General features: G+C 45.9%; 2 protein-coding genes across 3 annotated transcripts; one reads left to right on the top strand and one right to left on the bottom strand.

The window, feature by feature from the left end:
- Positions 1-6971: 6971 nt before the first annotated feature.
- SIAH3 (siah E3 ubiquitin protein ligase family member 3) lies at positions 6972-65196 on the top strand. The gene is made up of 2 exons (XM_007521230.3): positions 6972-7593; positions 61522-65196. The coding sequence occupies exons 1-2, from the start codon at positions 7456-7458 to the stop codon at positions 62173-62175; spliced, it is 792 nt and encodes a 263-aa protein (XP_007521292.1). The 5' UTR covers positions 6972-7455; the 3' UTR covers positions 62176-65196.
- Positions 65197-96894: 31698 nt separating this feature from the next.
- Positions 96895-114573, bottom strand: CBY2 (chibby family member 2). Of its 2 annotated transcripts, XM_007521202.2 has the most exons (3): positions 114449-114573; positions 113961-114041; positions 96895-98198 (listed from the first exon to the last, which is right to left on the bottom strand). In XM_007521202.2, exons 1-3 carry the CDS (start codon positions 114521-114523, stop codon positions 96981-96983), a joined length of 1374 nt encoding a protein of 457 aa, XP_007521264.1. In that variant the 5' UTR covers positions 114524-114573; the 3' UTR covers positions 96895-96980. The 2 variants fall into 2 exon arrangements, with proteins under 2 accessions (XP_007521264.1, XP_060050794.1); XM_060194811.1 differs by lacking the exons at positions 113961-114041; positions 114449-114573 and adding an exon at positions 109113-109230.
- Positions 114574-121896: the final 7323 nt, after the last annotated feature.

The following is a 121896-nucleotide window of genomic DNA, read 5'->3' as shown; positions in this document are numbered from 1 at the left end:
GGAAGGGAAGAAGGAAGAAAGGAAAATTTAGTTGACCATGGCTGTACTTATCTGAACACTGAGCTTCCAAGGGGTTCCATTTACATAGCTGGCAAGTTGATGTTGTCTATTAATTTCTTTCCATCGGGGGCCTCTTCAGTGCTTTAATGGGATGTTCTAATGGAATGAAGGCCAATCAATCCCAGAGCAAACAATCCAAGAGAATCACAGGGTAACTTTCATTTCTTAGATGACCTTAGCTTCAGGCTTCTAGGCATCAACTTTTCCACACTCTGGATGGAAACAGTCACAAAACCTGACTCACCTTAAAGGGCAGGGAGAGTAAGAGCCACTTTCTAAAGTGGGTGAGGCTCTCTTGAAACACCACAGATTAGCTAGTACCTATCTAGTTACTGAAATTAGTCAGATTTCCTCCTTCCTCCTTTCTTTCTTACTGCCAGAACATAGTGTCTGTATGATTCACTCCATCATTTACAGAGGCATCCTTTCTTTCTTTCTTTCTTTCTTTCTTTCTTTCTTTCTTTCTTTCTTTCTTTCTTTCTTTCTTTCGAGAAAGAAGGAAAGACACCACAGCAATGCTCCACCACTCATGAAGCTTTCATCCTGTGGGCACTCTCATGAGGTGGCTGCGAGCTCAAATCCAGATTCTCATGCATGGGAGAGTATGTGCTTTACCAGATGTGTCACCTGCTGGCCCCTAAAAGTAGTTATAAAATTTCTGTATATCAAGGGGCCTAAACCTTTAATAAATCCCTCTATTCACCATCACTGGTCACTTTCATCAGGAATGTCATCATAAGCCCTCTTGTGGGCCACTCCAGGACCTTGCCCTCTCTGTAGAGCAGCAATGGCAGAGACTTCCCCATTCTCTGAAGGGAGAATGGGTCAGCCTACTCTGACACTTGAGGAAGACTGGTCCTGAAATGAGTGCAGCCTAGAATGCTCCTAGCCATGACCATGGACCATGAGCCTAGACTGATAGGAACTCAGAGGTTACACAGGCTCCTGTGCTAAATATGAATATACATGGGCCCTAGGTCAGATCAATGGAGTTTACAGTTAATGGTATTTATATACTTTCATCTTATTTGGGAGGTACTCTCTACTCTAATCCAGCTTTCTAGTCCTACTCTCAGGTTTAACACAATCTTTCCAGGCCATACTCTTAGTCCACCTGCATGCTAGCTATGAGGTTCAGGTAAAAATGACTAAAGTCATAGGCCACATGGAACATACCTAAAAAAAGACTTCCCAGCTTTTTCCCACAAGAAGACCCCTAATTTCATTTGCTCTATTCTCACCTTTGAGTGCCTGCCTATTGAACAATTTGTTTTATATTATACTGCCTTTCAGCCACCAACCAGCAGATGCAACCATGACGCCATCCTAATCTCCCTTGACAGATGACCTCACCAATGTGTTCCAAAACATCAACTTTCCAGAGCCCTATCCCACTAGGAAAAGATAGACACAGACTTGGGGGTATGAATTAACCTACTAGCATCCATGTTCAGTGGAGAAGCAATTACAGGAGCCTGACCTTCCACCTTCTGCATCCCATAAGGAATTTTGGTCCATACTCCCAGAAATGGATAAATAATAGGGAAGCTTCCAATAGATGGGATGGGACAGGGAACTCTAATGTTGGGAACTGTGTGGAATTGTATCCCTGTTATCTTGAAAACTTGTTAATCATTATTAAATCACTAATATATTTTTTAAATTCTGTATATCCTCAAGATGTTGATATACTTCACTAAGGACTTACAGTCAAACTACTATGTTCCAAAGTAACTTGAAATTATCCTTTCTATTGGGTTGTTGGAAAAGTCATGATGCATTTTTACACAGAAAGATATAAAAAATACATCATGAATTTTTTCAACAACCCAGTATGGAGGAAAAGTTAATTTGCTTTATTTTGGTTTTGACTCTTGGGTGGGAATCTCTTTAAAAATTATTTTATTAGTAACTTGGTAGTGGTTTACAAGATTATGAGATAACAGTGTATAGTTCCATATAATACCTACTACCACTTTTTTGTGTTGAGCTATGACTTTATAAAATAGTTTTTCAAGGTTTCAAAGTAAAATCTACATCACGGTATATACAGAAAAGTCAAGCTTCCTTTCTCTCCCCTACAAGTAACTCTATGGGTTCTACTTTTTATTTATTTGATAAATATAAATAACATTTATCCTGTTATAAGATAAATATTTATGCACAGTACATGTGCACTCATTCCTTCCTCTCCTTTCCTTTCCTTTCCTTTCCCTTTCCCGTTTCCTTTTCCTTTCTAAGATATAGACAGAGGAGGAGAGAGAGAATGAATGAGACCACAGCACCAAAGCTTCTTTCAGCCTGGTGGGGGCCAGGCTGGGGCCTGGGCTGACTCATCATACAGGCATCAAGCCCCAATGATAATCCGAGGACAATTAAGAAGACAAGGACAAAGATGAAGAAAATGACAAAGAAGAAAGGAAAGTAGTAGGAGGCAGAAGGAAGAAGACTTTTCATTTATGTGGTTATGGAAACCAGACACTGAGTTGCTTATTTTACCAGTGGCATTATATCTCCTTTAATCTTTTTAAAATACCCTCCAAGGGAGTCACTAGCTTTATTTTACAAAGATGTCAACTGAGCACCAGTGAGATTAAGACAGTTGACTAATAGCAAGCAGTAGCAGCAGTGTAGAGTTTGAATCCAAATCTGACTGACCACCAATCCTAGAGACTGCCTAATCCAGATGGCAGGTAGACCTGACTGCTGTGGAGAAGGGTACACCCACCCCCGACCATGAAGGTGGAGAGTGAGGAGATCAGCAGGGCTCTGCAGAGGGACCCACACAGTGGTTAAGAGATAGACAGAACTTAGATCCCTATCTGAAGGCTAGTTTTTGCCACCCTGTTTAGGAACACTAAGTATAAATATCTTTTATTAAGGTCAGTTCCAAGCACTCCCCAGTGAATAATTACTTTGAGAACTGCTAACAGATTAACAGCCTAAAATAGTAACCCAAACCCATCTTTGTGTAGTGAATTAGTGCTGGGGATCAAGTTTAGGACCAAGGAAAGGGATTTGTAACAACACTATTCTCACCACTGATCTTTATGGATGTTCTTTAGTCCTTTGGTCCTTACTCCCAGGCACCACCTCTGGGCAATATCAAGATACCAAGCAGTTGGGTTATGGAAAAGACATTCATGTCTGGGAGCTGGGTAGTAGCGCAGAGGGTTAAGCAAAGCTCAAGGACCAGCATAAAGATCCCAGTTCAAGCCCCCAGCTCCCTACCTGCAGGGGGTCGCTTCACAAGCGGTGAAGCAGGTCTGCAGGTGTCTATCTTTCTCTCCCTGTCTCTGTTTTCCCATCCTCTCTCGATTCCTCTCTGTCCTATCCAACAACAACAACAACAGCTACGACAACAATAACAACTACAACAAGTGCAACAAGGGCAAGAAAATGGGAAAAATGGTCTCCAGGAGCAGTGGATTTGTAGTGCAGGCACCCCACGATAACCCTGGAGGCAAAAAAAAAAAAAAAAAAGACATTCATGTCTGAGGCTCTGAGGTCCCAGGTTCAGTCCTCAGTAAGACCAAAGCTAGAGCTGAGCAGTGCTACAAACAAACAATTCTAAGGACAAAGCAGAAGTAATTCCTAATTCCTCTCCTAGGCATCTATCCAAAAAGCACTAAAATACTTATCCAAAGAGATCTGTCCACACTTATATTCATGACAGTTCTATTTGTAATAGATGAAATTTGGAAACAACCCAAGTGCCTCACAACAGATGAGTGGTTATGGAAACATGTATGCACAATGGAGTAGTATGCAGCTGGATGAAATGACGGATGGAAGTGGAAGGAATCATGTTAAGTGAAATAAGCCAGAAGGAGATAAATCCAGAATGACCCCACTCATAGGTGAGTGACCTAAGAAACACTGCTAGGAATGACACACACAGTTTACTGTGGTCTGTCACAGCACATCTGGGGTCTTAGGGTGGGGGTGAAGACACAGAGCTCTCTGACAGAGGGCGATGGCAGTTTGATGAGATACAGTGACAGCTCCCTTGGGAAGATAAGAAACTATACCTATATGACAACAACAACCCTGCTGACCCACACCTCATCAATAAAGTGATAATACCATTTTTTTAAAAGAGAAGGAACCGAGCTCCCTTTTCACACCCTGTGCTATGTGGTCATGGAGAGTAGAGTGAATATCAATAGGGAAAAATATTTCATGAAGCTGGAAGAAAAAATATTCTGCCAAATTATTACCCTTCCAACAAAGACACTCAGTCAAGTACTAGGAGATGGCATTAACCACTCATCATGCTGGGTGCACCAAATACAGCATGTGAGTCTTCACAATGACCTTGAAAGAGAAATGCATTCCTATTCTCTCATATGACAGGTGTGAGAGACTGTGCCACAGTGAGGTTAAAAATAACCTGTCTGGGGTGGGGGAGACAGCATAATGGTTATGCAAACAGATTCTCATGCCTGAGGCTCCTAAGTCCCAGGTTCAATCCCCTGTACCACCATAAGCCAGAGCTGAGCAGTGCTCTGGTGTTTCTCTCTCTCTCTCTCTCTCTCTCTCTCTCTGTCTGTGTGTGTGTCTGCATTTCTCTCAAAAATAAAATTAATAAAAAAAAATAACCTGTGTGTCCAAGGTTATGTTAAGGAAGGGACAAACCACAATAATTCCATTATAACAAGGGATGAGGAAAGGGGAAATTTAGACCTTCCTGGATTATGCATTATGTCTTTAAGGAACCTATGGAACTATATGCTTACTTTCATTACTATTACTATCACCGTTACTATTACTACTACTCTTACTTCTACTATTATATAGATAGAGACCACAACACAGAAACTTCCTTCAACGTAGCGGGAGCTGGGCTCAAACCTGGCTCACACACATGGCAAAGCAGCACACTATCCAACTGACTTATTTCTCCAATACACTTTTTTTTTTAAAGGCAAGAAACATCCTTCTCTTTTTCATTTATCTCATTTAATATTATTCCTTTATGTTCTATCCAAGCTATAACAAAGGAGATATATTATTTTTAACAGCTGAGTAGTAGTCCATTGTACATATACTCCACAGTTTTCTTAGCCATTTACCTGTCATTAGGTATCTGGGTTGCTTCTAAATTTGGGCTTGAATAGTGGATAATTGCACTCATAGGTAAGACCTAAGAAACAAAGACAGAAAGGGAAAGCACAGGGTGGAATTGTGGACTGGGGGTTCTCTATTGTGCTAAAGCAAACAACACTTGGGAAGGAGGTAAAAGGAGGGGCTGGGGGTGCTAGTATCCCGGTTCATGATGGCAGAAAAGGAGCTAAGTTGAGAATGAAAATGTTCTGCAGACTCCTGTCATGAGGGAAATGAGAGACTGTACCCGTTTGTCCACAACTATACTGTATACCATTAACCCCTTAATAACTCTGGAGGAAAAAAAATTTAAAAATTTTAAAAGGTGGAAAAAATAGTTCTATACAGTACTTTTTTTTTTTTCTGTTATTCCTGGGTTTTAACAACATCCTTTCCAGATCTTATGTGAAAAGAAAGTGAAGCAACTGAATTTTGAATGTGTTCTCATTAGTGGAAACTTCTTGTGTAAACTGTATCATATTATTTTTAAAAAATTGTGACCTCTCTCTAAAAAATAAAAAAATTAAGGCAATAAAAGAACACATTATTTGCTTGCTGAAATGCTGCAGGTTGTTCTGGGATATGAAAACCTCAGAAGGCAGATAGATCATGGTGTCAGGGGGCTACTCATCCTTATTCATAAATCAGATAATGAGTGGAGCCGGCGTCTCATATCCTGTGAAAGCACACCGATGAGATTCTGATCAGTTCAAATACTGCCGTCTTCTAGTTTTGCACTAACGCAGATCTCTTAGGAGGTTCAAGGCTCCCGTGTCCACTGGTGCTCGGTTCACGTGTCTCTGAAAACACTGGTGCAGTCTCCAGATGGAAGTGGAACTGATCCCAGGAGGCTTGGTACTCAGTCAACCTGTATCTTGTCCTTCGATATTGTCATCTGTCCTGCCTGTGTGTGTGTGTGTGTGTGTGTGTGTGTGTGTGTGTGTGTGTGTGTGTGTGTTCGTTGCCCTGGAGGGAGAGCCATCTGAAGGAGCAGTGGGCTCACACTGAGGGCAAGTCACAGTCACTCAGGAGGCTGGTAGCCTCTCGATGGAGATGCCACCACAGAAGGAGATTCTGCTACAGTTCAAGGATGACTAAGTCATCCCAGTGTGTCCCCAGCAGCCTCAAGTTTCTTCAGGCATTGAGCACCTTTCTTTCAGAAACAGCAGGTGGGTTTAGTGCCCCCCAGCAACCCCCCCTCTGAAGAGAGGAAGTGTGTAGTCCGAGCCTGACCTGCCCTCTGCTGGTTGGAGAATTTGAGACAGGGCTCAATACTCTGCTCCTCTCTCCAACAATCTAGCTGCTAATTAGTAATTTGCCGGCCATCCACATACAAATGAGCAACCAGCGAAAGAGCCTCCGCATCTGTAATTATTTTGATGATTTACAAGCCCCTTTCCTCTCTGTCAGTTTTCTTCTGTGTGGGCATTCATATATCTAAGGTTTGCTTCTCCCCCCCCCCAAGCATATCCTGATATGTTTTTATGCTTTAATATTGTCAGGTTTTAGTAATTACTGGTAGTGTGGAACAGTCTCTTCTTGTTCGACTCCCCACCCCCACCCCAGCGCATCTGTTTGTCTGGAATTCTTTGCTTTGATAGAGAATGGAGAGGCAGATTTATCAAGGGGCTGGAATCCAAATTGCAAAGCCAATCAAAGCACAGGACTGAAAGATGCACATTCCTCCTGCTGCCAAGTCCCTATCTAGGATCGGAGGAGTCTTGTATTATTTGATTTTCTCCCAAGCAGCCTGAGGAAGCTGAGCCACGGTTTGCCTTATCCATCTGCCTACTTTGAAGCAGGGTGCTCGACTATTTGGCGGTTTAAATGTTTCCCGTTTTTTTTTTCCCCCTCCTTCTTCGTTTTTCTGCCAGCACATTAAGAAAGGCTCTCATGTTAAATTAAGTCAATTAATAAATGGAGACACATTAAGCAATCAATTTTGTCAGCCTATCTCCCCAGCCTTATGTATGGCTGGCTGTAATCACAAGATAAATGCAATGTGCTGATCTATGGTAATGTTCAATAATCCATTCTCCGCCAGGCTCAATTCATCAGGGAGTTTCGGCCGGGGAGGCATTTGTTATTGGCTGTCTCTGCACCTCAAGGATAACATTTCTGTCCTTTTGATTGGCCACGTCACTGCTGCAAGATTCTAACCATCTGATTTTGATGATGAATATGAAGGCATGCTAAGCCTGGCTGGAGTGGAGGGTCTGCCAAGGACCCACAGCTGCTTCCTCCTCTGCTGCCTTCCTGCCACATCGCTTTCCTCCCCCCAAAGTTGTGATGCTTTTCTTCACCCAGTGCTTTGGGGCTGTGTTAGATCTCATCCACCTCCGTTTTCAACATTATAAGGCAAAACGGGTCTTCTCTGCCGCTGCCGGGCAACTTGTCTGCGTTGTAAATCCCACATGCAACCCAAAGGTGAGTTGCTCTCTCATTTCATATTCTCTCAGCTTAAGTTTGGGTTCTTGCTCCCCGGCATGCCTCAGAAGTGCTCATCTGCTCCTGGAAGAGGCTCCTTAGCAGATGACTCTGAACCCACAGCCTTGGGTACCCAGAGATGCCGCCTGGGCTCTTTCTCGCTCTCAGCCTGTGTGCTGTTTCCCTGACGACTGGCAGGCACCAGGAGTTATCTTCTCATTTCTTTTCCCCAAGCTGTGGGGTCTCAGAGGGAGTCCAGGATGGAGGGAGAGTGCTGAAGAGAACAGGAGGGGGGCAACCTCCCTGTTGTGCTCACAGGTCCTGCAAAGTTACCCAGACTGCAGCCACCTGAGTGTGAGTGGGGGTGGGGGGAGAAAAGCAGGCCAGTTCCAGGCTTCGGGAAGTCCCTCTGGCTGTCACTGAAGTTGCTGCCCCAGGTTTAGATATGGAGGTAGGTGAGAGGGCGCTTGTTGCCAAGTGTTTTTCCTTGTGCAGGGGTGTGAGCAGGTGTGAACGAATGTGTGATACCAAGAGTGAGACAGAGAGAAATGGGAAAGGGAGGAAAAGAAGAGAGAGGGAGGGAAGTGCTAGAGGAGTCTCTCTTCTTTCCTTCCAGAGAGCTAAATGCACACTGGCTTTGAAGAAGGAAGGAGGCAGAGTGCTTCCAACAGTGTAATTATGGAACCAGCGAGGAGCAGTCACTGCAGGCAGAGGGGTGTGTGTGTGTGTGTGTGTGTGTGTGTGTGTGTGTGTGTTGCTGTTGGTGTGTGTGTGTGTGTGTGTTGCTGTTGGGGTGTGTGTGTATGTGTGTGTGTTGCTTGGCTGGCAGCGCCTCTGTGTTTGTGCCTTCAGGTCGATACTCTTTAAAAAGAACAACCAAAACCTAGGATCTGGGAGGGAGGACTGACCGTGCTTATGAGGCAGTGGGAAACTCCAGGCCACTGTGGTGGGACACTCCAACTCCCCACCTGTTCTGGCCCCCTCGACACAGTCAGGGCTGAGTGGCAAGGGCATGTCTGCAGCAAGGCTGCCGGAACAATCTCTGTGAAGACAGACCTGCAAATCTGACTGCTCCAGGGCAGGGAGCTCTGCTAACCACTTTATAAACTCTCATAACAGACTCCTTGGCTGCTCCGAGGGACAAAGCACAGTGTCCCTCCTGCTCCCATTCCTGGAAGTCCCTAGGAGGGACAAGCTGCCTGAAGGGGCCATAGTCAATGCCAACCAGTCCTGTTGGAGGGGACTAGCTCTAGGGCCCTTGTGGAGACCCTAATCTCAGCACTCCACTGTGACAAACACTTTCCTCAGGAAACCACTCTCTTCTCTCTCTGCCTTCCGGAATTTCTTTTTCCCTTGTGGCTTAATTTTATAAGTCAGAATCAGTCACCAGTCCTCCTTAGCAATGTGAGTGTATAGTGCACATATCAAAAGATAATATGACATCCCATCTCATGGCTACATTTAAGGCTGAACTCAAACTCCCATTATCATGTCACTTGCCATTAGTTAGTTCCTTGAGGCAAGAAATGTTGTTTACTCCTGTTTTGCATTTTAATAAACCCTTTAAAAACTGGGTGTACCATACAAGAACCCAAGCCTAAATTCCCAGCCCCCACCTGCATGGGGGAAGCTCCATGAGTAGTGAATGCTGCAAGTGTCTTTCCTCTATCTCCCTTCACTCAATTTCTCTCTTTTAATATTATACATTAATATTTAATAAAATATTAAAAATATAAAATTTTTAAAAATGTTGATTTAGCCCTTAATGAGACTTAGCTCTTCCAAAGTTGGCAATATATGGGCCACTGATTGTAACTGCTGATGGAGAAAGAAAGGGGTGCAAAGATCTTGAGGTTCAGGGTGTGAAACCATCTGTGCGATTCACAAGGATGGCGCTGCTGCCTGGCTCCAGGTGCCCAGACTGTGGCAAAGGCTCTGGGTCAGATCTGGCCAGACTCCCTCTGAGTCTCCCCTTCTTCACTTTGAGAGTGGACACTGGGATATATGTCCTACCTTCCCCACTGTAGTTATGTGAGGTTACAGAGAGATTCCAGAGGTACACTCTTCTGCCCCCAAAGGTACTGGGAACACTGGTAGGGCTCCATCAGGAACTTCAAAAGCTGTCACAGCAACCTTTAGCCAATTCAGAAAGCAAATGAACCAGAGAGATGGCTCACTCAGGAGGCACCTGCTTGGCTATGTGTGTGGGTCCTGGCACCACACGGAAGCACTACTGGCACTGAGACAAGCTCTGGCGCTGTGGTGTCTCTCCCCCACCTCTCTCCATCACTAGCTGAGTAATAATGTGGTCCAGGAACGGGGAAACTCTGCATGTGCGAGGTGCTTGTGCCCCCAAAGCAGACACAGGAGTAACATCAAAACAGATGGCTTGAGAGAAAGAAAGAGACTCTTCTCCAAAGCTCACTTTTCCACATATATCCTCATCTGGTTTTTTTCTCCTCCTTTTAAATTAAAGATTTAATAGTGCTTTTATAAAATCACAAGGTATTAGGGGGTATATACTTATGTCAGTACATGGTGTGTGTAAGTCACCACACCCTCCACAGAAGTTCTGCACTCCCTGCCTCTTTACTTACTGCCCTTAGTTAGCATGACCACTTCCAGTTCCATTCATGTGGCTCCAAATAATACAATCTCAACTTTTTTTCACTTAAGAGTAGTATCCCACGGAATACACACACACAGCTTCTTTATCCAGTCATCTGTACTTGGTCATATGAACACAGGGGCATATATGCTTCCATATCCTTTGGCTGTATGCCTAGGGGTGTTATTGCTGGATCACAAGGTACTTGCATGTTGATCAGTTTAAGGACTCTCCATACTGTTTCCTTAGGAGCTGTACCAGTTTGCATTACCATCAACAGTGTACTAGAATTCCTTTTTTATATTTTAAAGATTTATATTTAAATTTTTAATATTTATTTATTTCCCCTTTTGTTGCCCTTGTTGTTTTTTATTATTGCTGTAGTTATTATTGTTGTTGTTATTTATGTTGTTGTTGTTGGATAGGACAGAGAGAAATAGAGAGAGGAGGGGAAGACAGAGGGGGAAGAGAAAGATAGACACCTGCAGACCTGCTTCACCACCTGTGAAGCGACTCCCCTGCAGGTGGGGAGCTGGGGGCTCAAACCAGGATCCTTACTGGTCCTTGCGCTTTGTGCCACGTGCATTTAACCCAATACGCTACCACCTGACTCCCAAGATTTATTTATTTTTACAGAGACAGAGAGAAGTTAATAGGGAAGAGCGATACAGAGAGGGAGAGAGACATCTCAACTCTGCTTCACTGCTTATCAAGTTTTCCCCTGAAGGTGGAGACTGGGGGCTTGAACCTTGCACATGGCAATGTGTCTGCTCTACATTTCTCATAAAACTCATTTAGACAGTTTGCTCAGAAGAGCATGGTTGCAGGTAGGCGAAGGCAGTAGGAACTGGTGATGCTACCAGGAGGTGCTGCAGAGCACAGAGGGTTCCCAGGCTGGGTCAGACACAGACCCAGCCATGCAGTCCCCTCTGTTCATTATATGAACAGAGTTCATATATGTTCATTATATATTATATGATCTAAACCCCCACCCCATTTTAAGGACTAGAAACCCACCCACCCCAACCCCTACTAAGTGTCTGAAAATATAGTTGTATAGGGGAGTGCTGTCCCTCCCACTTGTATGAAAATGTGCATGGGGGGGGGTCAGGCAGTGGCACAGTGGGTTAAGTGCATGTGGCACAAGGCACAGGGACCAGCGTAAGGATCCCGGTTCGAGCCCCCGGCTCTCCACCTGCAGGGAAGTCGCTTCACAGGTGGTCAAGTGGGTCTGCAGGTGTCTGTCTTTCTCTCCCCCTCTCTGTCTTCCCCTCCTCTCTCCATTTCTCTCTGTCCTATCCAACAATGAACAACATCAACAATGGCAATGATAATAACCACAACGAGGCTACAACAAGGGCAACTAAAAGGGGGGGGAATGGGCTCCAGGAGCGGTGGATTCATGGTGCAGGCACTGAGCCCAGCAATAACCCTGGAGGAAAAAAAAAAAAAGAAAAAAGAAAATGTGCATGGACTCTCTCTAGGCACTGCTGTCCATAGTCAGGTGATAGAAATAAGGCCCAGATGGGGTCAGCTGTATTCCACGTGGGCAGGATCTTTATTTAAGTGTGTGTGTGGGGGGGAGGAACAAAGCTACAATAATGCTTGAGCCCTGAATTGATCTGTGGTGCCTCCTTGCACCTTGTTTGACAGGCTGGCCTGTGAAATAGTGACCGAAGACAGATTTTGCAACCCTGCCTTCCATTTCCTGGAATGTCTGTCGCTCAGAGAAGGCTGTGCCAGGGGAGCCTGTGTCAGCTTTGGCAGAGGCATTCTTACACTTCGTCCTTTCTTTCCTAGACTTTCTGAAGAATGCCAGTGGGGTTTCAGGTCCCGAAGCAAATGCTGAGGAACAATAAAAATCCACTTACTGAGCTGAGAGGCATGTATTTGCCTGCCATGCTTCTGCAGGTCACCTTCCTCCTCCTTTATTAAGGCAATTACTCAGTGACCTGGGGCTCCTCCAAGTGGAGCTGGTGCCTGGCTTTCTAAATGGTAGCAGTGCCTTCCTGGAAATGCAGATGCCCTGGCCCACACCATCACCACCCCCTGAGCTCACCTTATTCAAAGCAGCATTTAGAACAGCTGGGTCGGAACCCAAGGGACGTGGCTTGAAGCCAGACCCAGGCTCAGGGAGAAGCCATAGCAGTGCCCTCTCCACAGACTGACAGGAAGGACTCCTAGCACAGACTAGTGCTCTGGGTGATGCACCCCCAGTTCCCACCATGGAAAGTGAGAGCTGAGAAGCCAAGGAGCTGGGTTTTGGCTGGTTGCTGCCAGGCCTTGGTTTACAGAGAATGCTGTGGTGTCGCTAGTGACTCAGGCTGCCACCAGAGAGGCCCTGCTCACACCCCCTTCTCCTCTGTACCCTGTGCCTATAACCTTCCTCTCCAGCCCCTCTCCCTGCCACTGGCAAGGCTGCTTCTGCAGTGCGCTACCCTGGGCAGTCCTCCCTCTGCCCTCTCCCCAGAGAGGCCAGTGCTGGGGGACTGCAGTCCTGCTCTCAGATCTCTCCAGGCCAATCCAGCCCAGTTGAGGCAGAGCTGAAGCTGATTGGGCCACATCCTCTCTCAACCACAGCTTCAAAGGGGCAGTTTCTGAGGGACTAACCACCTGATTTCTACAGACTCTCCCAAGCCCTTTCCAGTGCTAGTGTCATTGCTGAGACCCCCCCACCAGTGCCCTCACTGACACCCAGAATTGAGGGTGTAATGCACCCCCACCCCAGGCTAGTCACTTCCATCCAGAGTGCTCCTCCACTATGATGTGCTAGCCTTGGCTTATGGACACACATACCCCACATGTCACACACATAACACACACAGCACCTACCACACCACACAATCACACATCTCAAGGGCTGGGCAGTGGTGCACCGGTAGAGCACACACATTACCATGTGCAAATGCCTACAGGGAGATGCTTCATGAGTGCTGGAGCATTGCTACCAGGCTCGCTCTCCCTCTCCATCTCTCTCTCTCTCTCTTAATTTTTTTTTCACACCAGGGTTATTGTTGGGAGCTCGGTGCTAGCACTATGAATCCACCATTTCCAGTGACCATTTTTTCTTTTTTTTTTTTTTTCCTTCACATTTTATTTGCTAGGACAGAGAGAAATTGAGAGGGATGGGGAAGATAGAGTGGGAGAGAGAAACATTTGTAGGCCTGCTTCACCCTTGTGAAGCATGGGGAGTAGGGGTTTGAACCAGGGTCTTTGTGCATGGTAAGATGTGTGCTTAACTGGATGTGCCATTGTCTGCCCCCCCATCTCCCCTTCCCTCTCATTTCTGTTTCTCCCCGCTCCCTGCTGGTTTATCATGCAGGTGCCAAGCCCCAGGGATAACCCAGGTGGCAATTAAAAATAATAACAGAGACTGAGTGGTAGTGCAGCGGGTTAAGTGTGCATGGTGCGAAGCACAAAGACTGGTGTAAGGATCCCAGTTTGAGCCCCCGACTGCCAACCTGCAGGTGAAGTAGACCTGCAGGTGTCTATCTTTCTCTCTCCCTCTCTGTCTTCCCCTCCTCTCTCAATTTTTCTCTGTCTTATCCAACAACAATGACAGCAACAACAACAACAATAATAACAACAACAACGATAAACAAGGGGAAAAATAGCCTCTAGGAGCAGTGGATTCATAGTGCAGGCACCGAGCCCCAGCGATAACCTTGGCAGCAAAATAAATAAGTAAATAAATAAATAAATAAAATAATAATCACAACACACATCACTTATCACACACCACACATATATACCCAGTGATCACACCATATACCTACTACACACATTATCTTTTACCAAGTATCATACACAGCACATATCATGCTACACACACATACACAAACACACACACCACACAGATAGGACAAGAGATGCTCTGAGACCATGAGAGCTTTGATTTCTGTCTGTGACATACACTAATAACTCTATACTCTACTCCATTTTAGTCCCATTCCATGAAGTATGCACATGCCTGACATTCTAAGACCCACTGTGTGGGTGGACATGCGTGATGGTGGGCTAGTCAGTGGGCTCTCGTTGAAAAACAGAAATAAAAATATATTTTTTAAAAATTATAATGCCAGTGCACAGCTGTGACTGCAGAATGCCTGCCATTAAGCAAAAGCAGGCTGTGTCCCTGGCCTATGCTGGCTGCTGTGCATTCAGTGCTCCCAGGAAGCTGTGTGTTCTAGTCCTTCAGCAGTCAGGCCAGTGAAGCTGGAGGCAGAGGCAGAAGCACCTGCTACATGCTACACAGCTCTCTGGGGCAAGTCTTCCCTTTCCTCTTCCTCTTCCTTCCACCAACGTTATTGCTGGGGCTCAGTGCCAAAACTACGAATCTACTGCTTCCGGTGGCCATATTCCTTCCTGCCTGCCTTCCTGCCTTCCTGCCTTCCTGCCTGCCTTCCTTCCTTCCTTCCTCCCTTCCTCCCTCTCTTCCTTCCTTCCTTTCATAGTACAGATAGAAACTCAGAAGGGAGGGGGATATAGAGAAGGAGAGAGAAAGAGAGACACCTGCAGCACTGCTTCACCACTAGTGAAAGACCAGGGGCTCAAACCTGGGTCCTTACACATGGTAGCGTGTACGCTCAACTGGTTGTGCCACTGCCCAGCCCCCCCGGAGTCCTTCCATTATAGATTAGCACCCTGGCGTTGAAGGGCTTCTGGTCATGTCATCCATCATATTCTTTCTTCCTCACCAATAACTGAAACAAAGAGCTGGGTTACAGAACTAACACTGAAGATGCTAAGTTCACTTTAGAACGCTGAGTGGGCATCCCTGTGGCTACAGCTGGTTTCAGTCTGCTTCCCAGACTAAGCTCTGCCCCCACCCCAATACAGTCTGCCTCTGAACCTCAACCCCTGGGTCTCTACCCTGGGTAATCCAAGGTGACACTACACATCTATGTATCTTTTTTTTTTTTTTTTTTGCCACCACTGTTATTACAGGCTTAGTGCCTGCATGGTGAGTCCACTGTTCCTAGTGGCTATTTTCTTTCTTTTTAATTTTTTTGATAGACAGAGAGAAATTGAGCAGAAAGAGGAAACTAAAGAAGGAGAGAGAAACAGAGACACCTATAGCACTGCTTCACCACTCCTAAAGCTTCCCCCCTGCAGGTAGGAACTGGGGGCTTGAACCAGGGTTCTCCTACATGGTAATGTGTGTGTCCTACTGGGAGTGCCACCACCTGAACCCTTTTTCTTCTCCTCTCCCTTCTTCTTCTTATTCCTCCTCCCCCTCCATTTCCTCCTCTTCCTCTTCCTATTATTTTATTACTATTATTATTATTATTATTAATTATTTAGCACTGGCTAAATGCCAAGCATTTTGCTAAGTCACTGGCCTGGACTGCCTTTTAAAAACTCCTCAGGAACCCTTCTACACTGCTGGTGAGAATGTAAATGGATTCAACCTTTGTGGGAAAACAGTCCGGAGGCTCTTCAGAACACTGCAAACACATCTAGCCTATGAGCCAGTAGTCCTTCTCCTAAGGATCTACCCAAAAACACAGAAATCCTATCCACGTATGTTTAAGGCAGCACACAGCCTAAACTTTAAAGCAAACCAGCTGTCCAGTTACAAGTGAGTGATTAAAAAAGTTGTACATATAACAATGAAATACTATTCAGCTGTGACAAATGATGAAATCTCCTTTTCCATGTCTAGGCTGGAACTTAAAGGAGTCATGTTAAGTGAGATAAACCAGAGGGAGAATTATGACTACTGCATAATCTTACTTATAGGGGGACCAGGTGATAGTGCACTGGGTTAAGCACACACTTGTGAAGCACAAGGACCGGTGTGGAGGATCTTGGTTCAAGCCCCTGGCTCCCCACCTTCAGAAGGGTCTTCTCACAAACGGTGAAGCAGGTCTGCAAGTGTCTATCTTTCTCTCTTGCCTCTGCCTTCCCCTCCTCTCTAAAATTCGCTCTGTCCTTTCCAACAACAATAGCAGCAGCAACAACAACAATGCAAAAAAGATGGCTGCCAGGAGCAGTGGATTCATAGTGCAGGCGCTGAACACCAGCGATATCCCTGGAGGCAAAAAAAAAAAAAAAATTACTTATAGGTGGTACATAAGAAGCAAAGGGAAACACAAGGTGAAGCTGAGATGGGGTGAAGTGTATTGCAGCACAGCAAAAGACTCTAGACTGGGGAATATGGCAAGATGGCAGGGGTGTTGGGTATCCAGTGCACCAAGGTAAAGGGGTGCTTGGGTTTCTGGTGGGAGTGGTGTGCAGACACTTATCACAGGGAGTTACATATGTGTCAGCAGCTGCCCTATAAGTCACTATTTCCCTAATGGAATGGTAACACATAAATAAAAGATAAAGAGCTGTCACAAAAACGAAACCAACACTAAAAAGCCTCCTTGGGACAGTGCCATGAGTCTACCCTGGTTCACATGGGAGAAGACTGAGGTTGAGAGAGAGGTGGAAACTCATCCATGGATGCTTGCACTCTTAACCTCCGTGTTAACCAGCCCCTTCCCCTCCCCCTCTCTTGTGATTATAGAATTTATGTTCTGGAAGATTCCACAAACTGCCCAGCCCTCTTAACTTCTGGCTCCATAAATATTATGACTTACATAAAATAACTCAGAGCAGCAACTTGACCTCAACACCCACCTCAAAATTATCATGTAGCAAAGAAATTTATGTTCCTTTGTTATTTTCATAAAAGAGAGGGAGAAAGAGAGAGAGAGAGATGTGTGTGGTGTGTGTGTGGAGGGTTTTCCAGGAATTGACACCTGATCTGAAACTAGAACTGACTCCCCCCCCCCAAAAAAAAAAAATCTGAGGTGATTTTCTTGTTGCCACCTGGCTTGTTGATGGGAGTCACTTGACCCTATCAGAAATGCAAGCAGGGGACCAAGAGGTGGCATCAGGCAGAAGTCACACTTCAGCTTGGCCCAAGGGCCTAACTGGAGCCCTTGGCCACCACATGGGAGCACCTGCATGGGGAAAGCTTCACAAGTTGTTGAGCCATGCTGTGTGTGGTCTTTCCTCTCCCTCTCTCCTTCATCTCTCCATTTCTGTCTCTAACCCTCTACCTTTAAAACAAACAGTTACACAAGGGAATTAGAATCATGCAGGAGCAGAGCCCAATGATAACACTGATGGGAAAAAAATGCAAATGCTGTAAACATTGGGAAACAATATTAAATGGGCTACTTTATCTATGAGAAAAGTAGAAATCTCTTGCTGCAGAGGCAAAAGTGGCCCTCCCTCCTTCCTTTACTGCTGAGAGAGGGGGGAGAGGGAGAGGGAGAGGGAGAGGGAGAGGGAGAGGGAGAGGGAGAGGGAGAGGGAGAGGGAGAGGGAGAGGGAGAGGGAGAGGGAGAGAGAGGAGAAGAAGAGACCGACCCCACAGCACCGAAGCTTCCTTCAATGTGATGAGGGCCAGGCTCTGACCTGGTTCACACACATAGCAAAGCAAAACACTATCCAAGTGCGCTACTTCACTGGCCTGGCAAAAATGTCCTTTAAGAGAGTGTGGCTCCCACCATGTCACACTTGTTTTCTCAGGGACCCACAGGCCTTTGAAATAGTCATATTTCATATGCCATAATTTAGTATTAAATTCATTTTTTGTCTAAAGTCAAAGAGGAACACAATTCTTACGACCATTTCCTCCCTAACATAAGTAAGCCTGTACTGTGATTTCTGGCAGATCCTGTCCCTGCTGCCCTTCAAACAGTGTTTCTTCCCAGACCTGTTGCAGAAGGCCTGAGGGGGAAAGGGGGCAAGGTCAGAGGTTAGATGGGAGGGGGATGGACGCTGCCAGCAGGTTTGCAGTGTGGACGCTGAAGAAACCTGGGCAGTGTGAACACTCTCCCATTACAAATGGAAGGAGCTTAAAGAAGCAAATGCCCATCAGCAGATGCCTGGATAAAGAAGCTATGGGACATATACTCCGTGGGATACCACCCTGCAATCAGAAAAAATGACAGCATGTCCTCTGGGGCAACATGGATGGAACTGGAAGTGATTATCTTTACTGAAGTAAGAGGTGAAAGACGACTACTGAATGGTTTCACTCATGTGTTAAATCTAGAGAAGCGAAGCACATGAACTTGCAAAACAAACAAACAAACAAGCAAATATCTGAGAAATTAAACAAACTGTCCCCAAGACTCTGTGAGAACTATGGTAGTTGTGGTCAGCAGAGTGAGGGCGCAGAACTTTGGTGGTGGGTGTGATGTGGAATTATACCCTGTCATCTTACAATCTTGCAACCCATTATCCATTACTATGCAGCAAGATATTTTAATTTGATTTTGTTTACTTATATTTATTTACCCTTTTGTTGCCCTTGTTGTTTTTATTGTTGCTGTAGTTATTATCCTTGTTGTTGCTGATGTCTTCGTCGTTGTTGGATAGGACAGAGAGAAATAGAGAGAGGAGGGGAAGACAGAGAGAGGGAGAGAAAAACATCTGCAGACCTGCTTCACCACTTGTGAAGCAACTCCCCTGCAGGTGGGGAGCCAGGGGCTCAAACCAGGATCCTTACCCAGTCCTTGTGTTTTGTGCCACCTGAGCTTAACCCTCTGCGCTACCGCCCGACCCCTATTTTTAATTTTTTATTATCTTTATTTATTGGATAGACAGCCAGAAATTGAGAGGGAAGGGGGAGATAGAGAGGGAGAAAGACAGACACCTGCAGCCCTGCTTCACCACTTGTGAAGCTTTTCCCCTGCAGGTGGGGACTGGGAGCTTGAACCCAAGTCCTTGCACGCTGTAATCCATGTGCTTAACCAGGTGCGCCACCACTCAGCCCCATTTTTATTTTTATTATTCTATTTTGTTATTTTTTAAAATAACAAAGGAAGTGTGTGAGCAAATAGTCATCTCCCCTCCCCCGCACGGTGCCTCAGAGTGACAGCCTGGAGGGCTCAGAGGTGGCACAGGGCCCGGCTCCTCCACCTCAGCAGAAAGGCTGGGAAGCACATTAAGACTTTGCCTCAGTGAGCCAGCTCACTTGGACAGCATGATACTTAATCATGTGTGTGACCCAGGTTCGACTCTGGTCCCACTGCAGTGGAGGAAGCTTTGGCTCTATGGTGTCTTTCACTCTCTCTGCCTTTCTGTCTGTGTCTGGAAAAAAAAAAAAAAAGAAGAAGAAGACTACGTCATGAAGCCAAAGCGATGCATATGTTTATGGTTACTGAAGGAGTGCCAGTTGGCCCCACCTCAGTAGTCCGTGGCAGCACAAGACCCATGTGACTCTCCAGGAACCGTTGGGTTTCCCAGCCTGGGCTGGACCTGGGCTCCCGTGGGGGTGAGTGGGACACTCCGGTGGTGACTCACAGGCCACTTTCCCACCCATGGTCAACCCTGGTCCCCTCAGCAGTCAGCACTGGGAGACTAGACAAGCTGTGCTGCAGCAAGGACTCAGCGTGTTCCCAGAGGAAAAGGCTTGGCACAGGGGACAGAAACTTCCTTTAATGTGGTGGAGGCTGGGCTCGAACCTGGGTCATGCATATGGCAGCACAGTACACCATCCAAGTGAGCTATTTTGCCTGCCATCCTATGGCAAATATTAACTCACTTAACTTTCACAATAACCCTGTGAGAGAGAAGTATTTCTGTCACTACTTAAGGGTCTAGAAGATAGCCCACCAGGTAGGGACCTTGCTTTGAAATGCATGCAGCCCAGACTCAAGTCCTGGTACCACATGTGAGTGTCATGGTACCAGAGAAAGCTCCAGTGCTGCAATTTCTTCCTCTCTCTCTCTCTCTCTCTCTGTGTATGTGTGTGTGTGTGTCTCTCTCTCTCTCTGTGTGTGTGTATGTGTGTCTTTCTCTGAAATGAAAAAGAAAGAGAAAAAGCAAAATACAAGAACTGGTGTAAGGATCCCAGTTTGAGTCCCCGGCTCCCCCACCTGCAGGGGAGTCTCTTCACAGGTGGTGAAGCAGGTCTGCAGGTGTCTGTCTTTCTCTCCCCCTCTGTCTTCCCCTCCTCTCTCCATTTCTCTCTGTCCTATCTAACAACGACAACATCAACAACAATAATAACTACAACAATAAAAAACAAGAAGGGCAACAAAAGGGAATAAATAAATAAAAACAGAAAAACGTTAAAAAAAAAGAAAGAAAGAAGAGTGGTGAAATTGTGCCAGCACAAAGAGCAGGCGGTGCAAAAAAATTAAAAAATCAATCGTTAGAGATGAATGGGGCACAGAGAAGGAAAGGAATGTGTCTGCAGCCACACAGCAATGAGGGCTAGAGCCAGAATAATGAGTGAGCCCAGGACCAGGCCCCAGAGTGGCTCCTGTCATGCATACTCTCCTGGAGGCCTGGGTACCAAAGTGGCAGCAGGAGGGAAGAGAGCCCTAGTCCCAGAGCAGGCAGGCCCTGGACAGGGGTGCCCCTTCCCTTCATCCAGGTAGGGAGGCCCAGCTGCCAATGAATGGGCTGTGTGATCCATGGGCCGTCACAATTGGACGGGCTCACCTTGTCTTCCCCAGACAGAGATAAATGCTGATAACTCAATGATGATGGAAACACTGTAAAGTGCCAAGCACAGCAGGTTTAGCTACAAAAGCCAGGAGGAACTGCCACAGCCCCGCCACTAAGAAAACTGGCTGTGGAGGCAGGAGAGAGCCAGGCAGAAATTGGCATCTGGGGATTAATTGTTTCCAGTGTAATGATGCCACAGCCCACAGCAATGAGAACAGACGTGCTTTCCAGTTTCAATCCCAGGCAGGAAATAGGCTTTTCCAGGCTGGCTGATGCGGAAAAAGAGAAACGAAGCACCTTTAAATTTTTTTTTTAAACATCAGTACTAGTTGGGTGAAAATGAAAGAAGCATTTTAAAAGAACAGCTTTGGAAAAATCCAGCTAAAAGTCTGTGCAGGTGCCTCAGGAAAACGCTTCATTGATTCTATTCTCTCCCTCCCTTCCTCCTTCCTCTCCTTATCTTCTTGTTAGATACAGAGAGACATTAAGAGGGGAAGGGGAAATGGAGAGGGACAGACACAGAGAAACACCTGCAGACCTGCTTCACAGCTTGTGAAGCCCACCCCCCACCCCCCACCCCCTTCCTGCAGGTAGGTACTGAGGGCTTGGACCTGGAATCTTACGCATGTATACTCTACTGGGTGCACCACTGCTCACTGCCCCTCTGCTTGATTCTTTTTTTTTATTTATTTAATGATTATTTTTAATCAAAGCACTGCTCAGCTCTTGCTAGTGATATGGGGGATTGAACCTGGGACCTCAGAGCTTCACACATGAGAGTCTTTTTGCATAACCATTATGCTGTTTCTCCTACTCTGTCGAGATTGATTCTTGAAAGCCAAGTTGAGCCTCCCTGGAGGCCAGAGTGGCTCAGAGGTAGCAGGGGCAGCAGGGCACCTAGAAGGCATCCATACCTGTTCACAGTCCCTTGTCCCCTCCTGCAGAATGGGGCTGCCCACCTCAGCCACTTCCTGTGATCATCCAAAGGGGACATAGCTGGCGAGGTGCAAACTTTCCATCACAAGAGAGGGTGGGAAGCATCATTCGGATGAACTGTTCCCTTACTGGTGCTTTTATCTGTTTGCTCCTGCCTTGTTTTAGAAAGGATACATGGCTACTCACCCGTTTTCCTCCTTTGGTCCTATTCTCTTGCAGAGCTATGAGCATCATGCAGAATAACCAACAAAGGCCAGGGGAGATAGTGTAATGGTTATGCAAAAAGACTCCATACCTGAGACTCTGAGGTACCAGGTTCAATTCCCAACATCACCAGTAGCCAGAGCTGAGCAGTGCTCTGGAAGAAAAAGGTGGGGGGGGGGCAGAAAAAGAAATGTTTGGGGACCAGTAAAGAGATCTGTTGGGTTCAGATCTTCAGACCTTGCTAAGATTAGGGTGACAGTGTTGGGCTGAGCTTCACTGACGGGAGACAGATGACCAGGGACTCATGGCTGGGTTGTACGCAGTATCTCTATTCATGCAGGACGCAGCACAATCTAAGCCAAGCTAAGCTAAACTAAAACTAACTAAACTAAAACAAACAATGCTGTCCTTATATATACTTTCCAAGTAGGGTGTGAACAGGATGTGATGTAGAGAGGGTGGAGAGAAAAGTGACTGGTGAAAATCAGGGTGTGACAAGGAGAGGGGGCGGAGCAGGCAAGAATTCTATCACTGAACCACCAATGCCCTGGAGGGAGGGTGGTGTTTGTTAACAGTGTTTATGTAAATAGAATACAGTGGTTATGTAAATAGAATGCAGTGTTAAGCAGGGGGGATTAAACCAAATGAAACAGAAGGGGTTTTTAGAAGCAGAATTAGAAGCATACCAACATGACAGGACAGGGGAGTAAGGTAGCTGGCTCCTCCATGTGCCTAGTTATGAGAACATACTCACTTATAAAGGGTCTGCTACACAGAGTGGTGAATAACAGAGAAATTGATGAAGTAGGAGCCATTTTAGACTCCTGTGAAACTAGAAAAAAATAATGAAAAATCACCTGAAAACTCAACAAAATACAACAAGGGTTTCTTCAAAAACTCACTAAACCACAGCTACCAAGTTGCAGATGCTACTATGATTCTGTCCTGACCTCTCTGGGCAGAAGACCTCACCAATGTGTCCCAGAACCTCACCTCTCCAGAGTCCTACCCTACCCCGCTACAGAAAGGTAGAAACAGGCTGGGGTTATGGATCAACATGCCAACCTCCATGTCCAGTGGAGAAGCAACTATAGAAGCCAGAACTCCTACCTTCTGCAGCCCAAAAATAATTTTGGCCCATACTTTCAGAGGGGGAGAAATGTTAGGGGACGATGACTAGAGGGCTCTGAATTCCAATTCCAAAAGCACCCAGAGAGAGAAGAAGAAGACAAAAGGAAGGATATTTGGAAGTAGTACCAGGTATTAGGTGTGACTTGGAAAGGAAGAGAAGGCAGGGCCATAGAAGAAATGGGCAAATGTATATAAATATAGATAGTTACAGAAATAATAGTCCACCAAGGTCAATAATAGTGATCCTGGGAGAACTCTGCAGTCTCCAATAGAGGAAATGGGAACAAAGAACACTGGTGGTATGAACTGTGTGAAATTACACTCCTGGTAGCTCATAATTTCGTAAATCAACATTAAATCACTAATAAAAAATAAGAGTTTGAAAAGTTCCTCAAGAGACCTTACATAATGGACACCTGGTGGGAGAGGTCCTTAAACTCTTCACCAGGTTCTCCTGACTTTTTTTTTTTTTTTTTTGCCTCCAGGGTTATTGCTGGGGCTCGGTGCCTACACTGCTCCTGGAGGCTATTTTTTTCCCTTTTGTTGCCCTTGTTGTTTATCATTGTTATTGTTACTGTTGTTGGGTAGGACAGAGAGAAATCAACAGAGGACAGGAAGACAGAGAAAGATAGACACCTACAGACCTGCTTCACCACTTGTGAAGCGACCCCCCCACCCCCCAGGCAGGGAGCTGGGAGCTTGAACCAGGATCCTTATGCCGGTGTTTGTGCTTTGCGCCATGTGTGCTTAACCCACTGCGCTGCTACCCAGTCGCTACTCTCCTGACTTTTATCCAGCTTCCCTATGTTTCAGCCCAGGATTTCCAGAGATGTGGGTCAGGATCCCCTGGAATTTGTTCAGTCAACTGGAAGACTTCTCCCCAAAACTCCTCCAGGAAATCAGGACTCCAACTTGGTGAAACAGCTCACTTGGATAGTATGTCGCTTGGCCATGTGCATAACACAGATTCCAGCCCACTTCCCACCACACTAAAGAAAACATTGGTGCTGTGGTCTCTTTCACATTTTCTCTTTCTCCTTCTCTGTCTCTGAAAGAAATGAAGAGAAAGGAAGAAGGGAAAGAAAGAAGTAAGAGAGAAAGAGAGAGAGAGAGAGAGGGAGGAAAAGAGAAAAAGAAAGAAAGGAAGGGAGGAAGAAAGAAAGAAAAAAAGAAAGAAAGAACAGAAGGAAGCAAGGGAAGGGACAGAGGAAAAGAAGAGAGAAAAGAAATCAGGACTGCAGACTATCACCTGTACTTGAGCAGTCAGTGGGGGCCTGGGACAGAGCTTCAACTTAGGGCTCTTAGGGTAAAGGCAGAGGCAATGGGAGTACACACATGCAGGCTGAGGATGTGGAGGAGATGGGAATTTGGGACTCTGCGCTGTAGTTGGAGCAGAAAACATCACTCCTCTTGTGAAGAACAGTCTGGAGGCTCCTCAGAGCAGTCAAGCTGATCAGAACATGGAGGTATACAGATGTGACCCCACACCAGCAGGTCATTCTCAGACACCACCAGGTGCCCAAGAATTGAGTGTAACCCGGTTCAGTCCTGATGCTACCTGGAAGTAGCCTCAGCTGTTGTTGTGCGCAGGCCGCGGAGAAGAGAAGAGAGGTCCGGAGCGAAGAGGAAACACAAATCTTTATTTGTGCTGGCACCTCAGAGCTGGGTGCTAGAGAGGCAGGTTGGGCCACGTGGAGGTAGCGAAAATGGCCGCCTCACGCAGTAACCTTTCCTGCGTCTGAACACCAGAGTGAAGCGCTGGCAAGAGAGTGAGGTGCGGAAGAAGAAAGGCTTTTATAGGAGCAGCTTTCGCCAGAATGGGAAGGGGGAGGAGTAACCATAGCACTCCAAGATAGGATAATAACTCTTGTGAGAATGGGAGGGGGGAGGAGTAACCAAAGCACTCCAAATATCGTGGGGATATAGACAATGCCCTGAGGGCACAACATGGCTGAACAGGCACTCCAAGAATGTCCCAACTCTCGTGGGAACTAGCAGTAGCCTGAGGGGACAGCATGGCAGATGTGACTGCATCGGCACAATTTCCCAGCACTCAGCCCCATGGGGAAAGGACTGCACCCCCCCATTGTCCACCTCAGGTAGCCAGCATAGGCCCTGGGTTGCCACCTGGGCTCATGACCCCTGACTACAATTAGAGGGACCCTTGCATCTTGCCCCAGACCCAACTCATTTGCAGAGAGCTATAGACCATCCAACAAACTGCTCACTAGACCAGCAATTTATTGCAGAGGAATGGTCGGGAGAAGAGACTTGTGGGTCAGAGTGTAGGAAGAGCCTGGGGCTTCCTCTCCAGGGCCAGCACCTCCAGTACTGAGAGTTCCCTGAACCCCACCCTCTGGGAAGTTGGGGAGGGACTTTGAACACAGGGCTCATGAACACACTGGGTACCTGAGCTGAATGCCACCTCCAGTTCCTCTCTCCTCTCCTCTGGGCGTGTGTGTAAGGGGGGGGGGTGTGGGGGTAGGACTGGAAGTCCCAGCCCTTGAGTCCCCTGCTAGTTCTCCAGGCATCCAGTCCCCACTCTCATGTGTTAAAGTCACCAAACTAACAGGACAAAGGGACACCTTTGTCATTTTCAGAATTTAAAAAATTCCACAGCTTTGGGAATCAGGAACAAGATGAAGACCAAATGTTTGAGAAATGTCAGACTGACCAAATGCTTCCTATAAGAAATCATTGAAATCATAGTCCTTCAATAAGTCACAATGTAATGCCATATGATCCACCAATTCCACTTCTAGGTATACACCACAAATGATCAGAAACAGGGCCAAGTAGATATTTATACACATCCATGTTCACAGAAGCAGTGGTCACAATAACAAGAAGATGGAAACACCCAACCCTCCATTAACAGATGTATATTAATTACAGAGATGTACAGTAAAGTGTGGTGCTATAAACATCCACTGGAATATTACACAGCCATAAAAGGAATGTAACTGCACCATGGTATATAATTGCACTAAGTGAAATGAGCCAGACACAAGAAAACATAAATAATTCCACTTACATGGAATTTTTCAGATAGGCAAGTTCATAGAGACAAAAAAGTAAAATAAAAGTTGCCAGAAAGTAAAGAGCACCTGAAGTAACGGACATCTGGGAGAGTGAAGGCAGACTTTGCAGAGAACACTGGCAATCCTCTCTCACACCCCTCTATCATCCACCCATCCATCCATCCATTCATTCATTCCAATGCCTAGAATCTACTGTGAGCCACACTCTGTTCTGGGTTCTGGGGCTGCATTAGTGAGTGAGATAACTAGGTTCTGATCTCATGGGCTTTATTGTCGAGGCAGGATGAAACAAGTCAAGTAAATATACTGGGTAACGTTAAGTGTTTTTTAAATTTTTTCTCTTCAATTAAGTTCTTTTTTAAAAAAAGATTTTTTTATACTTTATTTATTTACTTATTTATTTGATAGAGACAGAGAGAAATCAACAGCAAAAGGGAAGATAGAGAGGGAGAGGGAAAGCGTCCCCCCTGCAGGTGGGAGAAGAGAGGAAGGAAGCTTCCACCCTGCAGGTAGGGGCTGGGGGCTTGAACCTGGTTCCTTGTGCATGGTAATGTGTGCACAAGTCTACCTGGCTGGACTTCTGACTGGGAACCCATTCTTCTGCTGGATTTTATGCTGACAAGTATAGCGGAAGCCCCTCATCTGGCTCTCCCCACCCCCACCCCCATCATCTCCATCCCCATTCATCAATGCAACACTCCCAGTGCTCAGATAATGATTTAAAAGCTCTAACTGTGTTCCATTCTGAAGCTACCTGCCATCTGGGCTGACTGTAATGAGATTTGGGGAGAAGCCGGGCTCTCAGCTGGGTTCGCTTCATCTCTGGGCAAAAGTGCTAACATCCACAGTCCTGTGACCTTAGCACTTAGAGGATGCTGGAGAGGCCTGTTAATGCCAAGTGCCTGGGACGCCCTGGAGTGGGAGGCACAATTACATATCTTATTCACTTCTGTGGCTCCAAGCCCCATAGTCCTCACCTCCCACTGCGTTTCCACATTCAGGGTATAAACTTCCTAGCTCTCTCCTCCCCCCCTCAGCTCAGCCCTGGAGACTGGAGACTGTTATTTGTTTTAAAGACTGATTTTATTTTTCTTTCTTTTTACTTGATAGAACAGAGAGAAATTAAGAGGGGAGGGGAGATAGAGAGGGAGAGAGACAGAGTGACACCTGCAGCCCTGCTTCACTATGTCTGAAGCTTTCTCCTACAGGTGGGGTCCTTGGGCTTGAACCTAGATCCTTGTGCATGGCAAAATGTGCACTCTAGGGGGCCGGGCAGTAGTGCAGCAGGTTGAGCACACGTGGCGTGAAGTACAAGGACTGGCATAAGAACCCCAGTTCGAGCCCCAGGCTCCCCACGTGCAGGGGAGTCATTTCATAGGCGATGAGGCAGGTCTGCAGGTGTCTGTCTTTCTCTCCCCCTCTCTGTATTCCCCTCTTCTCTCAATTTCTCTCTGTCCTAACCAACAACAATGACAACAATAATATTAAAAACAACAACGATAAACAACAAGGGCAACAAAAGGGAAAAGGTGGCCTCTAGGAGCAGTGGATTCGTGGTGCAGGCACCGAGCCCCAGCAGTATCCCTGGAGGCAAAAAGAAAAAAAAAGTGCACTCTACTGGGTGTGCCACTGCTTGGCCCAGCCAGCTTTTTTTTTTTTTTCTTCTTCTTCAGAAAGAAAGAGAAACCAAATGCTTTGTTGTAAATGATGTCCAATTAAAATTATTTATCAAGGCAAAAAATAAGGAGTTGAAGCAAGGCATTTATTCTTTTGCAAAAGGGTGTGCCTCAAATAGTGGCTGTCAGGCAGCAGCACGCCCTTCTCAGCCTTTTCCCACCTTTTATACCTGACAGAACTGTCTCCTCCACCCCTGGGCTGGGCTGCAGAGCTCACAATCTCCCTGTTGCCTAAATAAGGAAAGGAGGAAGAGAGTCTGAGGGTCTCTGCTGGAGGAGTAGCAAGCACTGCAAGGAGCTGACCTAAGGAATACAAAACTACTGGCCACAGGTGGTCACAGATAACAACTTATAAAAAGAATTTTTGTACTAAACAGTTGTTCTCTTCATGTTCCTTTCTTTCTTTTGTTTTTTTAATTTTTTAAATTTATTTGTTTTCCCTTTTGTTACTCTTGTTGTTTTTTTATTGTTGTTATTGTTCTCATTGTTGTTGGATAGGACAGAGAGAAATGGAGAGAGGAGGGGAAGACAGAGAGGGAGAGAAAGATAGACACCTGCAGACCTGCTTCACCACCTGTGAAGTGACTCCCGTGCAGGTGGGGAGCCAGGGGCTCGAACCAGGGTCCCTAGGCCGGTCCTTGTGCTTTGCACCATGTGCGTTCAACCTGCTGCGCTACCACTGGACTCCCTCTCTTCATGTTCTTTTGAAGAGAAGACCTAACAGTCTCTCACATGCTTCCTTCAGTGCAGTGAGGATGGGCTGGAACCTGGGTCACATGCATAGCGAAGCAGCACGCTATCCAAGTGAGCTATTTCACCATCTCTGCCTTTGTTTCTTCAATGACTGTGGAACACAAGGCTGAGATTCCCTGATTAAGTGCAGAGCTAGATTTCAATCTGGATTTTCAGTTCCAATGCACAGCTTTTACCAGTCCATCAATGCCACTTTCCTCACATGCCAGGCTCGATGATACTTGCTGGGGATCTGGGGAACTTTGGTAACATGATTCCTCTTTCTCTCTCTTGGGAATCTAGGCCTCATGCATGTGCAATTTCACCACTCCTGGTCACTTTTTTCATTCAGTTAGAGACACACTTGGAGAGAGAGAGAGAAAGGGGGAGACATCACAGCACCAAAGCTCCCTCCACTGCCATAGCAACTACCATGCTGTATCAGGGCTCAATCCTGGGTCACACACATGGTGGTACAGATACTCTACCCAATGAGCTATCTCTCTGATCCCTACATAGTCTAGTCCTGAATGCTGCACACCAGGCTCATCTAGAAAGCTTTAAAATGGACTGTGGGGTCCTGGGGAGACAGTATGATGGGTATGCAAAGAGACTTTCATGCCAGAGGTACCAAAGGCACCAGGTTCAATCCCCAGCACTACTATAAGCCAAAGCTGAGTAGTGATCTGGTAGAAAAAATAGTAATAGCAGTAATAATAACATAGATAAATAAATAAATAAATAGGGTATTGAAGAAGCTGGGTGAGTAATACGGGGATATGGAAAGCATTGCTTTTGAACTCTGTAGGGACTGCTGTGTAAGTTCAAATAGCACAACCCAGTGGTGCTTCAGCAGGCAGTAAACAGGCTCTAAGATGCAAAGTAGTTAGCCTAAGGCTTCTTAGTTGAAAGCCAACCTTTGGGGGCACAGACACACTTCTACAAGTCAGCACAACTCCACACCCTGAGGCCTTAGGACTGATCCAGGTGAACACTATTCTCAGGACCCATTTCCTGAGGCATTTACAATAAGATTCGAATTTTTTAAATTTTATTTTTTATTATTTTAATTATTTATTTGATAGAGATAGAAATGGGACTTGAGAGGAGAGAGGGAGACAGAGAGGGAGGGAAACACCTCCACCACTGTTCAATTGCTCAAGAAGCTTTCTCCCTGCAGGTGGAGACTGGGGGCTTGATCCTGAGTCTTGCTCATGGTAATGTGTGCAATCAGTCGGGTATGCCACCATCAGCCCCTAAGAAGGGTTTGTTTATTAATGAGAACGAGCAGAGAGAGAGAGAACGAACACCAGAGCATTCCTCTGGAACATGAGGCGCTGGGGATCAAACCCAACACCTCAAGTTTGAGAGGCCAGTACTTTATCCACTGTGCCATTGCCTAGGCCATGCCCCCAAGGAATTTTCATGCCTAGCCTCTGCCTTAAAGGGAGGGCAGGCTAGTGGTGTGTGTGTGTGTGTGTGTGTAAGGAAGCAGGTGAGACTTCTGATGCCCTTAGACAGCAAAAAAAAAAAAAAAAAAAAGTGAGACCCAAGTCTCTCCAGTACTTGGCAAATTATAGAATCCACTCTCTAAGGCCAAGACTACCTTCACAGAATAGGAATGTTTTAAAGCTAGAAGGCATTATCAATTGCAGGTTTCAAAAAAGAAAAGAAAACCAGAAAATCTCCGGAGGTGGAATGAGACTTAAGTTACTAAAGTGGTGGCTATAAAAAGACTCTCCTGGAAAACTAGGGCAGACTCTCTTTGCCTGGAGTGCTTTGGGGGATCGGCCAAAATAGTGGACAAGTGCTTTCACATGGAGGCAGCGTGCCCTGCTCAGTGCTGGCTGCAAGTTACAGTTGTTGCCTGGGGAGCTACCACAAAATTCAGGAAGAGGTGAGGGGAGCACCTAGACCGATTAAGTCAGTGTCCCTGGGGGATGGGGAGGGCTGGCAGCAAAAGCTCCCCAGGCAATTCAACTGTGCAATAAGAGCTGAGTCTCCATCACTCCCTGCTATATACATGGGAATTAAAATTAGATTTTCATGCAAATGGATCGAGGACTATTAAGGAATAGGAAGCCCACTTTCAGGATTTAACAGCTTGCATCTTTAGCAGAAGGGACCAGATTACACTAAAAGGAGTTCTGTGTTGGGGTGAGGAGGGGTACAGGGTGGCGGGGGGGAGGGAGTAAGTGTCCCTAGTGGCCATATTTTTCTTGGGCAACCGAAGAACAGATTCCATGGAGGACCACCTGACCTTTGGCCTTCATTTATTTTTATTAATGGAAATAAATAAGACTCACTCAGAGATGAAATACTGAAGACCGCAGCTGGAAATCATGGAGACAATGAGGGTGTACAAGAACAAGACTGATTTACCACCAGCTCCTCCTAGTTTCTATTTCCCAGACTTGCTGTGCACGCTATTCATATACACTCAGGATCGGGTATCTGTACTAAAACAATGACTCCTTTAAAAGTAACATGTTTTTTTCCCCTAGTGGAGGTAGCATACACTGACTTCAAACTCTAACACAACATGACAGTAATCAAAACAGTATGGCAGAAGCTAGGTGGTGACCCACCAGTTGAGTTCCCATGCTCCTATGAGACAGAATAGTGGTTACCAGAAGGGAAGGGGAGATGGGGTTAATCTGAGAGCCATGTATGGTGCTAGCGCTCTGGTGGGCGTGCTGAGCGGTAGATGTATATGTATCAAGGTGTGGAGCTGTGCTCCTGAAACATAGTGTTTTATGCAAATCAATTAAAAGTAATACTTTTTCCAATTGTATAAAAAATACATGTGCATATTCAGAATTTGAATATTAAAAATTAAACAATTAAATCACCCATAAGCAGTCATTAATAGTACTCATATTATTTTTGTCTTTTACCTAGTCTGTAACTATATACACACTTAATGTGCTCACCACGACATTAAAAAGCTTACACATCATGACCAGGTGGGATTGATCCCAGGGATGCAAGGGTAGCTCAACATACATAAGCTGATAAATATCAATGTTGATCATAGGAAAATAAAAATCATGATTATTTCAATACGTGCTGAGAAAGCCTTCAACAAGATTCAACATGTCTTTATGATTAAGACTTTTTAAATGACAGGAATTGCGGGAACATACTTCAATCTAGTAAAAGCCATATACAAAAAGACCCACAGCCAGCATCATGTTCAATGATGAGATGCTAAAATCTTTTGCTCTTAGATCAGGAACAGGGCAAGGCTGTCCACTACCCCCACTACTATAATATTCAATAGTTTTGGAAGTTTGAGACATAGCGACTAGGCAAGAAAAAGAAATAAAGAAATCTAACTAGAGAGAAAGTCAAATATGGAACAGACACATGCCTATGAAATCTTTTGAAATGGTTGGGGACAAAGCATAATGGTTAGGCAGCAAGTCTTTCATGCCCAAGGCTCTACGGTCTCAGTTTCAAACCCCAACACCACCGTAAGCCAGAGATGGTCAGTGCTCTGGTAGAAATCAATCAATGTTAAATTAATCAATTTAAAATCTCATTTGTGAGTTTAAATGGCATAAAGTAAAGAAGTGATTAACATTTATTTATGTGGCACACTTTTTTTTTTAACATTTCCAGATTAAAAAAAAGAAAAACCTACCACAGCACATCAAACAACACACAACATTGGAAACAATATTAACATCTTATAAAAGCAGGAATTGTATGGTAACTAAGGTGTACACGATGTAGACTGACTTACCAGAACTGAGAAGGTAGTAAGGACACTAGAGCACTGAGAGGTGGTGATGGCGTGTGTCTGACTGAGTCCTGGAAGGTCAGCTTGGTGGGAATTACAAGAGGCCAGGGTGCAGGAGACAGGGAAAGGACCATCTGTTTGCATGGCTTGGTCACTGAATCCTTCAGGCAGGCAGGCCACCAGCCTGCCTTTATTTCCGTCTGCCAGGCTCCATGTTGAAACCACCGCCACTGTTTGCTTGCCTGCTTAGCTTTCTGCCTCTGCCTGGCAACAGTTTTTTTGTAGATACTAAGATCATCCTATAACCTGTCCCAAATTCAAGTGCCCTTTTGCAATTACAATTGGACCCTGGAGGTAGCTCAGGGAGACCAAAGCTTCAGGCTCAAAATTAGAGTCACATTTTTCCTTCAGTCACTGCAGCTCTGCCCATCACAACAAAAACCCCACAGGGGTTTCTTGGTTAGTCCCTGCTTAACTCCTTAGCTGTTTGCTGCTGCGTTGGGTGTTGAGGGTGTCCAGCTATAAATTAGGTGTAACATTAGCAGGCACTTCTTGCTAAGAGATGTGCACAGGACGCTGAGCTAAAGTGCAGGTGTTCCCAGTGCAGGTTGAAGACAGGGCTGATCCCTGCTGAGATCTGGGTGCATTTCCATAGGAAGACGCATGATGGTGCCTCTCTGGCTGCTGCCCTGGGTGCATCTGTTTGTAGACCGGCTGCTTCAAAGCCAGTGCTGAACACCACTTCCCACTTGCTATGCAAGTGAAAGTCCTCTTCATGTTTCTTTCAGTCCAAGAAAAGTGGTACCGACGGAGATCTCCCTTAAAAGCAAAACAGCATGATGTGAACTTTCAAAAAGCATGAATAGTACATAATAGAATACACAATACAGTATATAATTATATATGACCATAATGCTATATATATATTATACACACATATGTACTTGGTCACAAAAACATTAGTTAACTGTCAAGGCATGAACTGCTCTTGAGGAATAATTCAGAGCTGACACTTCAATCAATGAGACAAGATTTAAATTCAAATGCAAATTTATTTAATTACACATTTCGCTGAATATGCTTTCACAATATGCTGCCTACTACAATTTGAAGAGACAGTGAATGATCACTGGAGTTGGGGGTGTAGATTCACCTTTAAGAAACTTTCATCGGACCCCACCTTCAGGGGGGAAGCTTTAGGAGTGGTGGATCAGTGCTATAGGTGTCTCTCTTCTTCCTCTCCATCTCTCCTTCCCTCTTAATGTCTCTGTCTCTATTCAATACATAAAGTAATAATTAAAAAAAATAAAGAAATTGACATGGAGGCCCCGGGAGGTGGCACTGGACAAAGTGCTGGGCTCTCAAACATGAGATCCAGAGTCGAATTCCTGGTAACATACATGCCAGAGTGCTGCTGTGGTTCTCACCTCATTGCCCTTTAGTAGGTAATTCTTATGTAAAGAAATCTACATTGCACATGTGAAGTCTCTGGACACAGTCTGAAGTGAAGCATGTTGAGGTGGCAATCGTTGCGTTGGTTAGGTTGTGATCGGTGGATGCAATATTATTTGATATGGATTGGGAGAGGCATACGGGAAAGTGGGCCCTATCCAAGGGTTCCAGGACTGGGGGAAGTAGGGGCTCTATAGTGGAGATGTGAGGTTCCTGCTGTCTTAGGGTTCAAAAAGACAATCGATAGTTAATGTTATCATCACATTATTTGGTAATTGGGTTAACTTTGAAAAGTCCTTTTGTTATGGTTTGCTGTACAGTATCCAGTATCTTGTATATAGCTGTGCTATTGGATGCTTCTGATCTACTTGGTCTAGGCTTTTGAGAGAGTCCGCATATCAAATACACATCCTATATATTAAAAAGATTCAGTTTGTGTTTTGAAAGACTTTGAGACATACAATTGATTTTCCCCCTCTCATATTAATTAACTAGTGATTTATATGTCTACATTTTGCTAGGAATGTACATAAACACCATTCCCACCACCAAAAGACTGTGACCCATCCCTCGCACCCACTCCCACCCCCCACTGGCCCAGGAAGCTGCATGTCTACCCCTCACCACAGGGTTTTTACTTTGGTGCCCTACTTACAGTTTGGTCAGGTCCTGCTTTTAGTTTCCCTTTCAGATCTCCTTAGTCAACTTCTGTTGATGAGTGACAACCCTTCAATTTCATTACTCAGTCACCAGGTTCCAGATGCCATCAGGATGCTGGCCAGGCTTCCCTGGATTGAAGACCCCACCAATGTGTCCTGGAGCTCCGCTTCCCCAGAGACACACCCTACTAGGGAAAGAGAGAGGCAGACTGGGAGTATGGACCGACCAGTCAATGCCCATGTTCAGCGGGGAAGCAATTACAGAAGCCAGACCTTCCACCTTCTGCATCCCTCAATGACCCTGGGTCCATGCTCCCAGAGGGCTAGAGAGTGGGAAAGCTATCAGGGGAGGGGGTGGGATATGGAGATTGGGTGGTGGGAATTGTGTGGAGTTGTACTCCTCCTACCCTATGGTTTTGTTAATTAATCCTTTCTTAAAATAAAAAAAAGAAAGAAAAAAGAAAAAAAAAGAAATCTACATTGAAGTGAAGAACACATCCCTGAATCGCATCCCAGAAAGACTGATCTTTCTGCTCATTTCCCCACATTGCAGGAAGGGGGACCATTATTGGTCTAAATTGAGGTGCTACTGTCATTGGAAAGCAATTCTGACAGGGCTGGCACAGGGGAGCCAGGACTGGTAATTCCGGGGCTTTGCTGGTTCTCCTGTGTCCCTTGCAGTGGGGACGTGTGGTCCAAACTGGGAACACACAGGTCTGATGCATTCCCCATGCCCTGATTTTGCTGGTTCTCAGAAATCACTCATGGCTCCTTCCAGAACCTCAGCCCCACTGTATAGAAGTGAAGTGGCACTGGAGGGTAAGAGTCAGAAATCAATTCAGTGTATGACAAAGAATGTTGCTTTTCTTTTCTTTTTCTTCTCCTTCTTCTTTCTTATTTGAGAGAGACATCAAGACCACAGCACTAAAGCTTCCTTTAATGCACCCAGTAGGGACTGGGCTTGAACCAGCAAATATTGCAAAGCAGCACACTATCCAACTGAGCAATCTCACTGACCCCTAGTGTTCATTTGTGCTAGCAGTGAGCCCTCTCTTCACTGTGGCTCTGCCTCCCACTCACTCACTGAGAGCAATTATTTCCTAAGGGCCAGATGGGGATGGATGACGATGTGACTAAGAAGGCTGCAGAGTCACTGAAAGGACTCTGTTTCACTTGCATCTTTATTCTAGTTAATTACCAAGACAATTCAAAGCCTCTCTGGCTACTTTCCTTGCTGAAGTATAAGTGTTATGACCCTGCAGTTTTGGATGGCCTACTATGTGTCAGAACTAACACTCAAGGAGCTGTTAGTTCTGCTGGGCAGCACAAAGTCAAATAAAAGTAAGCCACTGCCACTAGGCCACTAGCTCTTGCAGCTGGGGCTCAGGGCAGCTTAGGCAGCTTTAGTGACAGAAAGGCACTGACTCAACTCTTCAGGCTGGGAGTGCCCAGTCAGTGTCAGTAAAGTCAGGCCTTCTGAAGCTACGAGGAGGAAGCTGTCCTGTGCCTCACTCCCTTCCACAAGACCCGGGAGCCGCTTAGACTTCATTGTATACATGTCTTCACATTACCTCTTCTCTTTCCTTTTTTATATTTATTTTTGAAAGAAAATAAATCTTTGTATAGTTTTTTTTTTTTTTTAAACCAGAGCACTGTTCAGCTCTGGCTTGTGGTGGTGTGGGGGACTGAATCTGGGACTTTGGAGCCTCAGGCATGACAGTTTCATTGCATAATTATTATTATTTTGCCTCCAGGGTTGTTGTTGGGGTTCAGTGCCTACATGACCCCACCACTCCCAGAAGCTATTTCTTCTTTTATTTCCTCTGGATAGGTGGTGAAAGACAGAAAGGGAAATCAGGACTGAGGAGGAGAGACATTATAGGACCACTTGTGAAGCTTCCCGCCTGCAGATACCCCTATGTGGGGACACAGGGCTCACACCCGGATCCCCCCAAATGGCTATGTGTGCACACTAACGAGTGAGCCACCTGCTGGTCCCCACTTCAAGGTGTCTTTCCTTTGGATCTGTGGCCCCCAGACTCCCCTTTTAATAAGGACACCAGTCATATTGGAGTTGGGTCCACCTTACTGATCTCATTTTAACTTGAACATCAGTGAAGATCCTGCTTCTAAAAAAGGTCACAGTCATAGCAACTAGAGGCTAAGATTTTACCATCTTCATGGACACAATTAAAGCCCTCCCCAGGGGTCTGCTGTCCAGATGGAGCCTTCCCTCAGGCCTCTACTCACAGCCCTTCTCACTGCAGGAGCAGCCCACAGTTCTCCACCTCTCAGGGTGGAGAACCGCCCTCCTCTAGCAAGGCTTCGGTGCAACAGACTGAAGAGGAAACCATGAAAGCCATGAATTCTAGGGAGGGTCATCTAAAACCTTGAGAGCTTGTTTGGAGGTTCTAGCAGGGGAGCACAGCTACTCCTATAACCTAGACCGAAGGCCGGTCTGTCTCTATTCGGGGAAGGCCGTCCTCTTCAACCAAGCACGCAGCTTTGGGAGGGACGCACATGGAGCGGTGAGGGAGGAAGGGGACACCCTCTTAGTCAGCCAGATCAGCCAAATCAACCCTGGCGATCAGTGGGGTGACAGATGTCGCAGCCAGATCATCCTCACATCTGGGTCATCTAAAACCTGGCTCAAGAGATTGCAATGGATGACAAGGACAGCAGTGGCGGCCTATCTGGCCACTGCTTCACAGCCCTGAGGTCATCAAGTGGCTTCCTGAGATGCCAAGTGTCACCAGGAGCCAGCAAAATAGCTCACCTGGGAGGCTCTGCTGAGTTTGTGATGGAAGTTCAAGCCTGGGTCCCGCAGCACTAGGGGAATCTGCAGTGCTCCTTCTGTCCCTGTCCCTATCTTGTCTATCTCTATCTTTCTATCTAAAAAATAAAAGTTAGCACATAGCAGTAATGCCCTACCACCCTTTATCTTTTCCACCTGATCCTGACTCAGTAAGTCCAGTGACTCCTCCTCCTCATCACCACCATCATCATCATCATCATCATCACCGTTACTGCCAACACTGATTAGCAGCTACTCTCAGTTCAGACAATGTCTGAAGGTGAATGAATCTTTCAGTGACAGTAGTTTTTCTCTGGCCCTGATTTTACAGATGAAGTTCAGAGAGGTTACATAACTTTCCCCAGACATGCACAGCAAATAAGCAGTCACACTGGCGCCCAAATACATGTCCTCAAAGCCCATGCTCTTAACATCTCCCCTGCTTGGGCTTACAGTAAATACAGTTGTTGATACATTTGTAAAGTTTCTCAGTTTTCTGCAAAACACCCTCACCCCCAGCCTAGGTCCTCCACCACCATCATGCAACAGGACCTGAAAGTCCCTGGAGTCCTTATTTTGGTGCCATACACCAAACCCAGTCCAAGTTCTGCTTTGTGTTTTCCCTTCTGTTCTTCTCAACTTCTGTCTGAGTAGGGTCATCCCATATTCACTCTTTTCTTTCTGGCTTATCTCACTTAACATGATTCTCTCAAGCTCCATCCAAGTTAAGGTGAAGAAGGTGAATACACCACTTTTAATAGCTGAGACTACTCCATAATGTATATATACCAAAACTTACTCAACCACTCATCTGTTGTTGGACACACACCTGGGTTGCTTCCAGGTTTGGGCTATTACAAATTGTACTGCTATGAACAAATTACACAGATCTTTTTTGGATGGGTATGTTTGGTTCCTTAGGATATATTGCCACCCTCCACAGGGGTTGGACCAATTGACATTCCACCAGCAGTTCCCCATAACCTCTCCAGTATTTATCGCTATTATTTCTGATGTATGACATTCTCACAAGAGTGAAATGGTAACTAATTGTTGCCTTTATTTGATTTCCTCTGGCAATCAATGGCTTGGAACATTTTTTTATATGTCTGTTGACCTTTTGGATCTCTTCTTTGGTAAAGTTCCTGTTTCTCCCCACTTTTGGTGTTGCTATTGAGTTTGGTGAGCTCTTTATATATATTTTGGTTATTAGCCTCTTGTCTGATGTATGGCATGTAAAGATCTTCCATTCTATAAGGAGTATCTTTGGGTGGTGGTTTCTTTTGCTGTTCAGAGGCTTTTCAATTTGACATAGTGCCATTGGTTTATTTTTGTTTTTATCTTCCTTACAGTTGGACTTGTATCACTAAAGACGCCTATAAAACGTAGATGCAAGAGTTCTGCCAATATTTCCTTCTAAGTATTTGATAGTTTCTGGTCTAACATTCAAGTCCTTGATCCATTTGGAGTTGACTTTTGTTGGGTAGTATGCCAGCTCCCCCTGGCTTCTGCTTAACCAAGCACCGGTATGCCTGAATAGGGATTGGTTTGATCCCACTCAAAGCTTTGGTCTATTTACAGAAATCACTTTTATATTTACATAAAGCACCACCCTCCCTCCAGGGCATTGATGGTTCAGTGGTACAATTCTCGCCTGCTCCGCCCCCTCTCCTTGTCACACCCTGATTTTCATCAGTCGCTTTTCTCTCCACCCTCTCTATTTCACATCCTGTTTACACCCTACTTGGAAAGCATATAATGACAGCATTGTTCATTTTAGGGTAGTAGTTTTTAGTTTAGCTTAGCTCAGCTTAGATTGTGCTGTGTTCTGCATGAATAAAGAGATACTGCCTACAGCTCAACCATGAGTCCCAGGTCATCTGTCTCCCGTCAATGAAACTCAGCCCGACAGACTTTGTGTGTAGTGAAATGTAGTAGTTCAGTTTCATTCTTCTGCGTGTCTCAACCCAATTTTCCCAACACCATTTCTTGAAGAGACTTTCCTTTCTCCATTAATAGATTGGGCCCCCTTGTTAAAAATTAGATGTCCATAGGTGTGGAGGCAATGATTGTGTTTTTCTCTAAAGATTTTATTTATATATTAATGAGAAAGATAGGAGGAAAGAGAAAAAGGATCAGAGTTCACTCTGGTACATGTGTTGCAGGGGACTGAACTTGGGACCTCAAGCTTGAGAATCCAGTGCTTTATCCACAGTACCATCTCCCAGACCATGGAAACAACTTTTTGAAAAAACATTTATTTGTTAACTTAAGAAAGCAGAAGAGAGAAGCAGAGCATCACTCTGGCACATATGATGCCAGAGGCCAAACTCAGGATCTCAAATTCCTAAGTCTAATGCTCTAGCCACTGTGCCACCTCTCTGGCTGCAAATTACTCCTATTTAAATTACTTAATTAGGGGCTGGGTGGTGGTGCACCCAGGTTACAATGACCAAGGACCCAGGTTCAAAGCCCCAGACCCCACTTGCAGGGGGAAAGCTTCATGAGTGGTGAAGCAGAGCTGCAGGTGTCTCTCTCTCTCTGTGTCTCTCTCCCTATCATCTCCTTTCCTCTCCATTTCTGGCTGTATCTGTCCAATAATGTCGTGCTGCGATGCAGAGGAGAGACAGAGGAGATCCGGAGCGAAGAGGGAACACAAATCTTTATTCACAAGGATACCTCAGAGTTGGGTGAGAGCGCAGTGGTTCAGGCCACATGGAGGTAGCAAAATGGCCACCTCCCGCAACACCCTCCCTTGCATCTAATCACCAGTGTGAAAAGCGGGCAAGAGAGAGAGGGGCAGAAGAAGAAGGGATTTATAGGGCAAAAACTGGGAATGACGAGCAGGGACAGGATTGGTTGGGAAAAGCACTTCGAGAATATCGTATTAACTCTCGCGGGAACTGGCACTAGCCTGAGGAGACAACGTGGTGGAACAGGCGCTCTGAGAATGTCCCAACTCTTGTGGGAACTGGCACTAGCCTGAGAGGACATCTGCACAGCACAATAAATAAAGATAATTTAAAAATTTAAAAATAAGGAATCAGGCGGTAGTGCAGCTGGTTAAACGCACGTGGTGTAAGGATCCCGGTTCAAGCCTTTGGCTCTCCACCTGCAGAGAAGTAGCTTCACAGGTGGTGAAGCAGGTTTGCAGGTGTCTATCTTTCTCTCTCCCTCTCTGTCTTCCCCTCCTCTCTCCATTTCTCTCTGTCCTAACAATGCCGACATCAATAACAACAATAATAATAACTAGAACAACAATTAAAAAACAACAACAAGGGCAACAAAAGGGAAAATAAATAAATATAAAAAATTTTTAAAAAGAGATTTTTAAAAATTAAAAAATAAATAAATAAATTACTCAATTAATTTTACTGCCACAAGGTTTATAACTGGGGCTCAGAAACATCTGCTCTAAAGTGTGTGCCACTACTAGAAAAAAAAAATGTTTGGTGGGATACCAACTTCAGATTCCCAGCCACCAGTCACGTGAGTATAGCAGCCTATTGCTCCTTGCTCCCCTGAGGACCTGCCCCTGTTCTGAACTCAGAGGTGGGTGGCTCATCCAGCTCCTGGCAAAGGTTGGGCTACACACAGCCCTCTACCTGCCCCTGACCAAGCAACCCTCAACTCCAGGGGGAGCTTAGGCATGAAAGTCTCTTTGCATAACCATTATGTTATCTACCCAGGGGGGGTTAGTACCTGGAGTTTCAGTTGTGCAACACCAGGAGCTAGGAGCAAAGCTTGAAAAATGCTTCCTGGACTTGAATACCTAGTGCACCTGCAGCAACACTCCATCAGCCAGGCCAGGCACCAGGAGTAGAGGCGTATTTGAGCTCCCTGGAAAGCCATCCCTCACTGGCCCAGCCTGAATGCCGCCTCCCAGAACCAGAAGCTCAGACATTTCAGCCATCGTGGCTTGCTGGGCCTGCTGGACCTGCTGGGCCTGCTGGACCCTCATCAGCAGAGAGGGTGGGTAGGTGGGTTTAGCAGCCAGGGGACCCGGGTGTCTCTCTCAGGAGAACAGAGTTCAGTGTTCCAGAAATGTCCAGAACCAAGGCTGTGGTCTAAGCCAGGCTTATTAATGTCCAGACTCTGCATGGGCTTCCAGACTCTGGGTGCTGTGGCTCAGGCTGGCTCAAGTGGGGAGCCCATGACTGAGTGACAACCCTGTGCCCAGGATACTGAAGGAAAATGCTCTAAAGTGATACAGGTTCAAACCTGATCCCCACCACACTAACAAACAGCTTCAATCCTGTGGTCTTATTCTCCCTCTCCTCTCTCTCTCTCCCCTCTCTCCTTCTCTCCCCCCCTCCCTGTCTCTCTCTTTCTATCTAAAAAAGTCAGCCTGGAGCCTTGAAACTCCAGTGACAAACAAAAATATTTTTTTAAAAAAAGGAGTCGGGTGGTAGCGCAGCTGGTCCCTGCTTTTTGCACCATGTGCGCTTAACCCACTGCGCTACCGCCTGACTTCCCCTTGGCTTGCTTTTTAAATTTTTTATTCTTTATTGAGGGGATTAATGGTTTATAGTTGACAATAAAATGCAGTAGTTTGTACATATGTAATGTTCCTCAGTTTTCTACATAACAATCAACCCCCCCTCCCCTTGTGCTCCTCTGCCATCATATTTCAGGACCAGAACACTTCTCACACCTCAGAGGAGTTTTTTACCTTGGTGCAATACACCAGAATTTATTTATTTATTTATTTTGTTAGAATTAACATGCTGTAAATCTTTCACAAGGTTAGTGTGAAGGCATGTCCTTGGGAGCACTGTGCAATCTTTCAGTTGAGCTGTCTCTGATTTGCATCTCAGTGCAGCTGTAGGAAGACAGTTCAGTTATTGGTCCTCTTGGCTGGAATTTGCTGGTTCTATCCCTGCTAAGGACCCACGGCTGACAGTTTCTCCACGAGCCCAGCTCTGGTTCTCCAGCAAGTACATGCAATTTGCCCGGGGGGGGGGGTTTGGGGGAGAGGGGTATTTGTTGCAACGTTCAAGAGATTCTCATTCATGCCCCATCCTTGCAATGATTTTCAAACCATAGTCTATAAATTCCCAGGGTAGCCTTAAGTGTGAACTTAAGAAATGATGGAGGGCATTGAAAAGGCTAAGCTCCATGGCACCATCACTGCACTTGTGTTCTTCCCATCCTCGCTCCCAGCTGCTCAGCCCTGAGGTGGCAACTACAGAGTGGTCAGAGGGTAGCCTGGGCACCCTTGGATTTATGGGCACTTCAGGACTCAATGACCCTCATCAACTTCCTGCATGAGTCAGGGCCAGGCAGGGACCATCAATATTGCTACAACAGCATCAGAAGCCCACTCCCTCTCCACATGGGTCATGAGATGCTCAAGGCACCAAGAGAGGCTTCCCAGCTACTGTGCCCTTTCAGATGAGAAATGGGGTTGGGGAAGAGAGGGTGGTAAGCCTAAGACATTTTAGTAACCATGACATTAAACGCAGCATTCGGTTCTCTGTAATGGCATCTAATATACATTTGAGGTTCCTGCTCCAACAAGAACATAATTTGGCAGAGAGGCAAAGAAAGAGTGAAAGAGATCATAACGCCAGAGCTTCCTTCAGTGTGGTGGGGTCTGGGTTCTAACCTCAGTCATGCACAAGGCAAAGCAACGCACTAAGTGAGCTGTTTTGCCAGTCCTATAGACACTTAATCTTAACCAAGCTGGAGACTTTGCACTTTTGTCGAGAGCTATGTCCACGTTTTGAGGGGCCTATGATGCTCAGATAGATGTTTGAAAATCAGCTCATGTGGGAGAGGGGGAGTAGACATATACTCATGCACATACATTTGTTAGAAATGTTACTGATAAAAAAGATGTTTGAGATATTTTAAGATAAAAATATACAATATTCTCAAACTTAAATTCTATGTATCCACACAGAACCTCTTCACTGGTTTTGTTTAACTCGTGCACCCACTGCACACTTGGAGCTGCAATTCAACTACCACCTGACAAAATCAGATTACATGGGCGCTTGATGATGGCATGCGACCCTAGATGAATGCTGGAGGTATTTTCTTTTATGCTAGTAAGATGATAATGCAGCAAAGGTAACAGGCACATCACAATGGCATGAGTAGCTTCTTGGCTGAACTGGGTAAGAGTTTGAAAGTGAAAAAGAATTTACTCAATTTTTTGCTACTTAACACAAAGTGATACAACATACTCACAAAATTTGCATCTTCCCCCCATCACTTTCTTGAGTCTACTTGAGGCAGAGATCATTAGCCACCTGCCAGTCCCCTGCTGTTTGAAAATCCGGACACTTATGCTCTCCATCGTCACTCTTTGTCACTAGCAGGAGCCAACCCATTGTGTTCACGGCATCCCAGGTGTCACTGTCTTATATGCAGGGTGTGGACCTGACCAAGTGCAGGGAAGCTCTGTTCCCCCACCCCCACCCCTGCCCTATTTCCATAGCTCTTCCCTGTGCAGCAGCCCCTCCCCTGCCAGGCCTCTTTCCTCATCGTTCTGCTAAGGTCTCCCCAGTCACTGTGCTGGAGCTGTTCCATCCTCCTGGAGTGCTTTGCTCCCAGTCCGCCCCCACCTGCCCTCAGCCTTCTTCTCTGGCCCACCTTCTAGGTGACCCCCCTGCACAAGTATTTTCCTACACCTGCAGGAGAAGCCTCACATGTGCTTCTTGGTGCCCGAGGGCAGCACCATCACACCACCCACTCCGGTGTTATAAAAACACTGGGCTTCAGAGCGGGTGGTTGCACACGTGGTGGAGCACAGATGTTACCATGCACAAGGGCCCAGGTTCAAGCAGGAGGGGTGGGGGGAATTTTATGAGAGGGAAAACAATGCTGCAGGTATCTCTCTCTCTCCACCCACCTCCCCTCCCCCCACAATTTCTCTAAAAGAGAGAGAGATGGCAGGGGCAGGTGCTGGTGACCTCAGTGGTCAAGTCTGTGGGCACAGCTGCCCCAACGTGACATTTAAGAGTCCAGAATGTTGCACTTGGTTCAGAGGTTGGTTGGTCTCTCAGACCCTGGGGTGAAGATGGGTACAGGGGGTGGGGGTGGGAGGTGTCTAAGCCTGCCTCCCAGGAGGCCAGAAGTAGAGGCTGAGGCTGCCCTTGTCCCTGGAGATGCTGGAAGCAAGCCCCCCTCCCCCCTTCCCCATGAAGATGACTCTGGAGAGAGGTCACCCACAAAGTCACTGCACTCTCATTGCTAATTCAACCCCCATAGAAACCTTTGCCGGGGCCTTTAATTTCCTGAGTTAAGACAACAAATGAGGTGACCCCAGCACCGGCTCTAATAGGCAGAGGTGGGGGGTGGGGGTGTGTGTGGGGGTCAACCATCACTCATCTTCACTGGAGCCTGTCCAGTGCAGTGTGTCCTCTTCCTGGAAAGAGCTGTAGATTTGTTTTCCACTCCTGTTAAACTCAGAGGCCAGGAGGAGAAGGGGCTGTGAGTGGGGCAGAGGGATGTGGAAGAAAGGCAAGCTGCTCCCAGCCACAGAGCCGCGTATTAGGTGGCACAGGCGAGCGAGGAAGGACACCCAGGGCAACAAGTTTGGGTCACAGAGGATGCTGATGCCAGGATGCCAAGACAAGGCAGGGAGCACGCGAGGCTCAGGACTCAGCCTGAGTCTTCTGCCCACTGCTAGTCGCTGGCAGGTCTGAAAAATGAATGAGCCAGTAAATGATTGGATGCACGCTTCTACCGACTGATCTCAATGAGGCCAATTATGCCACATCCACAGGCGTTCTCCCAGACCAGTGGAGCCAGTACAAACACTGGTATTAATCTACACTTTGATGTGCATTGTCTCATAAGCTATTAGTGGGAAAAAGAAAGGGGGGGAGAGACAGCTTACAATACTATACTGTAGCATTTAGATACTAGAGCAAAATAATAATAATAACAGCGGCATGCAGCAAAATGTTAACAGCACTGTGTTAGAAGGTTAGGTCCTGAGTTTTCTACTCACTTCTTTATGTTATGCAGAACTTTATGCATAACATAAAGAAGTGGCACACTCAGTTGAGTGCACGTATTACACTGTGCAAGAACCCGGGGTTCAAGCCTCCAGTCCCCGCCTGCAAAGGAGAAACTTAGCAATCAGTGAAGCAGTGTTGTAGGTGTCTCTCTTTCTATGTCCCTTTTCCCTCTCAATTTCTGTGTCTACCCATTAAATAAATATATATATAGGAGCCAGACAGTGGTGCACCGGGTTAAGTACATACATTACATGTGCAAGGACCCAGGTTTAAGCCTCCAGGCCCCACCTGCAGGGGGAAGCTTCACCTGCAGTGGTGAAGCAGTATTGCAGGTCTGTCTCTTTTCATCTCTATCTTCTCCTCCTCTCTCAGTTTCTCTCTGTCTCTATCCAATAGTAAGTAAGCAAATTATTTTTAATTTATTAAAAAATAAATAACACACTTTTTAAAAAGATTTTTAAATATTTATTTCCTTTTTTGTTGCCCTTGTTGTTTTTATTGTTGTTGTAGTTATTACTGTTGTTGATGTTGTCGTTGTTGGCTAGGACAGAGAGAATTGGAGAGAGGAGAGGAAGACAGAGAGGGAGAGAGAAAGATAGACACCTGCAGACCTGCTTCACCACTTGTGAAGTGACTCCCCTGCAGGTGGGGAGCCGGGGGCTCGAATTAGGATCCTTATGCAGGTCCTTGCGCTTTGCGCCACGTGCGCTTAACCCGCTGCACTACCGCCCGACTCCCAAATAACACACTTTTAAAAAGAAAATATTATAGAAAAAGAAATATCTATTGAAAAAAAAAGAATTTTCTAGAATTTTTGAGACATGACTACTTTCCCTTATCAGAGGGAAAAAGATTCTTAAAAAATGTACTACCAGCTCAAAGTCATCAAAAACAGTGATGAAGACCATCTAGAAGGCTGGAGAAAGCAGTCGGGGCTTGACTTTGGAATATGCTACATACATTTTTTTCCCCTAGCCAGATTTATCTTCCTAATTGCGCTTTGCTCTTTACTTAATATTAGGATTAGTTCTGAGTCCCTGCATTTGCTTGCCAGCTAATGAGCTGAGCTGGATGGCAGATAGCCTTCAGTCTGGGATGAGATGAAAAATGAGCTGCAGAGAAGCCACAGGCAGGTGGCTGAGCCATGGCTGCTTCTCCAGAGAGAGGCGAGGGAGCCCCAGGGGCTCAGCCCTGTGCTCAGCAGCCAGGGCCCCAGGGGTCAAATCCCTTCCATAATCTGCTCCTACTGAATGCTTTTATTCAAACAAATTTCATTGTTTTAAACACAGTTGGGGGGGTTGGGTGATGGCACAGCCAGTACAGTATACACATTATGACTACAAGGACCTGGGTTCAAGTCCCCACTCCCCCTGCAGAGGGAAAGCTTCATGAGTAGTGAAGCAGTGCTGCAGGTCTCTCTCTCTCCCTATGTTCCCTTCTCTCTCAATTTCTCTTTGTCTCTATCCAAGTAAATACATTATTTTAATTAAATGTTTATTTAAAACACACACACACGCATTTGGATGTCTTTATCAGCTTCTTCAGGAAGCAAAAGCCTCATTTCTTTAATTTCTGTTTCTCTTTTTTAAATCTTGTTTTATTTATTTAACATTTTTAAATTTATTTATTGAATAGAGACAGAAATTGAGGGGGAAGAGGGAGAGAGATAGAGAGAGAGAATGAAAGACACCTGCAGATCTGCTTCACAAATCATGAAGCTTCCCTCCTGCAAGTGAGGCCTCATTCTCATACAGCAGAAGTAATTAGAACACGGATAAGTGAAAACAGTTGCCTTTGGTTTTGTAAGGAGAGGAAGAAGTGAGCCCTGTCACTTTCTCCAAGAGCCTGCCTATCCCCTTCACACATACTTGTGTTTGTTCCTGTGCCTCAGTTTGCCCTCTCAGACAATGTAAGGACATGTAAACTTAATCCTCAGTTCTACCCACAAAGACCAGGGAAGGTGCACCTGGAAGTTACTGCTAAATGCTGTGGAGATGCTAGTTCTAGTAATGGAGAGAAATTCAAGAGACACCAGTTCATTGTAACTGCTTGTCACTACTATGAGACATCAGAACTGGGATAAAAGGGGGGGGAGGTCTCTGTGTTTATGGAGGAAGGCCAGGATGTGATTATTAGTTTCCCTTCCTTCCCAAATGTTTGCTAGTGTTTGATTCCTACCAGACTCTGGGCAGTGGTAGGATGCAGTAAAAGACAGTGAAGAGGATAAGTCTCAAAGTTCCCTTTGCTACAGGTAGTTAATATAGAAACCAACTGCTGGGGCACACTTGACAGAGTGCACACACTGCCCTGCATGAGGAACAGGGTTCAAGTCCCTGTTCCCATCTGTAGGAAGGAAGCTTCATGAGTGGTGGAACAGGGCTACACGTCTCTCTCTCCCTCTCTCTTGATCTCTCTCCCTCCACCCCCCCCAGCTCTGCTTCCCCTTTCAATTTCTCTCTGTATAGCCAATAAATAAATAAATAAATAACATATTTAGAGGAAAAACTTGACTGCCTTCGAGACTTCTCAGGTGGATTTTAGCTTCTTCCTCATCTCCCAACCAAGACACTCATCCTTCTTCCCAGCCTTGCCATTGAGCTCCATGTTAAGAGAAGCAGAAAAGTCAGCGTAATGTGTCCTCGGACTCTGGCAAGAAAATGAGTAAGATACTGGCCTGATGAGTCTCCCACAAATCCTTTCTGACCCCTAAATACATGCACTATTGACTGTGAAGACAGAAGCCCCCATTTTGTCCCCAATACCTCTACTGCACAGAGTGACTGCTCAGCAATACCCCCGAATGAATGAATAAATGAATGAATGAATGAATGAATGAATGAACGAACGAATGAAAGTGTGTGCCCGCAGACGAGTACAGAAACCAGCAGCCACTGCCCAAGAGGCTGGTACTTGTTTGTTAGCACATTACATCCAAGCTAAGAAGGGGGGGGGGGGGGCTGCTTCTAAATTCTAAACATGAAAACCTAATTAAACTAAATAGCAGGAAATTATAAGCAGCCATAAAAAGGGACTTTATTAATTTTTTAAAAAAGTGTTTAAAGACCGTGAAAAGAAAGATGTACTAACTCCCTGGCTGGAGTTTCCCCATCACCTCGGAGCTGTGCTTCTCTCTGCCATGTCCTGAAATGGAGTGTTTCCCCAGCTCTGGCAGGACTAAGGGTTGACAAACCCAGGGGTTATCTTGTGGAGCAAGGTGGCAAGGCTACCTCACCTGAGGATGTTAAAAAAAAAAAAAATCAGAATTGGGCTGGGGAGAGAGCATAATGATTATGTACAAAATTTTCGTGCCTGAGGTGCTGAAGTCTCAGGTTCAGTCCCCAGCACCACCATAAATCAGAGCTGAGCACTGCTCTGGTCTTTTTCTATGTGTCAGTCTCTTTCCGTCTCTCAGCCTCTAGCTAGAGAAAAGAAAAATGTGGCCAGCGGAAGTCACGGAGTCCTGCAGGCCCTAACCCCCAGCAATAATCCTAGTGATGAAGAGACAGAGAGGGGAAAGGAAAGGGTGGGGTGAGAGAAAAGGAAGAAAAGGAAGGGGGAAAAGAAGGAAGAAAAGAAAAGAAGGGAGGGAATAACTAAATCTGGTCTGAGGGAAGAGGAGCATAAGATAGATTTTTCTAATTAAGATGTCCTATGCCCAGCGGTTAAAGCCCTTTGCTGTTTCCTGTCTCCACTCAACTTAATTCTCCACTGGTCGCTTTGCAGAGTCTCCTGGGCTGCGTACTCCTGTGGACAATCAGGTTAGCTTTTGAGGAAAGGCACCCCAGGAGAATAGTCCTGCAACAGTCACCTGCAGCCTTGACTGTGCTTCCCAGGAGCTGGGGATCTTTCTACATGACAGAGGGGGCCCGAGAACAGCCTGGGTTGCCCTCCCTCTACCGCAGCCCAGGCCCCAGCCTGTCTTGATTCTTCCAGGTTCATGCATGCCCACCTTTTCTCCCCAGTGGTGTGTGAGCCTTCTGCTGACTATCCCCCCTTCGCCCAACACCACACACCTTGATGAATTTACTCTTGCACATGAAAAAGATGCCAGCAAAGGCAAGGCAGAGATTTACCTCACTTTTTAAAATGTTTTATTTATCTATTTATTTATTTGTTCACTCCCTTTTGTTGCCCTCATTGTTTTATTATTGTTGTTGTTATTGATATCATTGTTGTTGGATAGGACAGAAAGAAATGGAGAGAGGAGAGGAAGACAGAGAGGGGGAGAGAGAGATAGACACCTACAGACCTGCTTCACCGATTGTGAAGCAACTCCCCTGCAGGTGCGGAGCCAGGGGCTCGAACTGGGATCCTTGCGCTGGTCGTTGTGCTTTGCGCCACCTGCGCTTAACCCGCTGAGCTACCGCCCAACTCCCAGAGATTTGTCTTTAAGGTTGTGTGTGCAGAGCTCCCTTCTGCTGAAATGTATCAGCACAACAGTGTTTCTTGAAGCAGAGCCACACAGTGAGCAGTGACTCCAGTGGATCCACTGACAGCACGGAGACAGGGGGCCACAGGTATTTCCAGGATGTTCTCCTCACTGGACATCAGGATTTTTTAATGTTTATTTATTTATTCATTGGATAGAGACAGAAAGAGAAATCAAGAAGGGAGGGGGGAGAACGGAAGAACTAGTTACTGCTTGTGAAGCTTCCTCCTTGCAGGTAGGGACTGAGGGCTTGAACCCAGTTCCTTGTGCATGAAAACACGTGCACTAAGCCAGGCAAGCCTCCTCCCAGTCCCAGACTTCAGAATTTAGAGAAAGGCCCCTACCAAAGCTGGCAGCATGGTGGATCAAATCAAGAGAGATGTTCTTTCTTTTTTTTTTTCTTTTTCTTTTTTTTAAATGAAAATTTATTTATTCGTTTATTTTTGATAGGACAGAGAGAAACTGAGAGGGGTGGGGGAGAGGTAGGGAGAGACAAAAAGAGACACCTGTAGCACTGCTTCCTGAAGCTTCACTGCTACAGGTGGAGGTCGGGGGGTGGGGGTTGACCCCAAGTCTTTGTGCATGGCAATGTATGCTTAACCAAGTGTGCCACCATCCTGCCCCGGGAAATGTTCTTAAATTCAACTACACTCTCAGTGGAAATGCTCTCCTGATGTTAGAAGAAAGAATTATACCCTCTCCATAAAGCCCAGCATTTCTGAGCCCAGTTCCACCTGTGATGCTTTTATTTTTATTTTTATTTATTTATTCCCTTTTGTTGCCCTTGTTGTTTTATTGTTGTAGTTATTATTGTTGTCATTGTTGGATAGGACAGAGAGATATGGAGAGGGGAGGGGAAGACAGGGGGAGAGAAAGATAGACACCTGCAAACCTGCTTCACCACTTATGAAGCGACTCCCCTGCAGGTGGGGAGCTGGGGGCTCCAACTGGGATCCTTAGGCCGGTCCTTGCGCTTTGCACCATGTGCGCTTAACCCTCTGCCCTACTGCCCGACGACTCCCTCACCCATGATTCTAAAAGTTGATTCAAAATCTCCCTTCTGAGAGGGAAGGCAAAGTCAGACTGTGGGAGGAGGGCACTGCCATCAGACTGGAGGAGTTCATTAGCTTTAATTAGCTTAATCGCCGATGTTGCATTCACAGTCTAGTGGGGGGAGAATCATTACTCACACATCCACAGCTGAGATGGGGAGATTAGGATTCATTTTCCAGAATGATTAGCCTTTCTCTAATTATAAGCATCCCGTTCGCACCAGCAGCCCCACGACCTCTCTCACGCAGGCATCATCTCACTGAAATGTCATCTGTGTTAGAGGATGATCAGGGAGAAAAGGCGGCTTCGGTCTGTGCATGTTCCTGGTGCCTTGCTGTATGTGGGGAATCTCTAGTCTCTTGCTCTATTTGCAGAGGTGTTTGCTTTGCTATCCAGCAGCCATTTCTTGGTTCTTTCTTTTTCTTTTTCTTTTTCCTTTCTTTTTTTTTTTTTTTGCCTCCAGGGTTATTGCTGAGCTCGGTGCCTATACCACAAATCCACTGCTCCTGGAAGCCACTTTTTCCCATTCTGTTGTCCTTGTTGTTGCCCTTGTTGTCATTATTGTTATTGTTGCCACTGATGTCATTGGATAGGAAATCAGAGAGAAATCGAGAGAGGAGGGGAGACAGAGGAGGGAAGAGAAAGATAGACACCTGCAGACCTGCTTCACCGCTTGTGAAGTGACCCCCCCTTCAGGTGGGGAGCGAGGAGTTCAAACAGGATCCTTACACCAGTCCTTGTGGTTCATGCCATGTGCACTTAACCCACTGTGCTACTGCCCAACTCCCTATTCTTTCTTTGTATTTTTAGCATTTTATTAGATAGAGTTAGTAGTTTACAGTATGGTTGTTGGCACATGGGAACAATTTCTAATCTCACCATGACAGGTGTCTGCAAAACACTCTTCAGCTCCAATTTATGTCCCTTTCCACCATCATGCACCAGAACCCCAAATCACCACCCACCAAACTCCTTCCCTACCCTCTTTCCCCAGAGTCCTTTGCTCTTTGGTGCAATATAGCAAACCCAGTCCAAGGTTTAATCTGTGTTTCCCCTCTCTGTTCTTGTTTCTTAAGTGCTGCCTACTAGTGAGGTCATCCCACATTTGTCCTTCTCTTCATGGCTTATCTTACTTAACATGGTTCTTCCCAGTGGTCCAAGATAAGGCAAAAGAAATCTCTGTATATGTCCATAGCAGCACAGTTTGCCCAAATTGGGAAACAACCCAAGTGTCCAACGACAGATATGTGGCTACGAAAGCTGTGGTATATATATGCGAGGGAATACTACTCAGCAATTTCAAAGCAAGAGGGATCATGTAGGAGAAGGGTAAAAGGAAGCAGCATGGGAGGGAGGGGATGGGTCACTGTGGAGTCTGCTGGCCCCATCCTGAGTCCAAGTTTCCAACCTGTTCTGTTGGTGGCATTGTGTGGGGGGGGAGCGCCACACCACCCTCCCACCCACAGGAGCACCCCAAAAGTTGTGCCCAGTGAGGCTGCCTAGTTACTTGCATTGAACACTAGGAGTTGCCTTGACCTTCTGGTAAATTTGGTCCGACCACTGTCCACTTGCCTGTCTCCAGCAGGACCTATCACAGCTTCAGCAGCCCCCAGCCTCACAGACTCCAATCCTGCAGACCCACCATTCACCCTGCCTACAAAGCTTTTCCCAATTTGTGGAGAAGATGCTCCCTCCCTTTCTTGCCCTGTGTTAATGTCACATCAAACCAGGGGTCAGGTGGTGGCACACCTTGTAAAATGCACATTACCATGAGTGAGGACCTGGGTTCAAGCCCTCAGTCCCCACCTGCAGTGGAGAAAACTTCATAACTGGTAAAGCAGTGATATAGGTTCCTTTCTTTCTTTCTTTCTTTCTTTCCCTCCAGGTTACTGCTGGGGCTCTGTGCCTGCACTACAAATCCACTGCTCCTGGAGGCCATTTATCTCCCCCATTTTGTTGCCCTTGTTGTTGTTATTGTTATAGTTGCCACTGATGTTGTTGTTGGACAGGGCAAAGAGAAATCGAGAGAGGAGGGGAGACAGAGAAAGGGAAAGAAAGACAGGCACCTGCAGACCTGCTTCACCGCTTATGAAGTGACATCCCTGCAGGTGGGGAGCCAGGGGCTCGAACCGGGATCCTTACACCGGTCCTTGTGCTTTGCGCCACATGTGCTTAACCTGCTGCACTACTGCCTGACCCCTCTATAGGTATCTTTCTTTCTCTCTCCTTATCTCTCTGTCTCCCCCTTGCTTCCCTCTCAATTTCTCTTTCTCTATCTAATAAATAATTAAAAAACAAAACCTGTCACATCACACAGGGCTCCCAGAGCACCCTGCACCCTGGGCTTCCCATCCCATCACAATGTCACCATAGCCACCATGAGCTGTGGGGGCAGGAACAGAGTCTTCCTGAGCAGGCATAGGCCCTTGCATGCTAGGTGAGATGTCCGTGTCTGTCACATGGTGGTGTCAGGTGTGAGCATGTCATCCCATACCCCCTCCCTGGGGGTCCCTACTCCACCAGCCTCATCAGAGCTTGCTGGGAGGACAGGCAGGGTAGGGTGTCGAGAGGACATGTGAGGCACTGACACAGCTGTGCACACCTGCCCCTGTGATGCTGGGGCTCAGGGCTCTGACGCTGGCCTGTGCTAGACCAGGTGTTGCCCTGTGGTGAGGACAAGCAAACCAGCACGGAAGCAGATAGGAGCTGAGGCCGATGGCCACCAAAGGCACATCTAAATGGAAATAATGAAAATATTACCTAAATGAAAATACTACCTCCATGCAATGATGCAAGACTTGCTGCGCTCTTTCCTCCCTTCCTTCTTTCCTTCCTTTCTCTTGTCCTTCCTTCCTCCCTTGCCGGGATAGCCTGAGGGTACTTCTTCCCGAGCTAGTGCTCTCTGGGTTGGAGAGAACTCAACTGGAGCTGATCTAGGCTGCTGTGTGGGAGAGGGATCAGGAACTCGTGCTGCAGCAACTTCCACAGGAGATACACTCTGGAATTCTCGGAACCGGAAAGCAATTTCCAAGTGTCTTTAATCAGAAGAGCAGCTGTTTTTATACTCTCCAAGTAGGGTGGAAACAGGATGTGATATAGAGAGGGTGGAGAGAAAAGTGACTGGTGAAAATCAGGGTGTGACAAAGAAGGGATCAGGGTGTGACAAGGAGGGGGTGGAGCAGGCGAGAATCCTATCACTGAACCACCAATGCCCTGGAATTTTAACAACAAATGGCACCCACGTGGACCTGACCTGCGCATCTCTCAGATAAGTAAAGACAATTTGGCTACCTATGCACGATGGCCTTCTCTTCTGCTTGTGAAGAGATCTCCGAAGGCCTCAGCTCTTTCTTCACGAGACTGTTTTGCTGTTTCTGGAACATTTATCTCTGGACCACTCTGTGGTTTCCACTCGCTCGGGCGAACTCAGAACAGCCAGCGGGAAGAGCCAGCAGGCGGGAGGCAAGGCACGGAGCTGCTGTTTCCACCTGGTCAAACAGCCAGCCAGCCGGCTGCGCCCAGACAACCCCGCGCACCGCGCCAGCAACCCCGCAGCCCGCAGGAGGCCTACGCCACCATGCAAGAGCCCGATGCCAGCACGCTAGAGCCCGATGCCAACATGCTGGAGCCCGATGCCAACATGCTGGAGCCTGAGGCCAACATGCTGGAGCCCGAGGCCAACATGCAAGAGCCCGAGGCCAGCCAATCTTTACTGTCATAGTTGGGTGACCCCTTTCTAAAACAGGGATGGTCCATAAAACCTCAGGCTCCGAATTCGAGCTGTTCTCTTGCTCCAGCCGGTTATTTCTATGCTGGAAGTTCCCACATACCGTGGGTTCCTCCTTCTGCTCACCCTCTGTTATTGTTACTTGGCGTGGTGGGTATAGCGACAGATTGGGTCCCAAGCTGGGCTTCTGTTTGTGGAAGAAGGGCACAGCACCAAGCGGGCGACCTGCTTCCTTCCCTCTTGGGGGCGGGGCTAAGGGAAGCCCCATACCTAGTTTAAATCCCTGTTTACATTTGGCAGAGGCATGCCGTTCCTATGGAACCTTGACCAACAATCTCTCCTCCAGTGAAATCCTTTCTGGCATCTGGGACAAGGCATTCGTGGTCTCTGATTCCCTGTCTGGAGGCGGGGTTGCCCTGACTGGAGGTGGGGTCGCCCTGACTGGAGGCAGGGTCGCGTTCTATTTTCTGGACATTGGTTACACCAATGCCCTTGGCGACCGCACTGAAAACAAGCCCCTTTTTGCTTATGTAAGGTAGCTGCATAGGCCTGTAACATAGGTCCTTGAAAAGAGCTTGATATGAGATCCTGTGTAGCTATAATCCAAGTATCTGGGTGTTCGTTTTTAAGAGTGATACAGGCCTGTCGAAAATGCGGAAGCATTCCATCCCAGACTATGGATCGCAGGAGGAGAAAACGAGCATCAGGATTATAAATCTTCCTTTCCAAACTCGACTGGACCCTGGCAATGAATTTAGCGAGGGATTCATCAGGTTCTTGTTGCAGGGAGAGAATGGGGGCTGAGGCTGCTCCCATGGGTGGTGTTAATCGCTCCCATGCTTTTAATGCACACAGGCGTACTTGATAAAATACCCCGCTGGAAACTTGGCTTCCGCCTGTTGAATCCCTGTTTCTAATTGGCCTGTTCCAAACAATGCATCAAAATTACCCTCTGGCTGATTTTGAATATTTTTCCGCGATTGTTGTAAACATTCGTCGCGAAAGAATGCCTCCCATTGCAGGAAGAGGGGGCCTGGGAGCGTAGCACGAGTCACATCTCTCCAATCTTGGGGGGTATTAAGGTTCTGAAGCAGGCCTTGTAAAATGGACCTGGTCCATGGGGCATGAACACCATCATCTTTGATAGCCTGGCGTAGTTCCTTCAGGTCTGTGGCAGAATATGGATACCAGGCCTGAGGTTTTTGTCTATTGGGGGCAACATTGACCGGAAATGTGTGGACTTGCTTTGATAAGTGTGTAGCGGTAGTAGGAGTCACCGAAGTGGAAGCTTCTGGACAAGTGGCCGAAGAAGTGGTTTTGGAGGCTACAGGAGAATTCGGACATGCGTCTATCAAAACAGGGGTGGGTGAAGAAGCAGCCATGGAGGCAGCAGGAGGTTCCAGACACGTGTCTGCCAAAATGGGGGTGGCCGAAGAAGTGGCTGTGGAGTCCAAAGGAGAATTCGGACACGTGTCTGCCAAAATAGGGGCCTCAGGGCAAGATGCCAAAATAGGGGCCTCAGGGCAAGATGCAGAGGAATTAGGGTGGGTCAAGATCACAACAGGCCTTTGCTTCTTCTTGTTTTTAAGGTGCTGGTTAAGTTCTATGATTACTTCCTTTATCTCTTGGACCTCAGCCTCTAGGTCCTTAAGCCTTTTGAGAGGTTGCCCTATATATCCCTTAAAAGCTGCTATGATGATCAACAGGATATAAGGTGAAGCCCCGAGAAAAATGTCCCAGATATATAAAAATTGTATACTGGAAAAAGAATGCAGGATTTGGAAAAGATTTTCCATGGTGGAGAGATCTCAGGAAAACAATAAGAAAGAAAAAAAATCACAGTGCCTTAACACAATATTGCAGATACCCAAAAGGTGTGTACTTATCTAAGATGTCTTCTTGAAAATCTGCTGCTTACGTGTCCCTGTTCCGGGCGCCAGATGCCGGGATAGCCTGAGGGTACTTCTTCCCGAGCTAGTGCTCTCTGGGTTGGAGAGAACTCAACTGGAGCTGATCTAGGCTGCTGTGTGGGAGAGGGATCAGGAACTCGTGCTGCAGCAACTTCCACAGGAGATACACTCTGGAATTCTCGGAACCGGAAAGCAATTTCCAAGTGTCTTTAATCAGAAGAGCAGCTGTTTTTATACTCTCCAAGTAGGGTGGAAACAGGATGTGATATAGAGAGGGTGGAGAGAAAAGTGACTGGTGAAAATCAGGGTGTGACAAAGAAGGGATCAGGGTGTGACAAGGAGGGGGTGGAGCAGGCGAGAATCCTATCACTGAACCACCAATGCCCTGGAGTGCTTTATGTAAAAGTGATTTATGTAAATAGACCAAAGCTTTGGATCAGTAAATCCCTATATAGGCATATGGTTAAGCAGAAGCCAGGGGGAGGTGGCAACTACCCAACACTCCCTCCCTTCCTCCCTTTCTCGCTTTCTTCCTTTTTTTTTTCCCCACCAAGATTATCACCAGGACTCAGCTCCACCATTTCTGGTGACCATTTCCCCCCTTTTTCTTTCTTTCTTTCTTTCTTTTTCTTTCTTTCTTTGTTTCTTCCTTCCTTCCTTCCTTCCTTCCTTCCTTTCTTTCATAGGACAGAGAGAACTTGAGAGGGCAGTGGAGATAGAAGAGAGAGAAAGAGAGACATCTGCAGCACTGCTTCACCAACTGTGAAGCTTCTCCCTGCAGGTGAGGACCAAGGGCTTGAACCCTGGTCCCTGCACATTGTAACATGTGCACTCAACCAAGTGTGCCACTACCTGGGCTGGTTTTGGGGTTTGTTTTTTATAGGACAGAGAGAGATTGGAGATGGGAGAGGAGATAGAGAAAGAGAACTTTTTCTCTTCAACATAGGGTGAAAGCCACGCAGAGAGAGATAAGGAGAGACAGTTACAACTATCCAATATTCATGAGCCCCCCACCTGCCTGCAGGTGGTGAGGGGAAGCTTGAATCCAAGTGCTTGCACACAGTAATAGAGTGCTCTACTGGTTGAGCCACTAGCCAGTCCTCTTGCTGTTCTCATGAAAGCAGTCCAGCAAGTGTTATTTCCTTTGGTTCCTTAGTAATGCTGAGATAAATACCTTGCTGATGGGGAGACCAACTAAATCAAGGCTGCTGGACAGTGAGTAGACAGTGAAACAAAAAGCAGGGTATGGAGGGCTAGGTGATTGCACACTGGATTAAGCACAAGTAGTGTGAAGTGCAAGGACCAGCATCAGGATCCTGGTTCGAGCCCCCGGCTCCCCACCTGCAGGGGGGGGTCACTTCACAAATGGTGAAGCAGGTCTGCAGGTGTCTATCTTTCTCTCCCCGTCTCTGTCTTCCCCTCCTGTCTCCATTTCTCTCTGTCCTATCCAACAACAGCAGCAGCAATAACAACAGTAACAGCAATAACAACAGTGGAAAAAAGATGGCCACCAGGAGCAGTGGATTCGTGTTGCAGGCACCGTATGCTGGGACCAGGAAGTGGTACATCTATTAGAAAACCAATGTTACAGTGCTTGAGGACAGAGGTTCAAGCCCCCAGTCCCCACTTACATAGTCAGAAGAGCCAGAAAATATGAAGCATTTGTACTGTAGGTGTTTCTTTTTCTCCTTCTTTATTTTACCTCTTTCTGTCTCTACCCAATAAATGAACAAAATAAAAGATTTTTTAAAGCAATGGGCAGGGGAGATACCATAATGTTTATGCAAAAAGACTTTCATACCTGAGGCTCCAAAGCCCCAGATTCAATCCCCTGCAGCACCATTAAGCAGAGCTGAGCAGTGCTCTGGTAAAAACAGTGTGCTGATATACAGCCTCTGACCATCCCAGTCTATAATCCATGTCACCTTTAATAACTCCAGACTCCACTCCTAGCTGTACCTGGTATATACTGTGTGACCTTGCACAAACAACTCCACCTCCCTGTGTGCCATCAACAAGATTAAGATTATATGTTTCTCTCACAGCGGCTGTAAGGACTAAATGAGAATGAGAGAGGGGATTCCAGACCAAGGCGAGGATTTCTTGAGTGAGGCAGAAGAGGGTGGATTCTTTCCAGCCTGAAGGTGCTTGAAGGGCCTGAGGTGGGGAATGGAGGGTGGGGGTCCCTGGCACTTGAGTGATGGAATGGATGAGCACTGGGATTCTTCTACATTCCCAGGAAGGGGGGGGGCCACCCTGAGGCCCCACTGACTGAATGTCACATGCCTACCTTGGAAGTATGTCAGACCTGACACGTTCAATGTTCTTACATGGCACCATTCTTCTTCTTCTAGCGTTTCCCTTCTTCCGTAGCCAGTCAACAGCAAAGCTGTCAGGAGCTGCTTGTTGCTGGCTTTGAAAGTGACTGGGATCCATGTGGATTCAGTCGGCTAGGAAGGATCGTCAGTTTCCCCAATGAATGGGTACTCACGGGATGCACCACGAGAAGGTCGATCCAATGCAACATGGCACCATAAAACCCAAGGTCTCAGCATGTGCTTGACTGCCAAGGAAGCTCTCTGATCATTTAAGATCCTTTTTAGAGTGGGAGAGAGTGACTGAAAAGCACCGATCCACCACCCAAGGAGTTCTCCCTGCTGTTCCCACATGGTACAGCATTGAACCCAGAGCCTCACACATGGGAGGTGGGTGTTCTACCATTGAGACTCCTCTCTGGTCCAGATCAAATTACTAAGATGATTGCTCTTGTTACTATTACTATTATTATTACCACCAGGGCCTTGCAACAGCACCACTCCACTCCTCCCAATGGACCCACCTTTGCAATCGCAGGTAGAAAGATAGATAGATAGATAGATAGATAGATAGGCAGACAGACAGACAGACAGATGAGAGATAACATATGGACCTGACTTTGGTGCCAGGGGCTCAAACTGAGGCCCTCAAATATGGTAAAGTATGCACTCTATTGGGTGAGTCAACCTCTTAAATATATATTTTTAATCAGGGAATTGTTTCCTTTTATTTAATTTTTGAAACATTAAGTAGGATAGTGATGGGAAAATTGCCACCTTTCCAGAGTACTTAGGCAGTAGATGCTAGGTCCCAGTTAGCTGCCATGCCCACAGTGTCGGAACTAAGTCAGACTCAGCACCAACAAGATCCCAGGGCACACCCTGTCCCTTCCCAGCTGAAGACACTGTCCCTGGGGTATGTGCAGACTAGGTGACAGGTAGGCCAAGTCCCTGTGAGACAGTACAGAAACTGTCAGCTAGCGCATGGTGTGTGCACATGTGTGTCTCCCAAAAAGGGGGTGCAGGCAGGTCATCTGCCAGTCACAGTCAGGCAGAAGGGACACTACCGAGGGTAGCCAGCCACTAGCGGGCCCAGTTTAGGATTGTGCAGGCTAGTAAAAGAGAAGAACTCAGGCCTGGGGGGGGGGGGGGGGGGGGTTTCCTATGTTCTGTGTCTAAAAGTGTAAAAATGTTTTTTTGTTTGCTTGTTTGTTCTTAGAGACAGAGAGGCAAAGGTAGATAGAGAGTGTGGGAGACCACAGTATCACAGTTTCCAATGCAGTGTTTCTTGCCACACACTGCTTGGTTCACTCTGCTCTGGGTTGCACCTGGGGGGGGTGCCTGTGAGGCCTAGCCACAGCAGGCACAGGGGGAAAAGCACTACCACCCAATCAGAAGGTGTCACCAAGGTGCCTGGTGCTTTAAGAGCATTTGTGGAGATACGCCATGAGGGGTTAAAGGTCAGGGGTGACTTAGAGTGATGTGGCTGCCTCATGGTGAACCCCACTGGAAAGACAAATAAGCATTAACTGAAATTTTGTTCTAAAAATAAGAATATACTAAGGGAGGAGGAATCTACTGACCTCTACTGCTTGCATAAAAATATCAACAATAAAAAAAAATATCAACAATATCTAAAAAGCAAAAAAAAAAAATTGATTTTTTTGTTCTTTATGACTAATGACCACCCTAATGCATGCAGCTTGAGGGCAAAATTGCCTATTTGTGTGAGTATCTTATTAGAGAATAAGAAAAGCATAAATATTACATTTTCCTGGGCTGACTTTTTAGCATCTCAACCACCAAGACATCAACTCTGCATCTCCTTTTCATTTGTGTGTGTTTTATTTTTTATGTCAATTAGACTTGGAGAAAAAAAAAAAAACCTCTTCTTACAGGAAGAATCTTTTTTAAAGAGCTTCTATTTTTAATTGGAATGACACGGAGAAAAAGCACAGTGTTCTAAAATCTAAATTTGGCAAAATATTCAAAAAGAGTTGACTTCATCTCAAAAAAAAAAAAAAAAAGCTTCCACACAGATGTTAACACCTGTAGACAAGAGTATGGAGAAATGGTTAATGGGAATACAAAAGGGTACCTCCCCTTTAGAAAACAGTCCTGCAGTTTTCATTCTTTAAAGGAACCACAATTGCAGGGCTGGAAAATAGCTCACCTAATACAGAGCAGGCATCATCATGGGCAAGGCCATGAAACTCTGGGATCAAGCCCTGGCACCACATGGGAGCACCACGGATGGCACAGGGGAGGTTCTGTGCATGGTAGATCAGTGCTATGGTGTCTGTCCTATCTCTCTGTCTCGCCCTCTCAAAAAAGAATAGGATGGGGTAGGGTAGGGTAGGGTAGGGTAGAATTAGGAAAGGAGAGGGTAAAGTACAACTGAATATAATTGAATAAGATAAAATTAGAGTAGAGTCAGATAGTAGATACTTGGGCCTGGGGGGGGTTTCCTATGATCTGAGTCTAGAAATGTGAAAATGGGTAGGGCTGAGTGGACTAGAATTGGACAGAATAAGAGGACAGAGAAAAATTGGATAGGATAGGAGTAGTATAGAAGTAGAACAGAAGTCAGGTGGTAGTGCAGTGGGTTAAGTGCACATGGCACAAAGCGCAAGGATCGGCATAAGGATCCTGGTTCCAGCCCCCGGCTCCCCACCTGCAAGGGAGTTGCTTCACAAGCAGTGAAGCAGGTCTGCAGGTGTCTCTCTTTCTCTCCCCCTCTGTCTTCCCATCCTCTCTCCATTTCTCTCTGTCCTATCCAACAACAATGACATCAATAACAACAATAATAACTACAACAACAATAAAAAACAAGGGCAACAAAAAGAAAATAAATAAATAAAATATTTTTTAAATAAGTTTTTTTAAAAATTAGAGTAGAATAGGGTAAGGTACAGTAGGGTATTGGGCCAGGGAGGTCACTCAGTGGGCTGCAAAGGCCGTTTAGTAAGAGAAATTGTTTTCTCCCCCTGTACTGGCCAACCTGCTCCTAGCACTTGGGGCCAATCGGGGTCCTTCCACCTCACACCCACCGCCCTCTGACACTCTTCTCTCTCTCCCACAGTATGTGCCCAGCCGACAAAGCGCTCCTGAGCCGGGAGGCTTCCCCACTGCCCATCTCACCCCCCACCACCACCGCCTCCATCGCTCCCACGCCCACCCCCACACCCGCGCCACCCACCTCTACCCCCAGGAGGGGCTGCATGCCGCCAGGGTAACACCCTGCCTGTGCCCACTGTTCTCCTGCCCATGGGAGGGCCACCTGGAGGTGGTGGCACCACACCTGAGGCAGACACACCGTGTGGACATCCTGCAGGGCACGGAGATGGTCTTCCTGGCAGCTGACACGCACCTGCCCGCCCCGGCAGACTGGACGCTGCTGCACTCCTGCCTGGGTCACCACTTCCTGCTGCTGTTGCGCAAGCAGGAGCGCCTGGCCGGCCACCCCCAGTTCTTCGCCACCATGCTGCTGCTAGGGACCCCCACGCAGGCCGATGGCTTCACCTACCGCCTGGAGCTCAGCAGGAACCAGCGGCGGCTCAAGTGGGAGGCCACTCCGCGCTCGGTGCTAGAAGGTGCGGATGCGGTGCTGGCGGGTGGGGACTGCCTGGTACTCAGCACCTCGCTGGCCCAGCTCTTCTCTGACAACGGCAGCCTGGCCATCGGCATTGCCATCACTGCTGCCGACATCTGCCAGGCCTCTGTGGCCCAGACCTGAAGTTGAGGGGTGTGCATACGCCTGGCCACCACCTGCTGGGGTGCTGGGCTGTGGATTCTGCTGGGCTGTGGGTTCTGCTGGGCTGTGGGTTCTGCTGGCCTCTCCTTCCCGCCTCTTGTCCCTTCTTGTCTCAACATCTCAGGAGTTCTGTGCTTTCCTGGTGTTATTTCATAGAATGTTCTTGACCGGGTCACAGTGGTTCTGCACCCCTACCCAGAAACCCCTTATTGCTGCTTCCCAGAGGAGCCACTGAGCCCACAAAACCAATGGCTGGAGATGGAAGGGACAGATAGGGGCCAAACAGTGGTCCCACAGGGCTGGGAACACAGCAGGCTGGGGAAGAGGCCCAGCAACCCCAAGAGCTGGTTCAGAATAAGCAGATACAGGCTGACACCTTCCAGGCCACAGGCCAGAGCTAGCAACCAGAGGTGGGAAGAAGGCATGGGGTGCTGTGGGCAGTGCTCCGGGACACCCTAGATTTGGGCGTGGGCACAGCCCTCTGCCCTTCTGACTCTCGGCCTGCACCACATCTTCTTGCCCTGGGGCCCTCATCCAGGGTGCCTTCTGGAGAAGGCCCTGCTGTCCATCCCTACAGGGACAGGACTGACATGAAGGGCAGCCAACAACTGTGGCTGGGACCAGAATGGCAGCCTGGTTCTCAAAGGCCTCCCTTGTTTGAGTTCGTGGTTTATCCCCACTGCCTTCCTCAATGGACTAAACAAACAAGAGATTTCAAGGCATCAGAAGGTCCCCTCAGATCACACAGCAAGCAGATGGAATGATGCCTAGATCCCATTCAGTCACTCAAACCAGCAACTTGTGTTTGTTTGGCTTTTGCCTCCAAGGTTATCGCTGGGGCTCTGTGCCTGCAGGAGGAATCTACCACCCCCAGAGACCATGTTCCCATCCCCATCTTTTTTCTTTCCTTTTATTTCATAGGACAGAGATAAATTGAGACGGCATAAATAGAGTAGAGATAAAGAGATACCTGCAGCACTGCCTCACCTCTCGTGAAGCTTCCCCCTGCAGTTGGGAGACTGGGGGGTTTGAATGTGGGCCCTTGCCCATGGTAACACATACACTCAACTAGGTGTGCGACCATGTAGTATTTCTAACAAAAGACTGACCCCAAACAGTCAACAACATACCCACTTCATCAGTGAGCTTTAGAGTGAGAGACAGAGGGAGAGACATGGGCTGGGTGGTGGCGCACCTGGTTGAGCGCACACGTTACGGAGGGAGAGACAAAAATAAGAGACACCACAACACTGCTCCTGAAACTTCCCCATTGCATCGTGCTCCCATGTGGTGGTTGGGGACTTGAACCCAGGTCTTCACATATAGTAAAATGTACACTCCACTAGGTGAGCTGTCTCCCACTCCCTGTGGTGAGATTACTTTTTTTTTAATATTTATTTTCCCTTTTTGTTGCCCTTGTTGTTGTTTTTTTGTTGTAGTTATTATTGTTGTTATTGATGTCATCATTGTTGGATAGGACAGAGAGAACTGAAGAGAGGAGGGGAAGACAGAGGGGGGAGAGAAAGATAGACACCCACAGACCTGCTTCACCGCTTGTGAAGCAACTCCCCTGCAGGTGGGAAGCTGGGGGCTCGAACCAGGATTCTTATGCTGGTCCTTGCACTTTGTGCCACGTGTGCTAAACCCACTGCACTACCGCCAAACTCCTGAGATTACTTTTTAAGGCGGTGTGAGGGCTATTTCTGCCCCCTAAGGCTGAGCCTACATGAACAGTCAAATCTGCAAAGGATGCCAGGCCATTAAACCAGATTGTCTCTTAACAGCTCCTGTGTGACTGAATGCGAGCCTGGGGTACATTCAGTCTCTACCTACAGCTATTGTGCGTTTTAGGAATGGGCCCAATAGGGCTAGACAGAGAACTCACTTAGATAGTTCACTGCATTGCCATGTGCAAGACACAGGTTTGGGCCTGCCCAAATCCCCTACTGCATTGAAGGAAGTTTTGGTGCTGTGGTCTCTCTCTCTCTCTTTCTCTCTTTAAAAAAAGAAATAAAGGTAGAAAGAAGAATGAGAGAAGAGAGAGGAGAATGGATCAGGTTAATAAGTTACATTTCTCCTGTCTGTCAGCTATTGAAGGTTTATGATGTGAGCCAGTGATCTAATTGCTTTGAATGCATTGTCTCACTTAGTCCCCACAAACCTGTTTGAGCAGATGGTATTACTACAGGCACGAGAACCTTGAGCTGAGTGAGGTAAAATACTTGCTGAGGGTCACCTGGCTGCGAAATAGCAACACTAGGTCTGGAGTCTGGCCCAGAAGCTCCAGAGTACAGGCTTCTGATCAAGACCATCTAGGTCCTTTCGATCAACTCATGGACCTAAGCTAAGAAGGACCTCATCATAAAAGCTGGAATTACACAGTGACCTTGGTGTTTCAGAAGTCCAGGTGTCCTTTTTTTTTTCTCCTTCCCCACCCAGGGCAGAGTGGGCTGCCTTGTATATGGGACATTCACTGTTTTTTTTTTTTTTTTTGCTATTATTGTTTGTTCATGTTTATTGCCAGGGTTATTTCCAGGGCTTTGTGCCTGCAACAAATCCACCACTTATAGCAGTCATTTTAAGTCTTCCTTTTTTCCTTTCTTTGTTTTGATAGGACAGAGAGAAATTGAGAGGGAAAAGGGAGATAGGGAAGTAGACACCTGCAGCACTGCTTCACCACCTGTGAAGCTTCCCCCCATGGGGTGGGGACCAGGGGCTTGTGCACCACTGCCTGAACTCCTGGTCATTCCCTTGTTTTAGTGATTCTGTAATGAACTTTCATATACAGCTACAATAAAAAAAACTAAGACTTACATTTACAATTGTAAGTGTGTTAAAAACAAAGGTAGCAAACAGCTGAAACTCACTAATTATTTCACTACTTAGAAAAATTTCTCCACCCCTGTGATTATTTACAGTGCCCATGTCCCCATGATGGAAACACATCACAGTGCCCCTCCCAAAGCCATGTGCAACGGCCTCACCACAATAGTCTGAAGATGAGGCAGCAACAACTAGCAAGGGAGGGGAGAACATCCTGGCTTGTGGCATGTCCCCCTTTCTATGGTGTAAATGCTGGCTCATCTTCAGATTAGTGCAAACAGCAGTGTGGGTTGAAGGGCCTTTAGAAGGGGAAGCAACATCTTGGTGACCACACTGACAGGAACACAAATAACAGCCACACAAGCCAAAGAGCAAATTACCAGGGAAAAATAGACCATTCCAGAGGAGAGATTCAGAAGCTTCTAAGCTGCTTCCAGGATGCCCCTTGCACTGCTCCAGACCCTCCTCTATAGCCCTAATGAAGTCCCTTCTGGCATTTGGATAGACAGATCATAGTGTCACAAAACCAGGCTGCTGGCTCCTGAGAAAGTGGACCCACCTCTACCTAGGAGGCTTCCTCTGTGAGTCACTCTTACAGATGATCGGCCTTGCCTCAGAGGCAAAGCTAGACCTCATCTAGAGAAACCTGAGACTGGTATTAGAAATTGGAAATTAGAAAGGCACCAAGAGCAGTGAGTTCCAATGTCACATATATGGGACACCACAGAAGGGGAACCCTTCCCAGTGCTCAAAATTAGGGACAGAAAAGGGACTCAGTTAAGACATATGATATGAGGAACTGAGCTAAGCACCTCACTTTCCTACTTCCCTTTACCATGGCCCAATAACAAGAATCCTATTCACAGCAGTCTATCTCCTCCCCAGGCTAATGACCTTTCTAAATACAGTAGGAATGGGAAAAGAGGTGACACTTGGCAAAGCTTCCATTCAAACCCAGTCTCTGGTGAGTGAGGAAGGAACTGTGCAGCACAGCAGAGTTATGCTCTGATCCAATCCAGCCACAATGGTAGCCAGGAGGTGGTGCATGAAGTGAGGTGCCAGCCCCTTGAGTTCAAACCCCAGCAACACACTGGTGCTCAGGCTCTCTCTTCCTCAATAATAAATAAGTCCATCTTAAAAAGATTCAAATTAAGTTTAGCCACAGATAACATGAGAACTATAGTGTGTCCTGGTTCTTAACGGTTTGAAAAGTTTGCCCTTCAATTACTGGTGAATTCTCTGTAGTATGAACCTGAAAATGACCCACTGAGAAAAATCTCACTGCGAAGAGAAATGTTGTAGATACGTGTCAGCTTATTCCCCAAATTGGGTTACTTTATACGTGTTTGAGTTTGTCTTTTTCCATGTTGTATAAAACTATTTTACTTGTGTTGTCATGGTGAAAATACCCCCTCTTCCCTTTTGAAACCTTTTCTGAGGATATTGAGCAGAGATACAGCAGAGATAGGGAATTGTTGTACATAACCCACACTGATGTATATATACTTTTCTAGGCTTTCTTATGATATTAAAGACAAGAAGAAGCAAACTTAGAATGCGACTTCATCTTAACTCTGTCTCCCATGGGAAAAAAAAGTTATTAAATTGCATTTGCTATTGTTTCCTTGAACATTCTGGAGTTGTTCATTGGTGTTGGATTGTATATATTTTTTTATCCCTGGACTATTGTATAACTTATAGGAACAGAAAGGAAATGCCACAAGTGGAAGTGCGATTATCAGAAACTTGCCAGTGGCCACATTTGAGTCATGTTTCATTATCCCTCTCCCCTTCACACCATGGCTTCCACTTGTAGTCATAATTAGATGGGAGGAAGTGACATGGAAGGTAAAGAAAAAGGCCCTGGCAAGCAATCTGTCCCCCAGCACTGTTTCGGCATTTGGTGCAGCCCTGAGAAAGGAGACCTAAGTCACCCTTCTGGACCCCACAGGCACAGCGGCCTTCTCCACCCTACTCCCCCACCCTCCCTTCAACCACCCCTTCATTTTGTCTGATAGCAGGGTCCCTGGACTGTACTGTCAGGAGACTGTCATGGTTTAATTATCTAATTCCAGGCCCCTGTTAGTTACTCCCAAGATCAGGATTAAGCAGGATTTTTAATCCTCTTGCCTGTCAATTCGGTTTAACCTCTACCTCCTTATTCCCAGACTCTATTTCTTGCTCTACCAAAAGCTTTAGAAAGTGACTGAGATTGATCTGAGTGATTAAATATGTGTGATCAGCTTGACTTTTGAGGTCTGGTCCTTTCCTGGGACAATTCTGCACCCCACAGTGAGACAAAATGTGCTCAGGATGGTTGTGCTAGAAATAGATCCCAGGGAAGGGGCCTGAAACTGATCTCCCTGAAGCATGACAGCTGGTTCAGAGAGTTCAAACCCTAAAATTGAATAATTACAGGCAGAACCTGGTTCTTAGACCTCAGACTCAGAGGCTTCCATTTAGGATTTACAGAGTGGAACCAGGGTATATATATATGTGTGTGTGTGTGTGTATATATATATATATATATATATATATATATATATGATTTTTTATCTATTCATTATTTATTGGATAGAGACAGAGAGATATCATAAGGGAAGGGGAAATAGAGAGATAGAGAGACACCTGCAGCACTGCTTCAACACTTGTGAAGTTTTTCCCCTGCAGGTGGGGGCCAGGAGCTTGAACCCATGTCCTTGCATATAGTGCCATGTGTGTTCAGCCAGAGGAGCACTGCCCAGGCCCTAGAATTTTTCTTTAAAAAAAGATTTACTTATTTTCCTTTTTGTTGCCCTTGTTTTTTTTTATTGTTGTTGTAGTTATTATTGTTGTTGTTATTGATGTCATTGTTGTTGGATAGGACAGAAAGAAATGGAGAGAGGAGGGAAAGACAGAGAGAGATAAAGAGAGACACCTGCAAACCTGCTTTACCGCCTGTGAAGTGACTCCCCTGCAGGTGGGGAGCCGGAGGCTTGAACTGGGATCCTTACACCAGTCCTTGTGCTATGCGCCACCTGCGTTTAACCCGCTGTGCTACCACCTGACTCCCAGGATTTTGATTTTTAACACATCTCCTCCACAGAAACTTTACCGTCACTGCAACCAAGGGGTAGGAAGGACTCTATCCTTCCTTGTGGAAGTGGAAGAGGAGGACAGGCTCAGAGGAGCAAGGGACAAAAGTTGTGCTGGCATGTGCCCAGCTTGCCAGGCAAGGCCCAAAACCAGACTGGTGACAGAGACCAGCACAGAATGGCCCCCAGGGTGAGCATCACAGTGACAATCCTGCAGGTTGGCACATATGGTGGCACCGTGGAGTCCTTCTCTGTGTATGTAGAGGGTTCATCCTGAGGTCAGTGCCAGGCTGGGGTGATAATTCACATTCACCTCTCAGCCCCAGCCCTGACTTAGCTAGCAGGTACACTGGGAGGCATCTGTTTATCCTGCAAATCTCCCCCTGCCGAGGCTGGGCTCAGGGCTCAGGGCTCAGGACTCTCTGCCTGTGAGTTATCAGGCTGCTTTCTGGAGTCTGCTCAGAAGTAAGCCCCAGGTAAGCCTGGCCTGGGGGTTGAGTGAGGAGGAAATCACTGAGCTCATTTTTTTCACATCTCCTAGAGGTATATGTGATGGGCTCCAGACCATCTCTGATCTTGCTTCAGTGGGAACAGCATCACTGTTAAGGGATCTGAGCTGGGGGCTTAGATTACCACCCAGCTGGGGGGGGGGGGTGGTCACTGAATCTTCCCCTTTTCTCTGCCTCTTCTGAGCTTCCAATTCAATGTGAATTAATTCACAGAAAACAGACATCCCCTAGTATCCCCATGTGACTGGATACACGATTCCGGGACTATCCATTTTTTAAATTTTTTAAAATGTTTTAAAATTATCTTTATTTATTTATTTGATAGAGAATAAAGCCAGACATTGAGAGGGTAAAGGGGAGATATACAGAGAGACACCTGCAGCACTGCTTCACTACTTGTGAAGCTTTCTTTCTGCAAGTGGGAACCAGGGGCTTGAACCTGGGTCCTTGTGCATTGTAACAGGTGTGCTCAATAAGGTGTGCCACCACCTGGTCCCTATCCAAATTTTTAAAATAAAATGCAACCAGACAGAATATCAAGCATCTTCTTATATCAGGGTGCTTCTAGATCATTCAAAACGTGAATGAACCCACAGTCCATCTCTCAATCCTGCTTTCTACAGACAATGATAGAAGACAAAAGGCAAGAAAGGTCTTCTGGCCAGACCTTCCAACTTCTGCATCCCACAATGACCTTAGGTTCATACTCCCAGAGGGTTAAAGAATAGGAAAGCTATCAGGGGAGGGGATGGGATAAGGAGTTCTGGTGGTGGGAATTGTGTGGAGTTGTACCCCTCTTATCCTATGGTTTTGTCAATGTTTCCTTTTTATAAATAAGAAAAAATAAAAGGTCTTCTGAAAGGATCTGCCCATTCTCAACCATCCCTGGCCCCACCCCATCCCAGCTCTGCATCTCCACAAACCAGAAAAAGAACTCCTTAGAAGAGGAGAATCAGGGAGTCGAGTGGTGGGACACTACGTTGAGTACACAGATTACCATGCACAAGCACCCAGGTTCAAGCCCCCATTCTCCACCTGCAGCGGGGAGAACTTCACGAGTGGTGAAGCAGAGATGCAGGTCTTTCTCCTTCTCTATCCCCTCTCCCCTCTCAATTTCTCTCTGTCCCATCAAATAAAAAGGGAGCAAATGGCCACCAGGAGTGGTGAATCCATCATGAAGGCTGCCCAGCCTAACCCCAGCACTAAACCTAGTGGCAGTTAAAAGAAGGAGGAGAAGAAGAAGAGGAAGAAGAAGAGGAAGATGATGACGATCAGCTACCTGCATCAGATGTGGAGACCCAGGTGCCGGGGAGGCTGGAACATGCATGAGTTTGTTTTCAGACACCAGAGCTCAGGAAGGCAGACTGAAGGCACAGAGCCCTGCACCAGGTGGGTCAATGTGCACAATTCATCATAGAGAAAGAGAGAGCTCCAGGACAAAGCCTGAGGTAATGCAGCTATGGCTGGGGTGATCTGTCCCCCAGCTGATGAAGGTTGAGGAGCCCGGGGCAGGGGAGGGGGGGATGAGTGTGAACTGCCTCAGACCCCTTTAACACTCTTCAACATTTTAGTCCCAAAACACTGAGGTCAACACACACCAATTACCGAGAATGGTCATTATGACTGGAGAATACCACGGTGGATCCTTTTGCAAAATGAATGCCCATCCTTCTACGTTTCTTTCTACATTTAATACACAGAGATTTCTGAGATCAAGGTACACCATTCCACTGGAACCTTTTCTTTCATATTATTCATTTTCTTATTTGTTATTTTTTTCATGGGGGAAGAGAGAGAAAGACTATAGAGCCTCAGGCAAGGAAATATTTTGCAGAATCATTATGCTGTCTCCCCAGCCCTCCTCTGAAACTTTTATATTTTTTAATATAATTTATTTATTTTTGGCTAGATAGGGAAATTGAAAAGAGGGAGGAGAGAGAGAGTGAGTGAGTGAATGAGTGAGTGAGAGATACACCTGCAGCACTGCTTCACCACTTGTGAAGCTTCTCCCTGTAGGTGGGGACCAGGGACTTGACCCCAGGTCTTTGAATACTGTAACATGTGCACTCAACTGGGTGCACCACCACCCACCCAGTTCCTGCCCCTGGAGCCTTTTAAACCACAGAACATCACACACCTCAGGAACAGGGCCATAAGTGGTCACAGAGCAGGATGACACAAATGCTAATGGAAGCTGGCTATTGTCTGCTCCCTGCCTGCCTCCTCAATACCCAGAATGCAGGGCAGGGGAAATAGCATAGTAATTATGTAAAAAGGCTTTTATGACTGAGGCTCCAAAGTGCTAGGTTCAATCCGCAGCACCACCAGAAGCCAGAACTGAGCAGAAAAAGAAAAAAAGGCCAGATTTCAGCACTTGGATGGGGTGGGGTACGGGGGCACAAAACAGGACAGTTCTGTGGTCTCATGCCTGACCGTGTCCTGGGAGTCCCCACTCAGGCACAAGTCACAGGCCACATGTCCACCTGTGCGCCGTGAATCTCTGCCCAGGTCCTTCCTTACTACTTTCACACAGAGCAACATGTGGGTGATGCCTAGTGCCCACACTATCCCCAGCCTGTCATACTGCACAGTTATAGTGGCAGACACTGATTCCTAATCCTCTTTCTAAAATCTTTTGTCTAAGAGCTGGAGGCCAGAAGAGACACCTTGATGTCTCTGCTCATTCACAAACCTATGTTCACATTCCCTAATGCCTGGTCAAAACTCTCTCACACACACATACACACCACCAAATAACAGTTAGGGGTGTTTATTACCTGTTCTGGAGCAGAAACAATTGCTTTATGGTCAATGTACATGCAAATTCCATCACTCTCTGAACAAACACAAGGCATATGAAGACAATTTAGCCCAACCCTGCATCTATAGGACACTCCTGCTAATCTTCAGCTCTCCCCCATGCCTCTTCCAAGAGGAGTTGCATTTTCTCTGACTTGATCAAACTTGACAAGTAATTTCTTTTTTTTTTTTTGCCTCCAGGGTTATTGCCAGGGCCTGCACCACAAATCCACTGCTCCTGGAGACAATTTTCCCCCTTTTTTCTTGCCCTTGTTGTTTTATCATTGTTGTGGTCATTACTGTTATTGTTGCTGTCGTTGGATAGGACAGAGAGAAATCAAGAGAGGAGGGGAGACAGAGAGGGGGAGAGAAAGACAGACACCTGCAGACCTGCTTCACCGCCTGTGAAGTGACCCCCCAGCAGGTGGGGAGGTGGGGGCTCGAACCCGGATCATTACGCCGGTCCTTGTGCTTCGCGCCACGTGCGCTCAACCCACTGCACTACCGCCCAACTCCCGACAAGTAATTTCTACCGAACATCCAGACTAGGCCAACCTATTTTTCTCTTCCCCATCTGTAGGTGAGAAATCTGATTTTCTGCAGGTGAGGAGGTGATGCAAAAGACTACAGGCTTGGGTGAAGGAAGCAGGCAGTTTTGTTGTTGTTGTTGTTGCTTTTGCACCCTCCACTTGGTTGCCACAGGAAATCAGACTGGTCTTAAGGATCTGTTTTGCCTAGTGGCTTTCAAATTATGAACCATTTCCATTTCCATCTCATATACAGTCTCATTTATTCCCCAATCCATTTATGTGTTCAGAGCTGTGGCAGGGGAGGGAGCCATGAAGGATGCCTAAGCTGTCTTTCTACAAAGAGAAAGTGTGCTCTTCCATACCCTGTCCCTGCCCAGGAAAAGTAAAATAGGCTCTGAGGTTCCAGTGACTCTCAGGATCAATAAAAACCACATCAGTTTAAAAGCTAGTCTCATCTTGGAGTTTATGATCAAAATGTCAGCTTAATTCAGTTGTAGGGAACAACTAAGTGAATGAGGGGGAAGGCATGGAAATCAGCCCAGCAGATCAGAGAGGCCAAGTGGAATGAGATGACTGTTTCCAGCCTGGCTTGGGAGGGAGGGGCAGCTGAGGGTCTGAGCTGCCTTTGGGTGAACTCGAGAGACCGGTCTGTCATCTCATCTCACAATGAAACCCAGCACAGTTTTTTCAGCTAGTGCCATGCAGGTGCCTTTGGTTTGTTTACAGAATTATGTTGACTCTGTGCAAGGACCCCAGTTCAAGCCCCTGAACTCTACCTTTGGGGGGAAGAAGCTTCATGAGCATTAAAGCAGTGCTGCAGGTCTCTCTCTCTCTCTCCCCCCTCTATCTTTCCCTACCCTCTCAATTTCTCTTTGTCCTTTCATAAAGTGAATCTAGAAGAAGAAGAAGGAGGAGGAGGAGGAGGAGGAGGAGGAGAAGGAGAAGAAGGAGAAGAAGAAGAAGAAGAAGAAGAAGAAGAAGAAGAAGAAGAAGAAGAAGAAGAAGAAGAAGAAGAAGAAGAAGAAGAAAGACGAGGAGGAGAAGAAGAAGAAAAAGAATCAAGTTTTGGTCTCCAGTGTGAGAGATGCTGCTTGGAGCCTGCCCCCGCCTCCTCCTCAGGGCAGCTAAACCCAGCAGAATCCCCCACCCCCCACCTGGCCCCCAAGGTTCAGAAGATCCTTCAGCTTGACCACTGGAAAAATCTAATTAAATTTGCAACACATCCTCTAACTTACTTATCTCCACTCTTACTGGAAGGCCAGCCCGGGCCTCAGTGCAGCTGACAATAATAAGCTACGGTGATGTGTACCAGGGGCACCAGGGAAGATGTCTTTTAGAATTCTTGGGGGAAAGAAAACAAACAAGAAACAGATCTCCCCCCCTTTTTGTTTCTCTCTCTCTCTTTTTATTTTTGCAAAACCGGTCTGTCTCTACTCAGGGAAGGTCATCCATTTTGACCAAGCTCGCAGCTTTGGGAGGGAACACATAGAGCAGTGAAGAAGGCACACCCACCTAGCCAGGCAGGTCAGCCCAGTCAACTCTGGTGATCAATAGGATGGCATATGTCCATCATGAATTTTTTTAGAGTGTGAAAGAAAAGGAGAAAAAGACAAGGAGAAAGACAAAGAGAACTGCAGCACTGCTCCATGGCTCACGAAGCTTCCCCATTGCAGGTAAAGACTGGGGGTGATATGTGTGCTCTACTGGGTGCTCCATGACCCAGATTCATGACTTCTTACCTTAATTCCCCCACCCTACACACACACACACACACACACACACACACACACACACACACACTGCTCTGTCCACACTTGTTTCCCACTCTCTATCCTTTGCAAGAATCCAAACCTTCTGAACAAGTTGCTTCCACTTCACCAGCCTCTTCAGTCTGTCTTTGTGTTCCAGGTGCATCCCTGATGCCTCTGTTCTCTCAAGTCCATGGCCTCAGCAGCCCAGGAGGTGTGGTGCAGTGGATAAAGTGTGGGACTCTCAGGCATCTGGTCCCAAGACAAACTCCCAATAGTGCATGTACCAGAGTAATGTTCTGGTATTCTCCCTCTCCCTCTCCCTCTCCCTCTCCCTCTCCCTCTCCCTCTCCCTCTCCCTCTCCCTCTCCCTCTCCCTCTCCCTCTCCCTCTCCCTCTCCCTCTCCTTCTCTTTCTCCCTCTCTCTTCTTCCCTCCCTTTCCCCTTTCTCAAATAAATAACTAAATAGATCTTTGAGGTAGAGAAACAGCATAATGGCCATGTAAAAAAGACTTACACATCTGAGACTCCCAAATCCCAACTAAAAAGTGTTCTGGTCAAATAAAAAAAGTTCTGGGGCTGGGCAGTGCTGCACCTGGTTGAGTTCACATGTTACCATACACAAAGATCCAGGTTCAAGTCCCTAGTCCCCACCTTAATAGGGGGGTGAGGCAGTGCTGCAGGTATCTCTCTGTCTCCCTCCTGTTTTCCTCTCAATTTCTCTCTGTCTCTATCCAAAATAAAACACATTTTAAAAAATTCTTAGTCTTTTGTTTTTTTATTTTTTTTATATTTTATTTATTTGTTTTCCCTTCTGTTGCCCTTGTTGCTTTTTATTGTTGTTGTAGTTACTGATGTCATCATTGTTTTATAAGACAGAGAGAAATGGAGAGAGGAGGGGAAGACAGAGAGGAGGAGAGAAAGACACCTGCAGACCTGCTTCACCGCCTGTGAAGTGATTCCCCTGCAGGTGGGGAGCCGGGGGCTCCAACCAGGATCCTTATGCTGGTCCTTGCATTTCGCACCATGTGAGCTTAACCTGCTGTGCTACCACCCAAATCCCAGTCTTTTGTTTTATTTGTATGTTCTACCATAGCTGATGTTGTGAGTGCTCCCAGATTTCCTGGGCACCCCACAGAGAGATCCACCAGGTACCTCAAACTCAGCAGTGCCTACATTTTCCACCCAGCAGTGCAGCCCCATCAAATCTTCCCTGCCTGAGTTCCTGACCACTGCAGCCTTCATCCTGGCCACCTGTTCTGGTAGCCCTCAAGGCAGGTGAAGCCTTCCCTTTCCTCACCTGCCCTCTCCAGCCTACCCACCAACCTTTAGACTTCTCCCTTTCATCACCAGCTAAGTACAGAATTGCAGTGCAGACAGTTGTAACAAGAAAGCCCAGGAGTGTGGCTCAGCGGTTGAGTGCCTGCCTTGGATTTGACTCTAGGCATGAAGACAGTGCCACTCAAAGTCTTCAGACCCATGGAATGCTCACGTTGCATTATGTGGCATTTGCAGGCAAGCCTTCACAGTAATCTAAACATGGCAGCCACAGCTGACTTCTTCATATTGCAAGGTGTGCTCTGTGATTGCAAACAGCTCTGTGCTTCTCCTTTCCTTTACATTTAGGGTGGTATAATTTATTAAACTAGGGAGGTAGACTTATATAACTTATGAGCTTCATTTCCAGTTGAGCTGATATATACTGCTCTCTTTTACAATTTGTTCTTTTTTTTTTCTTTGTCTCCAGGGTTATCACAGGAGGTCGGTGCCTGTACTACAAATCTACTGTTCCTACAGCCACTTATTCAACAGGACAGAGAGAAGCTGAGAGGGGAGGGGAAGTCAGAGAGGGAGAAAGACAGGCACCTGCAGACCTGCTTCACCGCCTGTGAAGTGACACCCCCTGCAGGTGGGGAGCTGGGGGCTCGAACCGGGATCTTTACGTGGGTCCTTGTGCTTTGTATTATGTGCGCTTAACCTGGTGTGCTGCTTCCCAGCTCTCTCTTTTTACAATTTGTATTTAATCTTCCCAAGTCCACTGTTCCTTTCCAAATTCCTACTTTTCTTACTAAAATTATCATCCACTCCTGACCCTATCTCCAAGTGCTCATCTCTCCAGTCCTCCCCTTGGAAAGATGACCAGGATAGAGCACAGGTAAGATACAGTCACTCTCACCCTCTGAAGTCTTCCATGGCTCCCCGCTGCCTTGAGAGGCAACTGTGACTCCTGCACTTGGCTTGGGATGCCAACAAAATGGGACCCTTGCCACTATGCCAGCTGTATCTCTCCACGTGTCCACCATTTACTCTATGTTTGAGCACTTGGCTGTACTGATCCCTGGAGTTGTGCTTATGCCTGAGTTTCCCACCCCTCCCATCATGACACCTGCCTCCAGCTGCAGAGCAAGATCCCGTTAAGTGAGGCCTTCCCTGTCCCCAGGCTCCAGGCTGCCTGACCACCTTCTTCAAGTAGCTTTAGAGTTCCCAGGCCCTCCTTGTGCCCTGGTGTTAGCACCGTCCCCTTCCTCCCTGCAGCCCAAATACCTAGCAGGCCAGCACAGGGTTTTGTCTAAGAGGTGCTTGCTGTAAGGAATCACAGCAAGGAGCCTGGTGTTTCTGGAGAGTGAGAACTGGAAGTCTCCGTGGTCCCATGAACAGAATGAAATTTAGGGCTGCCAGTTCCCTCAGGAAAGGTCTCAGACATTGCAGTCCTATTATTTAAATCAAAATTCAAAGCATCCATAAGACAATGAGGAGGAGGATGGTGATTTTAGATAGAGACAGAAGCAGAGACCACAGCACCAAAGCTTCTCAAAGTGATGGGCGCCTGGCTCAAACTTGGGTCATGCACACGGCAAAACAGTGCATTATCCAAGTGAGCTAGTGTGCTGGCCCAGACAATTAATGATCCGATGCAGCATTTTCTCTGAAGGCTACAATGTCATCTGGCACTGTGGGGGGTCAGGAGAACTCTATAGGGGAGCTCTACTTAAGTGAGCACCAGGGAGGGGATGCTCCCTGCAGACAGTCACCACACAGCAGCCTCCTGCAATGCTCAGCCCACAGCTCTGCTCACCGGCTGGGCCTCTGCTGTCACTCTGGGGTCTGGACCCTCCCCAGCCCTCTCTCTCCCTCAAGTCCACTCTGGTCACCTGTCACCAGAGCCACTGTGACCCTGAGGCATTTCCCACCAGCTTTCAAGCCCTGGGATCCAGTGGTTGCCAACTGTCTTTAGGGACTTTGTGCCTTTGCCTCAACCTGGACTGTCTGCTCTCGCTTCCTCCCTCCCTCCCTCCCTCCCTCCACTTCTGTGGACAATGCACATGCCCCCCCCCCACACACACAACTGGCATCTAAGGCTGACATCCAGTGAGCTCCCCGCACTGGTCAGCTCATGCCTCCAGTCACCTGGTTGCACTTGCAGTGCCTCCTTTGTGTCTCTTTCGCCCGGCCTGTGTCTGTCCACCACGGCATCCCCAGCCCCCCCCCCCCCCAGTGCTGGTGTGTGACAGAAAATCAATAGCTATTTATGGGCTTGAAATGAGTTGCCTGATGGGGTGGGTCTGTGTACTTCATGTGAATGCCAGCCACAGCCCAGCACTGTCCCCAAGTGCCAGGGGACAGATACGGACAGGAGTGGGGGTGGGGCAGAGTCTCTACTGTCAGGGTTCTGTTACAATGGGAGGAGTTGGCTTTAAAAAAAAGATATTAACAGATTAAAGAAAAAGAAATAAGATTATATCCAATAGTATTCTTTTTACATAGCACTAGAAAATGAACCCAGATCCTCATTCCTACATAACATTTCTGAGTGTTCTCCCTGCCCCAATTTTTCATCTTTTTTGTTTTTTAATTTTCTTTTTAATCTTTACTTATTTGATAGAGAGAGCCAGAAATTGAGAGAAATGGGGGAGATGGAGAGAGAAGACAGAGAGATACCTGCAGTACTGCTTTACCACTTGTGAAGCTTTCCCCCTGCAGGTGGGGACCAGGGGCTCAAACCCAGGTCCTTGCACACTATAACATGTGTGCTCAACCAAGTGCACTACCACCCGGCCCCTGATTTTTCATTTTTTACCTCATTTTTTTTTTGCAACCAGAGTTTTTGTTGGGGCTCTGTGCCTGCACAATTCTACCACTACTGGGTCAGTATTTTTATCCTTTTTTAAAAAAAAATCAGCTAGAAGCAGAAAGAGAGCAGGAGACACCATAGCACTGCACCACTATCCATAGAGTTTCCCTAGCTGATGTGATGCTCCCATGTGGTGCCGGGGTTTGAATGCCCAGATCTTGTTCTAATTACAACACCCCTGCCATCATAAGCTGAAAATATGAGTTGCAGGTGCATTTACTATATCTCTACTAACAGAACATCCAGCTTGGGCTCACCTGCCTTAAATGTGACCAGAACACTTAGATGAGCCCACAGCTGGGCCATTTTGAATTCAGAATTCAGATCTTGGCCCAGGCCTGTAACATACCATGACACTCTCATGACACTGTGATCTGAGCTCAAGGTCACTGAGCTCACAGGTCACAAGGGTAAACAACTGTTCAAGATAGCTTAGAAACAGGGACCCCTCCCTGCCAAACATAAAGAGTTTTGAAGGGTGCTGGATGGCGTACCAGGGACTCAGGCGAGCTGAACCGAATCAGTCAAGCAATCCCATACCACTCTTTTAGCTGCACTCACCACATAGCACAAAAGAGGGGCCAGATGTCAGTCTTGCATCATCAAAAATGTTGCACTGATATGACCCCCTTTTATCTGGTTTAAAGGCATGAACTGCAGTTGTGTGCACCAGAGCACAATGCTTAGAGGTTAAACATTGACTTACAGAGACTTACAACACAGAACAAAGATAACTATTACGGAAGCTGGAGAGATAGCATAGAGGTTATTCAAAAAAACTTTTATATGTGAGACAACAAAGGTCCCAGGTTTAATCCCCAGTATCACCACCAGCCGGAACTGAGATTAGTACTCTGATAAGAAAACAAACAAAAACTATTATGGACTGGGGGGCCTTGAGGGTCCAAGAGACCAGCATATCTCACAGCTCACCTCACCTATTTACAGTAACTTACTCCCACTCTAAAGCTAGGAGGGCCAGGAAACTCAGTGCTCTCTCCTGGAGGGCCTACACGTGTTTGCGTGTGTAGCTCTCTTTCCTATCCTTATTTTTTTTTTCCTCCAGGGTTATTGGTGGGGCATAGTGCCTGCACCATGAATCCAGTACCCCTGGAGGCTATTTTATTTCCCTTTTGTTGCCCTTATTATCATTGTTGTGGTTATTATTATTGTTGTTATTGATGTAATTGTTGTTGGATAGGACAGAGAGAAATGGAGAGAGGAGGGGAAGACAGAGAGGGGTAGGGAAGAAAGAGGGAAGGAAAAAGAAAGAAAGAAAGAAAGAAAGAAAGAAAGAAAGAAAGAGATGAGAAGATAGAAAAGGAAGAAAGAAATGGCTGCTAGGAGCAGTGGATTCATAGTGATGGCACTGAGCTCCAGCGATAGCCCTGGAGGCAAACAAAAAAATTAAAAAATAAGATAAAAACCATCACAGAAGAGTTAAGAATGATCAGCTTTCAGGCAGTGAGACTATGAGGTAGTTATGGTTTATATTGTCAACCTCTTCCAAAATGAATTGTTTTTATAATTGGATCATGGCATATTCTATTTTTCCTAAGAAAGGAGGATCTATTTCTAGGCTCTGAGAGCTCTGAAGAGGAAGGATATGCATACAGAATGTTGTCATCAGGACTGAAAAATCCAGCCTAGCCAGATGACCAGAAAGGGGCCAGGAGGGTACAAGAATCTGGTAGGGGAGAGCAGGCTGGCTGAGCCAGGGGAAATACCCACACTAGTGGTCAAGGGACATAGGACACAACAGGACCAGAGGAGAGGTTTGGGGAGAGGCAAACTGACTGGTCAAGGGTGATACCCAGCTAAGGATAATGACCTCACACACACTGGTGGGCAGGGGCAGGGGACAGAGCCAGTAGAGATTCTTTGGCTGGAGAGCAGGAAACAGCTGACCACAGAACTGCCAGTTCCAAGAAGTCTCTGAAATATCCCAGACCCGAGACACAAAGGATCTGGAGACACAAAGGATCAGAGGTAGACAAACCCACAGGCTCCAGGCAGAGTCCGGGATGAACGTTCCAGCAGCTCCTGTGATGACAACTGCAAATCTACAACTTTCCACCTAATTCCTGGGTGCAAAAGGGAGATTAGTGCAAACCCTGGTGGCTCCTTCTGACTCTTATGTGAATTTCAGGGGGCTCTCTGAACACCCAAAGTTGGTCCATGGCCACTGCCCTCCCACCAACTAGAAAACTATAAGCAAGTCAACATTGCCGACTCTATAATAACCTGAATGACAGAGAGACCTGCCTTGTGCTCTCCGACTCTATCTGCTTAGCAGAGCTACTGCCAGGCTTAATGGGATGAATGATGGGAGGCTGTCATAAGCCTTCTATGGCACTGCATTTTTCATTACGTTATTAACAGTAGCATCAGAACTGGCAGTGATCACTGGGCTCAGAAAGCCCTAGGTCCCCTGTGAGCTGGGATGGAGGCTTTGCAACTGTGAATGACTCCCTGTGGGGACATAAAGGCAGAGGCTTGCTGTGATCACAGCTGAATCACTAAACCACAGCAGAGAGGGCTGCAGCAGGAACACAGGTGTCTCTCTGTGGGTGAGGCAGTCCTTCTTCCTCCCCTCCCACCACAAAGCAGCTCAATTCTGGCATCTGCAGGAACCCAGAGCCCAGACATGGAGGGGATGGAGTGTCTGGTCACAGAGACAGGGAGACCTGGACACAGGACAGGGCTCTGTAAAACCTCATCCGGGAGCTTACTGTCCATCAGACATTCCACACTGTTCTCACCTGAACTGTGCAAAACTAGCAAAACATTCCTGGGCAATTACAACAGAAACATAATAGAGTGCTGTGCTTTGTTAAGTATCCAATTTAACACACCCTGGAAAGGCACTGATGCAATTTTAATGAGAAGTCAGCTTGCAGTCACTTGACAAGTAATGATTACTTCATTTCTAAAACAGTTCAATAACTGTCTCCACAGTGTTGCACAGAGAGAGAGGTATGTGGGCCATTGTAGCTGTAAGAATTAAAAAAGATTTTTATTTCTATATTTTATTTTACTTTACTTTATTACTACTTGTCCAGAGCCTGCATGACCCCACTCCAGGCAGTCAATCTTTTACTTTTAGATAGAGACTGAATCTCTCTCTTTCCTGGGTGGGGAGACAGAGAGAGAGAGAAAGAGAGAGAGAGAGAGATTGCAGCACAATGGCCCAGATACTTCTAACCTATTTTGAAACCATTCCCACTACATGACTTTCGCTTGTAGATGGTGCTTCAGCATGTTTACTGAAAAGTGTTTATTGAGCAGGTATTTTGAGCTGCTTTCTAAGCTAAGCTCTAGGTTTGTAGGGAGCAGGCATAGCCTGCAGGAACTAGGGAGGCAGCTAGACGCTGGGGCTGGTGAGCTGACATCTGACCTTCTGGGGTCACAGTATACATGACCTGCTGTGCCTATATTGCCAAGAAGGCTTAGTCAGGTTGTTGCTTGTTTTTTCCTAAGGTGGAAGGAAGGTGTGTGTGTGGGGGGTGGGGTGTCTCAAAGAACTAGCCAGTCATTCTGCTGTAATCCTGTCATCATCAGCCAGCAGTGCCTTGACAGATACCGCTAGAGCACCATGCTGCCACCAACACATGTGAGTCCGCCAGGTGGTCCGTGATCCACAGAGCCAGAATTCACTGTCAGCTATTAGCTGCAAGTAGTTATTATTCTTGGCTCAAGACACCATTGGAGTACAAAGTCTCCTTATAACACAACATTCAAAAGCTTATAAAGGTAGAAAGAAATTGAGAAGGGAGGGATGGAGGAAGGGGGGGCAGAGAGAGAGAGAGAGGCTGCCAGCCATATTGTTTCACTGCCCCTTAAGCTTCCCAACCCCCCGCAGGTAGGGATCAGAAGCCTTGGACCTGGGTATGCTCTATAAGGTGCATCACCACCCAGCCCCCATATTCAGACCTTTTGAGACATATTTAATCTTTTAAAAATAACTTATTTGTTATTAATAGTTTGTTACAAGATTGTAAGACTAGAATGTATAGTTCCGCATCAGACCACCACCAAAGAACTGCATCCCCACCCTTCCACCTACAAAAGATAACCAACATAGTTCTCATGTGTGTTATAATTTGCTTGCTTCTGGTGTGTGTGTGTGTGTGTGTGGCAATTTTATATAAACCTAATCTCTATATTCCACATATGAGTGAAACCATCTGGTAGTTGTCTTTCATCTCTTTACTTATTTCACTAAATATAACCACCTCCAGTTCCATCCACTTTATCCCAAAGGACACCATATCATATTTTTTATAGCAGAGTATTATTACATGAAATATATATACCATAACTTCTTTGGGTATTGTGAATAATGCAGCTATGAACATAGGGGTGCATATATCTCTTCTAATTAGTCTTTGAGTGTCCACTGAATAAATGTGTAAGAGTGGTATTGCTGGATCATAAAGTACTTCCATATTTATTTGTTTTAGGATTCTCTATCAATATGTAGTGTCCATGTCTGTCACTTTTCACCTTCTTTGTCTGAAAGTCTAATTTATCTGCTATTAGAATAGCTGTTCCTCAGTCTGGAGAACTCTCAGAAGGCTAGCAATGGACCTACCCTATGATCCTGCAACTCCTCTCCTGGGGATATATCCTAAGGAACCCAACACACCCATCCAAAAAGATCTGTGTACACATATGTTCTTGGCAGCACAATTTGTAATAGCCAAAACTTGGAAGCAACCCAGGTGTCCAACAACAGATGAGTGGCTGAGCAAGTTGTGGTATATATACACAAAGGAATACTACTCAGCTATAAAAAAAATGGTGACTTCACCGTTTTCAGTGATTTTGGATGGACCTTGAAAAATCCATGTTAAGTGAAATAAGTCAGAAACAGAAGGATGAATATGGGATGATCTCACTCTCAGGCAGAAGTTAAGAAACAAGATCAGAAGAGAAAACACAAGTAGAACCTTGTTGGTATGCTTCTAATTCTGCTTCTAAAACCCCTTCTGTTTCATTGGTTAATCCCCCCTGCTTAACACTGTATTCTATTTACATAACCACTCTTAACTAAGCACCATCCTGCCTGCAGGGCATTGGTTTAATCCCCACTGGTTCGTGATATCTTTTTGCTCTTGTAGTCACCCTTATTTCCACCACTGTCTTTTCGCACCACCCTCTCTACATTACATCCTGTTTCCACCCTACTTGGCAAGTATATATAAGGACAGGATTATGATTAGAGAGGGTGGAGCGAAGACAGTGGTGGAAATCAGGGTGACTATGAGAGGGGGCGGAGCAAAAAGACATCATGAACCAGTGGGGATTAAACCAATGCCCTGCAGGCAGGGTGGTGCTTAGTTAACAGTGGTTATGTAAATAGAATACAGTGTTAAGCTGGGGGATTACACCAATGAAACAGAAGGGGTTTTAGAAGCAGAATTAGAAGCATACCAACAGAACCTGAACTGGAATTGGAGTACTGCACCAAAGTAAAAGACTCTGGGGTGGGTGGATGGGGAAAATACAGATCCAAGAAGGATGACAGAGGACCTTTTGGGGGTTGTATTGTTACATGGAAAACTGGGAAATGTTATGCATGTACAAACTATTGTATTTACTGTCAAATGTAAAACATTAATTCCCCAATAAAGAAATAAATTGAAAAAAAGAATAGCTGTTCCAGCCTTTTTGTTTGTATTACTGGCTTAGAAATACCTTGTTCCAACCTGCCATCTGGAGGTTCTGTTTGTCTTTCTTTTGGATGTGTGTTTCCTGGAGATACAGAATAGATGAGTATTGCCTTTTAATGCACTTAGTCACTCTGAGTCTTTTAACTGGTGAATTTAAGCCATTTACATTTAGAGTGATTGTTGATAAATGATGTTGGCTTATAGCTACTCTGGTTTTTGTTTCCAGGCTGTTTTATGTTCTTGTTAGCTCTTTTCCTTGTTGTTTTATGTGGATTTCTATAATGGTCTTGTTTTATGTGTTTTCTATAATGGTCTTGCCTACTGTATATATGTTTCCTACTTGTCTTTGTGCTATGTTTTGTTTTGTGGTTATTATGAATAGTGTGTCTAACTGACGGTATCTATAAGAATCTTTTTTTAAGTTGGCCTTCGTTCACCAACATTGGATCATGCTGCTTTGAGTATTTTGCTCTCCCCTCCTGAATCTGGTTTTCTCTGTTGTATTCCTGGTTCTATTCTAATACTGACCATCCCAATCAAAATTGGAGTTTCTCTGCTTCTTTTTTTCATGTCAGACTCCTCTCAGTAATTCTTTGCAAGTCAGGTTTGGTCATGGCAAATTCCTTCAGTTTTTTAATGTTTTCTAAGATCTTTGTTTCTCCCTTATATTTGAAAGATAACTTAACAGAAAACAGAATTCACAGCTGGAAATTCTTATCTTTTAATACTGAATATGCCATTCTACTCCATCCTTGACTTGTGGTGAGAAATATGAGGGCCTGGTAGTTCTGCCTTTGTATGTCACTTTCTTCCTTTCCCTAGCAGCCTGTAATATTTCTTCCTTGATCCTAGTTTTGGGTAGTTTCACAATAATGTGTCTTGGTATATGTTGCTTTGGGTATATGTATATGTATATGTATATGTATATGTATATGTATATGTATATGTATATGTAAATGTATATGTATATGTATATGTATATGTATATGTATATGTATATGTATATGTATATGTATATGTATATGTATATGTATATGTATATGTATATGTATATGTATATGTATTGCTTCCAAGGTTATTGCTGGGGCTCAGTGCCTGAACTGTGAATTCAGCACTCCTGATAGTCAAGTCTTTCCTTCTTTTTTTATTATTTTTATTTGATAGGAGATAAACTGAGAGAGCAGGGGAGATAGAGAGGAAGAGAGAAAGAAGACAGACAATTGAGGAACCACTTCACTGCTTGTGAAGCTTCCCCCCTGCAGGTGGGAAGCAGGGTTCAAATCTGGATCCTTGTATAGGTCCTTGCACTTAGTACTATGTGCACTTAACTGGGTGCACCACTGTCTAGCCCCCAATTTCTATTATTTTGAGCATTGCTCAGGTATGAAAAATTTTCTAAAATTTCTTTGAATATATTCTCTATTCCTCTCTTCCTCTCTTCTCCCTCTGGGATCCCAATAACTCTGATGTTCATCTTTCAGATGGAGACTGCTGTTTCACAGAGAAGTGCTTAATTTTTCCTAGACCTTTCCTCTCCAAGAGTTTTAATTCCAAGAGTGTGATGGTTGTGTCCTCTAGTGTTGATATCCTCTCCTCCACCTGATTAAGTTTATTTCTGAGGTCTCTTACCTCAACCTGAACTGCATTCAAATTGTCCTTTAGGCCCTGCAGTTCTGTTTGGAGGAGTTTTTTTTTCCCCCTGTACTTTGTAATTCTATGGTAAAATGATCACTAAGTTCTTGAATCTTAAGTTTAGTTTTTTGAATTGATTTCATCATAATGAGGTTTCTGAACTCTATCTCTGTCTTTTTTTTTTTTTTTTTTAGATTTTTGTCTGTCTGGTTACTTGGGTTTCCTGTCATTGTGTATTTCTCAGTTTCTGCACTTACTGTTTTTTTTTTGTTGTTGTACCAGCAGGAGGCATTGTGGCTAAGGTATATTATTTCCCTGCTTAGATATCTTGATGAGGGAATGGAGGTTTTATCCTAGGTCACCAAGCTGAGTCAGTGTTCTTGATGTCAATATAGTTTCTCCCTGCTACTGTTCCAGCCTCTGTGGGGCAACATCACTGAAAACTCAAGAATTCACAGTTGTACATTGGTGAGTTTTTAGGTGATTCTTTTTTCTTTTTAACTGTTATTTGTTGCTTAAACTCAGACCCAGAAGTGGTGTGATTCAGCTGTCAATCTCCCATTTTGGTGCAGCCTTTTAGTCTAGGAATCATTCCCTCACCTGTTTTCTGTCCACAAGCCACACATGTCTATACTTACCTGTGACTTGTTGAGTTTCAAAAAAAAAATGCTGGTTGTATTTTGTTAAGTTTACAGGTAATTTCCATTGCTTTTCCTAGTTGATTGGGGAGAGCTAAATGTGGCTGCTTGCTACTCCATTGCCACACCTCCAGAAGTCCCACATTTCATCTTTATCTACTTTTCTACCTACTATGGTATTGCTCAGTGCCTGCACTACTTTAGCACTCCTAGCAGCCATTTTTTCTTCCCTATAGAGTTTAGAGGGTGAGAAGCAGCGAAAGAGAAGGAGAGAGAGAGAGAGAGAGAGAGAGAGAGAGAGAGAGAATTACTTTTCCACCACTCAAGGGGATGCTCCCATGTGATGTGTGGGGCTCAACCCAAGTGCTCATGCATCCTAACCTCTACACTCTGCTGGGTGGGCCACCTCCAGCTCCAGCACCTGGTTTTAGTAGGCTCTTGGGAGCCTCCCAAGTCCTTCTTAGAGCTCAAGGTCCCCAAGTAGTTGTGGGCCTACCTCTGCCTTGGCCATGCCCCCAGCTTGCCCCTGCCAGTCCCCTTTCCACAAGTGGCCTCTACTCAGCAAAGACCACGCTTGCAAGTGATATTTCTGGCTGGGTAGATCACCCAGTGGTTAGAAAAGCTGGTGCTAATTCTGCATTCACCTCTCATCAGCTGAAATGTTTTTATTTGGGGACAGAATGGGCAGCTCTGATGATTATTGATCTCTGTGACAGCAGTCAAAGAAAGCTTTCTTGTCCCTTTCCTAGAGCTGGACCAGCTTCCTCTGCCTGTCAGAGCTGCTGCTTTCTCTGAATTGATTTTGTAGCTGATTTATTATTCAAGGTAGAAAAGAAAGTCTTACTATAAGCCTGGATATCCTGATCCCTTCCCTGTTGGTGTTTCTGGAGTACTCACCTTATGGCTCCTCTGAGAGAATGTCTTACCTGGCTCTCAACAGATGGATGATAATGGGAGATTTATTTACAGAGGAAAATTAAATCGTAGTTGCATCTTGAGGCACAATTTACATAATCAGCTTTGTTCTCAACTGAGGGTCTGTTTTCAGTGGCACTTGGGACCCCTCTGTCACAGCTGCTTTGAAGCTGTAACCACTAGGATAGAGCTTACAATGTCCTCAAGCTGGAAGTCTCTCTCTCTCTCTCTCTCTCTCACTTCGTTTGAAAAAAATTATTAGTGATTTAACATTGTTTTACAAAGTTATCATATTTCAGGTGTACCCATAAACACATATGTGTGTAAGTCACCACCATCCCCAACCAAAATTCTGTGCACCCCCACCTCCCTCCACTCCATAACCCATCTTTGTTTTTACCTTGTACAAGAGACAGTCTGGTTGTCTCTTTTTTTTTGGGGGGGGAGCTCATTTGCTGTAGTCATCTATATTCCACATATGAATGCAACTATCCACAAGTTCTCCTTCACCTTATTACTTATATCTCACAGCAAAAACACCAAACTGATGCAATCCCTATGGGAAACCCTTTGAAGAATCCTTAAAGAAACAAAAATGGGAAGGGGGACAGTGGCAAATTGGGCTAAGTGCACACAGTGCAAAGTGCAGGGATCCTGGTTCGAGCTCCCAGCTCCCCACCTGCAGGGGGATCGTTTCATAAGTGAAGCAGGTCTGCAGGTGTCTGTCTTTTTCTCCCCGTCTTCCCCTCTTCTCTCAATTTCTCTCTGTCCTATCTAACAACAAAAATAATAACAGCAACAACAATGGAAAAAAGGTGGCTGCCAGGAGCTGTGGATTCATAGTGCAGGCACTGAGCCCCAGCGATATCCCTGGAGGGGGAAAAAATGGAAACACCTTATTATCCAGAAATCCCACTCATAGGCCATAGTAGTAGCCAAAGTATGGAAACAACCTAAATGCCCAGGGATGACTGAATCAAGAAACTGTGCAACAGATATACAATGAAGCACTGCCCTGCAATCAAAAAAGGATGATATTATATCATTTGGAAGCTGGAAGTCTTGGTGAGGATCTGACATCCCATCTTGGAGAATCCTTAAACAAATAAACATGGAAATGCTCTATGATCTAGAAATCTCACTCAATGGACAAATGGAAACACACACCATGTCATTCCCCAGGATCCAAACTCCACATAATTTGGGGTCAAAAGAAAAGTGTTGGATAGTATGCCAGCTCCCCCTGGCTTCTGCTTAACCATATGCCTATATAGGGATAGATTTAATCCCATTCAAAGCTTTGGTCTATTTACATAAATCACTTTTACATTTACATAAAGCACCACACTCCCTCCAGGGCATTGGTGGTTTAGTGGTAGAATTCTCACCTGCTCCACCCCCTCTCCTTGTCACACCCTGATCCTCTCCTTGTCACACTCTGATTTTCACCAGTCACTTTTCGCTCCACCCTCTCTATATCACATCCTGTTTCCACCCTACTTGGAGAGTATAAAAACAGCTGCTCTTCTGATTAAAGACACTTGGAAATTGCTTTCCGGCTCCGAGAGTTCCAGAGTGTATCTCCTGCGAAGTTGGTGCGGCATGAGTTCCTGATCCCTCTCCCATGCAGCAGTCTAGATCGGCTCCAGTTGAGTTCTCTCCAACCCAGAGAGTATTAGCTCGGGAAGAAGTACCCTCAGGCTGTCCCAGCAGAAAAGGGCCCAGTGTGCATTAGGAAACCACCCATGGCCACACTGATCTGCACTTCTATGTGATATGTGTAGCATTCCTGTTTTTCTAAGGTCTCACACAACAAGCAAAGCAGGTAGTTACCAGCACATAACAAAAGGGGAGGTGACAGAGACAGGAGAGTCTTTTTAAAGATGACTATCAGCGGCTGGACAGTTTTGCACCTGGTAGAGTACACATGTTGTCATGTGCTAGGACCCAGGTTCAAGCCTCCAATCCCCATCTGTAGGGAAGAAGCCTTACATGTGGTTAAACAGTGCTGTAGGTGCCTCTCCATATCTCCCTCACATCTCCCCTTGCTACTCAATTTATCTGTCCCACAATGACCTTGGGTCCATACTCCCAGAGGGATAAAGAATAGGAAAGCTATCAGGGGAAGAGATGGGATACGGAGATCTGGTGGTGGGAATTGTGTGGAGTTGTACTCCTCTTGTCCTATGGTTTTGTTAATGTCTCCTTTTAAAAATAAATAAATAAATAAAATTAAGTAGGAGCAGGAGAAAAAGACTACCAAGAGTGGTATGTATATTCATCATGCAGGCATCAAACCCCAGCAACCCTAGTGGCAATTACAAATACTTATAGAAATAACAGTCAACCCATATCTGTGGCCTTGGGAGAACTACTGTAGTTTCCAATGGAGGGAATGAGGACACAGAACTCTGGTGGTGGGAACAGTGTGAAATCATACCCCTGTTATCTCAGAATGTTGTAAATCAATATTAAATCACTAATCTAAAAATCTAGAAATAAACAAAAAAAAAAGATGTCACTAAATCCCTCTGCTCCAAGAGCTAGCCTCCAAGGAGAACAGGCAGGTGTGAGAAGAACCCCCGCTCACAGGCAGGGCTGGACAGACACGGGGCCATTAGTGCTGAGCAGCCACCTCCACTGCTCAAGCCATCCCCAAGGACCATGCACCAACCAAGAACTCCAGGTCTCCCTGCTCTGACTTCCCCCTGCTCCATGGAAGAAAGCCCAGCTCCCAAGGGAGGTCACAGCAAGTACTTCCTGAAACTGGGCTTCTTCAAGTTCCCTTAGCTTTGTGGATGAGTGCCGGGCTGAGCTTCATGGGCGGGAGACAGAGACGACCAAGGACTCATGGCTGAGTGGTACGCAGTTCAGTCTTTATTCATGTGGAACGCAGTGCAATCTAAGCTATCTCTAATCACAATCTTGTCCTTATCTATCCTGAGGCAGAGAGTCAGGTTCAAAGAGGATGTACATAGGATAGGGGGTGGGGAGAAGGAAAAAGCACAAACCCGTGAGGATTAAACGAATGTCCTAGAGGCAGGGCGGTGCTCAGTCAAGAGTGGCTATGCAAATAGAATACAGTGTTAAGCAGGGGGGGATCAAACCAAAGAAACAGAGGGGGTCTTAGAAGCAGAATCCAGAAGCATACCAACAGATGAGGAAATTGGTAACGAAACAGAACAGCCAGAATGTCAACCTCATCTGACAGGCTCCATAACACGAAGTGCTCACAGTGCTCTTGGATGCTCTCAGCAGCCTCCTAGAATGAACTGCAGGGCTTCCTTGCTATCTGCATGTCACCTTCCTTCATGACGGTCTAGTCTAACAAACTCTAACCTTTTTCTGTGACTTTTTGTTTGCTGTGTGTAGACTTATTTCTTGAGTCTTTCTCCCTTTGCTAGCTAAATACTGTCCCCCCCAAATATATCTTCACCAAAGGTGGAGTTTAAACAGTGAGGGAATCTGACACTGATACTCAGTGTGGCTGCAGCAGGGGGACAGGCCATTAGTCACCTTGGGGACATGCAGAGCAAGTCAGGTATGGGGTGTTCACCCGGAAATGATGGCCATGGGGTGGAGGGGGTCTGACATGCACTGTGCAGGACACAGGACCTACAAGGCATGTGAGGGAGGAAAAGGCAAAGGTGAGGGCCAGCCACCCAGAGGGCAGCACAGGGAACTGCCATCAAACCATTCTGTCACAGTATTGCTGGGTGATGACTGACGGGTCTGGAAACTGTCTGACCTGTGTCCTGGTGGCATAGGGACAGAGTATCCCTACCCAGGAAGCACAAAGGGAGCTTGCAGAAAGAGACCATTATCAGGCAGGGGAAACAGCATGAAGGTGATGCAAAAAGATTGTCATGCCTGAGGCTCATCCAATCCCCAGTGCCACCATAGACCAAAGCTGAGCAATGATCTATCTATCTATCTATCTATCTATTCTCTCTCTCTCCTCTCTCTCATTGATAAAGTTAATAAATTTTTTTTTAAAAAAGAACATCACCAATGAAACAGTCACTTGTCTGGTGGCATTAACAACAAGCTGTCTCCTGCTCCTACTTTGTTCTTGGTCATGAAGGTGACTGTCTGAGAGGACACAGAGGGCAAGGAATCCAAGAAGAACTGTGTTCCACTACCCCCACCCCCAGTAGCTGCTGAGCGCTCAGGCTGGAGAAGTCATGCCTGTGGATGAGGTGGGTGGGTGGCTTCAGCACAAACATCCCAGGCTGCCAACAACTCAGAGGCCCAGAATTATAAATGTGGAGGACAGTTTCCAGCAGCTGCTCTTGGTAGATCCAGAGTATTCTGAAAATGACTTTGCTTCTCAGTGAGATCCATTTCCTTTCTAATGAATTAGAAATTCAACTCCTCGGGTCACAGGGTGATACACCCATTTGAGTACACACATTACCATGCATCAGGTCCTAGGTTCATGTTCCCTCACTTGCAGGGGGAAGCTTCATGACCAGTGAAGCAGAGCTACAGGTCTCAGCTCTCTCGCTCGCTCGCTCGTGCTCTCTCTCTCTCTTTCTCTCTCTCTCTCTTGCTTCCACGTTTATTGCTGGGGCTCGGTGCCTGCACTATGAATCCACTGCTTCTAGAGACCATTTTTTTCCCATTTTTACTGGATAAGACAGTGAGAAATTGAGAGGGAAGGGGAAGACAGAGAGGGGGAGATAAAGACACCTGCAAACCTGCTTCACTACTTGTGAAGTGACACCCCTAATGGTACGGAGCTGGGGACTCAAATGGGGATCCTTGAGCAGGTCATTGCACTTCGTGCCTGGTGTGCCACCACCCTGCTCCCTACTTCTCTCCCGCTCTATCTCCCCTCCCCTTTCAATTTCTTAGTTGTATTAAATTAAATAAATAAAAACATTTTTAGAGGCACATTTAGGTCCTAAAAAGCTACTAGGTTGGGTGTCGGGCAGCAGCACAGCAGGTTAAGTGCAGGTGGCACAAAGCTCAAGGACTGGTGTAAAGATCCTGGTTCGAGCCTCCCACTCCCCACCTGTAGGGGTGTCGCTTCACAAGGGGTGAAGCAGGTCTGCAGATGTCTATCTTTCTCTCCCCCTCTGTCTTCTCCTCCTCTCTCCATTTCCCTCTGTCCTATCCATCAATAACAACAGCAATAATAATTACAACAATAAAACAACAAGGGCAACAAAAAGGAATAAATAATTTTTTTTCCCCTCCAGGGTTATTGCTGGGTTTGGTGCCTGCACCATGAATCCACCTCTCCTGGAGGCCATTTTCTCCCCCTTTTTGTTGCCCTTGCTGTTGTAGCCTCGTTGTGGTTATTATTATTGCCGTTGTTGATGTTGTTCGTTGTTGGATAGGACAGAGAGAAATGGAGAGAGGAGGGGAAGACAGAGAGGAGGAGAGAAAGACAGACACCTGCAGACCTGCCTCACTGCCTGTGAAGCGACTTGACTGCAGGTGGGGAGCCGGGGGCTCGAACGGGGATCCCTACGCCAGTCCCTGAGCTTTGCGCCACATGCGGTGAACCCACTGCGCCACTGCCCAACCCCTAAATAAATATTTTTTAAAAAAAATTACTAGGGGGAGTCGGCGGTAGTGCAGCAGGTTAAGTGCAGGTGGCACAAAGAGACTAGGCAAGAATATATACAAAGCAAAGGAAGCCAACAAGATTCTCTTTAGAAGATGAAGACAGCTATTGGATGGTTTCACTCATACACTCATATATTGAATCTAGAGAACTAAGACGAAGAAAGGGGGGTCAGGTGGCGGCACACCTGGTTGAGTACACATGTTACCATGCACAAGTACCTGGGTTCAAGCTCCCAGTCCCCACCTGCAAGGGGAACACTTCAAGAGTGGTGAAGTAGTGCTGTGGGTGTCTCTCTCTTTATCTCCTCTTCCCCCTCCATTTTTGTCTCTATTCAATAAATAATAAAAATTTACAACAAAAGAAAGATGGAAGGAAGGAAAGAAGCCAAAGCACAGTGGTTCTAAGACTTTGTGAGAACTATGGTGGTTATCACTGGGAGGTGGAAGGCTGGGGGCACAGAACTTTGGTGGAGGATATGTTATGGAACTATGCCATATAATCTGATAATCTTGTAACCCATTATTAATCACAAATAAAAAATGGGAGGGAGTCTCTTTAGAGCAGTTTTAGTTCTCATTCCTATTGCTGATGCACTCTTCAAAACTCAGTACAGGGATCCCAGCTTTGAAGACTTCTCCCAGACCTTCTCTGGGAGAAGTTGGCTTGTCTGGCCAACTCTTTTGGTCACTAGGGTCCCTTCTAGCTCTGGGCCACTTCCATTTCCACTAGCTGGCCAGCTGTCTTAAACTGGGTTGCCGTTAGCACTGGGCACTAAGACAGCCTGTGGAGAGGGCTCAGCAGCAGGGCTAAAAGGGACCCTAGTGACCAAAAGAGTTGGCCAGACAAGCCCAGGCCTAGCAGAGAGGAGACAGTAGAGACAGAATAGCTACTAGTTTGCAAAAAGCAAATCTTGGCAGGTAACAGCTATCACCCACCCTGCAAAGAGCAGGCATCCTGGGACATTAGAGAGGATGCGAGGCTGGGCCTGGAAGAGGACACAGACAAAGCCAGAAAGCAGCAGAGGGGTTTAAAGGAAGCTCTTAAAGAATGGAGTTTCATTCTGCACAACAGATTAGGGCTCACTGGAACCGCCAGCTAGTCTGTGACAGATCACACCGTATTCAAGTAAATCTCCCCACTCTGTAAGAGTGATGTTCTGTGGCCCCCACTGCTCATGTCTCAGCCATTTAGGTGCTGTCTGGCAGGGAAAGCTGACAGTGGTAAATGGTAGCAAGTCCTCTGAGTTCCCATAGCTTGCAAGACAGACTCTGGCTGCCATTCCGTAGATTAATCCAAGCTAAACACTGGCAATACAAATATTGGAGATGTGCCTTTTGTCTTCTGGTTGTTGAGAATCACAGAAATCTATTTTTATTTCATAAGAAAAACGAAAGATTAAACCCCTACACCCTGTGGTTATTACACTGACTTAAACAAAGTGTGGTGTTTTGTGATGCATTTACCAAATCCAAGAGGAAAAAATTGCTGAGCTAGAGGCCCATTATTAGCAAAGCTCTATTTTTCAGATTTTGGTGGTGACAGAGGGATAAATTGCACATCAGTCACCCCTCTGTCCCTCTACCCCCAACGCAGGTGTACAGATGAAATGTGAAGCCACCAACTGGTGAGATGAACATATTCCCATCACCCCTCTCACTTGCAATGGGGTGTTCTCTTCTCGACTAAGATTCCACAGGCCTCTGAGTCTAGATAGCAGGTGCCCAAATCACTGTGAGCCTTATTTTTCAGAGCCAGGTTTACAGGGTGGTGTGACCTGACAGCAGGAATGTGCAATTTGCAGTCTGACATTAGTTCTACACTTATAACCCAGTTTGGCCCTCCTAGGAGGTTGCTTGGCATTTCCATTTCCAGAGCTGTGGGTATCATTTCTAGAAAAATGCTAATTCCTATTGCATGGGGCCACACTGAGTGGAAAGTAACAGGCCAAGAGCATGCAGGGAGGGTCTTAGGTTCCCGCAAGCTAGTTCCAGGCTCACAATCTCAGCCAGACCCAGACTAGGCTAGGAGTGAGCCTATTCCAGCTTGAAACACCAGGAAAAAAGGAGGAAGTCCCTTCCTGCACACCTACCTGCTCACTAACACCTGTCACTAGTGAGTGGAACATGAAATTGAAAGTCAGCTGGTTTGCTGTTGCAAGTCACACACCCTACCAAATGAGATGTCTTTCTGGCTCTTTGTTCTACTTTTTTCTTTTTCTTTTTTTTTCACCAGGGTTATCTCTGGGGCTCTGCCAGTCCTGGTGACCATTTTTTCTTTCTTCCTTTTTTCCTATTATAGAGATGGGGGGGTTGGGTGCACTTGCTTGAGCGTATATGTTACAATGTGCAAGGACCTGGGTTTGATTCCCTGGTCTCCACATACAGGGGGAAAGCTTTGCAAGTGGTGAAGCAGTGCTACAGCTCTCTCTCTCTCTCTCTCCTTCTCATTCCCTTCCCTCTCAAGTTCTGTGTCTATCCAATAAATAAAAATAATTAAAAAACTAGAGAGAGAGAAACTGTTGTGTCTGGGGGGTGAGGGGAAATTGGGCAATTTAACTCACCCTACCACTGTGGTCCTTAAATTTTGCTGCATGTTGGAATCACCTGGGAAGGTTTTTGTTTTGTCAATCCCCCCCACTCCACCCTGCCCCATCATAAACACCAATGCAATCAGGATGTCTGTGGTGGAGGGCATATGTCAGGATTTTTCGAAGTCTCAAAGGTGATGCCACTATACAGTAAAGTTTGGGACTCTCTACCAAATTCCTTTTTTAAAGTCCCCTGAGGAATGTGCTGGTACTAAAATAGGTCTAATTTTAAAATGGACATCAACCTAAGTCACCAAACCTTAAGCCTGTAGCACCTCCATCCAGGGGGCCTGATCAACTCCTCCCCCATCTTTGGCATCCAGTTGGAAACCATAATAAGCAGAGGGACCAAGAGACAGGAGGTGAGCCTGAAGTCAGAGAGAGCCTAGGGAGTTCATACCCTAAGTGGGTGCTGAGCTGAGCAGGGCAGCACAGAAAGAAACCTCAAGATCAGATACAAAGGGGCAACTCTCGGCTCACTTTTATTCATCAGGCATTTTCATTGTAAGGTTCTTCAAATCCTCTCCCTTTCTCCCCCCCCACCAGAATTATTGCTGGAGTACAGTGCCAACGTGAAAATGTCACCACTCACAGCAGCCTTTTTTTTTCTGATAGAGACAGAAACAGAGGGGGAGAGAGATGCCAGCAGCACTGCCACACTGCTCATGAAGCATCCTCTTTGCAGGTAGGGACTGGGGTTTGAACCTGGGCCCTTGCACATGTTAACATATTCACTTTACCTCAGGAGTGCCATTGCCAAACCCCTCAAGCCTATTTGAACTGATCTGTGATTAGGTCTCCAGACGGCAGTCTCTTGAATCTCTACTTTCTTAGCGCATTTCAAGGACTGTAGTTTGAGAAACTCAAGAGACACACTGGCAGTGGGGGCAGGGGCTTTGCCCCCACCTAGGGGACATGTGGCAGTGTCTAGAAACAGGCAGTTATCTCCACCAGGGTTCAGGTGGCTGGTGCTGGTATCTGGAAGGCAAAGGCCTGGTATGCTGTTAAATGCCCTGTACTGTACAGGGTGGCAACCATGACAGTTTAAGTCAGCCCTAGGTGTGAGATTAAGGGTTAAGTAGTGGGAGGAGGGACTATGCATAGGTTTAGGGTAGTGAACACACACTGTATGTTACTGTATGGTGTAAACTGTCGCTATCAATAGTGCAAACCCACAAACTGTGCACACCCTAAGTGAAGCAAAGTCATCATGAGGACTCAGCGCAGAACCACTGGGTGGTACCAGATGCTGAGTACTGCAGGGGACTCACTGCACTTCTTGCTCACTTTTGCTGTGAACCTGAAGTAGCATATAAAAATTAACTACAGGGGGTCGGGTGATAGCGCAGAGTGTCAAGTGCAAGTGGCACAAAGCGCAAAAACTGGTGTAAGGACCCCGGTTCGTGCCCCCAGCTCCCTACCTGCAGGGGAGTCGATTCACAGGTGGTGAAGTAGGTCTGCAGGTGTCTGTCTTTCTCTCCCCCTGTCTTCCCCTCCTCTCTCCATTTCTCTCTGTCCTATCCAACAACGAACGACATCAACAATAATAATAACCACAACAAGGCTACAACAATAAGGGCAACAAAATGGGTGGGAAATGGCCTCTAAGAGCAGTGGATTCATGGTGCAGGCAACAAAATAGGTGGGAAATGGCCTCTAAGAGCAGTGGATTCATGGTGCAGGCACTGAGCCCTAGCAATAACCCTGGCAAAAAAAAAAAAAATTAACTGCAACTATGTGTACCAGATTTCTTTAGGACATCTATACATCCCAAACGTAACACTCCCCCCCCCCATCTTCTGGTGTCTGTAAAAGCCCTAACAGCTTTTAACTTTTTAACTTTTAAAAGAGAGCCTCTGCCCATCTTAGTCCTTGTAGACCTAACTATGAATCATTTGTCAATGTTTCTTTGTGTATAAAAGAGCAATCCTGTTAAAAATCAGGGCCCAGAAGTTGTAGCATTAACTAATTCTGGTGTTGCGGCTTTTGTTCACCAATTCCCAGTTTACAAACCTAAAACTGCCTGGTAGAACGAGTAGAAATGAACATCAGAGAACCGCCTGAGTGTTAAGGGCCCCTCTTTATTGCCCCCCCGCGGTTGGAGCACCAAGGCGGGGGGGGGGGGGGGGCGCAGGCCAGGAGGGGCCTCAGACACGGCTGGGCTTCTTGGGGTCCTTGCTTTTGGCCGGCATGAAGGCGTACAGCTCCTCGATGAGCATCTCCATGCGGGCGGTGACCTCGGTGACCGTGTCGATGACCAGCCTCTGCTGCAGCTTCAACTTGTTGTTCTCCCACAGGGCCTTGTTCTCCTCCTGGAAGAGCCGGTGCTCCTCGCGCAGCGTGAGCAGCGCCCGGTTCTCCTCCTGCAGCAGCCGGTTCTCCTCGCGCAGCAGCTGCAAGCTCTGGTTCTCCTGGCGCAGGGCCTGCAGCGCCTGGTGCATCTCCCGCAGCAGCTCCAGCGACTGGCCGCCGAGGCTGCCTCCGTCGGGGAGGCCCGGGCACGCCTTGCCCACCTCCTCGCCAGGGGCGCCGGCCAGGGTGCTGACCATCTCGCGCAGGGCGTGCAGCGTCTTAGCGTCCTCGGGGGGAGGCTTGGCGGGCCCCTTGGGCTCCTCGAAGGGCGACGGGAGGCCCGAGGCCTGGTCGGGCGGCTCGTCGTGCACGGCGGCGGCCGGCTTGTGCTCGTCGGCGGGGGTGCGCTGCTCCTCGGCCTGCGCCCAGTAGGCCTTGCGCTGCTCCAGCAGCTGCTGCAGCGCGCGGTTCTCCTCGCGCAGCAGCTGAAGGGCGCTGCTGTCCTTGGCGCGCGCTGCCTGCGGGCCGTCCTTGGCGGCGGGGCCCTCCGGAGCCTCGCGGGGCAGCACGGGCGTGGAAGAGGAGCCGCGGCTGTCCTGGCGGCCCGGCGCCGCCTTGCGCTCCTCCCACAGGCCCTGCAGCAGCTTGTTCTCCCGGCGCAGCGCGCGGTTCTCGTCGCGCAGGGCGCGGTTCTCCTCGCGCAGCGCGCGGTTCTCCTCCTGCAGCAGCAGCTCCTTGGCCAGGCGCTTGTGGTGGTGCAGCTTGTGGTGGAAGGACGACGACGGAGAGAAGTGGGGCGACTGCAGGCGGCAGTTCTCGTTCACCCAGCGGCCGTCCTGGAAGACGAACATCTCATCGCTGAGCTGCACCCGCGGCGGGTTGTAGTCCAGCTCCAGGTCGGCCTGCGAGGTGGGGCGCTCCATGGGGTCCAGGGGCACCGAGGAGAAGCGGTTTAGCGGGTCCGAGTGCTGGCTGACCACCCGGCGGCTCAGCCTGGGCAGGGCGGCCTGCCGGGAGCAGCGCGGGCCTGGGTGCACGTTCTGGAGCCTCAGGAAAGGCTCGGCTGCGCCCTTCTGCCGGAGAGAACAGGGGAGCCCAGAGTCAGTGCAGGTGTCGACACCCCAGCCCACCCTACCCCCGGCCTGGCCGGCAGACCTGGGGAGAGGCCTGGGCACCCCACGGAAGAAGGGACGGAAGAAGGGACCTAGTCTGGGGTTCGGGCCCAGCGGGGACTTCTACCATTGGCCTCTAGGTGTCCTCACAGGAGCCCAAGGTGATCTTCCCTAGAGCAAGCAGGATTCTCTATAAAGTCACCTTTTGTAATTACATAAACTAGGAAGCACCCCAGGTGTCCAATGACAGGTGAGTGGCTAAGAAAGTTGTGGTCTGTATACACAGTGGACTACTACTCAGCTGTTAAAAACGATGAAATCATCTCCTTCACCTCAGCTTGGAATGCAACTTGAAAAAGTCATGCCAAGTGAAATAAACCAAAAAGAGAAAGATGAATACGGGGTGATCTCACCTATAGCCGAACTTAACGACAGAGAGGGAAAGCACCAAATAAAACTTGAACTGGGTGTGGTGTATTACAACAAAGCAAAGGGCTCTAGGGAAAGGAGGGAGAGAAGGACTGGCTGGGGGAGGGGCTTGGGGGGCCCTGGTGCCTGATAGTGGAAAAGAACCTACATTGGAGATCAGGGTATTTCACAGACCTGTCATGGAGAGATGAGAAATTGTAACTCATGTATCAACATCTATACTGTAAAGCATTATCCCCCCAATGAAATAACAAAAGAAAATATATATACTGACGTACAAGGCACAGTGTGGTAGATTAAAAAATAAAATGATCTCTCAAAAGATAACCATTCCTTTATACCTGGAGCATGTGGACATATTCTCATACTTCTTTCTTTAAAAGACTTTCAGATGCAACTAAATAATCATAAAGTCACCTTGAACAATGAATTGGTGCAAACTCAGCCATCACTCCCAGGGGGGGCACAGTTTGAGATTTCCTGTAATCCCCAGGTCACATTTGCTCTCAATGGTCCCCAAGCATAAAAGCCTGCCTCACACATACTTCTGCTGGGAGACAACTGATTTAATAGGGGGTGTTGACTCATTCACATTAAACTTTCAGCCAGCAGTACTACAGCACACACCTGGAGGACAGATCTCCTATGTGCCTTTCCCATGGAGTACAGCACAACCTGCAGGACACGGGACCACACTGTGTATGATGGGAGGGCTGCATTTTAAACAGTGAAGTTGCTCCCAAAAGAGCACAAGGATTTTTTTAATGGCGCAAAATAGACTCTGAAAAGGACACTTATTTTACAGTATAAACACAGAAAGCATAAAGTTCCTCATCTGGAAACATGCATCAAATTTTTTATCACTCTATGTTCCTGTGAATGGTCACTGAGTTTTGAGGCAACATCCAGATTTTAGTCAGTAGGCAAAACTCAAAAATATGGAATCCACAAACAATGAGAGCTAACTATAAGGTGTGGAGGTCAAAGGCACTGATTTTAGAGTCAACAAAAATTTTTGTGTCCTTGTCCCATTATTTTACCAGTTACAAGGATCTGGGCCAGCTATCTGAGCCTGTTCACACAACTTTAAACTGAGATAACTGCACTGCTTCCTTGCCTAGTAGAATTAACAAGGGGTAGGGTGAGGTCAGGAGATAATTCACCAGTGGAGTGCACACCTTGCCTGGGTTCAAGTGCCAGCAACAGATTGAAGCACCAAGAACAGTGGTGGATTGCTGTTTCAGAGTTCCACAAACAGGAGCTGAGACCCAGACTCGTCAATGGGTTAAAAAGACAGAGTCAGGGAGTTGGGCAGTAGTGCCGCAGGTTGAGCACACATGGCACAAAGCGTAAGGGCTGGCGTAGGGATCCCGGTTCGAGCCCCCGGCTCCCCACCTGCAGGGGGTCACTTAAGGGGCGGTGAAGCAGGTCTTCAGGTGTCTATCTTTCTCTCCTCCTCTCTGCCTTCTCCTCTGTTCTATCCAACAACAACAATAACAATGACAACAATAACAACTACAACAAGTGCAACAACAAGGGCAACAAGATGGGAAGGATGGCTTCCAGGAGCAGTGGATTCGTAGTGCTGGCACGGAGCCCCAGTATAACACTGGTGGCAAAAAAAAAAAAAAAGAAAAAAGAGGGAGTAAGACCCCACAAGCTTCCAGGTGCCTTCCAACACTGAAAGTCAGTGAAACATCCCTGTGAAAAAGTGAGTAACAGCATGTGTCCTGCCTGGTTCACAACACTGCTATGAAAGCTGAATGAGAAAACATATATAAAATGTGTTTTTAAAACTACCAAGTTCCAAGGGGTCGGTGCAGTGGGTTAAGCACACATGGCGCAGAGTGCAGGGACTGGCTTAAAGATCCCAGTTTGCAGAGGGGTCACTTCACAAGCAGTGAAGCAGGTCTGCAGGTGTCTATCTGTCTCTCCCTTCTCTGTCTTCCCCTCATCTCTCAATTTCTCTCTGTCCTATCCAACAACAATGACAGCAATGAAAACAATAATAATCACAACAACAAGGATAAGCAACAAGGATAACAAAAGGGAAAAAATAGCCTCCAGGAGCAGTAGATTTGGAGAGCCCCAGAGATAACGCTGGAGGCAAAAAAAAAAAAAAAAAAAAAAAAAACCTACAAAGTTCCATAGAATTGGGAGGCATTGTTATCCATACAGGTAGATTTAATTAATGAAAGAATACTGAGGTGTAAGCATACAGTGACAAACAGGTAGACTGAACCCTGAAGAAGAGGCAATGATGGTAGTCATGAATGTCAGTAACAATAAGGCCAGGAGAGCAGCCCCCAACAATATCCACAACACTTCATACAAATACTTCACAATGCTCTTGAAATAGCAACTCATTTCTTAGGTTATTTTTACAACTTTGCAAACAAAGAACAGAAAACAAGTCAGGCTCTCTGCAATGTGTGTACAGAAAGAAATTAATCTGCCTGGTGTATAAGGTTGGCCAGCATTCTTTAAGATCCAGAAAGCTAAATAAATAGAAGGCATAGTGCTCTGTCCTTAATGTTGCAATGAACTTGTTAATTCTGTGAAGATGTACTTGATATGGTCCAGGAGGTGGTTCAGTGGATAAAGCATTGGACTCTCAAGCATGAGGTCCTGAGTTCAATCCCCAGAAGCACATGTACCAGAGTGATGTCTGGTTCTTTCTCTCTCTCCTCCTATCTTTCTCATTACTAAATAAATAAAATCTTAAAACAAAAAACAAAAAGAAAAGGATTTACTTGATCTCCAAGACAGCAAGAGCAGGAAGGCATTATGCCATCAGAGTTTTATTTACTTTAAATAATTTCAGCCTCTATAGTTTTGATTCCTTTCAACTGAAAAGGCAGAGATTCTTACAACTGACCCTGTGACCAGAATCTCCTTGTGGACAATCCAAATCATTTATTTCAGGTTTAAGATCCCCTGAGTTCAGATTCCCGGGAAAACTAGCTGAGGTCACAAAGGAGAGGATCATGGCACCCTTGAGAGCCTCATGCTGGAACCAGACCAAGCCCCATCTCATCAGGATCTTGCTCCAGAAGATACCACTGTGGACAGTGTGGCTTTAGTGTGTGTCCCAGTCTGGAGCAGGAAAAGAAGGAAATAAGTATTGGGTCCCAATTTTGTGCTAGGCTCTGAGCCTAGCTGAACATTTCTATTTACTTTTACTTAACAAGGTTAGCCTCATTCCCATTTCACAGAGGGAGAAACAAACTCAGAGAAGTTAAATAAGTGGTACCAGTTCACTCACTATGTCACAAACCCAGATGAAGCTCCGTGAACTTTTATGTACAAAGCACAGTACTTTGGGGATCAATACGGTTTTCAGTGAATTTTATGATGGAAAATTTCAAGCACACAGAGTAGAAAGAGAATAGTCTAATAGGGGGCAGGTGGTGACACACCTGGTTAAGCACACGCATTACAGTGCACAAGGATGCAGGTTCAAGCCCCTGTTCCTTACCTGCAGGGGGAAAGTTACACGAGTGGTGAAGCAGGGCTGTCTCTGTCTCTTTCCCTATCGTCCCCCTCTCAATTTCTCTATATATATCCAATAATAAGTAAATAGAAATGTAAAAAAAGAGAACAGTCTAATAAATGTGCAAGTACATATCACCCAGCTTCAGCAATTACCAAGTCAAGGCCACACCTCTTCCATCTGTATCTCTTCCCAATTCCACAGCCACTCTGCAGTGAGTTATTTTAAAGCAAAATGTACACATCATATGGTTTTATTCAATATATGGTTTATATTTATACATAAATATGGCTTGGTTTTTGTTTGGTTTTGTTTGCAGAGTTGGGGACCTCATGTGCATACATGATATCACCATTCCCAACCAATCTGTCATTCAGATATAGATACAGACAGAAAAAGAAAGAGACAACCTAGCGCTAGAGCTTCTTTCAATACCATGACAACATAGTAAGACAGGTGCCCTACCCAGTGGGATATCTCTTATATTCCTGTGTGTACTTACAGACACACAAACAACCATCCACAGCAGCCTTAGCAATCTGTTCTGTGTGTGTGTCAAAATTGCCTAGAGTTCAAAAGTAAAAAGAGACTCGGAGGGTTGGATTAAGGACACAAGAATTTAGTTGATGGGTGCAATGCACACACACACACACACACACACACACACACACACACACACCAGTGTAAAATTATAATCTTGAAATCTTTATATAGCTTTTAAGCCAATGTTACATCACTAATAACAATTTCAATTTTAGAGTAAATAAATGAAGAAACTATATAGCATTTATTTACAGAAAATTACTGCAGGGGTTTCTCTCCTCTTCTCTCCTGGGTCAACTAGGAATACCAAAAGGGACTACCTGGGGCTGCAACAAGACAGGACTAGAATGACTTCAGGAACCCACTAAATCACTGTGAGTGCAAACACGTGTGGCTCGTGGACAGAGAGGAGCCTAGGGAGAGATCAAGTGGCTGGTAACAGTCTGGCAGTTTACAAGTTGAGACACCACCTCCAGTCTGTTTCACCAGCAAGGGGACGGCTGAAGGGAGGAGAGGACTCCCCTGAGACTCACCAAAGCCAACTGTGAGTCTCCATTGCTACTGCCCTCAGAATCTGGAGCAGCGGCAGGGAGACTCTGTGCTGACACCAAGGGACAGATAACTAATGAGGAAACTCAGGAGAAGATCTATACCTCAGTGGCTTAGTGGTGGGGCTGTGAAAGTCTCTTTGCATAACCACTGGATTATCTCTGCTCCACCCTGCTTTATCTCTTGGTCATGAGTGAGGGATTCAGTTAAGAAGCCTACTTATAGTTTAAAAGCCCTCGGGCTCCCATAGCCTAGAGGGAAGAAAAAGAACAAAAGAGGCTTCTAAGCCACTGAGCTCCAACTCAGGGATTAAAATACCATTGAAAAAACTGTCAATTTCCACAACTGTGAACCTTTTAATTACCTTATTAAGACACAAGTCAATCCAGGCAAGAGTAATTAGTAATTTGAAAAGTACTGAGAGAGGGACCTCATAACATACTATATAAAATGGTTAAACCAACAAGAAGAAATATTGGAGAAATGAACCAAGAGTCCAGCTAAAATCCCCCCAAAGGTTGAAGCACAAAATAATGAGGTCAACATCTAAACACTAGTTAAGGAAATAATCACAGGAGTGAGTAAAGAGTTTTAAAGAAAGTTACTGCAGGTCCAGAAGAGAAGCCACTTAGCATTTTCCTTAAAAGGAAGAGTATAGAAAGAGGAAATAAAAGTTAACAGTTTGTCATAATATGCTGATGGGTCTCCATATTCACGTGATGTCTTACCAAAGACAAGCATCAGAGGGAGTCGGGTGGTAGCGCAGCGGGTTAAGTACACGTGGCACAAAGCGCAAGGACCATTAGAAGGATCCCGGTTCGAGCCCCTGGCTCCCCACCTGCAGGGGAGCGGCTTCACAAGCAGTGAAGCAGGTCTGCAGGTGTCTATCTTTCTCTCCCCCTCTCTGTCTTCCCCTCCTCTCTCCATTTCTCTCTATTCTATCTCACAACAATAATAACTACAACAACAATAAAAAATAAAATAAAATAAAGACAAACATCAGGTCACAGAGTTGGCAGAAAGTAAAGTCAGGTTTTAAAATTGGGGTATTAGGTGCAGCAGAGTATGAAAAGGTGTAGTTCAGTAGCAGAAGGCAAACCTCAGATGTGTAAGGAATGGTATTTGTCCCCCCAACCTCAATCAACCAATCAATAATCAAGGTAGCATCTTTAACTCCAAACTCCATATTCACTCTAGCTCATCACAGTGCCCAGTTATTTTATTTTGGATGTGTTGAAATCATTACTTTGCAATGGTTCTCTCATGTCTTGTTCCATCCTCTCTGCGAATGAATGAATTACAACTCTCTAAGGCCAGTGACTTATTCCCTTTAAAATTTTTTTTATTATATTTATTGGATAGAGACAGAGAGAAATTGAGAGGGAAGGTATATATATGGAGAGAGAGAGAGAGAGGGAGAGGGAGAGAGAGAGAAAGACACCTGTAGACCTGCTTCACCACTTGTGAAGCTTCCCCCCTGCAGGTGGGGACTGGGGGTTTGAACCTAGTTCCTTGTGCACTGTAACATGTGCACTCAACCAGGTGTGCCACCACCAGGCCCCCCTTTATTTTTTAATTCTTACTCTTGGCTATTAGAACACTTCATTTGGCCTAAGTGGAGGTGTTAGAAGTCAATGAATGAGTCAACCAAAAAACACTTAAAAGTAGAAAGTATTAGTGTATTGCACCAAAGTAAAAGACTGAGGTGGGGAGATTCAGGTCCTGTAAGATTATGGCAGAGAAGGATCTAGTAGGGGTTGAATGGAAATGTGGACAACTGAAAAATGCTACACATATACAAACTACGGTATTTTACTATTGACTGTAAACCACTAATCCCTCAATAAATAATTTTTTTAAAGTAGAAAGTAGAAGCTAGATTAAAATACTCTGTAAAATTGTTCATAGTATACCTTTTGGCATTTTCAAAGTGGTGATTTCATTTGTCTCAGTTTGTTCAGTATATATGATGGAGCTACAGCCTCACTTCCATGCATACTTCACGGCCATAGAGCTGTCACTGTGTGATGTGGAAACTTTTAACACCTGGCTCTTCCCAGTGCAGATTCCATGAAGTCCCAGGGCCATCCTTAAAGGAGGCCACCCCTGCATATGTGTTGGCTGTCTATATTACCACCTCGAACCTGTACATGTCCCAAATTTCCCAGCTACTTTGGACTCAAAAAGTCCCACTCTGTGTGCTATAGCATCGGGGGGAAGCAGCAGCGTTTTGAGTGCTACTGAGAATGTCATTTAGCTTCTCTGTCACTTGTAAAATGACCTAGATGTAGCTTCCCTGCCTTCTTGCTGGAGTCACTGTAAAAGATCCAGAAAGTGGTCGGCAGGCTGCCATAAAGATCTAACGACCCTACTACACTAATGCACTATAGAAAATACTGAGCGAGGGGGTCGGGCGGTGGCGCAGTGGGTTAAGCGCATGTGGCGCAAAGCGCAGGGACCGGCGTAAGGATCCCGGTTCGAGCCCCCGGCTCCCCACCTGCAGGGGAGTCGCTTCACAGGCGGTGAAGCAGGTCTGCAGGTGTCTGTCTTTCTCTCCCCCTCTCTGTCTTCCCCTCCTCTCTCCATTTCTCTCTGTCCTATCCAACAACGAATTGCGTCAACAAGGGCAATAATAATGACCACAACGAAGCTACAACAAGGGCAACAAAAGGGGGAAAAAAAAAAAAAGAAATATATAAAAAATAATTCTTACAATAAAAAAAAAAAAAGAAAGAAAATACTGAGCGTGTTTGTTTATAAAAGAACATATTAACAGGGCTGTGTGGTACATCTTGCTGAGCATACATTTTATAGTGAGGAGGACCTGAATTCAAGCTCCCATCCCTACCTGCAGGGGGAAGTTTCTGGAACAATGAAATAGGGCTATAAGTATCTAGGTGTCTTTCTCCCACTTCATTTCCCCCTTCCCTCTCAATTCTGTCTCTATCCAAAATAAATAAATTTTTAAAAAGTTAAAAAAAATAACATGTGAGCTAAGCAAACACACAAGGAACAAACACCCAAATCTCCTTAGCCCTTGTTTAGAGCCAGCTCCTTCTCAGCAGGCCTCCCTGACTGATGCACACCCCAGTGGTTTTATGTGATAAACTAACATGCCCCTGAGAACCCTTTTTTTATTTTAATTTTTTAATATTTATTTATTTATTTTCCCTTCTGTTGCCCTTGTTGTTTAACATTGTTGTGGTTATTGATGTCGTTGTTGGTGGATAGGACAGAGAGAAATGGAGAAAGGAGGGGAAGACAGAGAGGGGGAGAGAAAGATAGACACCTGCAGACCTGCTTTACCGCCTGTGAAGTGACTCCCCTGCAGATGGGGAGCCGGGGGCTCGAACTGGGATCCTTGTGCTAGTCCTTGCGCTTTGCGCCATGTGCGCTTAATTCGCTGCGCCACCACCTGACTCCCTCCCCTGAGAACCCTTAAACCCTAACAAGAGGTCTGGACCTTTCCTAGCTAGCAGCGAACAATGCCTTCAATGCTCTCGGGGACATGCCAATGCCTGTGAGACACGGTCCTCAGGTACAGAAGGAGGCAGGAGGCCAGCTACTGTGCTGGAGGGAAACCAACCAGAAAAGACCCGTATTTACTGTGAGGAGGAGAAAGTGGAAATCGATAAGGTCTGAGAAGACCTTAGGGTGGCAAGGATAGTGAATCATAGGCATTCGCATTGTAATTGAGAAGCCAAAATGCCTGGGAGCTGGGAGGCCAGGGGCACTTTCTGAAGACAGAGGGAGATGTCCCCTCAAAATCCCCTTCTGAACCTAGTGGCCTCGGCCCCAAAATAAAGCAGCAGGGAGCTCAGGGCAGGCAGTAAAATAGGGCCTGGGGGGATATGACCTGTTCAAAGCAGGGGAGACAAAGGTGAGATGGGACCTGGAGCAGGCGGGGGACAGAGAAGATGAAGCAGGTGTGGACCTAAGTTCAAGCCCTAATACCAACTCTGTTATTACTGGGGGCTGTCCCAAACTCCCAGTAAATGGGTTTCCACCTCGTATTCATGTGGTCCCTGCCTGACACACAAGCAAATCACTGCTCGGTCAATACTTCTTCCACCCTCGTTCACCAGGTCAGCCCCTTTCCCCAGCCACACACCAGTGCATCTGAGAGGACCAGCCAGCATGACAATCCCTCACAGCCCTGGTGGCAGTCAAGTTCAGATAATCTAAACTGAGGTTAGAAATACTTTTTCTGGGTTAAACACATGTGGCGCAAAGTGCAAGGACCGGCGTAAGGATCTCGGTTCTATCCCCCAGTTTCCCACCTGTAGGGGAGTCCCTTCACAAGCGGTGAAGCAGGTCTGCAGGTGTCTACCTTTCTTTCTCCCCATCTTCCCTTCCTCTCTTCATTTCTCTCTGTCCTATCCAACAACGACGACAAGAATAACTATAACAATAAAACAAGGGCAACAAAAGGGAATAAATAAATTAATTAATTAATTTAAAAAAAAGAAATACTTTTTCTGCCAAGGGCCATTTGGAGGTTTGAAATGTCATTTGCAGGCCATACAAAATTATCAACTTTAAAATTATCAGGCTAGGGAGAGAGCATGATGGTTAATGCAAGACTTGCAAGCCTAAGGTTCAAAGTTCACTTGCCAATACCACCACAAGCCAGAGCTAAGCAGTGCTCTGGACTCTCTCTATATATTTCTCTCATTAAAGTAAAATGAACACTTAATGTTGCTAATGGGGGCAATGTTGCTAATGGCCCACCTGGTTTAATGCACATGTTAGAGTGCATAAGGACCCAGGTTCAAGCCCGCCATTTCCACCTGCAGGGGGGAAACTTTGTGAGTGGTGAAGCAGTGCTGCAGGTGTCTCTATTTCTTTCTCCCTGTCAACTCCTTCTCTCTTGATTTCTCTTTATCCAATAAATAAAATATCTTAAAATGTTGCTATAAAAAAAGCCTCCTGTGTGTTCTGCCTTCACAGTCAGACCACATGATTTCATGGGCCAAATAAGAACTTTGGGCCAGACTTTTATCACTTTGATCTGAGCCTAACGCCTCCATCCTTCCCCCACAGCACCAGTCTAGAAGCACCCAGCTGCTTGACTTGTACCCCAGTAAGGCCATTTCTGCCTGTGTGGGGGCATATGTCCCCAGGCAATTAGCACCCTCTCGGTCCATGCCTTCTGAGGCCCAGAACAGCAGCAGAAGTAAACAGCAGCTGGGACACACCAAGCCTTCAAACCACACCCCAGTTTTTCATGACTTCTCTCTTCCACTGATGGGCTTCTTTCTGGGAGCTGGGCAGGGAGAGATGTGTGTGTTGGGGGTGGGGGGGGTCCAAGTACGTGGCCGCCTCTCCTCATTCCACCCCAGGTCGGCATCTTCTGTCTGGCCTTGCTCTTAAATCCTTATGCTCTTAAATCCTCAACTGCAGCACAACCAGTTGCATGCACTCACATTAATATGCACAAGGACTCAGGTTCAAACCCCTGTTCCCCACCTGCAGGCAGCCAGGATGCTTCACAAATAGTAAAGCAGGTCTGCAGGTGTCTTTCTCTCTGTGTCTCCCCCTCCTCTTTCAATTTCTATCATATCTAATAAAAATAGAAAGAGGGGGAGGGGAGGAAAAAACTAGCCAGCCAGAGTGGTGGATTTGTAGTGCTGGCATCAAGCACTGGTGATAACACTGGTGGCAATAACAAAATAATAATAATTGTCCATTAGTAGTGGTAGTATTAAAGATAACCACTACTAATCATAAATTAAAAAAAAATAGTGAATCCTTAAGAAAGAGATGTTTTGAGAAATAAAAGTGAGTGATGTGTCTAGGTTCTGTCCACTGGGGTGTGGTCCTGGCCCTCCACATCCCTGGACAAAGCTTCAGATAGTTACCTCTGCAGAGGATTCCTCCAGCCTACATTTCAGCCCCTCTGGCTGTAAGGCCATGGTCTTCCTACAGGGCCTGAGGTGACTGGATGAGCAAGGCCACCTCCCACTTTGTGACATCACAACAGCAGATACTGTTCAGCTGGGAGGACCCCACTAGGGAGACAGCTGCATAGTGGGAGATCTGAGAATCTCAAGCCTGTTGAAACTTCACCCCTTATGGGCCAACCAAACTGCCCACTTGGATAGTACGCTGTTTTGCCAAGTACACAACCCATGTTGGAGCCTGGCCCCCACCATGTTGAAGGAAGTTTCAGTGTTGTGATGTCTTTTTCTCCACCCTCCTCCCCATCTGCCTGCCTCTGTTTCTCTATAAAAGAAAAGAAACAGAGACTGAGAGGTGATACACCTGGTTAAGTGCGCATGTTACCATGTGCAAGGACCCAGGCTCAAGTCCCTAGTCCCTACCACAGAGGGGAAGCTTCACGAATGGAGAAGCAGTGCTGCAGGTGTCTTTCTTTTTTAATATTTTATTTTCCTTTTTGTTGCCCTTGTTTTTTTATTGTTATTGGTGTCGTCATTGTTGGATAGGACAGAGAGAAATGGAGAGATGAGGAGAAGACAGAGAGGGGGATAGAATGATAGACACCTGCAGACCTGCTTCACTGCCTGTGAAGTGACTTCCCTGCAGGTGGGGAGCTGGGGGCTCGAATGGGGATCCTTATGCCAGTCCTTGTGCTTCGTGCGCTTAACCCACTGCACTACACCTGACTCTCAGGTGTCTCTTTCTTTCTCTCTCTCTTCCCCTCCCTCCCTCCCTCTCTTTATGCCACCCTCACTACTCCTCTCTCTTTAGCCCCCTTGCCTCTCAATTTCTTTCCTATAAAATTAGATAATTTAAAAAAACAGCAACAAAAAAGTAAAAACAAACAAAATCTCACCCCTCATCCTCCTCTCCTCACACACCATCTCTGGGATACAGCAGGCTTAATTCTCTTGATGCTTCCAAATGGCCCCTTGCCCATACACCTGATCTTCTATTCATGAACTTGGTCATAGGCATGTGATTCCAATTGTCATTCCCCGCCCCGCCACCCCCCCCCCCCGCCAATTCTATTTCTATCCCCCAGAAATCCAGAGCAGTCACACAACAGCCAGCACCAGAAGATCTCATTCTGAGAACACTGGCTGATTTTAGAATAACATAGAAACTTAAAGTGTTTGGCAGAAAGTGTGGTGTGTGTGTGTGTGTGTGTGTGTGTGTATGTGTACTCAATTTTAGCAATCCTTGGTGGCTGTCATTCCAAGAAAGAAAAATGGAGAGACCCACAGCAGTAACTAAGCCTTCCTAGTGTCATAGCACTCCCATGTGCTGCTGGGACTCTAACTTAGACTTCAAGCATGGCAAGGCACACATGCCCTACTTGGTGCACTATCTCTCTGACCCAGGACAGAAAATTCTTAAAGATCACCCATTGAGAGGATATGAATAGATTATTCACCATAGAAGAGATCCAAAAGGCTAAGAAACTTATGAAAATCTGCTCCAGGTCACTGATTGTCAGAGAAATGCAAATAAAGACAACAATGAGCTACCACCTCACCCCTGTGAGAATGTCATACATCAAAAATGCAACAAATGCTGGACAGGTTGTGGGAAAAAGGAACCCTCCTGCACTGCTGGTGGGAATGTAAATTAGTCCAAACCCTGTGGAGAGCAGTCTGGAGAACCCTCACAAAGCTAGAAATGGATCTTCCTTATGACCCAGTAATTCCTCTCCTAGGGATATATCCTAAAGACTCTATAATATCCAACCAAAAAGATATGTGTACGCCTATGTTCATAGCAGCACGATTCATAATAGCCAAAACCTGGAAGCAACCCTGGTGTCCAACAACAGATGAATGACTGAGAAAGCTGTGTTATATATACACAATGAAATACTACTCAGCTATTAAGAATAATAAATCTACTTTCTTTGATCCATCTTGGATGGAGCTAAAAGGAATTATGTTAAGTGAGATAAGTCAGACAAAGAAGTTGAGAAAGAAGAACAGAAAGGGGAACTTAAAGCAGAATCTGAATTTGGCATATGGCATCAAAGTAAAAATCTCTGGGTGGAAGGTGAGGGTAGATGTTCAGCTTCACTGAGGGAGGGGGAGGGGGAAGGATACAGACCTTTGATGGCAGGAATGGTGTTGATGTGCATTCCTATTAACTTATAGTCTTAAAAATCTCTATTTAATCAATATGAGGGGGGAAATGGATTTAATGTCTCAAACTTTTTGATGTACAGACCACAGTACTGAGTATATATTCCTTATTCTAAGCACTTAAGACCTCAAATTGGTAACCTGACTAAATTTTAACAGTGGGCTCAAATTGTTAATACATTTCTAATAATGACTTTTTCTTTGAAATATTAAATCATCTATAAGCTTAGACCAGGGAGAACAGAAGCAACTGGCTGCCTCACTTTATAAGATACAGCTATATGTAAATAGCATTAAAGGGCATAAATTAAGGTGAGATCTTGTATGATACAGGGATTTTCAAAGTAAACCAAATGTCCAAATAATTTGGTTATAGCAATAACTTACCTATTACCTCCTTAAACCCTAAGACATCAGGGACCTTCCCCATTCTCTATAAAACCTATATTTCTCCCAGTCCTGGAACCTCTGGGGTGGGGCTCACTTTCCCTGCATGCATGCTTCTCTCAATTCAAACCAATTGATACTGTATCTGTTGATCTCAACCTAATCAGTTCGACCTCAGCATGTTTCACTTTTGATTGTGTCCAGTGATCCAGACATGGAATGTCAACCCTCCAGCTTCATTACACTGGTGAGATCTTTCTTAACTCATAGGACTTCTTAATTCCATTTTGGGTAGTGCATTTCCTAGCAAAGCCTCAGAATCTAGATGTAGATCAGGGCCCATGAAACAGGGCATATGTAGACATGTATCTATAAGTTAGGGGAAAATATAAATCTTAAAGCAAAAGTACACAATAGTTTACAGTAACTCAATAAATGCAGCAAGCAAGTAAAAAGACAAAAAAAAAAAAAAAAAAGGCACCATAAAGTACCTAATCAAATAGCTTCTACTTAGACCTAGATATCCTCACCTACTCTTTCACTTCCCTCAATCACTCCAAGGCTAACCTTGTCAGACAAAGGACTACAAAAGCTGGGTAAGGGCAAGAGACCAGTATACTTTAATATTGTTCTTTTGGTTACTACCAGGCCACTCCATCACTCATGTCCCTAGTCAGGGAATCCTGGGATTCCCACACAGATGATGGGCCTAGACCTTTAACAGATCCCTGTCTCCACTGGTCACCTCCATCAGGAACAACATAGTGTACCCTCCTGTGAGCCCCTACAGGACCTTGTCCCCTTTTAGGATCAACAATAGTAGGGACAGCCCATTCTCTGAAGGGAGGTTAAGTCAACATATTCTACCACTCAAGGAAGATGGATGAGTCCTGAAATTAGTGCAGCCTAGAATGTTCCTAGCCACAACCACAGAATGCAAACTCAGATCTACTGGGATGCAGAGGTTGATTACACAGGCTCCTGAGATAACTATAGGTCCCAGATCAAATTGATGGGGTTTACAGTTAACAATATTTATATACTTTTCCCATATTTGGGAGCTACTCTCTTCCCTGATCCATGTTTCTGGTCCTATTCCCAACTCTGACACCAGACAATACCTTTGGTCCCCCTGCATGTTAACTGTTGGGCATAGACAAAAATTAGTAAAGTCATGAGCCCCTTGGAATATACCTAAAATAGACCTACTAGCTTTTTCCAAAATGGAGACTCCAAATCTCATTTGCAGTATTCTTACCTCTAGGTTCCTAATTATTTAACAATTTGTTCTGCTTTATATCTTAATGCTTTTTCAGCCACCAAATTCCAGATGCTGCCATGGCACCAACCTGACTTCCCTGGGCATTCAACTTCACTGGTGTGTCCTGGAGTTCCATCTCCCCAGAGCCCTGCCCCACTAAGGAAAGAGAGAGGGGTCTGGCGGTATTGCAGTGGGTTAAGTGCACATGGTGTGAAGCTCAAGCTCAAGGATCCTGGTTCGAGCCCCCAGCTCCCCACCTGCAGGGGAGTCTCTTCACAAGTGGTGAAGCAGGTCTGCAGGTGTTTATCTTTCTCTCCTCCTCTCTGTCTTCCCCCTCCTCTCTCGATTTCTCTCTGTCCTATCCAACAACAATGACATCAGTAACAACAATAATAACCACAACAATGATAAAAATCAACAAGGGCAACAAAAAGAGGAAATAGTTTCCAGGAGCAGTGGATTCATGGTACAGGCACCGAGCCCCAGCAATAACCTTGGAGGCAAAAAAAAAAGAAAGAAAGAAAGAAGAAAAGAGAGACACAGGCTGGAGTATGGATCAACTTGCCAGTGCCTATGTTCATTTGGAAAAGCAATTGCAGAGGCCAAACCTCCCACCTTCTGCACCCCATGATGATCCTGGTCCAGGATAAGGAATAGGAAAGCTTTCAAGGGAAGGAAGGGGATAGGATTGTAGAGCTCTGGTGGTGAGAGTTGTGCCTCTCTTGTCCTATGGTCTTGTCAATATTTCCAGTTTATAAATAAATTTTAAAAAAGACCACCCATCATTCAAAAGTCAAGGAAGCTGAAACTCAGAGCAGCTAACACCACCACACACGCACACCCTCCCCAGGCACACAGCTGGTTGGAGCTAATTCACATTTCCTCCCTGATGACTCTCCTACTTTGTTCTATACTGTCCTTCTAGAACTTTCAGTGAGGAGGGTTATTCTGGCTAAAATTGACAGATTACAGTATTCTGTGATTTTTCCTACCTGAGGTGGAACCGCATTGACTGGAATTTCTAAGCTTTCAGAACTGGTATTTCTTTTCCTTGTAAAATTTGGCCTTGAGTACTGTGGAAAAAGAAAATGAGACGATTTCTGCTTGCCAGCCCATCTGTTGGATCTCAGTTTCTCACCTGAAAAACAGGGAACTTTCTACTCATTCTCTCTTGTCAATTATGTATAAGAATCAAAATCTGACAATATTTAGATGACATCTGATATGACTAACAATCTAAAAAAAAAGACTAGCAATCTCTGGAAATTAAATTGGTATAAAAGCCTTCTGTAAACTCTTTTAAACAAAAATATTTCCCTTTTTTTAATTATTTATTTGTTGTTTTTGCTTTTTTGTTTGTTTGTTTGTTTTTGCTTCTTAATGCTAGGAAATCAAACTCATACATGAAAATACATGTTCTGTCACTGAGCTAATTCCCAACCCTGGAGGACAATCTTTCATCTCAACTAAAAGACCATACCAATGTCAGGTGCCAGGTATAGGTTCTATGCAAAAGTCGGTCACCAAAACACTCAGGACATTCCAGAGGTGACATCACAAGATAACAGGGTGCGTTTCAGGTCTCATGGTCTCTCTCCAAACTTCAGAGACAGGTGTGAGGCATCTAACAGGAAAGTGTTCACCCCATGACCAATGAGGGTCAGTGTGACATACACTAGCTCAACACTGGCCTCCTGTTTGTTTGGTCATCCTGCTCATTCACACCCTACAAGGCTGGGCTGAGACCTAGTCACTCTCCATAGGTAACATTTCTCCTTAGAGTTGGAGGGCTCAAGTAGAATGATAACCAAAATCAACTCTCCCAGACTGAAAGAGGAAATGTAGTCTGGGGTGTTTTCTGATACTAACCACCTCTAAAGTTTTCTGACGCCATCTATATGTTCTTAAAATTCAAACTATTTCTGACACAGTCGACCTGGAGTAAGTTTCAGCTTCTGTTAAGTAAATGGGCTCAGTCCTACAAGATAGCCTCCACTTTGAATAACCAACCCCAGAAGATGGCCTCCACTTTGAGTGCCAGTACCACAAGATGTCCTCTGATTTGAATACCAATCCTGCAAGATGGCTTCTAATTTGAATAAGTCCCACAAGATGACCTCCATCTTTAATGCCAATCCCAAGCCTCAAACCATTAAGTTGTCATAAACCGGGAATTCCCAATTGTCATAAACTAGGGGTTCCCACAGACCATTTCTCAGGCTTGATAGTTGGATAAAATAGTTCATAGAACCCAAGAAAATACTTATAACTATGGTTTTATTGCAAAAGCTACAACTCAAAAGCAGACAAGTGGAAGAGATGCTTAGAGCAAAGTATGGGGAAAGGGGAGTGAGGCTTCTGTACATGCTCAGGTTTCCCTCCCAGCACCTCCATGTATTCTCCTACCCAGACATTCCCCAAATTTATTGGGGTCCCATGACAATCGTGAGTGGTGAAAACAGTGATCACTGGAGACTGCAAATCAACCCACTCCACTCCCTTCCCCAGAGGTAGAAGAGTGACACTAAAAGTCCCAGCCCTCTCTTGCCATTGTTCATCTTGGATCCCCAGCACCTGGAGTCACTCCATTAGCACAATCCCAGGTGTGTTCCAAAGGAGCTCCTGTAGGGTGACAGGAAAGACATTCTTGGAGATTCTCCCCATAGTTGGTTTTAGGAACCAACTATGGGGAGAATGAGCAGATAAATTACTTTTATTGCCCCACATAGAAAGTGCATCAAGACCACAATGCTGGTCTCTGTGCTACATGAAAGGAGCACCTTCGTGCCTAACTTCAGTCTATTCAATTATCTGCATCTAGTTGCTATCAGTGGGAGTCTCCTTTCTTTTTTTTTTTAATGCAGAAAAGGGTAATGAATCTAGAACCTCTTGAAGGTATAAAACTGCTGAGTAAACTCCCAGGCCCAAGTTTTTAAAAATATTTTTGTATTATCTTTATTTATTGGATAGAGATAGTCAGAAATCAAAAGGAAGGGGAAACAGAGAGGGAAGGAGACAGAAAGACACCAGCAACCATGTTTCACCACTCAAAAATCTTTTCCCCTGCATCTGGGGACCAGGGGCTCGAACCCAGGTCCTTTTGCACTGCAACATGTGCACCACCACCTGGCCCCCCCAGGCCCAATTTTTTATCTTCTGTTTTTAAGGGGGGGAGAGTAGAGAAACCACAGCACCATTCTATTCCACCATTCATGGAACTTCCCTTGGTGCTGTCCATGGTGCTTCCTTATAGTACAGGGACTCTTACCCAGGGGCCTCACACACAGAAAAATTTGTGCTTTACCAAGTGAGCTCTCTCTTGGCTTTTCCAGCCTGTTAGCCAGAGAATTCTAAAAACACATTATTATGTCATATGTGGGGGCAGGGAATGGCAGACTAGAATCATCCCATAACTCTGTGTGACCTGGGTAAGTCATCCCACCTCTCAGAAGTTCAGGTTCTTCACCCACAGAACAAGGAGATGACATCTACAGAGAGCATGCTCCTGCTGACCCAGGGCCACTTCTGGACAAGCCATCACTATGTTGGCTCCCACCCTTGGACAAAACTGCCTGTCTCCCTTTCACTCAACCTCTGCCAGGGACATGCCACCACTGGATGCTGCTGTTTGAAGCCTGGTGCTGCAGCTCATGGGGTGGGGGTGGGGGGCAGGGAGAGGGCGTCCTTGCTTGAATCATTTGCTTGATTTTTGTTCTTAAGAGGATAAGCATTTCTAACTGCACCATCATGTGGAGGCAGCTACCACTGCCCTCTAGCACACTGCTGATTTCTGGCAGTCCACAAGTACCCATAACTCAGTGCCCAGATGCTTGCATGAGCCAGCACCCCAAATGCCCACTACTCCTCCACTGAGCACAGCTATCAATCACCCACCTGCCATGAGCATCTGCAACCAAGAGGTGTTACACCAAGCAGGGCAGACACACCTGGTGGGCTTTCCATCCAAGTGGATAGGATTTTAAAGCCATCCAATTGGCTAAGTGTGTACTTCCTTCCATTACTTACACACTAGCTGCTCATGAAGGATAAAGGAATGCTCGGTCCATGGCATGTGATCTCTGAAGAGTGCCACGGAAATCATTTTAAACACCTCTCTCTCTCAGGCATAACCAGGGTTCCACTGGCTATCACTGAGCTCTGTTTGCTCAAGTTCCCACAAAGGAAGATTGCTAATGATCTCCCATCAGAGCAGGAAAGGCAGTCTTGGAAGCCAGCCACCCCTATGGCTTATATACAGGTAGAAGAACCTTAACCAGATGTCAGCATCCTGAGATCTGACGCTCTCGGGGCTGAGAGAAAAGAACTTCAGTCACTTTATAGTTTATCTCAAGATTCTGGAGAGACAGCATCTAGACACTTTGAGATGGGAGAATGTCAGGTATGCAGGTGATCAGAACTCAAGGCAAGTATTTATTGATTAACACATCAAAAAGAACAGGAAGATCACGTTTTTAAGTAACACAATAGGAACAATTGTCAAAGTACAAACTACTTTCAAGGTGTGAAAGACATCAAAAATGTGTTAAACCTTGACTAAAATAGTCTTTGTTTGAATGTCAATAGTCAAGTGAAATTCTCTGTTGCCTCAAATATTCAAGTCACTATTATGCACAAACCCCAAACCCTTCAGGGAAGTAGTCAGAGGTCTGAGTTATAGACATGTATGTTGCATAATCTCAAGGCCTATGGGCTGCCATTATAATTCTAACACTCTTCATACTTCTGCCTTAGCAGGGAGTGAGTTGTGACAAAAAGCCTTACCTGAAGCGTTACTTACTGTGCACCTGTTAACAACTAACCGGACATGCTTTATAAACATGGAGGCTTTAGATAAAATCGGCAGAATTGCTACTAGCAACAAATATCAAATCAGGGAATCCCATTTGAACATTGAGAATATTTCTTTCTTGATAGACATATCATTCTTTTTTAATTTTTGTTTTCCTTTTTAAAATCTTATTTATTATTGGATAGAGACAGAGAGAAATCAAGAGGGGAGGGGAAGGTAGAGAGAGGGAGAGAGGCAGACACCTTCAGCCCTGCTTCACCACTCGTGAAGCTTCCCCCCTGCAGGTAGGGACCAGGGGTTGAGCCTAGGTCATAAGCCCACCGCCTGGCCCTGATAAGCCATATCATTCTTTGAACAACTTTCTATAATAGCTAAGAGAACACAGCATTAACGACGCACATTTGCTAAGCATAATATTAAAAAGGCACCAATTTGCAGCATAAATGTCAATTGAATGTTTAGGTTTGCACCTGAGCACCAAGTGAAGGTATCTAGTGAGAACCCAAGTTTCAAAGGCCTCTGTTGCTATGAGAATTATTACATTTTAAAAGTTCATGTGAGAGATGCTGGAATGGGTTCAAACCTAGAGTTGGTTCAAAATGCCTTTCATTTCTCAATATGTCCATCTCCTTTTTAATGGACAGATATTTAAGAACTTTTCAAAATATTAGTGATATGCTTTTCTATATAAACTAAGTAGAATTCACCACTGGCAACTGATAGTAAATGACAAAATCTTGGCATAGTAAATCCCACTAGTAAAATATTTTGAGGAGGTCGGGCAGTAGCGCAGCAGGTTAAGCACACATGGAGCAAAGGGCACGGACTTGGCATAAGGATCCCAGTTTGAGCCCCTGGCTCCCCACCTGCAGGGGGGTCACTTCACAAGTGGTGAAGCAGGTCTGCAGGTGTCTATCTTTCTCTCCCCTTTCTGTCTCCCCTCCTCTCTCCATCTCTCTGTCCTATACAAGAACAACAACATCAATAACAACAACAATAATAATCAAAACAACAATAAAACAACAAGGGCAACAAAAGGGAAAAATATTTTGAGAACAAATCCCTAAGATATATATATATATATATAAATATATATGACTTTTTAAGTTATAAATTCAATATTTTTCTAATGCATTAGTATAACACATATATTATAAAAACATACCCACAATGGACATTTTTATAGGATAAACAAAGATAAAATAACTTTTAAAATATTGTTTTATCTTATTCATTAATGACACAAAATAACTTTTGCTAACACCAAAGTGCTGATGATCCCTAATTTTTTCCCCTGTAACCAGGATTATTAATGAGGCTCAGTGCTGGCACTATGAATCCATCACTCCCAGTGTCCATTTTTCTCTATTATTTTCTTTTTTCTTTTTTTAAAATGTATTTATTTATTTATTGGATAGAGACAGTCAGAAATTGAGAGGGAAGAGAGGGACAGAGAGGGTGAGAGACACAGAGACATCTGCAACACTGCTTCACCACTTGCAAAGCTTTCCCCCTGCATGTGGAGACTGGGGGCTCAAACCTAGGTCCTTGCACACTGTGACATGTATGCTCAATCAGGTGCGCCACCACCCACCCACCCCTATTATTTCCTATGTTTTACTGAATAGCACCAAGCTATTTATTTTTTACTGAATGGCATCAAGCCCCAGCAATATCCCTAGTGTATAAATAAATAAATATACTTTGATGATCCTCATCAGTCGTTGATGCAATGCATACTTTAGTCAACAAATACTGTGATAAGAGTTCTAGTTGAGGTTGCCCTTGGCACAGTCCCATCATAGGCTGGTGTGTGTGTGTGTGTGTGTGTGTGTGTGTGTGTGTGTGTATACCTACAGACTCTTCTCTCACTGCCAATAGCATTTGAAGTAATTTACTCAATCCTGGTTCACAATAAAAACCTGGATCCCAAAAACAATATATTTGTAGCAGCACAGTGTAATTAAGAGTTTCTTCCTTAGAACTGCACTTTGGCACATTGAATTCAAAATCAAGCTCTCAGCTTACTCATGTTTCTGGATTTAATTACTTCCTTAATGAAGACAATGCCTCACAGTGACCTGTAGAGCCAAATGGAGAAACGTGAGTGATGGTGAGTGACAACTTGCAACAGTCAACATTCAGTCGTATCCCAAAATAATGCAGACGTTTTAACTAAAATTCATGTCCACTTTCAAAATGTCCTCTTTATTATGTAGGAGGGAAAAGGAAAATTTATTAAACACCATCTTTCCTTGTAAAAACAAGAAATAATTGTACCTTTTTTCCTTTTCTAAAATGGCTCCTAGATAGCACACTGGTAACAGCCACTTGTCACCTCAAGAAAATATTCAGGGGGCTGGGCAGTGGAGCACCCAGTTAAGTATATATATTACCAAAAGCAAGGACCTGGGTTCCAGCCCTGACTCATCACCTACAGGGGGTCTGCTTCAGGAGTGGTGAAGCAAGTCTGCAGATGTCTCTCTCCCTCCCTCTGTCTGTCTATCTATCTATCTATCTATCTATCTATCTATCTATCTATCTATCTATCTATCTATCATCTATCTACCTCTACCTACCTACCTACCTACTGGTCTTCTCTTAATTTCTCTGTGTCCTATCTAATAAAAATTATAAAGAAAGGGAAAAAAGTGGGGAAATGGGCACCAGGAGGGGAACTGGCATATTGCACCAAAGTAAAAGACTCTGAGGTGTGTGTGTGGGGGGAGAATACAGGTCCAAAAAGGATGACAGAGGATGCAGTGGGGGTTGTATTGTTATATGGAAAACTGGGAAATGTTATGCATGTGCAAACTAATGTGTTTACTGTTGAATGTAAATAATTAATTCCCCAATAAAATTTTTTTTAAAAAAGGAAGAAAAGAGATGCCCTGTGTCACAGAACCTTGATGGTGGGTGTGGTGTGGATATGTTGTAATTTTATAATCTTGTAACTATTAATCATAAATAAATATATATAGTAATCATAATAACAATAAAAATGTCCTGTGTCAGTGTGAGTTACCTCTAGAAAGGATGAGTGTTCTAAATTTGTCATCTCTCTCTCTCTCTCTCTCTTTCTCCCTTTCATTTATTTTTGCCACCAGGGCTATAGCTGGAGCTTAGTGCCTGCATGACTCCATCACTCCCAGTGGCCACTTTCTCTTTCTTATAGAAACAGAAAGTAAAGGGGCTAGTTGATGGCACACCTGGTTAAGCATACATATTGCAGTGTGCAAGGATCCAGGTTCAAGGCCCTGGTCACCGCTTGCCGGGGGAAAACTTCATGAATGGTGAAGTAAGGCTACACCCAGGATATATATGCTCACCCACTGTTGTAGACTTCTGGCCTCCATGACTGTGCAGCAATCATTTCATTTCTACAAGGAATTTCTACATGGGGAATAAATTTCACAAGTGATGCTATCTCTGTCACTTCACCCCAACACCCTGTTTATATTCCTGTCAAAGCAGCTACTCCTTCAGATGCTGTTTCTAAACAACAGTTCCAGTAGAACACTGCTTCTTGTAGTGCTATCTATATTTAAGACCACATCTTTCCTGACAGGTTTTTCTAGAATAGGTTCAGGAAAGAAGAATGCTTTGTATGTTTTATTATTGGGGGGGGGGAGCTATAAGTGTACATCACTCAGTGGTATGGCAAACACTACTTGATTTGTGTCAGTACACGCTTCTTCAAAGTTTTCTCTGCATCTACCCGCAGGGTCTGTTGACTGAGGGATGAGATTTCATCTCACTCAATCACTCATGAAAGATTTGTTGAGCACTTGGTAGGAGTCAGTCACTGTCCCAGGTGCTGAAGACAAATGTTCCTGTGGAGCTAGGTTTCTGTGACAGAAAACAGATTATAGGCAAATGGAGATGAATTGTATACGTGTCATGGATACAGCTCTGATGAAAAGTTCAACAAGAGTTTGGGGTGCAGCTGATAGTGAGCTGTTTCCTGTTATCAGGGAGACCTCTTAGTGAGGTAGGGGTGGGGCTGACTGCTGAGCAAAGAGCTGTGGGGCCGGGTGGTGACGCACCTGGTTGAGTGCACATTACACTGTGCAAGAACCCAGGTGCAAGGCCCCAATCCCCACCTGCAGGGGGAAAGC

The sequence above is a fragment of the Erinaceus europaeus genome, chromosome 7, assembly GCF_950295315.1.
Source record: "Erinaceus europaeus chromosome 7, mEriEur2.1, whole genome shotgun sequence".
NCBI classification, from domain to species: Eukaryota; Metazoa; Chordata; class Mammalia; order Eulipotyphla; family Erinaceidae; genus Erinaceus; species Erinaceus europaeus.
The sequence above is the reverse complement of the archived record's forward strand: the minus strand, read 5'-3'. Positions and strand labels throughout refer to the sequence as shown.

Excerpts from the sequence above, each read along its gene's own strand:
- SIAH3 (XM_007521230.3), top strand. The coding sequence starts at position 7,456 with ATGCTTTTCTTCACCCAGTGCTTTGGGGCTGTGTTAGATCTCATCCAC. Across the intron at positions 7,594-61,521 it reads ATCCCACATGCAACCCAAAG|TATGTGCCCAGCCGACAAAG; the intron begins GTGAGTTGCTCT and ends TCTCTCCCACAG.
- CBY2 (XM_007521202.2), bottom strand. The coding sequence starts at position 114,523 with ATGTCACCTCTGGAATGTCCTGAGTGTTTTGGTGACCGACTTTTGCAT. Across the intron at positions 114,042-114,448 it reads ATACCTGGCACCTGACATTG|TACTCAAGGCCAAATTTTAC; the intron begins GTATGGTCTTTT and ends CTTTTTCCACAG. Across the intron at positions 98,199-113,960 it reads TCAATGCGGTTCCACCTCAG|AAGGGCGCAGCCGAGCCTTT; the intron begins GTAGGAAAAATC and ends TCTCTCCGGCAG.